The sequence below is a fragment of the Mya arenaria genome, chromosome 2 (assembly GCF_026914265.1).
Source record: "Mya arenaria isolate MELC-2E11 chromosome 2, ASM2691426v1".
NCBI lineage: Eukaryota > Metazoa > Mollusca > Bivalvia > Myida > Myidae > Mya > Mya arenaria.
Window position 1 is genome coordinate 67,439,653 of NC_069123.1, and position 114,001 is coordinate 67,553,653.

The 114,001-nt window shown below is 36.1% G+C and overlaps 6 protein-coding genes across 7 annotated transcripts; 3 read left to right on the forward strand and 3 right to left on the reverse strand.

Moving 5' to 3' along the window:
* Positions 1 to 22,333: 22,333 nt before the first annotated feature.
* On the reverse strand, positions 22,334 to 27,034 carry LOC128216749 (chymotrypsinogen 2-like). Its single transcript, XM_052923408.1, has 9 exons — positions 26,887 to 27,034; positions 26,291 to 26,728; positions 25,657 to 25,766; positions 25,265 to 25,362; positions 24,825 to 24,976; positions 23,538 to 23,660; positions 23,154 to 23,290; positions 22,703 to 22,757; positions 22,334 to 22,431 (listed from the first exon to the last, which is right to left on the reverse strand). The coding sequence occupies exons 1-9, from the start codon at positions 27,032 to 27,034 to the stop codon at positions 22,334 to 22,336; spliced, it is 1,359 nt and encodes a 452-aa protein (XP_052779368.1).
* Positions 27,035 to 42,315: 15,281 nt separating this feature from the next.
* Positions 42,316 to 61,673, reverse strand: LOC128241453 (Golgi to ER traffic protein 4 homolog). The gene is made up of 9 exons (XM_052958385.1): positions 61,567 to 61,673; positions 55,917 to 55,995; positions 54,894 to 54,975; positions 54,415 to 54,570; positions 53,405 to 53,543; positions 51,578 to 51,718; positions 50,227 to 50,302; positions 49,845 to 49,917; positions 42,316 to 42,700 (listed from the first exon to the last, which is right to left on the reverse strand). The coding sequence occupies exons 1-9, from the start codon at positions 61,665 to 61,667 to the stop codon at positions 42,564 to 42,566; spliced, it is 984 nt and encodes a 327-aa protein (XP_052814345.1). The 5' UTR covers positions 61,668 to 61,673; the 3' UTR covers positions 42,316 to 42,563.
* A 191-nt stretch (positions 61,674 to 61,864) lies between these two features.
* On the forward strand, positions 61,865 to 78,705 carry LOC128241833 (diphthine methyltransferase-like). 2 transcript variants are annotated; one of them, XM_052958931.1, is made up of 8 exons: positions 61,865 to 61,940; positions 67,394 to 67,587; positions 67,817 to 68,121; positions 68,631 to 68,791; positions 69,918 to 69,990; positions 76,599 to 76,664; positions 77,635 to 77,798; positions 78,466 to 78,705. In XM_052958931.1, the coding sequence occupies exons 2-8, from the start codon at positions 67,450 to 67,452 to the stop codon at positions 78,678 to 78,680; spliced, it is 1,122 nt and encodes a 373-aa protein (XP_052814891.1). In that variant the 5' UTR covers positions 61,865 to 61,940; positions 67,394 to 67,449; the 3' UTR covers positions 78,681 to 78,705. The 2 variants fall into 2 exon arrangements, with proteins under 2 accessions (XP_052814891.1, XP_052814899.1); XM_052958939.1 differs by having other exon boundaries at positions 61,870 to 61,940; positions 67,397 to 67,587.
* LOC128216758 (cyclin-dependent kinase 2-associated protein 1-like) lies at positions 64,257 to 64,646 on the forward strand. Its single transcript, XM_052923417.1, has one exon. It carries the CDS (start codon positions 64,257 to 64,259, stop codon positions 64,644 to 64,646), a length of 390 nt encoding a protein of 129 aa, XP_052779377.1.
* Positions 78,706 to 81,933: 3,228 nt separating the features above from the next.
* LOC128217051 (uncharacterized) lies at positions 81,934 to 105,305 on the reverse strand. Its single transcript, XM_052923894.1, has 6 exons — positions 105,082 to 105,305; positions 96,244 to 96,304; positions 95,562 to 95,633; positions 91,690 to 91,823; positions 90,804 to 90,906; positions 81,934 to 88,220 (listed from the first exon to the last, which is right to left on the reverse strand). The coding sequence occupies exons 1-6, from the start codon at positions 105,167 to 105,169 to the stop codon at positions 88,082 to 88,084; spliced, it is 597 nt and encodes a 198-aa protein (XP_052779854.1). The 5' UTR covers positions 105,170 to 105,305; the 3' UTR covers positions 81,934 to 88,081.
* On the forward strand, positions 82,245 to 82,797 carry LOC128216766 (small proline-rich protein 3-like). Its single transcript, XM_052923429.1, has 2 exons — positions 82,245 to 82,355; positions 82,453 to 82,797. The coding sequence occupies exons 1-2, from the start codon at positions 82,245 to 82,247 to the stop codon at positions 82,795 to 82,797; spliced, it is 456 nt and encodes a 151-aa protein (XP_052779389.1).
* Positions 105,306 to 114,001: the final 8,696 nt, after the last annotated feature.

Here is a 114,001-nt window from a genome sequence, read left to right on the forward strand (position 1 = left end):
ATTAGTACTTCAATTGCCATTTAGTACTTCAGCTGCCATTTAGTACTTCACCTGCCATTTAGTACTTCAACTTCCATTTTTCAAATAAGCAACAGTGTAGGTGTGCTAATTCTGCAGCCCAACCTGATTGTTGTACTAACTACTGCCAAATTGTTATGTTATTGTTATATATGTTATGTATGTTATATATATATACAAAATTCTATGTGTTCCTTTAACTCTTTTCAGCAGTGCATTATCAGTTTGCAAATGGAACTGTGCTTTGTAGCAGCCTTTCCTTAATTAAGACAACGTGGTAACATGGTCTTGTACTGTGATTCACATCAATTCAATTGTCTATTAAATTATTATTTAAAACACAATAGAATAATAATGTTTTCATATTTTAGGATTGAAATTAATTCGTTTTAAATGGTCAAGGAGGCACGCAGCTTTGAAAGTACTTAAATGACGTTGTGGCAGAAGCTTTCATAAAACGCCCTTGTTATGTATTGTATGCTAGGCCGGTTTGCATTTAGTGTGACATGTTTTATAAATGGCTGTAGATATCTGTATTTGATAAATAAATAAATACGAGATAAGAGATTTTTCAAAGGTGTTGTACTTTAAGAGCTGGATAGCAAAATAGGCACGCAAATTATTATGATTTCAATATATTTTTTTATCTTGAAACACAATGCATACAAAGAAAAATGGTGTTTAATATAACGGCTTAAAATACGTATTGAAGTAACGACACGAAAACACATACAAAACACAATACAGTACAATACCAACTCATCATCAGTGGCGGATCTAGCTGGGGGCACTTGTTACATAGATATGAAATATACGCACATATACATATATTTTTTCATAAGTATACTGGCTGTTTTTTTTAAGTTATGTTTTCGCTTTGTCTGCTGTGCTTTCGCTCCGCAACCACCTCTTTCGCTTCCATACCTCTTGAAAAATGAGAATAAAGCGTTTACATAGAAGTTTCACCATTCAAAAGAGTTTACAGCAGTCACAAGCGCCCGGTATTCGATTTATACGTATCATAGAAATACTACCTAAAAGCAATTGAAGAATAAGATTAAGTCGAAATGACAATTTCTTGGAAAAAATGCAACAGCCGGAACAATTAACATATTTAAAATATAAATATGTTTTTTTTTCCGTGAAGCTTCATTATCCTTACATAGCACTTCATTACCATATTGTTTAAAAGATCCCCATTTCTTTTAAATAAAGATGAATAAAAGATGACAATACTCACTTTTGTCATCAAAACAATGCGGCCGCTCGGATGTGACTTTCGCTCGGTTTGCTATGTTTTCTTTTTGGTTGTGGAACGAATGTTTACAGGGCGTTATAAGACAACAAAAACTACCTGGACATGACTGGCAGCCAATTGTACATTATTATAGTTATAAATGAGTATTCATTTTACCATAAGGCGTTAGAAATGCTTGTTTTCACTAACCAGACCGACGCTATTTTTTTCCGACCGACCCTACACTTTTTGCCGTTGCCTTTAAATGAAGATTCAACCTAAGTGTTTTCATAGCTTTACAAGTTGTACGAAGTAATACTTTTAACCGAACTTACTTAAAATACATTGTTTTCCTTCCGACCCTATACTTTTTGCCGCAGTGTGGATTTTGTAGCGTAATTTCCTAAAACAAGTGTGCATATTTTCAATGAACAAGATAAATTTGACCATTTTATATTGATATGTTCTACAATAGTGATATACCCTTTTTATGGCCTTATAAGCTAAACATAACACTCAACATTATAATAGTGCCTCATTGGCTTTAAATGGATATTTCATTGCTTTGCAAGTATTACGAAGTACTATTTTTACCTGAAATTACTTTTCAATTTATTTTAATTTAATTTGTTTTACAAGAATTGAATCAGTTGTAGCAGCAAAAAAAATCGGCACTATCCTATCGCTTTGTGGTGAATGGTTCTGTTTGAAGATATACATTTACATTTTTGTAATCCGGAAGAAAATTTCAACTACTATTAGTTCAATAGTTTTCTAACTTAATAATTTATCACGAAGAAACCATGCGACATTATGTATTGGGTAGTCTCGATCTTTTTTACAAGCAGACATTATTGTCAAAAAAGTTCAGCAAATATCTGATAAAAATATTCCTTCGTAAATTCTGCTTATCTCCTAAACACCAAAACATGTAACAACTGATTATGACTATAAGTATCTATCATGTGTTTCCGGTACGAATAGAAAAATCCGACTCGAGGGCACGCAGTGATATGTTTTCTTGCATAACGAAAATTATGATTCTTTTTATCGATGAAGAACTCGCTGAATATATTTTGTTGTTTGTGTCGAAATACCTGCATTCCAATAGACAGTGATATTCATCACCCAACACATTGTTAGAACAGAGGTTAGCAATGGATTTACCATTGAAAAAAGAAGAATTGGTAGACCGTTCTCATGATATTGTGCAGACAAAGTTTTCACAAAATTGCTGTGTCATGGTCCTCTAAATTTTGTAAAAAGTTTGGTGACCTTGACCTACTGACCTCAAAAAACTAAAAGGATATCTACTGGGCAAGGACAACCAACCATCGAAGTTGTTTGGTCATATGACACACTGTTCAACGACCGACCGAAAGGCAATGTGACCGACTAACTAACCGACATTTGCAAACCTTTATGCCTTTCATGCTCGACTATTCAAAGAATTTAGAGGGCTATACTAATAATATCTGTCATGTGTTCCCGTTCCGGATAGTAAAATCCGACCCGAGGGCACCTGCGTTGCCTGGTAACGAGGCTTGCCGAGTTACCGGCTACGCAGCGTGTCCGAGGGTCGGATTTTTGGACTAGGGCACTTGTGGCCTAGTTCATAGCCATAACCGCGATGTCTGCATTTTCAAGCCGCATCTGAGGGTTCACTGACGTAATGTATTCATACGCTGTATTTTGATTGGATTGCCGTTAGCGAATTTGAATAATCAAAGTAGTACCAGAACTGATTACAATCACAACATCCAATAAAAATAATTCTCCTAACAATTCAAGCTAACTGTATGTTCTTTTAATGAAGCACAATAAATGCATACGTAGCGAGTGAGTTAATCGGGTTAACCACATGAATGTTCTTGCATACGGTCAGATTATATGCAATAAGAATATGAACATATTGGAAAAGTACGCATCGAGGTTTTTCCGTTCAATGCTCTGTATTGATATACTGGTACCCTCTTTCGCTTTTATCCGAAAAGAAATTAGTATCAGCTAACCGTGGTGCCCGTCGCGCATTCGACATGTCTTGTGAATTCATACGTATTAAAAGCGAATAAAGCGTGCGGTCTAAGTAGAAAACAACCAGGAAAGTTGGTTTAAAAATAGTAGTGTTATCCTTTGTATACAATATTGGTATTCCGACGTCGGTCCCTGATCTTTTTTTCGACATAATTTGCATGTTTCCGTGATTTTTTCTTTTCGATACAAAGTTTTTTAACTAATCATCGCATGGCACTTAGCAATTTTTTAAATACAACATGATTTCTGGTATTTATTGTTCAAATACTATTAATGTTAACTAAAAACCATATGCCGCGTACCTGTATAACTTTATATTTTTGAGGAAAAGTAAATCAGGGTACCAGTCTACTTATTGACCTCAAAATTTACTCTGATCAGAGCGGCCGAATGATTCAGACATGTATGTTATCACTTCTTCCGGATGCTGATGATGTGAATTTCATAGTGTTTTATTGAGGAAATTTATCAATAAAGCCGCCATTGAATGCTTACCACCATCAAACGGGTTTATTTTCATCTTACCGAGGGTAGCATTTTTAATTTGACACGTTAATTTTCAAGCAATTCAAGTTCGTTTGAAAAAGTCATGTGATTTCAATTTTGCAAAATGGAGATAAAAAATATATCAAATATGCGCATACTTATTTATGAAGTTTCATTCTAAATGAAGCCAAATATATGGATATGTGCACAGCATCTGTGAATAAGATGATTGTTTACCTATGTGCATAGAAAAATCTTGGAGCCACTCTCAGTGTAAGTACATGACATTGTGATAAACCATCGCCATGGCATTGATAAAACAATCTTTCATGCTCAATTTTGATTTCCTCTCTTACATAATGCACCAGTCAATTGTTACCACGGCCCCCTCGAGGATATAGCAGGGAAAAGGGCTGTGTTTTTACCTTTCAGGTGCCCTCGTAGCTAAAGAACTTCAGCGAACACATTATATATTACCTTTTTAGACGTGTTGTAAACATCAAAAAAATAAATATCAACATAACAGTTATGGAAGCCAGAACTAGTGTCCTCGCAATGCTGGGTGATTGCGGTGGTTTTGTCTTTCCTCAAAATATATCAGGAAATTGCTCTTACCTTAGATCCCCGGGATGTGGGGTTATTCACGGGATTTTACCACCAGTTCGTTCTCGCAGGGCAGGGATTTTACCGGGGATTGGCTGGATGAAAATCAGGGGGGTGGGCGTGGTTACAATTGTCTGGTGCATACTTTACAAGTTCTTTTTCTGAAGACGCTTTGTGCTCACTTTTTGTTTTCTAGCCAAGAATAAAAATCAAAAATCAGTCAGAGATACAGTATGGTGATGCATTGTTGTTGATAGATCAATATAAATTTGTGAAGTATTTGAGGGAAAGGTATTTGGTTAAATAATTTACAAGTGTAACTTTTGAGTTTTATTTAACAATGCAGTGCCGAAAATTGTGGAGATATAATTGAATTTGTATTAATTAATCAGTTGACTTGTGGCGTTTAGGGAACAAAATCAAAATACTCAATAAAGATCCCTTATGTTGTGGAATAGTAAAGTAATGAAGATTTAATCTCACAACAGTCTTTCTCAAATGCTGTCAAGGCTTTTTTATGCTTAGGAATATCTAACCTCGCGATGTCAGACCAGAAATCATCTTGGCATGAGCTTGGATCACTATGTATCATTATCCACCCGTCAATTGTAACCACGGCTCTCACATCCGGGGGTATACCGGGGATAGCCGGCGAAATGGGCCATGTTTTTACCTTACAGGTGGCCCCGCAGTGCCAGGTCTTCCCGGAAAATACAGTGTGGATGGGGCTTAACCTAATGTCCCTTGGGTGCGGGGCATTTGGTGGGGACTTTAACATCAGATTATCTCCGCAGGTCGGGGACTTTAGCTGGGTTTGGCTGGACCGAAAGTAAAAGTCCCTGCTATACCGGGACCGGGGGCGGGGGCATGGTTACAATTGACTGATGCATTAGCTTGTGTATTCAGAAATTATACTAGGTGAACTTTCAAGACTACCTTTCCAATCGCATACACAATGCAGTTTGAAACCTAAATAATTAAAACAAATCTTGGTTGTAGACCATTACTATTAAATATTTGATAAGTCACAGACATTATAAGGTACAGTTTAAAGGGGATGTACTAAGTTAATGATGAAATAGCAAAAATTTAAAGAAAATTACCTTACCAAATTGTAGAAAATTGACATAAACTTGGTATCGATGTGAACAATTAATGCATTGAAACTTACTACTGATGATCCCCATAGTTTACAAATGATTTATTAATAGCAGTTATTTCGTGTTTTTCCATTAAAAAAGATTACTAGGTATTGTCGTTCCAAGGCAAAAATTAAAAAAAGTTGTCAAAATGAGAGTGCAGCTTTAAACTCATCATAAAAATGTCAAAGCACTTCAGTTGACATAATTTTAAACAGATGAAAAAATGTTATTGTTAAAAAGCACAATATATCTTTTATGTGACCTTACATTATAATGAATTTTTTCAGATCAGTGACTTTTCTTGCACTTAAATGTGAACAAGAAAGCTTGGGATTGAACACTAAATGAAACAGGAATAAAATTAAATGAATCACAAAATATCATCAAATTTATACACACAAATGTTCTTTGATATACCAAAAAATGAAACTTTTTAGACATACAAAAATTTAACATTTACTAAATACGGTTATAAAAAAATGATGAATACATTTGTAGGATTTGATATCCTACTAGATGTAAATCGGCTTCGTTCATTTTTCTAAACTTTCTCTCAGTGATGAGGAATACATTTTATTCACTGGAGTTGTGTTTTCTAAGTTAATGAAAATAAGAACAATTGAAACAATTCATTAACTACTGTTGATCAGTGCAGATTATGGGAGGTCATGGTTGATTTCAATGAACCACCAATAAGCCCTACCAAAATTGGATACTGATTGGACAGTCAGGTGCTTTTGGTAGGAATGATTAGCATGAATGTTAATTTTAACCATCATTTATGAATGTTTACACAATCATTGAATATTGAAATAACAAGAGAAATGTTAGTTTGAATGATGGAAGCCATGAAATATGTGAAGTATTCAAAAAGAGACCATTTTTCAGCTTGTGTAAAAAATGAGAAAATTGTTAAGTAAAATTATTTATTGTTTATCAGTAAATCTCATGTTTAGGCCTATAGTGATTATACTTGATTGCTATGTTATTGGCACTTATTGCAATATGTTTTATTCATTGCAATATTTATGTAAAACATCAATTATTATGTTGACTTAAGTTTGTAGATAAGAACTAATGGTATAGATGATGTGAGAATGATCTCATAAGTCTTTAAAAACCCTTTTTGGTATTGTGAGTTTTTTGCTCAAGTCTTGATCAGTTTAGCTTTTGAAGATTTTCAAAGTAACTGCAAAACAAGTCCAGCTGTCTAGAAAGACTATGTCAAACCCTGACCAGATATAATTTCTTGTCTTTTCAAATTACCAACTTGGCAATGGTTTTATCATAACATAGGATATTGGTTTGAACATGTTAGTGTTTTTGTATGTGGAATGAAATATCATAAGTGGCACTAAATTGAACATAATTAATAGTTCTCATTGATATTACACATATCCCCAAGTACATGTTGATCTAAGATTTAAGGCTTGGATGGAGTCAGGGCAAGAAATATGCATGTTAATACATTGTACTTTCCAACGCAAGAACTGTTTGTTTATTCAAGTAAATAAAGCAATCCCAACACCAAGGAACTGCAGTATTGCATAACCAGCTTAATTGACATTATGAGTTAGAGTTCAAATTGCTGCAATTAAAGGCACATCTAGTTTTCAGAATTATTCAAACTCTGATTTAGCAACCTTAATTTAGTTATATGAACTTCTTTTGCCAAATGAAAGCTTTTTTAGATTTACAAGGACGGGTGAAAAGTATTTGCCAAATGTACTGCAACACCTGATACCCGTTGCCTAGGAATCCAACAAATTCTTGGCACTCCAAATGTTACAGTACTATTCAATTTGAAGTGCCTGAAAAGAAAGCTTCTTGATTCTACATTCAACATCTTCTTTCTGTATGACATATTGGACCAGGAGAATCATGAACCTACAACCTTTTGCATCTATTGAGATAGGGAGCTATCAGGACAGTGACAGAGGACAATATAAGAATGGCCAACTGCTGCATTTATTGAGTTATCTAATGCATACAAATTATGACGGAGAAAATAATTCTAAATTTTTCCAAACTACTTCCTTAAGCATCTTTACATGTATGTAGTTATCTTTTACAATGATTGTTCAAAGTTACAATGGCCCTGTGGGTTAAAGATGCTCTGTCCACGGAGTAACAGGTTTTGTACATAATAGGGTTATAAGTACTGCGTTTTGATCCAGTAGGTTGTATTCGACTCAAATAGATTTTTGCAGATTCGGACACCACAAGGCACAAGCCGAGTAAAATCAAAATCTACAAAAAACTACCAGAATCAAATATGACATTCCGCCATATCCGGATCAAAACGCAGTTACCTCATTTTAGCCTAAAATGTTATAATAGTCGCTTAGGTGTTAATCCGATCTGGTCATTGTTCAGTTTAATTTCGTCCCGTCCAGACGTCCAGTATTTGACTTAAACAAATGGCGGCATCAGAAAATGGCGCTCGACCGAAGACAAATGCTTCGCGAAAAGTTCAAGAGGCCATTGGGTCTCTAGTGGAGGAGAACAAGGAAATACAAGAGGAGCTTGTGAATTTGACTCCGAAGAAGGAGACCTCTTACGACTCTCTGGATGCTTTACGTCGTGAACGCTCGGTTCTACAACAGCAGATAGAAGAGCGGGGTACCGACGTCACAAGAGTGGTATATGGCCGTATTGCACTGGAGCGGAATATGGGTTAAAGTATTTTGTGATATGTATTGCATGTGTATTGATGATGGGTATAAAATAAAGAATAAAATTATGTTTGGAATTCCATTCTCACTAGCAGTGTGATGAACTGCTGATACCATGTTATGAAATTTGATGGTCAAAGTATTTAAAAGACATTTCAATATTTCATACTTTAAAAACGATATTCATCTCATCTTAGTCTACTCAACTTGCTTTGCTATGTACAAAAGTCTGCAGCAGTTATATGAATAGCATTAGACAAAAGGCAGTGCCTAATATTTATCAACAGCACTAAGTTATCATGGAAACATGTTATTTGAATTGATACCAAGCACAAATTAAGAGGGAGAAAATAATTATTCACTTTTTAAATAAAAAACTACTTCCTAATAGCATTGTGTATGCAGTATGACATAGGTGTACAATGTAGATGTCTTTTACAAAGATTGTTTAAAGTATGGCTCTGTGGTTTAAAGTTCCCCTAAAAAAGAGGCGACAGATTTTCTATATAGTATATAATTACATCATTGAACATCTTCTCTGAAACTGCAATAACAGTCCTTTGATTAAAAGGAATTGATCAAATTAAAGAAGTATGTGTGCCAACCACGTAAATTAATTTGTACAAGTCTGATTTAACGACTTTGGGAAATTCAAAAGAACTATGACTTTATCTGATTTAACGCTTTAGCCCCCCCCCCCCTCACTCTACACACACTTAACTAGATTTTTCAAATTTCCTTTGCAGCTTGCAAGCAGTTTTAGTCTAAAGTTTAAGCTAGCCCAATTAAACAGTGACCCCTTGTGATATGAGCCGATTTTTTCAATGCTTAGAACATGGTTGTCAACATTCCCCTGAATGAGGCCCTAGTCCATCAGTGCTTTCAGCACTTTGATTCTATCCGGAACGGACACACATGATATATATTTTTTCTAGCATACCTTAAATTACATTTTTTTGTGAAGAAAATACATAAGAAAGCGCGTTTTTGTACATTTCACCAAAAAGCGCGTGCGATGATGTTTACTGACGTCATGACGCGCAGTAATTTGTATTCACTGCATACATCAATAAGTTCCTTCGCACGTCTTTTAAGGGTTATTTTGTTTTGTTTTTAAGAAATATTTTTGTAAAGTTAATGTTAATGGAACTCATCTATTGAAATCTCATAAGTATGGTTACATAAAGTGTTTAATAAAAGAAATTGAAAGTATTACGTCACAGCGCGTGACTCATCTGGCATGGGGGGATGCCAGATGGAGATTTCCAGCACGGCTGAATTTACCGGAAATGCCTATCCGGTGTGCTAGAATACTCGCTCAGGCGTCGGCGTTCGGGTAATGTTTTAGTGTAAGCTGGCATTTTTACTTATATTCAAATATTGTTCATTCAATTTACTTCATACTTCACACAGATTTTTCAGGACCACCACAAACTTAGGTTACATAACTCCATATCACCCGTTATACAAATGATGTCTCCTGATTGACTTGGGAACTTAACGTTTTAGGGCACATTGTGTCAGGTTAAAGTGGAAGGGCAAGTTGGGATTTTCATTAATTACTGCTATTCCCTTCATTTAATTCACTTCATATCACGCAATTAGGTTACATAACTCCATGGAATCATTAATACAAATTGTGGCCGTTGATCGACTAGAAAGTTTGGTTAAAATTTTGGGAAAACTTTGCATTTTCGCTTATAACTCCAATACTGTTCATTGAAAGAAATTCATACTTCACACAATTTTCCAACGCCATCACACAATTATCCAACGCCATCACACAATTAGGATGGGATTAAACATTTAACAAGCAGAAACCCAACCCTTAAATAACCATTTCTTTAGATCGATGATGGCGGTCGGGTCGGTTAGGGATATGTGTCTGAGCAGTATTATCTTTCTGCCTAGGTCTTTGATTGTGTGGAAAAGAACGTGTCCAAGTTAACGATCATACACATGCATGTTCTGGTGTAGCCTAGTTCCTATGGGACACATTCCGTCTGTGCTGCTACTCCCCCACCATGCTCACCAGATCTCGTACATTGTGATCTTATGCTGATTCCAACAGAAAAAACCTAGAGCTTTGTCGTTTTCGGACTAGAAGTACCATTGGGTCTGAGGCTTTCCATTATCTCAACAGAGTGTCGAAATTTTATTATCCAAGCTTTTTACGAAAGTGGAATAAACCTCTGAAATTATGTATTTCTTTAGCGAAAGATAATTTTGAGACATTTGTATTTTCGGACAGTCGCAATTTGTGTCTCAATTCGGGATGAAAGATCAAACGCCATGTAATAATTAATTTCTAAGATACATGTATGTAACATGCACTTGTGTATTTTGGTCTATGGCTTTTGTCCGTCTATCAATAACATCCAGTAACTGTTTAACACATTTTTTATTTCTAAATCAATATTGACAATTTGAGAATAGGTCACTATCTTGCATATATGCTTCATTTATGCATTTCTTAAAGCCTTTTTCTCATATCTTTCAAGGGTGGAATGGTTTATCGGGCGATAGTTTGAGAGATATTTTTTTAGCTCTTGTTTTTATGTATTGCAGTGATGTTTGCTTTTTTCCATATTTTCGGTACTATTCCTTTGACTTGTTTATGACCATTTGTAGTGGTTCAGTTAGTCCAGTAAATTAGGGCGTATCAATCTTCTCATTGACTTGTAAACATTAGGTGCGTCAAACAGTGTTCAATGAAACTTGTATCTATTAACACCTGTGGTTATGTAACGCCTTGATATTCAGTGTAAACATTGTGTTATGGTCAAAGTGGTTCATCTACAAAAACTGACTCAAAAAAGATATAAGCTACATTTGTCTTCTTACTGTTCTAAATAATATACTCATCAGACGTTTTCAAATCGCTGAGGCCATGTCTCATTTAAGTCGTTGTGTTTATGTAAGACCTAAACTTTTTAGAGCTGCTTTTCATGATTTCCGTAATTTCTTTCTCAAATTTGCTTTTAACTTTATGTAGTACTTAAATACATTGATTTATGGCAGATTAAAATGTTTGGTAACTTTCTTCAATTTTTGTATGTATATGTGATTTCCAAGCTCTGTGCAGAAAATTTATATCAATCAATTTTTTTTTTCTAATAACAGGGTTTTAGACCTTTTCATGGGAATATGTTTGTTTTCAACACGTTGAATAGTTAATTTTATCAAGTTATATCCGTCTTCAACACTCAACACTTTGACATATTTTGTAAAGATATCCGTTCAGTCTTGTTCAGACCATCTCTGATTGGGACAGTTGGCAGTGAAGAACTTTCTCCTGCGGGTTTATGGTTGTGCCCAGCAAACACTTAAAGTAAGTAGAAGAAAGACCATTGATGCAAAGCATCAAAGGGCGCCGTTTAATAGTTTATGCATTTGTTATATGTTGAAAAACAAGGAATGTCAAGGCCAACAAGCATATTATGGTGCATTGAACCTCATCTATGAAATTCTCGAAATATTTGTAGTATTCTGCTTGACAACATAGGCAAAAGCATTGAAATTGAGGAGTTTCAAGTTGAACATTTCATTAGGGGTGGGGTACATTAATGAACACGACAGAATTAGGGTGCTTGTGTACTGTACTTTTTGTCATTGCCACCTACCCATATACCAAGTTTTATTTCAGTACCATAAGTAGTTTTAAAGTAATGCTCTGGTCAAGAAAAAGCGACAAAGGGCAATAATTATGTAATTAGCTTAAAACAGCTATAGTCATTGTGCACTGCACTTCCTCTCGTTGTGCTAAATACCATTGAATTATGTTTAATGAAATTAAAAAAAAAGTAGTTTTCTAGTTATGCTCCGGACAGGAAAAGATACAAAGGGATTAACTCTTGTAATACGCTGAAATAGAGTTATTGTTCATGTACACTGCAGTTCTAATCATATAGGGGAGGGGGCAACGTCACCATGCTGGAATGACAACTTGTAGGGAAGAATAAGTTGCCTCATTCATCATGAAGAAGTGATATGAAATAACAATTTAACAATTTGTGTAGTACTTTAATAAACATTATCATTTCGTCTGAAAGTTGCAAACATAAATAGAACATAATTTATATAAATTACAGTTATATAAAAAGTGAACATTGTTTACTAGATGAAATGCATTTATAACATAACATGCCTTGCTTTTAGCTGTTTAATAATACTAAAATGTAATGTAAAATTGCATAAAAATCTGGTCAATGGAGTTATAATGTTTACTTCTTCATTTACATAGTAAAGAAGAGTTGAAAATGGATGTTTTTAGTTGATATTAACACAAAAACAGCATGTGTCTAATGGGACAATGGCAAATTTTTCAAATATGATCAAAATAACGCATTCAAACTGAATATGTATCAGACTATGTATGAAAGAAATAATACTGTTTCTATTTTTCACAAAGGTTTTGAAATACAACAATGCACATATAAGCATAAATAGGCCAAATATGCAAAAAATAATAGTAAACAATGTGTGAAAGTGATACTGAACACTAAAAATACTTTCTTTGTGCATTAAATAAATACAGACCAGAAAAGCAATACTAAATCAAGTCCAAAATGTATAATAACATGAAGAACACCTCTTTATGAATATCTTCATAACAAATCAGAGTACATGTAAACAATAATCATTTATATCATTAGTATCTAATGTGTCTAGTTTACAGTGTGTTTTCATTTGAATTAAATTACATTGTAATATAATATATACCAGAAAAGCAATTATAAAAATCCTTAAATGTATAAGAAACTGAAGACAATAAAGAATAACACCCATTTATGAATATCTCCAAAACAAATCAGAGGTCACCTAAACAATAATCATTCATATAATTAGTATCAAATGTGTCTAGTTTTTGTGTGTCTGTTCATTATCTTTAAATGAGCATCTTTAAAGTGAAACTCTTATTTGAAATCAATACATATAATTGTATTTATAACACACATCAAATTGAATGATAAAACAATAACTACTTACTAAATAATGCATTTACTGAAATATTGTTTACTGATAACAAGCTTGTGACCCTGTTTATAATAGCAGAAAGCATGACAAATATTAAATGATTGGTGATTGCTTAAAGATTTACTGTGGTCTACTATAGTATCACAAGGCAGAAATACCATGTTTTATGTTCATTCTTATTAGCAAATTGAACTCAAGATCCTTCATTAAAAACATTGTTGTTGACATCTATCAACCCATTTTTAAAAAAAATCAAAACAATAATAGAATAATATTAATTGTGATAAGTCTTATTTGGGAGGAAGAGTGCATCTTTAAAAATAGTGTGTGTGTTTTTTTCACTTAAATATGTAACAATTCAATTTGACAAATGAGACAAAAGTTAGGAAATAGAAGTAGTAATTGTATATAATACAAAACAACAACAAAAATTGACAAAGCTCAATATAACAGGAAATCTATATGAAAACACAAATCATTAAAGGTTATTATTATTTAAACTGAATCAAGGTATAAGTAATACACACTTTTATAAAGCTTTTACCGACTACATAGTTATTATCATGGTACACTATGGGCCTTTTATCCAAATTTTGAAGATTTTTTACCGTGAATTAAAAATATTTTGTCTATATTTGATTTTTTTCACATTATCAGAGATTATGAAATAAACACAACAGTTTCTGGTAAAATAAACTTCAGTGAACAGAAAAATTAAGTTCAACCAAACATACTATTGATACACATGGAAAAAAATCATTTTGATTGATCTTGTGAGTCTTCGGAACAGAGCAGTATTTCGATGTTTGAAAATATATAGCAGTTTTATAAATTCATAAAAAATAGTTAATAATAAGACAACCTGCTGAACTCATTTTAAATATTTTCTATGATGTCTAATGAACAATTTAAAAGACAATTTATGATAGTTTACCGTTCAGTTTTGAAGAAAATATACATAATGTCATGTAACTATACATTTTTATAACTAATAAAATGCTTAAAAATCAACCTTTTTCTTGTAAATATTGATAAAGCTTAATTGGACTTATTCATAAAATGTAATCATTCAAATAAATGAATTTTACTTATGATACTAAGTCAGAATTCAGATTTAAAAACAATGAATGTACTTTTAAATTAAAATATGTAAAGAAACAAGAACACTAAGTAGGCGGTAATACCCCTCCAAAAATGTCAGAGTGAAAGTTCTCAACTAATGTCTTTTTAATATTATAACATGTAAACAGTCTCTGTTGGTAATCGATGTCTATTTGTTTTATTTAGTCAATGGTATTCTAACATTTAGAATTTTTCACAATAATTCTTCACTCTTCAACATATGAAGTTTGGTTTGTTCCCATGCGTTTGTACTTGTAGTGTGTGCACAGATGATAATTACTCAATGCTGAGTCAATGCTGATTTGGTTTTCATGCCCCTTCAGGTTCTTTACCCATCTAGAATGTTTAGTGCTGTAAAAGAAAAAAGTACTTTCTAACTAATTTGTATATAATACTGCCATACATATACAAAATAAAATATAAACAGTTTAATATTTCTCAACATTATTTAAAACAACAATAATAAGCTGATACATACATGTATGTATATAATATAAAGAAAATTACTAGATTTATCAATAAAATTCATCATCACCACCACCACCACCACTGGATTATTGAATACAATGAGTTAATAAAACAACAAACAACAACTTAAATATGTTTTATATGAAATACTCACATCATCTCTATCAGATGTGACTGCCTTGTGGATAGACATGGATGTCAAATCTCTCTCAATGAACCAACAAAGTATTTAATGCAGGCTGGAATTCTTCATATAATAATAATAATATTCAGTCATTTTCCTGCCTGAAAGAAATTAGACTTTTGATTATCAACCAACAGAAACTACAACCGTAAAATACAAATGCACATGTATTAATTATACATTCTGCACTAATATCCGTTTTAGCCAAGAGTAAGGGTTGGTAGGCACAAATGTGTAGTTGTTGTGCATATGGTTGATAATGATTCACAACAGTATGGCGTTCAACGAGACCTACACCAAGCAAATGAATGTCGCTTGTGTCCGAGCTGTCGTGGCTTCCAGCCCGAAACCATGTACATCTTTTAATACAGGTTTATTTTGAAAATATGCAGTTAAATAATGGGTATTTTTAAGTCTAATATTTTTCTAAGATTAAACAATCAAATAAAGGACTACATACTCATATCATATACATAAATGATGTGCATAAGTACATTTAAAAATATGTAACATGTACATAATGCACCAGTCAATTGTAACCACGGGCCCCCAGGTCTGGGGATATGCCGGGGATAGCCGGGGAAATGGGCTGTGTTTTTACCTTTCAGGTGGCCTCGCAGTGCCGGGTGAATGCGGTGGTTTTGTCTTTGAGCAAAATATAGCAGGGAATATGCCTTACCTAGGCTCCCTGGGGAACGGGGGCATATGACGAGGATTAGACCATCAGTTCGTCCCCGCAGGACGAGGATTTTACCCGGGATTGGCTGGACCGAAAGTCAAAGTCCCAGCTATTCCTCGGACCTGGGGGGGGGGGGCGTGGTAACAATTGACTGGTGCATTATAAGTAGATTTAAAGTATGTAATATGTATGTAACATGTATATTTATAGTACATGTAGAAATATTAAAACGCTGTCTTAACATTTAGCAAATAAAAATGATTTAAGAATTCCAAAGATAAATAAAAAACTTCAACGTTGAACACATAAACGTACACAACTACTCAAGGATGCAGTTCCATGCTGATTGCTGACATGAGTTTTTTCGACAGAAAATCTTCTCTTACGCGTATAATTCACTTATAATCCATGTTTTACTGTAATGACTCAAATTGTTAGATGTATCGTAATCAACTGTCAGTGTGCACTTTAAGTGTTTACTTATATTAAACGTATATTCATGAGAAAACTTCACCGAGTTTCCAACTATAAATCGACGATGTAGAAATTCCATTATTGACCTATGAATAGCGGGGAAATACCTTCTGGTTCTAAAAATAGCAACATCCGGATATGTGTAGTGTTCTAAAAATAGAACAACTCGGGGGCAATCGTAATAAAATTGTACTAATGTCACCTTCAACACATTAACAAATAAAGTTAGGTGAACATTTAATTCCAATATCGATTAAATTAAAGAAAACAGCTTACCTCATGGTTTATTAATGCAGTAAACATAACAAAACAACATAAAACATAATTATTCCCATTCCCATAATTACTGGTCCACACATTTTACATTTCATTCGGAACTCCTCCGAATGTCTACATTTGCGGCACATGATATTACAGGTAACCAATCGGAAAACGTAAACGAAGCGGGAACAGTTATTAAACTTATTTGTCGTTCTTCCGATATAATGTTTTGAAGATAAATTGAAGACAATCTATTCAACCATAAATAGCATTTTTAACACCAATGCAATCGCCATCCTTTTGCATGTTTTAATCATAATAAAAAAACAGTAAAACCCGACTGTCAATCAACTTAAAAACCGCTCCTACCACTAACTAAAATAAATTCCCATTCCATAATAGGCGCGCACTTCAGTGCGGCGCCAATAACGTTGTGTGAAGGTTGTGTCATGATAAGGTTATTGGATAACATTGGGAAAACGTTGTGACAACGTGTTATTCTATAACGTTGTGAAAACGTTGTGACAACGTAAGTGCATATTAAAATTAATTTATAACTATTATGAGTTGTCCTTGTCCTTTTGATAGACGCAGTTTCCAATTAAGAAAAATAAATAAATATGACTATATACTCTTGATTTCAAATCTTAATTTAGAATAATACATCGTTACTTTTTTATGAATGTTTTTTAGATGAAAGAAAAGTAAATAATTCAAGTCTAGCGTTCTAAATAATGCAGTGTTGTATCGTTCGAGCGTTTTGGACATGAGCGTCATTCCCGAATCAGAGTAGCATAAACTCATACTATCTACCAAACCAGCAATATCATGTGATTTTATAGACTTTTTTTGTTCATTTTGTTCACCCCACCACCCACATGTAACAACGTTGTATGAAGGTTGTGAATTGGATGTCAAAAAATCGTTGTCGCGATGTTCAGAAAACTCCACATTCTAACGTTGGGAGAATAAGTACCTATCACGTGTTACCGGTCCGGATCGAAAAATCCGACCCGAGGGCACGCGCGTAAGCCGGTAACAAGGCTCGGATTTTTCTATCCGGACCGGAACTTCATTGATATTGTTCTTGCATAACTTAAAGATCATTTTGTGGGAAAAAATACGTAGAAAACGCATTGTCTTACATTGCACACCAAAAGCGCGTGGGATGTTGTATACTGACGTCATATAGAGTAGTAATTTCAATAAGTTCAATATATATGCAAAAAGCTACAGAAACATGCTCAGTAGCAAAATGTTTAAACATAAACCCGGTTTGGTGGCAATGGGTAACGCCAAAGACATGGAACACAAATTCACAGACAAGAAACATAGAACAGCACACAACTCTACAAACAGCACAGTGCATAAATACTATATATATATATATATATATATATATATATATATATATATATATATATATATATATATATATATATAAATAATTGGTATGTTTATCAAGAATTGTTAGGTACCGCCTTGGAACGGTCAGTAAAATGTAAATTTACTGGGGGTTTAAACCAGTTTATGTGCACAAACCTCACTCTTATCCCAACAATTCTTAATAAAGATAAAACGCAAAAGATAAATCTTATCAAAGTATGCATTAACTTGAGGAAACTTATCAATAAAACAAATAATAATAATAAACGAAAAAGTAAACCCCAAGTACTTCAATGATTAGAGATCCCAACTCTATCTGCAGACGGAGGCAAACAATTCAGAGCACCTAATGCAAATACTTTTCAAAGATACGATGCAGTCATCGTTAGAAACCAACAACATCACACACAGTCTGCCATAAAAGGTTTAAAACTGTGTGATCATAGAGTTTCATAATAAAAAGCATCATTGTACTAAAACTGGGAACAAATAAAGAAAAACATTATTAAAAATAAAAGCGACTAGTATATGCTATTCTCTCCTTCCAAATGATTTGAAAACGTAAAATATTTGAAGAAATTTAAGTCACAGCCAAAACACTCGGAGTTAGTCAACACGTGTCCGCCAAAAACGGTTTTAAAGATAACATGAATTAGCAAATTCTTCATAAAAATCAAAGCACTGAAAGTTTAGTTATGAAAGGGTTCTATATTCAACCCAATATTTTGTTTCAGGTATTCATCTTCAAAAACAAGAAGGCAAGTGCTCTTCAAAATATTGCCTTTATATCCACGGTTTAAATAAAATCCAAGTAATTCATTAAGTCTATCTGCCCAACTACCTGCTGGAAACATTTTAATTTTACGAATTTTCTTTAAAACATCACCATAAAAATCGGGATTAGCAATACTATCAGCAATGAGCGATTTAAGACTACCATTGTACTTTGATATGAGATTATAATGACCATAAACACATTTTGAGAAAGTTTTCCTTAATTTAAAATATCGGAAACCCTGTTTTAGAAGTTTTTGCGTCATAAGTTTACTGCGAGAGCTGAATTTTTTTACATCTGTACATATTCTAGCAAATCGTATTAACTGTGCAATAAAAACACCATACGATGGTGAAATAGGAACATCACCATCTAAAGAAGGGTAATTAATTATTTTAAAACTAAAACCATCACGTTTATCATAAAGATTGATGCTCAATATATCTTCCTTTACTTCTAGTTGCAAATCTAAATAGGATGCTTTTAAAACGGATGTATTAGATTTATTAAGTTGCAATTGTGAAGGGTATATCGAATGAATGTTATCTGTAAACACAGGATTATCTAAACTTATCATCAATATATCTAAACGTGCTATTGAATTTATCAACAAGAGCTAGATCTCCAGACTTAAATCATTTTAACATATATTCACTTTCATAGCAGTATAAAAAGAGGTCTGCAAGTAAAGGTGCATAATTGGCTCCCATTGGAATTCCAATAGTTTGCTTATATAAACATTTACCAAATTTAAGAAAAGAATTATTGAGTACAAAATTTAAAACTTCAATGACATCTGTGCATGTCCAATAGATATGTTTATCTGAGCGATCATTAGTAAAAAAAAAGCCTTTTTAACATTAACTGCCATGTAAGTAGTTTTCTCCCTCGCAAAAGTTTTTTTGATAAGAGGAGTCAATTTGTTTGTAACTAAAGATTGTGGAATAGATGTATAGAGCGTTGAAAATTCATAAGTATTAAGTACTGAGACTTTATACCGTCTATTTTCAAAATCATTAACTAAATCTAAAGAATTATTGATAGACCAAAAGAGATTAACTCCAGAATTCTCATAAACTTTACTACAGTATTTTTTCACATGAAACTTTATAGCAGTTAAGCAGGATGTAAGTAAAATTGAAACTTGTTTAGTAGAGCAAGAAATAGAGTTAACAATAAATCGTGTATTGACGTCAAATAATTCCTCTACAATTCACGTTTTTTTTATGATATTTGTATTAAAATGTTCTCTTCATAAACCGTACAATAACAGAACTATGAAGTGGCCCGAATTTGCGCGTGACTCATCTTACATGGGATGTAAGACGGATTTTCCAGCACACGTCCAGTTTGCAAGTAAACTTGTTCAGAGGTCTACTATTTGACGCCAATAATTATCTTAAATCACTATCGGCAAGCCTCGTTACCGGTATAGGCATGTGCCCTCTGTCGGTGTTTTCAATCCGGACCGGTAATACACGATATATATTTAAAATCCATAACGCCAAGACAACATTGGCGGTAACGTTGCCACTACGTTGAGACAACCATGCATGATAACATTTTATGAAGGTTGTATATTGGTTGCACAAGTAGCGTTGTCAAAACGTTAAGAACACGCCATACTCACAACCTTTCACTGCATAACGAGAAAACAACGTTAGCGGTAACGTTGATACAACATTGTCAACGTGAGGTACTTCAATATATACATATAAGGTATAATGGTAACTATCTCCAAGGTTTCTACTAAACGAAATGTTTCATAAAGCACCTTGGTTGTTTACAATAACCAATTCTAGAATATTCGCAGATTAACTCTCTCTTTTTCTTGTAGGTTTATCAACAGTTAGGAAAAGAAAATTATCCCTCAGACGTTCCGGGAAACAAAATTTAAAAAAATGCCGGCTGTTGTGCGGGGTTGACCACCTTCCAGTTAAAAGAGAAGAAAAAATAAAGTCACCAATTAATATAGTATTGCCACTCTTGTGGTCAGTAATTGCCTTATCTATAGTCTGAGCTATTCTCTTAAGAGCTGTCGCTGATGTGATACAACATGTACATAAAAAGTCGGCATTATGAGTCAACATGTAAAATACACCAACGTGCTTATTCAAAGTAATTTTGAATTAAATTATTACGGATCTGAATACCCATTCCATATCTGCAATATATGATTTATTCGATAACGAGTTTTACTTTCGATTTTCGAGTGGACGAATTCAAAACAAGAGCCTATGTCTATATCAAGAGAACTCCCATGCTTTCGTTATAAATTCAATATCAGGATTGTTACGGCGACGTTCAGAGTCACTTTGCCTTTTAACAAATTCACGTTGGGTGCTCTCTATGATATTAAATTAAGCATTTTCTTGATTCCTGTTAAGATTATTCTGCAATGATAACAAAACCACATGACGCCTTCAATTCTCTTGCATTTCCTAATTCTTTCTTAGTCATGTTTGTGGAAGTCTAAACATTTCTTGTTGCATAACCAGTTATCGCACAGGTCACATTGCAAAGCTTGATCTTCGTCGAAAAGTTCGTTCTTACATTCCACACGTGGGTCACATGAATCACCATCATCATCACCAGAGTCTGAATTAGCATGTGCCTTTGATGCCATTATGGCTTGACCCCGCTGTGATGCCATCGCGACTATTTACATTGCGCTTAAATGCCATAAGTGACATGAGATAGCAGTGACTACAATTCCCAGTCAATCCAAAATATTGACTTGAAGAAACAGAATGCGATACATGTGCAATACCTATCTCTATGAAAAGAGACATCTGGGTTCTTGAAACCTCGACATTCCGCATCAAAGCGAAAGCTCTACCACTGAGCTATCGGGGCGATATAGACCTAGGATGTTGTTGTTGTTGTTGTTGTTGTTATTATTATATTTTACGAGTTTATACATGTCTGCCCGAGCCCTATAAAACTGGGATGTTGTTGTTGTTTTCGAGTTTATAAATGTCTGCCCGGTTCCTATAAGGGCTGCATTATGGCTTCATCCCGTCAAATCGCCAAGTGGGACTAAAGTTTTGAAGCCAAAGGTGGGATTTTACTCCCCACCATTTGATGGGATATTCGCCGAAGGAGTAAACAGGGATAAGATGTCTACTGATTATATGTTGGCCAGTATGTACATTGAAATGATATTTTAATTTATATTGAAAAATCCGAATAACCTTGACCAAATCAAAAAGATAGCATATTTTATATACAATTGTCTGCTGTAGTCGTATTAAAATTCAATCTTTGCACAAGAAAATACAGGCCACGTTAAACAAAGTATAACTGATTAAATATAGATAGTGTCTTACGACATTAATATAAATGAAACAATAACATACTGTCATGAAACAAATGTAGTAAAAGGTATGTAAAACTCTGTCGGAATTTGTTAATAGTGCAAGAAAATATCTATACATGGAGCGTTAATTTAAAAACAGATAATAAATAAAAACAATGTTATTTTTATATATGTTTTAAGGTGGATTTATTTATCAATATTTTATACCGTTTTTAGCATGGACGGTATTGCTCATTATTGCAAACAGTACAAAAAGTGAGCGCGCGAAACGCAAAGGTACCAATATCTGTTCCCAAGCCAAACAAATTATCCCTGGGTTCTCCGACTTACTACACAGCACTAGACCACATCAATGCGTAGCATTGTGTCAAGAGTATAATTAGGATACATTTATTGTAATAAAACCAGATATACACTAGGTCAAACCCCTTTGAAACAGCAAAATAATATAAATTATGTTCTTTAATGATATTAACAACAACTTATAAACACCCTAGAGGTTTGCGTTGATCCAGGATCGCAGCGCCCATGTGTCGGCGTACACTCCGGGATAGTTGAACGCACCACACCCGTAACCCCAACTGACCACACCTTTATATAGAAAATGAATACATGCCAAAGTTCTTGAAGAATCAATATATAAATGGAATGAGAAAAAAATACAACGTAGGTGCATGCAATCCTGACCGATCCTGAACATCCATTTCTTTCACATCTTAAACTTACAGTTTGTTTTTAAACAAATTAGGACACCTTTGCATAATCTGTCACTTGGTTAGTGTTGTTTTAGCACACGGAATTTGTCCATAAAATTATTTTCAAAAGACGTACATAAAACGATTTACGTGTGCAGCTTGCTTACCGATGAGTTCCCATTGAGTGTTCCTGTAGGCAACAAGAGGGCCACCAGAGTCGCCCTGTAAACATATAACAACATAGTTTTATTTTATTTGATATCAATATAACAGAGTGTATCGTTCTCTTTTGTGTTGTTGTTGTTTTCTCATGACTTTTGCCCACCTCGGATAAACAACGCTTCAAGATATGAAAAAAACGTATACATGTTTATATTTCAGTGATCACAAATGTTAAATATTTGTTAGGTAAATGTGATTTAACAAATAAAAAGGTATAACCTATCAAAGAGATTTTCTTTCGCTAAAGTGCTTCATATTACAAAGAACAAAACAGTTTCTCCAGATTTGGACAATTGTTCATGTATGTCACGTTCTACGTATGAAAATCGGGGTTAACCAGTCTACGAATCTTCTTTTCGCATAAAAAAGCCTCGGTCACAAAGAATGTTAACTTGCCTGGCAAGCGTCCTTTCCAGTCTGTCCAGCGCAGAGCATTGTGCTGTCAAGGGATCCTGCGTTGCCTGTGTTTTCGCAGTTGGCCAAACTCAACAATGGTTTCCATACGTAACGAAGGACGCTGGAGCTTGATCCTCCTAGGATTGTTGCATTATTGACGATTAGCAGGTTAAATTTAAGTAGGACTACAGCAAGTTTATGTCGTTAATCTTAACCTTAATTTTGTGTAATATCATAAATACTGTTCAACTCCATACAATGTATGTTTGTTTGTTAGTTTTTTTTTTACACATGAGCACCTGGCATTTTATTGCAAACATATTTACTGTTCATCGCGAACACTATCTGATATCATAGAATTGTATAAACCAAACACCCTCTTGCCTTCAGATGTTGTTCCCCAGCCCGAGACAAGCGACATCTCGGCATCAGCGTATATTCTTGAAGGCAGACAGGCGGGGGAGGCGAACGTGGTGGCAATTACGCTGGCGGCAGTCGAACCAAAGCCTGTTATGGACAAATGAAAGAACAAAGAGTTCGAATTATATCTCTTAATCACTCCTGTTTAATTTTGCATTTACAAACACAGTGTGATGATACCTAAGACATCCGCTAACCAAAAATAACATTTCTGTTATTGCCGAATCTTGCAGTTTAGTGCAATTTTAATATATAGCTCGTCAAATAAGTAAGGAAAAGACTTAAACAGTTTTGAAAAAAAAAAATATATATAATAGAGCCAAATCGACCTTTCCTTTCATGTTTCTCTAATTAAAGTTCCAGTATGTTCTAGTGACAACTAGTAAACTAATTATTTGTGTATGTACATCCAAATGACTTTTCTTAACATTTTTACATTCGTTAACCCCCAGGTTGAAAAAAAAGATTTTTTATCGCAATTACAAAATCCAATAAAGGCGAAGGTAGTATCTCAATTTAGCGCGCATAACGTCGTTACGAAAATTGCATATTATGTGACTTTCTTAATACTATAAAAATATATGTTGCTTTATATACCTGTGATTATCATTTTTAAACTATGAAGGTATTGGTTTAAATATTTTATACAAAAAAAAGAAACATACTAACAGTGTTATTTTCATAAAATATTTCAATTGATTCAATCTTAATTATATTCAACTTAAGAAAAGAGAAAGTATAACACCATTAGTATTGACACATTTAATCGGTGATATTTCACTAAACAACATTGACAAGTTTTTATTCGAAAATGCTTGCATCATATTTATTTTCAAAACAGGAGCTTAAATTTCTTCATGTGAAATTTCTTTTGAAAATGTTCAGTATTTCCCTATTAATTTCTCCAGTCCAAAATCACAAAAAATACCGCCAACTGCTAGGGTACTGATTGCAATGCGTTATTCACCGCCCACTTATTTACAACATTAGCATATAGTGAGTCAGTGGTCGATTTAGTGATTCCCTTGGTATTTCCCGCCTATTTCTGTTAAATAAAGCATCATGCGCACCTCGGGGTTTTATCAAACATTATCTGAGACTTTATCGTAATTATATACTAGTATTCAATTTCATTATTTTCTCTAATTGTTTAATCCTAAGTAGTACTGGGCCTTTAAATTAAACAATAAGTCCATTTTGTTTCTTGTCAAAACATTACAATTCAACGTCTGGTAAAGGAAACCTACGTACTAATCACAGCGATGTCGTTAGACATGGTGTTACTGTTGTATCCAGCGTGAGGTTTAATGGACGTGGCCTGGATCACTTTTCTACTCCCAGCAGAAGTTGTGCTTTGCATCCCGAAAACGATGGAGTAGTCAGCCGGCCTTGGATTCTTTCCACTGGGTAAAACATTTTATTAAACTGTAGATAGTGGCTTCTCTTTCTCGGAGATCGTTCAAATGATTTTATCGAACCATATGTTCAAATGGGTGTTATTGCATTTATTTTTTATATTTCAGGAGTGAATTTTAAACAACAACACTAGAGCAATAAGATAAAAGACTAGTAATAGACAGCAACATATTATTTACTTAATAACAAAATGAATATCTATCCAAAGTGTCCAAAATATAGCTGAAGGTCAATAAAACCTATATATGAAGGTTCACACGCGCATGAATACATACTTCAGGCAGTGAGCGGCGGTAATCACCTTCGGGCTTCCATCGTTGCCAATCACGTAGGTTCCTCCGCAGATCAGATATCCATTCTCAACAAGACCCACCTGGACAATACTGAGATGTATGAACGGTCACGGATATATGCAGTATGATATGTCGATGTGCGAATGGGAAGACTGTTCAAAATATGTTCAACCAGATCTTATTCTAGTGTCTTTTTGTTTTTGTTTTAACCAGTAAGGCGTGGTGATGATTGGTTAATTATATGTATAGTTCGGTTCAAGGAGGCTTGTGTCCTGTTTCAATATTGCATTATCATAAAATGGCATTTTTACTTGATTGAAATTCATCACTAGCATTTAACACAAATGTTCCCTTTATGTTCGACGCATACCCACCTGCCATGGGAAGTCGCCCTCAGTTGCCACCTGCCCTCCCACGATGTACTGCATCGCCAAATTCGGATTGGGGCTAAAGTTGCTCTGTCCGCAGGACTGCGCCTGGGATGCTTGACAAGTGTAAACAATACATGTGATAGACTCGAGAAGCTAATTTGGCACCTTCTTTTGAATGCAACTTGATTTCACGTTAGTGGGTAGAAAATAATATACCCCTCCCACTTATTAATCCCTCAAATTTCCGAGCTACCCTACACCTTTTTGCGGGAGATAGTGAGCCAGAAAAACCACGTATTAGTATTACATATTATTTCTGACACCCTCGTCAAAATAAAGTTAGGCTTGTCCGTTACACTTTCAAAGATTTTCTACTTGTCAATACATAAAATACACATGTTAATGACATTGAACAAAAGCGATAAGAACAAAAAGTGTGTGAAAAAAAACTTACCAGCAACTAAACCAAGTAAAATCAGGACCTTCATGGTTCTAACTTAACAAAACTGTGTCTGAATATGGAAGGGCCTTTCATTTATATATAGTGACCTAATCTGATCAACGCTGACCCCTAAACAAAGTTCACTTGAAATTTTTGTTGATGATAAATGTGTGACGCAGAGACACTCGTCCGAACATGTGTCACTGCACTTCGTCCACAGTGGAGTCACCCGCACCACTTCATTCACCATGCAGTGCCTGTAATAGGTCGCCCGCCCTTCATTCACCATGTCGTTGCTGTAAAAGGTCGCCCGCACTTTGTCCACAGTGTAGTGGTTGGAATAGGTCACCCGCACTTCATTCACCATGTAGTGGTTGTAATAGGTCGCCCGAACTTCGTCCACAGTGAAGTGGGTAGAAAAGGTCACCCGAATTTCGTACACAGTGTAGTGGCTGTAATAGGTCGCCCGCACTTCGTCAACAGTGTAGTGGTTGGAAAAGGTCACCCTAATTTCGTCCACAGTGTAATGGTCGGAATAGGTCGCCCGATTTTCGTCCACAGTGTAATGGTCGGAATAGGTCGCCCGAATTTCGTTCACCGTGGAATAGTTGGAATAGGTCGCCCGAATTTCGTCTACAGTGTAATGGTCGGAATAGATCGCACTTCATCCAGATTTTAGTGGTTCGAAAAGAATGCCCGAACCTCGTCTACACTGAAGTGGCTGTAAAACGTGGCCCGCACTTCTTCCGCAGTGTAATGGCTGTAAAAGGGCGCCCGCAATTCGTCTATACTGTAGTGGCTGGAATAGGTCGTCACAGTGTAGTGGTTGGAATTGGTCACTCGAACTTCGTTCACAGTGTAGTGATTGGAAATGGTCACCCGAACTTCGTCCACAGTGTAGTGGTTCGAATAGGACGCCCGAACTTCGTCTTTGTACATTGTAGAGGCTGTAAAAGATTGCACTTACTTCGTCCAGATTTTAGTGGTTCGAAAAGGATGCCCGAACCTCGTCTACACTGAAGTGGCTGTAAAACGTGGCCCGCACTTCTTCCATAGTGAAGTGGTTGTAAAAGGTCGCCCGCACTTCTTCCGCAGTGTAATGGCTGTAAAAGGTCGCCCGCAATTCGTCTATATTGTAGTGGCTGGAATAGGTCGTCTGCCCATCGTCCACAGTGTAGTGGCTTGAACAGGTAGCCCGCACTTTGTCCACAGTGTAGTGGCTGTATAAGGTCGCCTGCACTTCGTCCATAATGAAGTGGCTGAAAATAGTCGCCTGCACCTCGTCAACAGTGTATTGGCTATATAAGGTCGCCTGCACTTCGTCCACAGTGAAGTGGCTATATAAGGTCGCCTGCACTTAGTACACAGTGTAGTGGCTGTAATATGTCGCCCGCACTTCGTCTACAGTGTAGTGGCTGTAACATGTCGCACGCTCTCCGTCCACAGTATAATTAAAGGTTGTATGGGTCGCCTGCACTTAGTCCACAGTATAAAGGATTTATGGGTCGCCTGCACTTCGTCCACATTGTAGCGGCTAGAATAGGTCGCCCGAACTATGTCCACAACCAGCGGATTAAGATATTAAGAGGGGGTACACCCGGGGTACGCCCCCTCTAAAATTGTCAAGGTTTACTTTTTATTTAAATATGGGAGAAAAAACGAAAATCGCTCAAAATGCACCATCTTCGACTATCATTTTTTTCTTGAAAGGGTAACCTCAAACCTCCATGCAAATAGTTTTATGCCTTATGCTTCCTTAGGGACGCATTTCAAAAGGCTACGCCCCTTAGCTACGCTCCCTCTCACATTAATTCTTGGATCAGCCCCTGTCCAGAGTAAAGTGGTTGGAATAAGTCGCCCGTACTTCCGTCATATGTGCGTGTACAAAACCGTATTGTTGTTGTTTAACTATTGAATTACTAGGAAGAAAAGTGAGTTTTAATTAAGTAAGCGTAATTCCCAAATCTTAACGTAAGTCTACTTCAAACATTTAATGCTATTTGACACACGTTTAAAATGCGAAAGCACTGCTTAAAGAGAGGATGGTCAGTAAAAGATTATATATATTTGACCGAGTGGCGTAGACTTTGGTGTTCACGAACTGAAACAAGTAACGATCTTACAATGAACATTTTTTCTTGTTTTTAAGCCTAGATTGGTGTATACAGACATTTATTTGCATTTTAGACAAAAATATGCTGTATACGCATGTTAAGTCATTTCGGACGCGCCAAAGTTAGTTTGGGATAGCAAAAATACCAATATTTTAAGATATCTAAAACGATCTAATATACATCGATAAAAATGAAAATGATATTTTGACTGTTTGAAATAGTGAAAGATTATTTTTATTTCACTGGTAAACCTTTATAAACCACCGGAAAGCATATAATAAATTAACTTATTTTGCACAAACTGTTGCAGAAAGATAATATATGTATAAACTAAAAGGCCACCATACAAAGTTTAAATGCTGGATACCACTTTTCATTTATGTGCCATAAATGTTGGAGTTGATTCAGGTAGAAAGTAAAATTAAAGTTAAAATTGTGACTAAGATCATAGTTTTAGTCCAAAATGACCTATTTGCGGCGGCGCAAGGTGACCTCCTTGTTTTATCTGTCCCAGACGAGTGACAACAGCATTGTCCTTATCGGCACAACAGCTTTCACTTTCTCAAATAGTTCGTGTCTGTGCCAGGACACAAATGGTTCATATATGAACGTTATCTTTTGCAATACGAAATTATAGGTTTTTTTCTCTAGAATACCCTTAGCTGACCTGGCCATTGACCACGTGCCAGACCACATACATTGAACATGCACAGCAGTTTGTACCCATAACTTAAATAATTATATATATAACCTATGGGTTTCAAATGGAAATATATTGTGATTCTTATAAGTTCATAAGGATGTGATTATCCTCCAATAGGCTGATAACGATTAAGCAATGAAACAATAACAAAATTCTTGAAAAGCAAATTCATTTGTTGAATAAACGATGATTTAATTCATTGGTCTAATATGGCTCCTCCGAAAAGACGAATTTCTAATGAAGGTTGAGAGGTCAGGCAGGTCAGGTTGGAACTCGTTGCCAGGCATAAAAGCAAACATGATGAGATGCACTGTATGTCTTGTCGATCGCAAAGTATACATGTCTTTCTTACATTTCTAAACATGGCTCTTACATTTCTAAGCTTGGCTTCCATTCATTTACTATTACGTCAGATTATATATAGTGTTTTCGGGAGAACTGAAGAGACATCGAACATCAGTGTTACTCTTTCAGTTTCCATAGCGGAGTTTTATTATTCAAAATGAACAATTCTTTTTCTTTGACACAGCTTTGTCCGGAGCAGATGTCAGAAACTATAATAACAAGAATGATAATAATGAACATCAATATGCCGTTATGTTAAGTTGTGTTTCTTGTAAGAATAATTTCTTTGGTACACGTGTTTAAAAGTTATCAACCTTTGACCATTTTTATAACAAATTTGTGGTAATTATGACAATGTGAAGATTATGCATAATGCAGATATTATAACTCTTGGTCCCGTATTTGCTCAAGTTATCTCAACTCGACTTCGAACTTCAAAAAAGTTTGTCCAACCGATAACTTGGAAACTACTCGAAGGAATTCGAATAACTTTGAACATAAAAATGGCAATTGAGTTGTGAACACCGCCACACATTTTTTTCACTCTTTTGTCAAGTTATCTCCCCTTGTACTATGATTATCTCTTCGTTTGTCTAAAGCAGAAATGAGAAACTAATGGAAAGACATTGAATGCGGAAACTGTTAAGATTTCAACATGTTCGTTAGGGGAAGCCGTCATACGTTAAGTGTTGAATACAACACATCTAGCTTCCTATTGTTTCAAATTTCAATGTTTTGAACTTCAAGTTTTATTTCATACAAATCATACAAAAAGGCCTATTTTGCCTAGATTGTTTCAGAACACCTGTACTGTGGTTCATAACCATAAAGGTTTTGCAAGCACAAAACAAACGCTTGGAAGTTGCATCAGAATAATTATGATGAAGCATAACTGAATTCTAAATCGTGATAGTCCTTATAGCTGATTACCAAAGGACTAGACTTGAGAGATAAGACTAAACGCGTTGCAAAACCATTCGTTTCATACACGCCAGGTCACAGGCGATCAGGAAATCTCAGACCTCGGTGGACGATTTTTTCACAGTTTATTGAAAATAAATGTCTATTTTATCCACTAGCTCATTGCAATAATATAAGCATCACCAACATCGAGCACTTTTCAACTGCGAATAGTTTTGTCTATTAGTCCTGTACTTTCCCCTCGAGTAGATTTATTTGCAAGTAGAGTCGGTCAAGCATGGAACCTTCATATGTGACCTACTTTTGATCTAGAACCTCTGCGGCCTTATCTCTCTAATCACGACCCAAGTGTTACAGGAAGACATACGTAAGTACATATATAAGAATATTCAGCAGGATGAAAAAAGACATGCTGTTACCAAAGTTCGTCTTGGTAATCAGATCGTGGTGCCTTGTTTTATCAGAAAGCCAGTCACCACCAGCATATGATTGACATACAAGTCACAAGCCAGCATGCCATACCAGTTCAGTAAGAAAATGATCTAATGTAGGCCAGTTCATGATCAACGCCATGCTTTTATCCAGTACATTGCTGGTAACGTAACTGAAACGCAAATGAAACTATTGAAATAAAGTAAATACAAAAACAATCTCATTCAGTTCTAAATAAAAACAGTTAGACTTTAGTTTATACAAACATGTGCGCTTTTCAACAGTTTAAACCCGAAAAGTTACAAACCTTTACTAAGCAGGAGCCTATTCAATAACAATTTTCATCTTATTGAAAAAAAAATTCAAATTTGAATTTTAAGAAAATGGACAATGTTTATACACAAAAAATATGAAAATAAGCAAGAAAATGGTCTAAACAATATATGCATATGAATAAATCAGATGAAAAGTAGAGGGTATTTAAAATAATCGTTGTCAAAAATTACGAAATTTTCACTAAGATGAAAATATTCACTAAGATGCTTATTGAATACGTCCCCAGGCTGATCCATAAGTATTATGTTTTAAAAGTTATATCTAAAATAGCGTTAAAAAGAGCCCTGCAATTTCATAACAGACTAATGCAAACTGAACGCTGAAGTCGTCTGTTGATGTGGGTTTTTTAGCATTGCTACTTACAACATGTGTAAGTCTCATATTATGTATTAGTTTTTGTTGGACCATGACAATGTGTTCCGTTCACACCAAGGCTTTAACAAAACTTAACTTTTTCTGCACATGGCAGTAGAGCTTAGGTATAATTAGCTGCTTAAACTAGACTTATGACATTTACATAAACTCAGAAAAACAAGTTGTTTAAATGAAAGGTAATAGCTGAACATGATTATGGTGTTCAAATGCGCGTATATGTCACACTTCATCAACAGGTTCTTCTTATCTGTGGTGTTTTTATCAAATACTCGAACAAATGTTGGTGTTATACAACGCAATGAACAGTGAATATTTAAAAAAAAATATACACAATAATATCACCATTCTATCAATGCCATTAAAATTGTAAAAATTGTACAAGCATAACCCTGTTAGATAACACAACTTTTGGACATTGCTGAATGTCTCAATCTTGAAGTGTCTGCTCTTATCAGAGATGAAGGAAAAAGGAGTGTACAAACACTTATAAGAACATGAACTCTTTTACACCAATCAGATATAAGGTCAAAACGAATTGTTAGTACAATGGCATCAAGAAGGTATACATGTATTACATGCCATATCATTATTGTGACATGACTCTATCTGTGAAAAACGGCCAAACACTTAATATAAAATTAAAACCTTAGATATGACATGTGTATTTTGAACATTACCTTGAACTTGACTCAACATAATAGTACAGGGTATATCTGCATTACAGGGTATATCTGAACTCTGCAGTACTGGGTAGATATAGATATAATTTTATTATGATATATGGCCTCCGGCCCAATTATTTACATATACATATATATATATAAATCAATACAACAGGTATGACAGGTCATGAAAATTATGCAATTCAATATTCATTATTCAGAACGTAATATAGATATTATAGATTGGTTCTATTTTACAAACATATCAGTGTAAGTACATAGACATATTTAACAATGTGCATCATTTCTTATAATTCAACACGTATGAAGGTAATATTGATATACTATGCGTAAAATGGCAAGAAGTTTTATCAATCTCATATGCTGATATAACATTCAATTCATGATTAATACACTATGCACAATGACATAAATATATGCCTATACATAATAATCATGGCAATAATTATTTCGTAGTTTAAAAGCATGGTATACAAACATAGCAGTATTTCTTATAATTAGCTCATTTCTACTTGACATCAAATTATAAAATCTTTGCAATGTTGGAAACTCATACATGCTAGATATGTATTTAACACGTAATTTAGAATAAAGGTGGCACACAAGAAGGAAATGAAATTCATCCTCGACAATACATTCACAATATGGACAATATCTATAGTCTCTATCTATTTCATAATGCCTCCCCTTTTCAATCATAAGATTGTGACAAGAACTTCTAAATCTTGCATAGCAGATTCTGACCTTTACAATATCAATAACATGTACATATAATGCAACTTCAAAGCTATCTTTGTAATTTGCAAAATGAAATAACTTGCTATTCGAGAATATCCTTTCTCTCCAAGTTTGCACATATTGGTCTTTTAGCCTTTGAACATATTGATGCAAGAAAAGTTTCTCATTTGCAACAGATTGGCATTCCCATACATATCCAAAACCATTTATATACACATGTTTTCTAACATGTGTCACCCATGATTCAATGCCCAAGTTATCATAATATAAAAGCATATTATAGCATTTCCTAACATATCTGTCATTGTTTAAATTCAGGATTCTAATCCAATATTTCAAACATCTTTTGGCAGACATAATAATCATAGGAAATCTCCCAAGATCAGCTAATATAGCATCATTGCAAGCACTGGTTGGGACTTTTAAATATCGTTTACAAGCAGTAACATGTACAGATTCAATACATTGCATATGTTTTAGTCCCCACAGCTCTGATCCATATAATAGAATAGGTCTTATTTTAGTATCAAATATTTTATAGTACATCGAGTAAGGCACATAACACAAATTCTGCAGAGAAACATAGATATGATTTAGTACACGTCTTGCCTTAAGGGCAACAGATTCTGACATTTTATACATTGACAATCTACTTGTAAAATAAACACAAACATACGTAAAACCATTTACAACTTCTATACATCTGCTATTGTACACCCATTTCTCACTTCTGGCGATTCTACCACCATTTTTTTAAAAACAACAACTTTTGATTTATCAATATTAACAGTAAGCTTCATTTCTAGACAATATTTATGCAGTAAATTAATTTGCTTTTGTAACCCACTTATCGTATCCGACAGTAGAGCTATGTCATCAGCAAACATCAATAAGAATATCTCTGTATAATCCGGAAAAAGTTGAATACCTCTGACATCATTATTAGACATAAATACAGATATCTCATTTATTAACATACAGAATAAAACAGGACTAAGACTGCAACCCTGACGTAGACCAACAGGGCATGTGAATACATCTGAACATCCTTCATCCGTTTTAACATAAGCTTTAACAGAAGAATATATAGCATTAATAGCATTGTACAAATTTCCCTTTACATCATTCTGGCTAATAACATCATACAATTTTTGTCTAATAACTGAATCAAGTGCCTTTTGAAAATCAATAAAGGCGACATAGGTACATGGGTATATCTGCAGTACTGGGTATATCTGCAATACTGGGTATATCTGCAATACAGGGTATATCTGCAATCTGCAGTACAGGGTATATCTGCAGTACAGTGTATATCTGCAATACTGGGTATATCTGCAATCTGCAGTACAGGGTATATCTGCATTACAGGGTATATCTGAACTCTGCAATACTGGGTATATCTGCAGTACTGGGTATATCTGCAGTACAGGGTATATCTGCAATACTGGGTATATCTGCAGTACGGGGTATATCTGCATTACAGGGTATATCTGCAATCTGCAGTACAGGGTGTATCTGCACTTTGCAGTACAGGGTTTATCTACAGTAAAGGGTATATCTGAACTATGTAGTACTGGATATATCTGCAGTACAGGATTTATCTCACAGTCCGCATTACAGGGTGTATCTGAACTCTTCAGTATAAGGTGTATCTGCAGTACAGGGTTTATCTACATCTCACTTTGAGTAGTGCCTAGTCAAACATGCTTGATTGGGTGCTGGAGCCGGACAAAACCTCCCATGTCATATTCAAAAATGTCCACCATGTCAAAATGTGATGTCGATTGGGGACAGGCATTAAAAAGCTTTTGGTTCCTCTGAAATAGGAAATGCTTAAAACTCAAAATCAAGAATATAATTCGAAAAGTACAGGGTGCATGCAGCATTTCAGTGTTGTTGTTTTTTAGTTAAACTGGTCAAACATTCAGAAAGCTTGAAAGGGCTCTTTATCACTAGTTTTCAAAATTTCCTACAATAGGAGACACCCATTCCACCCCCACCCAATTTAACATACCGAAACCAAACTCAGGAAAGATATTTAGATGCGGACAACTCTGACTCGGATATACTCCCTGTAGAGTAACATGTAGAATTGTGACTGACTGGAAACCAACCCCTGTAGAGTTACATGTAGTCTAGTGACCCTGACTGGCAAACACCCCCTGTGGAGTTACATGTTGTCTAGTGACCCTGCCTGGAAGACACCCCCTGTAGAGTTACATGTAGTCTTGTGACCTTGACTGGAAAACACCGCCTGTAGAGTTACATGTAGTCTTGTGTCTCTGACTAGGATACACCCCTTTTAGAGTTACATGTAGTCTAGTGACCCTGACTGGGTAACACCCCTGTAGAGTTACATGTAGTATTGTGACCCTGACTGGGATACACCCTCTCTAGAGTTACATGTAGTCTCTTGACTCTGACTGGGTTATATCCCCTGTAGAGTTAGTCTTGTGACTCTGACAGGGAAACAACCCCTGTATAGATACATGTATTATTGTGACCCTGACTGGGATACACCCCCTCTAGAGTTACATGTAGTCTCGTGACTCTGACTGGGTTATATCCCCTGTAGAGTTAGTCTTGTGACTCTGACTGGGATACACCTCCTGTAGAGTTACATGTAGTATTGTGACCCTGACTGGGATACACCCTCTCTAGAGTTACATGTAGCCTCGTGACTCTTGACTGGGTTATATCCCCTGTAGAGTTAGTCTTGTGAACCCGACTGGGATACACCCCCTGTAGATATACATGTAGTCCGACTGGGATTCACACCCTGTACATTTGAATGAGGTCTTGTGATCCTGACACGGATGCACCTACTATAGAATAACATGTAGTCTTGTGACCCTGACTGGGATACATTCCCTGTAGAGTTACATGTAGTTTGACTGGCATACACCCCCTGTAGAGTTACATGTAGTCTGATTGGGATACACCAATTGTAGAGTTACATGTAGTCTTTGGACCCTCGATGGAATACCTGTCCTGTAGAGTAACATGTAGTCGTGTGATCCTGACTGTGATACACCCCCTATAGAATAACATGTAGTCTTGTGACCCTGACTGAGATATACTCCATGCAAAGTAACATGTAGTCTTGTGACCCTGACTGGGATACTTCCCCTGTTGAGTTGCATGTAGTTTGACTGGAATACACCCCCTGTAGAGTTACATGTAGTCTGACTGGGATACACCAATTGTAGAGTTACATGTAGTCTTGTGTCCCTCGATGGAATACATGTCCTGTAGAGTAACATGTAGTCGTGTGATCCTGACTGTGATACACCCCCTATAGAATAACATGTAGTCTTGTGACCCTGACTGAGATATACTCCATGCAGAGTTACATGTAGTCTTGTGACCCTGACTGTGATACACCCCTTGTTGAGATGCATGTTGTTTGACTGGCATACACCCCTGTAGAGTTACATGTAGTCTGACTGGGATACACCAATTGTAGAGTTACATGTAGTTTTGTGACCCTCGATGGAATACCAGTCCTGTAGAGTATCATGTAATCGTGTGACTCTGACTGTGATATACTCCATGCAGAGTTACATGTAGTCTTGTGACCCTGACTGGGATACACCCCCTGTTGAATTGCATGTAGTCTTGTGACCCTGACTGGTATATACCCCTTGTAGAGTTACATGTATTTTTATGACCCTGACTGGGATACACCCCCTGTAGAGTTACATTTAGTCTTGTGACCCGGACTGGGATACACCACCTCTAGAGTTACATGTAGTATTGTGACCCTGACTGGGATACACCCCCTCTAGAGTTACATGTAATCTTGTGACCCTGACTGAGATACACCCCCTGTAGAGTTACATGTAGTCTGCTGATCCTGACTGGAATACATCCCCTGTAGAGTTACATGTAGTCTTGTGTCCCTGACTGGGATACATCCCCTCTAGAGTTACATGTAGTCTTGTGACCCTGACTGGGATACACAGCCTGTAGAGTTACATGTAGTCTTGTGTCTCTGACTGGGATACATCCCATGTAGAGTTACATGTGGTCTTGTGACCCTGACTGAGATACATCCCCTCTAGAGTTACATGTAGTCTTGTGACCCTGACTGGGATACACGGCCTGTAGAGTTACATGTAGTCTGGTGATCCTGACTGGAATACATCCCCTCGATAGTTACATGTAGTCTTAGGTCCCTGACTGGGATACATCCCCTCTAGAGTTACATGTAGTCTTGTGACCCTAACTCGGATACACAGCCTGTAGAGTTACATGTAGTCTTGTGTCTCTGACTAGGATACATTCCCTCTAGAGTTACATGAAGTCTTGTGATCCTGACTGGGATACATCACCTCTAGAGTAACATGTGGTCTTGTGACCCTGACTGGGATACATCCCCTCTAGAGTAACATGTGGTCTTGTGACCCTGACTTGGATACATCCACTCTAGAGTTACATGTGGTCTTGTGACCCTGACTGGGTTACATCCCCTTCAGAGCTACATGTAGTCTTGTGATCCTGACTGGGATACACCCCCTCTAGAGTAGCATGTGGTCTTGTGACCCTGACTGGGATACATCCCCTCTAGAGTTACATGTGGTCTTGTGATCCTAACTGGATTACATTCCCTCTAGAGTTATATGTAGTCTTGTGACCCTGACTGGGATACATCCCCTCTAGAGTTACATGTGGTCTTGTGACCCTGACTTGGATACACAGCCGGTAGAGTTACATGTAGTCTTGTGTCTCTGACTAGGATACGCCCCCTGTAGAAGTACATGTGGTCTTGTGACCCTGACTGAGATACAACCCCTGTAGAATTACATGTGGTCTTATGACCTTAACTGAGATACAACACCTGTAGAGTTACATGTAGTCTTGTGTCTCTGACTAGGATACGCCCCCTGTAGAAGTACATGATGTCTTGTGATCCTGACTGAGACACACACCCTGTTGAGTTACATGTAGTCTTGTGTCTCTGACTAGGATACGCCCCCTTTAAAAGTACATGTGGTCTTGTGACCCGGACTGAGATACACCCCCTGTTGAGTTACATGTAGTCTTGTGACCCTGACTGGGATACACCCCCTGTTAAGTTACATGTGGTCTTGTGACCCTGACTGGGATACACCCCCTGTAGAGTTACATGTGGTCTTGTGACCAAGACTGGGTTACATCCCCTCTAGAGTTACATGTAGTCTTGTGACCGTAACTGGGATACACCCCCTGTAGAGTTACATGTAGTCTAGTGACCGTAACTGGGATACACCCCCTGTAGAGTTACATGTGGTCTTGTGACCGTAACTGGGATACACCCCATGTAGAGTTACATGTAGTCTTGTGACCCTGACTGGGATACACCCCCTGTAGAGTTACATGTAGTCTTGTGACCCTGACTGGGATACACCCCTGTAGAGTTACATGTAGTCTTGTGACCCTGACTGGGATACATCCCCTCTAGAGTTACATGTGGTCTTGTGACCCTGACTGGGATACATCCACTGTAGAGTTATATGTGGTCTTGTGACCCTGACTGGAATACACCCCTGTAGAGTTACATGTAGTCTTGAGACCCTGACTGGGATACACTCCCTGTACAGTTACCTGTGGTCTTGTGACCCTGACTGGGAAACACCCCCTCTAGAGTTACATGTAGTTTTGTGACCCTGACTGGGATATTTCCCCTGTAGAGTTACATGTAGTCTTGTGACCTTGACTGGGATACACCCCCTGTAAAATTACATGTGGTCTTGTGACCGTGACTGGGATACACCCCCTGTAGAGTTGCATGTGGTCTTGTGACCGTAACTGAAATACATCCCCTCGAGAGTTACATGTGGTCTTGTGACCCTGACTGGGATACACCCCCTGTAGAGTTGCATGTGGTCTTGTGACCGTAACTGAGATACACCCCCTGTAGAGTAACATGTGGTCTTGTGTCTCCGACTACGATACACCCCCTGTAAAGTTACATGTTGTCTTATGACCGTAACTGGGATACACCCCCTGTAGAGTTACATGTGTTATTGTGACCCCGACTGGGATACACCCCCTGTAGAGTTATATGTGGGCTTGTGACCCTGACTGAGATACACGCCCTGTAGAGTTACATAAGGTCTTGTGACCCTGACTGTGTTACACCCCCAGTGGAGTTGCATGTAGTCTTGTGACCCTGTCTCGGATACACAGCCGGTAGAGTTACATGTAGTCTTGTGTCTCTGACTAGGAAACGCCTCCTGTAGAGTTACATGTGGTATTGTGACCCTGACTGAGATACAACCCCTGTAGAGTTACATGTGGTCTTGTGACCTTAACTGAGATACAACCCCTGTAGAGTTACATGTAGTCTTGTGTCTCTGACAAGGATACGCCCCCTGTAGAAGTACATGTGGTCTTGTGAACCTGACTGAGATACACCCCCTGTTGAGTAACATGTAGTCTTGTGACCCTGACTGGGATACACCCCCTGTAAAGTTACATGTGGTCTTGTGACCATGAATGGGATACACCCCCTGTAAAGTTACATGTGATCTTGTGTCTCTGACTGGGATAAACCCCCTGTAGAGTTACATGTAGTCTTGTGACCATGACTGGGTTACATCCCCTCTAGAGTTACATGTAGTCTTGTGACCGTAACTGGGATACACCCCCTGTAGAGTTACATGTAGTCTTGTGACCGTAACTGGGATACACCCCCTGTAGAGTTACATGTAGTCTTGTGACCCTGACTGGGATACACCCCCTGTCCCTGACTGGGATACATCCCCTCTAGAGTTACATGTGGTCTTGTGACTCTGACTGGGATACACCCCCTGTAAAGTTATATGTGGTCTTGTGACTCTGACTGGGATACACCCCTGTAGAGTTACATGTAGTCTTGAGACCCTGACTGGGATACACCTCCTGTAGAGTTACCTGTGGTCTTGTGACCGTAACTGGGATACACCCCCTGTAATATTTCATGTAATCTTGTGACCCTGACTGGAATACATCCCCTGTATAGTTACATGTAGTCTTGTGACCCTGACTGGGAAACATCCCCTGTAAAGTTACATGTGGTCTTGTGACCGTGACTGGGATACACCCTCTGTAGAGTTACATGTGGTTTTGTGACCGTAACTGAGATACACCCCCTGTAGAGTTACATGTGGTCTTCTGTCTCGGACTACGATACACCCCCTGTAGAGTTACATGTGGTCTTATGACCGTAACTGGGATACACCCCCTGAAGAGTTACATGTGATATTGTGACCCCGACTGGGATACACCCCCTGTAGAGTTATATGTGGTCTTGTGACCCTGACTGAGATACACTCCCTGTAGAGTTACATAAGGTCTTGTGACCCTGACTGGGTTACACCCCCTGTAGAGTTACATGTAGTCTTGTGACCCTGTCTCGGATACATCCCCTCTAGAGATACATGTAGTCTTGTGACCATGACTGGAATACATCCCCTCTAGAGTTATATGTAGTCTAGTGCCCTTGACTGGGTTACACCCCCTGAGCAGTAACATGTGGTCTTTTGACGGTCACAAGACCCTGTAAAGTAACTTGTGGTCTTGTGACCCTGACTCGGATACACAGCCTGTAGAGTTACATGTAGTCTTGTGACCCTGACTGGGATACATTCCTTCTAGAGTTACATGTGGTCTTGTGACCTTGACTGGGATAATTCCCCTGTAGAGTTACATGTGGTCTTGTGACCCTGACTGGGAAACACCCCCTCTAGAGTTACATGTAGTTTTGTGATCCTGACTGGGATAATTCCCCTCTAGGGTTACATGTAGTCTAGTGACCCTGACTGGGATACACCCGCTCTAGGGTTACATGTAGTCTTGTGACCCTGACTGGGATACATCCCCTCTAGAGTTACATGTGGTCTTGTGTCTCTGACTAGGATACATCCCCTGTAGAGTTACATGTGGTATTGTGACTCCGACTGGGATACACCCCTTCTAGAGTTACATGTAGTCTAGTGACCCTTACTGGGTAACACCCCCTGTAGAGTTACATGTAGTCTTGTGACCCGGACTGAAATACATCCCCTCTAGAGTTATATGTAGTCTTGTGCCCTGACTGGGATAAACCCCCTGTAGAGTTACATGTAGTCTTGTGACCCTGATAGGGTTACACCCCCTAAAGAGTTACATGTGGTCTTGTGACCATGACTGGGTTTCACCCCCTGTAGAGTTACATGTGGTCTTGTGACCCTGACTGGAATACATCCCCTCTAGAGTTATATGTAGTCTTGTGCCCTGACTGGGATAAACCCCCTGTAGAGTTACATGTAGTCTTGTGACCCTGACTGGGTTACACCCCCTAAAGAGTTACATGTGGTCTTGTGACCATGACTGGGTTACACCCCCTGTAGAGTTACATGTGGTCTTGTGACCCTGACTGAGATACAACACCTAGAGTTACTTGTAGTCTTGTGGCTTTGACTGAGATACAAACCCTGTAGAGTTACATGTAGTCTCGTGACCCTGACTGGGATAAACAGCCTGTAAAGTTACATGTAGTCTTGTGACCCTGACTGGGATACACCCCCTGTAGAGTTACATGTAGTCTTGTGTCTCTGACTGGGTAACACCCCCTGTAGAGTTACATGTAGTCTTGTGACCCTGACTGGAATACATCCCCTCTAGAGTTATATGTAGTCTTGTGACCCTGACTGGGATACATCCCCTGCAGAGTTACATGTAGTCTTGTGACCTTGACTTGGTTACACCCCCTGAGCAGTAACATGTGGTCTTTTGACGGTCACAAGACCCTGTAAAGTTACTTGTGGTCTTGTGACCCTGACTCGGATACATCCCCTGCAGAGTTACATGTAGTCTCGTGACCCTGACTTGGTTACACCCCCTGTAAAGTTAGATGTAGTCTTGTGACCCTGACTGGGATACATCCCCTGCAGAGTTACATGTAGTTTTGAGACCCTGACTGGGATACATCCCCTGCAGAGTTACATGTAGTCTTGTGACCCTGACTGGGATACATCCCCTGCAGAGTTACATGTAGTTTTGAGACCCTGACTTGGTTACACCCCCTGTAGAGTTACATGTAGTCTTGTGACCCTGACTGGGATACATCCCCTGCAGAGTTACATGTAGTCTTGTGACCCTGACTTGGTTACACCCCCTGTAAAGTTACATGTAGTCTTGTGACCCTGACTGGGATACATCCCCTGCAGAGTTACATGTAGTTTTGAGACCCTGACTGGGATACAGCCCCTATGGAGTTACATGTAGTCTTGTGACCCTGATTGGGATTAAACTCCTATGGAGTTACATGTAGTATTGTGACTCTGACCATAAATTGGTGGGCTTCAGATATTATGTTCAGTACAACACTAAGATTTGTAATTCATGTGACTCAAGTTTAATACCATGAGTTCATGTGACTGAAGTTTAATATCATTCAAGTGTATGAGATAAGGCATGTTCACCCCTAAAATGTTGTTGGTATAATAAGATAGATGTACAATACTTAATGTTCACTTATTTCATTTTTAATGAATTGTGATATAGTGTAACAAACTATTTTTAAGTACACATCATTTTTTGTGTGGCAAATAACAATAAACAAATACATTCAATCTTACAATAATTTACTGTCCTTTAGACAACCTCCAATATTTCAAAAGAAGTTTGTGCAGAGCTGTTTTAAAAAATATTTAATTTTGTATAATTTACATAATAATAATACTAAAACCAGAATCCATTAAACATTCATGAGTTGGAATGCATAATGCACGCAAAATAGTCACAGTAGAATAAATATTATGAATCACTGAAAGGCCTGTTATATGTTAGCTATCATTATATGTCATTAATGAAGCTCAGTCCAGTTCCACAGGTGCCATATTCCTATTCTCTGAGGCAGGGGTCCCTGGGGTCACAGCAGGTGTTTGGGCAGGGCTAAACGAGGGGCCTGCTTCATCGTCGTCTCCTCCCAGCAAGCTCTGGATCAAGTTGCCTGGGAAACATAGGGGATATAGAAGCATATAACCTGATGCACGGACAACATTTATTGAACAGATATTCATACATGTAATGAACATTTATCTCAGTACATAAATTTCGGAAAAGAAAAAGTTCAAAACAGAAAGAGTGTAATATTAGTACTGGCAACATAGATGCAAGATCACGTGTTCCTCATGGGCGTTCATGGATAGCACACCACTGCTAACAATATCATTATTTAAGAAAGGTAGAAAGAATGTTAAAGATGAGCCCTGGCTGATGCTTGCAACCTCTGACAAAGATATTGATACTGTCACATCCATAGCAGAGCAAGACTCCTGTCTTACTGTAAAAGTGTCAGGCAACATATCTGTCTATGAATTTGATTTTAAAATCAACAAGAGCTGTCACAGAGACAGCGCACTCGACTATTCCGCCGCTTTTCAGTGTAAGGATTGAAAAGTTTTGGCGAAACATGCATGGATCACTGTTAGATTAGATTTCAATGCAATTCATGATGTGCTGAGATATTAACATAAATGAGGTTACATGGAAAATTTCAACCAGATTTTTTAAGTCTAATAATAAAGGGCAATTATTTGCAAAATACAGTTATATATCTTAGTTATTCAATTACATTGAGTGGTTGAATACCATTCTATAAAGTCTTAATACAATACAACTAGTAGTTGCTGAAAAATTAACCTATGTGTACTTACACGCAAAACCTTAACCAGAATTTCTGTGTCAAATAATAAAGGGCAATTATTTGCATTAAATGAAACTAGAGGTATCTTACATGGTTAATTAAGTAGGTTGGATGGTTGAGTACCATTGTATCGAGTCTCAATGCAATACATCAAGTAGTTGCTTTGATATTAAAATAATGTGTGCTTGCACACAAAACCTTAAGCAGAATTTCTAAGTCGAATAATAAAGTGCAATTATTTGCATTAATTGCAAACTAGAGTTATCTAACTTGGTTAATTAACCCTTTAGCACATAGACAAGTGGCCAGATTACACCTCCCAGTCAATAGCCAACTTACTGATAAGCAGTCCTTATCTGCATGGGTACTTTTCAGGATATTTGAAAATGAGAAAATGAACACAGCAGTATGACCTTAAAATCAATATAACTCCAAACAATTGTTTCCAAATCTTTTTTATGTGAATACATTTTTATAGATAATTAAATTATCTAATAAATGGTGTCAATAATGAAATATAAAATTATTATATTTCATCTGTGAATGCATTTCCAAGAAGGAATTGTAACATTTCTTTGAAATGTCATAATTGCATTAAATCAAAGGGTAATAAAATGCTGGGATCAATTATTACCCCTATCATAAAAAGACCCATATGGATTAAAAAGCCGACAATTTATGTTCTTGTGTATTAATACACAGAAATGTGGCAGGAATATCCGGTGTCATCCAGCTGAGAGATCCAGTCCAGAGTGTCTGTTTAACTTTATTACCCCCTCATAAAATTCTTTACAACAAGAGGGCCATGATGGCCCTGTATCGCTCACTTGTGCACTCATAAAGCAAATCACAAGGCACAGATGGCTCTTAGAGCTTAGAGAGGCGGGTATTGACCTCCATCTGTTTTCTCAAAGTACCCTGCACAGATGGGCTAGAAAGCTCATCTGCACCCAAACCAGATGGCCCAGCTGCAGTAGCAACCACAGGCACAGACCCCAGTGGATCTGTAAGGGCATCTCCACCCTCATCAGGCACTGCAGGATGCACATCATGACAGTGACAGCAATCATCTACCTCAAACTTGACCTAGATTTTATACAGAGGATCCTTTTGACCAAGTTGCATTAAGATTACGCTAAAATTGTGACCTCTATTGTGTTCACATGGTTTTTCTACTAATTGACCTAGTGACCTAGTTTTTGACCCGGGTTGACCCAATATCGAACCTGACCTAGCATATGTTAAGATGATCATTCTGTCCAAGTTTCATTAAGATTAGGCTAAAATTGTGATCTCTATTGTGTTCACAAGGTTTTTTTACTAATTGACCTAGTGACCTAGTTATTGACCGCGGATGGACCAATGTCGAACTTGACCTAGATGTTATAGAAATGATCATTCTGACCAAGTTGCATTAAGATTAGGCTAAAATTGTGACCTCTATTGTGTTCATAAGGTTTTTCTAATATCTGACCTAGTGACCTAGTTATTGACCGCGGATGACCCAATATCGAACATGACCCAGATTTTATAGAGATGATCATTCTGACCAAGTTGCATTAACATTAGGCTAAAATTGTGACCTCTATTGTGTTCACAAGGTTTTTCTACTAATTGACCTAGTGACCTAGTTATTGACGGTAATTGACCCAATATCGAACTTGACCTAGATTTTATAGAGATGATCATTCTGACCAAGTAACATTGAGATTAGGCTAAAATTGTGACCTCTATTGTGTTCACAAGGTTTTTTTACTATCTGACCTAGTGACCTAGTTATTGACCGCGGATGACCCAATGTGGAACTTGACCTAGATTTTATAAAGATGATCAGTCTGACCAAGATTCATAAAGATTAGGCTAAAATTGTGACCTCTATTGTGTTCATAAGGTTTTTCTAATATCTGACCTAGTGACCTAGTTATTGACTGCGGATGACCCAATATCGAACTTGACCCAGATTTTATAGAGATGATCATTCTGACCAAGTTGCATTAACATTAGGCTAAAATTGTGACCTCTATTGTGTTCACAAGGTTTTTCTACTAATTGACCTATTGACCTAGTTATTGACGGTAAATGACCCAATATCGAACTTGACCTAGATTTTATAGAGATGATCATTCTGACCAAGTTACATTTAGATTAGGCTTAAGTTGTGACCTCTATTGTGTTCACAAGGTTTTTATACTAATTGACCTAGTGACCTAGTTATTGACCGCGAATGACCCAATATCGAACTTGACCTATATTTTTCTAGAGATGATCATTCTGACCAAGTTGAATTGAGTTAAGCCTAAAATTGTGACCTCTATTGTGTTCACAAGGTTTTTCTACTAATTGACCTAGTGACCTAGTTTTTGACCTGGGTTGACCCAATATGGAACTTGACCTAGCTTATGTTAAGATGATCATTCTGACCAAGTTTCATTAAGATAAGGCTAAAATTGTGACCTCTATTTTGTTCACAAGGTTTTTCTAATAATTGACCTAGTGACCTAGTTATTGACTGCGTATGACCCAATATCGAACTTGACCCAGATTTTATAGAGATGATCATTCTAACCAAGTTGCATTAAGATTAGCCTAAAATTGTGACCTCTATTGTGTTCACAAGGTTTTTGTCCTAATTGACCTAGTGACCTAGTTATTGACCGCGGATGACCCAATATCGAACTTGACCTAGATTTTATAGAGATGATTATTCTGACCAAGTTGCATTGAGATTAGGCTAAAATTGTGACCTCTATTGTGTTCACAAGGTTTTTGTACTAATTGACCTAGTGACCTAGTTGTTGACCGCGGATGACCCAATATCGAACTTGACCTACATTTTATAGAGATGATCATTCTGACCAAGTTGCATTGAGATTAGGCTAAAATTGTGACCTCTATTGTGTTCACAGGGTTTTTCTACTAATTGACCTAGTGACCTAGTTTTTGACCTGGGTTGACCCAATATGGAACTTGACCTAGCTTATGTTAAGATGATCATTCTGACCAAGTTTCATTAAGATAAGGCTAAAATTGTGACCTCTATTTTGTTCACAAGGTTTTTCTAATAATTGACCTAGTGACCTAGTTATTGACTGCGTATGACCCAATATCGAACTTGACCCAGATTTTATAAAGATGATCATTCTGACCAAGTTGCATTAAGATTAGCCTAAAATTGTGACCTCTATTGTGTTCACAAGGTTTTTGTACTAATTGACCTAGTGACCTAGTTATTGACCGCGGATGACCCAATATCGAACTTGACCTAGATTTTATAAAGATGATCATTCTGACCAAGTTGCATTGAGATTAGGCTAAAATTGTGACCTCTATTGTGTTCACAAGGTTTTTGTACTAATTGACCTAGTGACCTAGTTATTGACCGTGAATGACCCAATATCAAACTTGACCTACATTTTACAGCGATGATCATTCTGACCAATTTGCATTGAGATTAGGCTAAAATTGTGACCTCTATTGTGTTCACAAGGTTTTTCTACTAATTGACCTAGTGACCTAGTTATTGACCGTGGATGACCCAATATCGAACTTGACCTAGATTTTATAGAGATGATCATTCTGACCAAGTTGCATTGAGATTAGGCTAAAATTGTGACCTCTAATGTGTTCACAAGGTATTTATACTAATTGACCTACTGACCTAGTTTTTGACCCCAGATGACCCAATATCGAACTTGGCCTAGATTTCATAGAGATGATCAGTCTGACCAAGTTTCATGAAGATTAGGTCAAAATTTTGACCTCTGTTGTGTTCACAAGGTTTTTCTAATAATTGACCTAGTGACCTAGTTATTGACTGCGGATGACCCAATATCGAACTTGACCTAGATTTTATAGAGATGATTATTCTGACCAAGTTGCATTGAGATTAGGCTAAAATTGTGACCTCTATTGTGTTCACAAGGTTTTTGTACTAATTGACCTAGTGACCTAGTTGTTGACCGCGGATGACCCAATATCGAACTTGACCTAGATTTTATAGAGATGATCATTCTGACCAAGTTGCATTGAGATTAGGCTAAAATTGTGACCTCTATTGTGTTCACAAGGTTTTTCTACTAATTGACCTAGTGACCTAATTATTGACCGTGGATGACCCAATATCGAACTTGACCTAGATTTTATAGAGATGACCATTCTGACCAAGTTGCATTGAGATTAGGCTAAAATTGTGACCTCTATTGTGTTCACAAGGTTTTTCTACTAATTGACCTAGTGACCTAGTTTTTGACCCCAGATGACCCAATATCGAACTTGACCTAGATTTTATAGAGATGATCAGTCTGACCAAGTTTCATAAAGATTAGGTCAAAATTGTGACCTCTATTGTGTTCACAAGCAATTGTGAACGGACGGACGGACGGACGACGGACGAAGAGTGATCACAAAAGCTCACCTTGTCACTACGTGACAGGTGAGCTAAAAAGAAAGCCGAGAAATGTTTTCAAAGTAATGAATTAAAAGATCTAGATCATGAAACGCTTGCACAAATGTGTTTACTTGACCTATTTTACGACCGGAACCATGCTGGCCATTTAGCTCAGCAGAAAATTTACTCATCATTTTCTCGGCTACTTATTGTTTCTATTGTTTGTAACACAAAATATTATCTTCAAATAATTATAATCTTTATTGATTTTAATGGTTAATTCAACTGACATAATATATTCAATGATTTACGCATCAAGGTTTTTGGGGAAATTCCATACTGTACAGTACTGCTATTCCTCGAGGTTTTATTACGTCACAGTGGGATCTCATACCTGTGATTGGCAGTATAAATAATAACCTTCAAGTTTTAGCAGACGACATTTTCGAGGGAAAATCAATACACAAAAGGTTAAGCTTTAGCTTTATAAACATCCGGGATATTGTTTACAAAGAGAGATGCAAAATTGAAGTATTGAAATGACCCTATTGAAATATGCGGGAGATGCGTTATATCCAGTAGTGTATAGGGTCGGCCAGATGCGTTTACATCTGCTAATGAGCTATGTCGGCCTATCTCGTATACATGCGCTAAAGGGTTAAGTAGGTTGGATGGTTGAGTACCATTGTATCAAGTCTGAATGAAATATTTCAAGTAGTTGCTGAGATATTAACCTATGTGTGCTTGCACGCAAAACCTTAATCAGAATATCTAAGTCGAATAATAAAGGCCTATTATGTGCATTAAATGCAAAGTAGATTATCTTACTTGTTTAATTAATTAGGTTGGATGGTTGAGTACCATTGTATCAAGTCTCAATGCAATACCACAAGTAGTTGCTGAGATATTAACCTATGTGTGCTTGCACGCAAAACCTTAACCAGAATTTCTAAGTCGAATAATAAAGGCCTATTATTTGAAAAAAATGCAAACTAGAGTTATTTAACTTGTTTAATTAAGTAGGTTGGATGGTTGAGTACCATTGTATCAAGTCTCAATACAATACCTCAAGTAGTTGCTGAAATATTAACCTATGTGTGCTTGCAGGCAAAACCTTAACCAGAATTTCTAAGTTGAATAATAAAGGCCTATTATTTGCATTAAATGCAAAGTAGAGTTATCTAACTTGGTTAATTAAGTTGGTTAGATGGTTGAGTATCATTGTATCAAGTCTCAATGCAATACCTCAAGTAGTTGCTGAGATATTAACCTATGTGTGCTTGCACACAAAACCTTAACCAAGGTGTGACGCCGACGCCGACGCTTGGGTGAGTAGTATAGCTCTCCATATTCTTCGAATAGTCGAGCTAAAAATGTGCAAAGTTTGTGTTCGTTGATGCTCCACTTGTTAACCCCAGAACAGAAGCTGGTACATGTTGAAAGGCGTTGGCGTTGCCATATAAATTCAAAGACAACGACACTATGGGTTTAATAGAGATTGCCAAAGGTGATGAAACATGGCTCTATACTAGCCACAGAATATTGCAACACCATGATTATAGAGCATTGCAACATCAAATCAAACCCCCAGACTTACACCTTGATTCTTTTAATTGAATCCCCACATCAGGTAGTCAGTAGTACAGTAGTGTATACGTTGACATAGTTTTTGAAACATGCAGTGACATTGAAAGTGCCTTATAGCCGTGTTTAGACAGTACAAAAAAGGACAGTTAGTATAGGCATTTCCAGACTGGATTTCACAGCTTAAAAAATGTGATGACGCCAAGAGGAAATTCTTAATTAAGGAACTAAAATAGGCACTTTTGCCCAGAATCAAGGTATAACAGTAATGCGCCATTGTTGACATTATTTATAAAATGCTCTTCATCATTATTCTTGTGTAAAAAAAATCTAAAACACAGAATAATAAGTTTTAAATGTATGTTAATGGTGCACATTAATTCTAATGGCTCCACTCGGGTCCATATAACTAACAATGGAACAGGTTTTAACCTTTCAATCATTATGTGAAATATGTACAAGAACAAAGAGGTATACCGAAGAAGCCGGACTGTGACTGGGATTTTGGAGGTGGGACACCAAAAAACAGCTGCCCTATTCTGTCCAGGTACTGAAATACAAGAAATAACTTCCATCCATTTTATTTTAGCAAAACACTGAGCTTTTAAGCAGAAAAAATAATCTCTTGTTTATAATGAAAACTATTGGTATTAAAAATGAATGAACAAAGGTTCCTACAAAAAAACTGAAACATTGGAACAAAAGAACACATTAAAACACAAATCTATTCAACAGCAGTCAAAATACTATTGCATCTACTGGCATTCTCATTTCTCTTTATTTTGTTCAATTCTAAAAGTCATACCGAATTTTGGTCTCGAAAAAACAAACAAGCACCAATTCGATTTTTTGCACAAACCTCTCTATATGATGGGTCTCTGCTAATGGATGTCTGGTACTTTTCACAAAGGACAACAAAGACTGCTAATTTACCACTGAAACCAGAAAATAACAAAACATGCCAATAGGTAAAGTAAGCATCATGAGGGCAAGTAATTAAAGCCCATAAAAGGTATTCATTTTTTGTTCAATTTTACTCAACAGCACAATCTTACTTAGGTAAGAACTGATGTCACATGTTCATATGTTTGTTCTTAACAATTTGGATTAATTCCTTTTTTTCAATGGAACCAATGTTACACACTTTCTAAATCATTTACAAATTAAGTGAAAAAAGACCCCCAACCTTAGATCCTAATGGCAAAGCGAATATTAGGATATATGATTTAAATTCCGTTGTTTTTATTAATGATATTCTTAACCCTGCTAAGCGATTAACTTTTATATGTTATGTAAAGATATCACTGGAAGATACAGTACAAGTGTTTACATGATAGTCGACTGGTGAGAAACAATGTAATTATGAATGTTAAGTTCTAATTTACAAAAGACATGGAGCAATCGGAACCAAGCACTTGACTTTTATTACAACAAAACAAAACTATATTGTTATTTCATTAAAGGCTTAGTTAGGCATTACATTAAAGACTTTGACATTTCAATATGGGCCACGTGATTTTGGATCTCGAGACATACATTTTCTTTTTTTATTGGGTATTTCAATTTAACGACATTTCAGGTTAGCAAAACTAAAAATTTCATGATTGATATCTCTAAAACAGGGTAAGATACATTTTTACAAGTTACATATATCACCATTCACTGTGCATTTCTTACACTTAAATTTGACGTCACACACTCTTGACGTCATAACAAAAGTATGATACTGATATTACATGCAAACTTAACATATCAATATTCCTTCTTACTCATAGTTAAAGGTTTCATCATAACACAGAATATTTATTGAACATAAATAAAGAAAAGTTTTTTCAAACAATCGTGTCATTTGAACGATAAATGCAATAAATGCAGTCAAAATAAGTTGGGATGAAAAATGTGGTTGCTATGGAAAAAGGAGTTTTTGTGATAAGTCAACATTTTCATAAATCATTATTTCATATATAAAAGTACTGGCGGAAGCCCAAAAATTGCACAATGCAGCTCACATAACAATAAAACTTTTTGCCAATATTGTAAAATAATGGTAATGATTTCTTTATTTCATATAAAGGGTTTTCGACAAGTGTTAATCAACTTCTTTGTTTTAACAAGCTTAACTTACTAGCCAAAATAGAGCCATAGATTGGTTTGATATGAAATGGGACATATATTAAGTTTCTGAGATATATTACTCAAAACTGGCTTACCTTTCTAATGCTAACAGTAGAAACCATATAAAGTTGAGAAGTGGCTTGATGTATGGCGGCCCCTGTTCTACCTCAGGATGCTGTTTTGTATAGGTTGTGAACACCACATGGGCAGTGTCTTTGTTTTTCAGGCACAAAAATCTATATTGAAGCAAACATACATTCTTCAGGGTTAGGTGTTTACAAGTCTGAATGATTTCTTACCATATTGCAGTCACTGTCACTATCATTGCAGACATTAACGAGAGATGTTTGTCAAACATTATGCCCCCCTAAGCGACATGTTATCAGGATTATTTGGATTAAATGAAATATGCATGGACCAAAATGACAGCTGATTTGTCATTGACATTGAATGCCTTTGAGGCAGTTTTAAGATTATGACCATTCAAAGTGTGAGGAACAGAGGATAGTATGAACAGTATTTGCAGATACAATGTATCCTCTTAGCAGCAGGGAATGAGTAAACACGATGAAATTTTAATGATGAATATGAATTATGATCTTTGACATTATCCAAAATCCATCAAGTGGTCACCCAAAACCTAAATGTCAAGTTTGAGGGCAATGGGTGCAGGAATTGTCAAGTATCACACAGACAAGCTTTTTCCATTCAAGGTCACTGTGACCTTGACCTTTGACGGTAAAATTAAAAGGGGTCATCTATAGGTCAGGCCCAACCCCAAGACAAGTTTGAAAGCCATGGGTGCAGGCATAATCCAGTTATCACTCGAACAACATTTTCACAATCAAGGTCCCTGTCATCTACTGGTCAGGCCCAGCCTCCATGTCAAGTTTGATGATCATAGGTCCAGGCATTGTTGAGATATCACTGGGAGAAGCTTTAACTTTTTGCATTAAAGGTCACTGTGACCTTTGGCCCGATGACCCCCAAAATCAATAGGGGTCATCTACTGGTCAGGCCCAACCTTCATGTCAAGTTTGATGACCATACTTCGAGGAATTATCAAGTTTGCCTTCAAGGTCACTGTGACCTTGACCTTTGACCCGATGACCCCTTAAATCAATAGGGGTCATCTACTGGTCAGGCCCAACCTCCGAGTCAAGTTTGAGGGCCATGGGTGCAGGCATTTTTGAGTTATCACTTGGACAACATTTTACCATTCACGGTCACTGTGACCTTGACCTTTGACCCAATGACCCCTATTGGTTTTAGGGGTCATCTACTGGTCAGGCCAAGCCTCCATGTCAAGTATGATGACCATAGGTCTAGGCATTGTTGAGTTATCACACGGACAAGCTTTAAAATCCTTTTAGCATTAAAGATCACTGTGACCTTGACCTTTAACCAATGACCCCTATAATCAATAGGGGTCATCTACTGGTCAGGCCCAACCTTCATGTCAAGTTTGATGACGATACGTCCAGGAATTGTTGTGTTTTCACTCTGACAAGCTTTGGTGTACTGACGGGCCGACCTACCGACCGACATGTGCAAAGCAATATACCCCTCTTCTTCGAAGGGGGGCACATTTGGATAAAATGAACCAAAACATAATACATTATCATCATGTGATAAAACTTTGGAAAACATGAACCGAGCATAATATATATTTATCAATTGATAAAAACTTTGGATAATATGAATAAAAAATAATCATTATGAGATAAAACTTTGGATAAACATTTTTATCATGTAATGTGTAATATAGATCACAACCTGTCAGACTTTCTTCAGTTATTACTTAACTGTACAGTCAGGTGCATTAAACAAGTCAGGTGCTTTAAACAAAGTTAAAGCGTTACAAAAACATTTTCAGGAAGAACAAATGTTGACAATCTGCATGCAGCTTATAACCAACTTACTGCAAAACAGTTTGAGCTATAAACAAGTCCACCTCAGATGGATAGCCCAATGCAGTATGGTATTCCACCAACATTGTTGCCAGGTTTTTACCATCAAATGAGTGTAGGTAGTGATATCTCGCTTGAACATAGTTTTTCTCTGTAAAAAAACACAACATTTAACATTTACAAGAGTGTCGTAGAGGGAATGACAATGCTCATTTGGTTGTTCTTTTTAGTCGAAAATAAATCCTGGTGTGGCTTTATCAAGCATTTTGCAAATAAACTATGAGGCTGGTAGGGTACATGTAACATACATGCCATATTTATGGTGACCTTCCTCCCTCCAGCGGATTTTGAGATTAGCCTGGGGAATTTTTTATGTGTCTAAAAAATGGGTCATTATCTCATAAATTATATTGTTCTACATTTTACTCAATCAAACACAATCAGGTCTGGATCAAAATTCCGGGGGTTCTTTTCCCCCACAGAGCAGGAATTCTAAAAAGCATTTCATCTTTCCATAACCCAACACAGAAACAAACATTTTTTGTGAAGCTTTATATACCGATATTAATGCTTTTTGGAACAATTGCTAATTAATTTTTCAATATAGACACCCATGATGTTGACCTTAGACCAACTGACCCCCAAATTGTTAAGAGTCATGTACTAACCATGACCAATATACATACCAAGTTTGAAGATTCTACGACAAGTAATACAAACCTTATCAATTGGAAATGCTGACATTACACCACATATAACAAGGATGACGCTGACAGACCAAGAATGTTCTATGTTTCTGCCATGCTTTGCAAGTGATACATAAAGGACTTCAACACTGTAAGCCAAACATTAATTGATAATGATATTTAAATAATCTATGACTTTTCTCTTGTGGGGTTGTGTGTGTCATTTATATCATTGAGCTTATTATTGTGCACTAAAACGATCTCAGTTTATAATACAACATAGTTCCATTGTATGATTCATGTATTAGAGTCAATCATTTCATTTAAACTCCATACCTTGCCAGAAGAGTAGTCCACATTTCTTGTGCATGTCAGGATGGCCGGCCCTGTGATCGGGTTCCACCTTTATCGTCCAGCGGAGGGCGTTATTTAGGTAGGTGTGACGTTCCTGATTCTCATTCTCCATGATACGCAGAAGGTCTACTACCTTGTCTAATTAACATGAAATTTCCGATTGAAATGAGATCTCAAAATACATGTTTTAATTCATGAATACGTTATTTACTACGAATTTCATTAAAAAATAACAAAGACATTTTATTTAGAAAACTTTTGTTCTTCAGTTTGTGAAACACCAAATAGTTCAGATATTTACAACCTGATGCAAGTTTAGTAATATTAAAGTAAAATGTTGTCAACCTTTTAAAAAATATATACTTTTTATAGTGTAGAATAAATTTCTGCTCCTTATGATTAAAAGTAAAATAATGAAAACATATAGAATTCATTGACTAAATCCTTTAAAACAGTATTACCTGTAATATCATCTGAAACAGGAGTATTGGCTGTGTTCAAAACTTCAACCATCAACAGAGCCAAGTCTGATCCACTCCCATACTGAAACAAGCCAATTTATCAATTCATATCAAATAAACTACAATCCTGCTTTAAGATTTTAATATTTTAACTTTAATCGTTCAGTGATGTTTTTCAATTATGAAGAATAAACAAGTTCTAAATTTGAAAAAAAAATCATAAAACCTAGGATGATCTTTAAAAAAAACATGGACTTCTGTAGGGATGAAAAGACCCAAAAAGGCAGTTTCAACAGAAAAATCCTGCATTTATTTTCAAAAATAAATACTCATGCTGTACTATCTAATGTATTGGATCTCAAAGTCAAATGGAGTTTTATTGATTTGTGCAATTAATAATTTAATCTGTTTTACATATTGAATTTTTCAATGGAGAGTAACTGAGTTAATGCCTAAAAGGCATTTGCTTTTTAGGCAGCTTCTTCACAACTAAGTTCCATTAACAACCTTCAATATGATCCTCAGCCAACAAACAGTGTACAGGAACTTTTTGGGCATACTGAACATTAATTTGTTCACTGAACAACGTTAAGGTTTTTAAAAAAAGTGTAAAATCAAAGTTTAATCAAAGTCAGTACATATCTTGTTCCATGAACATCACTTACAATGTAAGTTTCCATAAATGGGTGTATTTTGGTAAGATACCAGCCATATTTCAGTCATTTCAATCTGTATGTACTGTATGCATATTTAGCCTATAAGAAACTAAAGTAGAAACATAACTTAGGACTTAAATGTTTTGGGACCAGTCAAAACTCCCAGACACTTTTGTCCTCTTTTCTTTGAAGTTGAAAACAACTATTTACCATCTATCAACTCTGATGAATCTTAATCTTGCAAAATATGACTAATTTTAAATAGGTATTGCATAACAACACTTTGGCAATGAGTTGACATCAATGCTATCACAATACTACGACCATTTTCTTATAAAAGACAAGCTAAAAACACAAATCATATTACCTGTTTATGTTTCAGTAATGTAAGGGATCCGTTATACAACAGGTCAATGGCTTCTGCATACTTCTTAGCAGCACTGTACCTTTAAAATTAAGAAATTAAGTGTAACATGTGTGTTTCCATTTATATGTTTGCTAAAATGGATGTGTTTACAATAAGAAAACTTTTTAACATCAATATAAATATGCTATGCTTTCAACTAGGTCTAGAACCAAAGAGTCAATCCTCATTTTCAAGAGTCAAAGTCAGATTTTCAAAAGTCCTGTTTTTCTAGATTTATAGCGTTAATTTGCAAGTCATGTATCCCATCCTATCAGTCATAAGATGTTACTAATTTAAATATTTTACAAAACATTAATACAATATTAAAATTTTCAGTACTTCACAGAGATATATAACTTACTTATTAAATCACGGGATCATAGTAGCCTCAGAATTTAGTAGGAAGTTTGACTTCAAACATGAACATTAACAATCCACCATGCGTAAATTCTCATAAAAAAAAATAATAATAAATTGTCCTCTGAGAACGTTTAAATCATGGCCGATATATTTGCACTTAGCCATGTTCTTTATACTTTCCTGTAGGTGTTGACATTTTGAGAACAAACACATATAATATAAGGTTATTGCTTTACAAAACTTTTTTTTCTTGACGGGTTATTGTTTACAATACCAGTCATCGAAAATAGACTTTTGGATGAACAAGCCCGAATTCTGATACTATTGCATGGAATCATATTTTTGAACAAGCCCTGCTATATAAAATTCCGAATTTGAGCAAGCCCGGGTGCCATTTTATCAGTGCAGGGCTTGCGGGCTTGTGCCAATTTCGACCACTGCAATACACCGTCAGAAAGAATATTGCTAAATGTATTAGTATTGCATGGTATAAAATAACCATCACCATTTTCACACAAAAAAAAATTGTCACTGTTAACAAACATGGAAGCCAATGGTGGCAGTCGATTTTAACATTTTTTAAAGTGTCCTATAACCCATCACCAGGGCTTCTAAAAACCAGCAATTTGCCGGTCTGGATCGATTTTGACCAAGCCAGACCGATTCCAGTTTCAAAAAGTGTAAAAAAAATTGGTCCGAAATTTTCTAATTTTTTTTTGTAATTTCGGTCCAAAACGACTGAGTCAGTAAAAGATGTAAAAATTGTAATACACAACCATTCACACATTCAAAACTACATCCAATAGGTCATAAAAGTGTCGTGGTTACCATGAGACCGATGCGAGCAGCTGCTTTTTCCGCTACGCTGATCACTCTAAAGCCTATCTGTTAATGACAGACGCTTGCAATCAGTCCAATCACGTGTTTTGGTATAAGCAGAAGACACAATTAAACAAACTAGGTGTTAATTATCTGCTTGCAGCTTTCCTGATTAAATGTGTTAAAATCAGTCCATATTTTCACATGGCAATATGCTATGTCGTCGTCGATCACTACATGATATCCGTTTGTTGATAACAAAACGGTTAAATTTAAATGGTTATAAAGAACCATTGCTGGTTAAAAACGGTTTTAAAGATAAACGCATGTCATTGTTAATCCGTAAAAGCATTAAAATACCGAATTAATTTAAGTAATAATATATATAGGATATCAACAGCGATACGCTTGATGTCTGACAGCTGAGTCTGCCGCTTACGTCATGTTTATTTGTAATGAAAAAATTGTTGTCGAAATCACCATTTTAGCTTGTTGCCCCGATTATAAATCTAGATATATACTATTATTCAAGATTACCAGTTGAATGTTGACCCACTAAAGAAGCATTAAGCAAATAAATCATAATACTGTTTCACTTTTTGTCGTCTGACCGCCTCCCGACAGCCAAAGTTAATTTCGATCGCCGTTTTTGTTAGAAAAGCCACAGAACTCGATGAGTATCTCATTTGAATTAAACTTGTATCAATGACTATACGAATCGGCTATGCTGGCTCTAGAGCCCTCTTACAAATTGCCACATCGCAACAAATATTGACAGGAAAGACACCGCGAAAATGTATGACATGATTTTTTTTTTTGGTGGGGGGGGGGGGGGGGGCCCGCCGGGTCCGGACCGATTGAGGTTCCAAAGTTTTAGAAGCTCTGCCCATAACATAGATTAAAAGTTTTTTTCTCGAGTTTTCAAATTTTTTTTTGGACTGGGTCTTATAACCACTATCGTCTTATAACCAGTCATTTACGGTAGTCATTAAATGATGTCAGGTAGAAGTTATTCGGGTTAAATAGCAGAGAGTATTTTTTTGTGGAATATATTGTTCTGCATCATATTTGTATATGACATATATATTTGTACACTGTCTCATAAGATTAAAACAATTCATACAGAAGTACAACTATTTTTTTTTTAAATATGGCATGTATGACTTATAGAAATTTACTTCAGGTCAATCATATTTGGTATGAAAAATCAAAAAAACTAATTGATAATCAAATTCATGCTGAGTGAGAGCCTGGTTAAACTACCTGAGTTAGGTAAAAATCCCAATTAGATTTTGACACAAAAATTTCAAAAGAAGTTCTTACTCAATAAGGCCAAAAAAAAAATATGTGTGTTTCAGGTTACATGATCAAAAAAAATAGGGACGGTAGGCAGGCTTTTTTTTTTTTTTTTTTTTTTTTTTTTTTTTTATACCGTCACATATTTGGTATCTTTGACAACTACTATATGATGCCATTAAAGATGCCATTTTTCGATGTTTTGAATATTTTATAACATTATAATAATTTAATTGGTGCACTTTCAGGACCATACATGTACACTATTTAAATGAAGACCCATACAACCAATTACAGCAAACCAAAGGAAACAAGATGCTGCACATGTTTATGTTTGTCAGTTTCTGTTAGGACGTCTGTGGAAACACCAAATTAGTACTATTATCCTGTCATTTTTCTTGCTAAAAGATCAATATTAAAAACAAACAACTTGTATTTTTATTTCTTTGTTTCTTTATTACTATCAATAAACCAACACTGTGAAATCAGAAAGGCTTATTTTATCCATTAACCCTTGACTCCATGTATGCTACATTTAAAAAAAAAATGCATTGTATTCTAATTTTGATCACTCTTGCAAATATTATCGAAAACTGAGCATTTGCTCCTGAGGAGCAAATGCTCCATTTCCCATATTATTAAATACAAAACATTCATAATAATTAATTGGAATTTTATGGGAAAAAATAAAATGCCAATTATGAATGTTTTGTATTGTGTTTTTAATGTTAAATATTATTATTAAAGGATTAAATGTAGAGTCAGTAAAATATACATTTAGCTTTCATGCAGCTTTGTCAAAGATATATAGCCCTAACTCCAGTTACTTGATAAGGCTGTGCACAGTATTTCACACTTCACAATTCCAACACAAGTATATGTTATTAATTCAAACAAAAAGGGTATGTGTTGCTTTCATACATTTAAAAAAACAATGCAGCTTTCTGCAAAACAGTTAACTCCGCTTATAACCTCGCCAAATCTGCCCTATTTGGTGGCTTTGGTTTACACTTCTTAAGCATCGAATGCCCTCGTAATGGGGACATTTCTTTATGTTGAGTGACAGAATAGCAGACGCCATTATCTGCAGTGTACGAATTTCGGATTTGATTCCACTAGCCCATTCGGGCTACCAGATAGGAAATTTTACTAGCCCAAAACCAATTTCACTAGCCCAAACTTAAATATTATAAAGTATCACTTGTTCATAATAATTTTTGGAAGTTTAAATACGATTCCACAACGATTTTGATCATCTAATCAAGCACATTCATACAGTTTCAATAAATGTTCCCCAATCTGAACAATGCGTCAATAATAAATTATAGTCATACATATATTAGTGTTGTCATCCAAAGTTCAGTAACTAATAAAGTTTTCAAAAAGGTGATAAAAAGAGAAAAATATTTTCTGAACATATCATTTATTAGTTTCTGAACATATCATTTATTAAATGGAAAAAAATATGCATGTACTGTAAGTTCCGTTATCCAATGCATCCTTGTCAAATCCGATATCCACCAGCAATTGTGCAATGACATTTTTCTCTTTTCAACTTTCAGTTTCACTTTGAAGTTTCGGAAGAAACAACAAAAATATATCGATGTTTATATTGCCAATATTTCTATAATTGTTCTTTAAAATAAATGGCAAAGCAATTCAAAGGTATAAAATAGAACCTTACTGTACTGTACACTGACAACGAGTACTTTATCCGACAGTTTTCCTTTCACTTTGATTAAATTTGTCAGAAGTAAACGGGCACCTGTTTTCTGTGCATTTAAGACGATGTTTATAGAATGGTTATTTTGTGTTCGCATTAAAAACTTAAATATCTTTCTTTTTATTTCAGCAAATAAATAAAATATATTTAAACGAAATAAATAAAATATCAATGTTGATATTGCTATTTTAGCATTGTTGATTTGCATTGTCATCAAAGTTGTCGAAACTGCCGATGTTATCCGTTAATTTACATAATGGGCGGAGTTATTGACGTCATAGAGTTTGACTGCGGCTATAAATAGACACACTTACTGGTTAGAAACTGATCGATAATAACTTGTCACTTCAGGCGTTAATTAATTTTGACATGTGTTTATTATATTCATTGATTAAATAAACAAACATTCAGCACATGGCTTGAGCCCTGAATCGCAGAGCAATAAGCTTTTTGATCATCGTAAATTTCGGCGAATCAGACTTCGCCGTTGTCAAGGCGACTTAGTCGTTCCAGTCGCCCTGAAGAACGCGTTCTTAAATAATAAGGTTTTGCGTATTAAAAATATGATGTGTTACGCGTTTAATTGGTATGTGTTTTTTTTTTTTAAATCACATTAGGAAAAAAACGGTAGCCCGGTCGGGCTAGTTTCTGTGGAAAATCGGAAGCCCCAGCTGAAATTTGGTAGCCTCGGGCTATCGGGCTACCGCGAATTTCGAACACTGTATCTGTCGCCTGCTTACTCCTACGCAGTGCGCTCAGACGCTCTATCGATTTTTCCGGGATGAATAAAATACACGTTTAAAGCGTCTGACGACATTGAGGAATATTTGGGTAGGATAAAAAAATTACGGTCGGCGGGCGCGGAACAGACACGGCCGGGTAACCGGAAACACACAATTTTTTTTTTTACGCCTAATGAATTTATCCAAATCATAATTGATTCTTGCTGGCAAACTATAAAGGTTTGACAATACTCTATATATTACTACCAGATCATTGGTTTATACCAAGTAGACACAACAAAAAGGTAGATCAATATGGCTGAATTGCATTTCATTTTTGTTTAATCTGGGCAGTATCATTCACAAATTTGGCCATTTCAATGCGTTTTGTCTCAATCTTGTGTGTATAGGGGGTGTGTAGTGTCTGCTCTTCAACTTCAATCCAAGGAAAGTATAGTTTTCAATAAATCCTTAACTGATAAAATATTATTATAACATGATTTGATATCATTCTTCTGACTTCAAAAATGCACAACAAAGGCCTTTAAAGGACTGCTTAATTATAACACACACGTGTTTAATAAAAGTTGACAGCAAGATATGACCATTGAAACGGAAAATTCACATGAAAGTTAGTATAATAATAGAAATATTGAAACAATCTTTATGACATTGATCGGTTAGATTATACCTAAAATAAAGTGTTCTTAACATCTGGTGTGCTTCGTAGAAATCCCCTGAATCGATACATTTTTGACATTTTGCTAGAACTCTCTGTGTGCCAGCTGCCATTTTGGAAAAAATTCGAATTTAGTTAACGAAATATATAATCATCGTTTATTTTTCGGGATTAATCACTCCATTTCCATTAAAACAAAGATGCACAGTGATAATTATTAATTCAGGAATTAATTTAAAGAATTGAAAAAATGAATATGGATCACATATAATGACCACATTAATTTAATAATTTCGTTCAAAAAATCAATATTCGGTCCTTTGTTTTTATGTCCAAAACTGAGATACTCAGCAAGCTTCAAATCACTAAACTAAGTTTTAAACTCGGTAAGACGTTGTGAAAGCAAATTATACTTATTATTTCCCATTGCCTTCATACTAACGTGTTTGTTTGGAAGCTGAAGGAGTATCAGCGATATTCTGTTTTCGCCCCTTCTCACTTCGTACCAGCATTTCCTGTCGTCCAAATTCTCAATTATATATATATTATATATTGTAACAGTCCGCTGTACTAAGCTACATAAGGGGCGATATTTCCAAATGCCTTTCAAGAATCCAACGTGAAGTTTACACAGATTTATTTCTGAGGTGAGTATTTTTATCAAATATATTGTAATATTTCGTACCTGCTGTAGTGTGTGGGGGTTAGAACCAGCCGGCCGGTCAGCTCAGTTGGTTAGAGCACCGTGCTAGTGTTCCGGCAGTCATGGGTTCGAGCCCCACACCGGGCGCACTTTTCCTCCCAAGGTTACTTTACTGGTGGCAGCGGTAAACGGCAGTAGTGCCTCCATCGGCCTAAAAGGTTAATGGGGGGAGGAGTGTAGTGTGGGTGTTAGAACCAGCCGCCCGGTTAGCTCAGTTGGTTAGAGCGCTGTGCTAGTGTTCCGGTGGTCGTAGGTTTGAGCCCCACACCGGGTGCACTTTTCCTCCCAGGTTTACTGTACTGCAGCATGATTTAATAATTTATCGAGTATTGGAATGCATGACTTGTTACAAATCGGGTTACGAATAATCTTGTCAGCATGCCAAAGTGAAAGTAGTTCTGGAGTTTTATACGTTAGACAGTGACCTAATGTAGTTGCTGACATGTTATTGTATAAGTAGGAATCTCTAAGTCTAAGTCTCTAAGAATTATTGTTAAAAGATGAATACAACTTAACATGTCAGCTATTACATTAGGTCACTTTCTAACGTATAAAACTCCAGAACTACTTTTACTTTCACTTTGGCATGCTGACATTGTAAAAAGGCATGTATTCCAATGCTCGGTAAATTATTAAATCATGCTGCAGGTACAAAATATTACAATATATTTGATAAGAAACTCTCCTCAGAAATAAATCTGTGTTAACTTCACATTGGATTCTTGGAAGGCATCTGGAAATATCGCCCATATGTTGTTTAGTAGGCGTTAACATACATGGTGAAGTCATCAAGTACACGTGAAAACAGGAAAATGCAGCGCCACTCGTTTTTCGTTTATCTTTTGTAAAACAAAAATCGAAAACGGTATTAATGAATCAATTTCTTGTTTTGATTTCCGGGAGTAAAATTTAAATTATAGAAAAGAAAAAGCCTATGCATTTTGGTTTTCTATTCAGGCATAAGAAAAACGAAAAATGATTTGAATGTTCCTATTTTCGTATTTTACTTTCATTCATAAAAACGAAAAACGCAAAAAACGGTATATACCAGAATGCTTGTTTTTTGTTTTACACTTTATGAAACGGAAAAAAAGAAAAGAAATAAGGTATAAATAAATAGTTTTCTTGTTTTGTATTCCGTGGTTATAATTTAAGAACGGAAAAGGAAAAAGTCTATCAATTTTGGTTTTATATTCAATAATTGGAAAAACGAAAAAGGATTTGTATGTTCCTTTTTCGTTTTTAAATTTCAATTGTAAAAAAAACGAAAAGACTGTACAAACATGTATATACACGGACCGATGTGCAGCCATAGTATAACATTCTGTTATAGACCGAAGTACGTTCATAGTACGTATGTTAACTTTGTTGGCAATATGCAAATAAGCAAAGCCTGGGTTCTTTGTGGATTGAGAATTTACTGTATATAAAGACCAGCTGACCCCTTAACGGTCGAGCATGCTTTTCTCTGAAGGGATCTGTTGGTGTTTGTTGGTCTCGCATGTTACAATATCTTAGAATTCTTTTAAGCAATAAAGATATGTATTAAAAAAGCATGTTATGATTTGGCCCAGTGTCTTCATAATTTATTTTAAAAATAAAGTTGGTAAGTGTACACCTCAAATTTCAAAACTTCAAAGTACTTCAGTTTAGTACTGTCCACACAGAAGTGAACACCATATCGAAACTCAATCAGAATTTGGCATTTCAAAAACTTCAAGAGCCAAATAGATGAGTGGCATGTTAAAATTACTGCTGAAATTTTCTTAATTGGATCATATACTGGCAAGATCTAGTCTAAAATAATAGACGTGTTACACAGGTTTCTTCCAATCCTTACGTGAACGATATGCCATATCAAATATCATAAAATAAAATCCGTCAACATACACATATTTGGACTATGGCAAGATCTTGCATTCAAATTTCGATACCATAGAAATACCCTGAATTAGTATATTATAATTTCAGCATAAACAGGAACTGGAGTATCTTGAAAATGAATGATGACGCAGAATCTGCGAGCAACTCACCGGCTAATATCACTCCAAATATTAGCAACCCTGGCACCCCCCGCTCAGATGCTGGATTGGAAATGAGGGGAACCCCGCCGCCTGCACCTGTTCAGATTCAACGTCCGGTAGCATCAGTGAACCAGCAACAACAACAACAGCAACTGCTCCTTCAGCACCAACAGCAGTTACAACAAATGCAGAGTCAGAGCAAATATACTCAGCTATTGGCTGTGATTGAAGATTTGGGACGTGATATAAGGCCAACCTATGCAGGGAGTCGAACGTCAGCAGAAAGACTAAAGAGGGGCATTGTGCATGCTAGAATACTTGTACGCGAGTGCCTGACTGAATGTGAAAGAAGTGCAAGAAGTTAAAATATGGCCATTTTGAAAAACGAACACTTACATTTGTATTAAGCTTTTGAGTCTGATACTTGGCCTGGTCATTTTATATATATGTAGAAGTAATAGTAGAATAGACAAGATTTTTCTTTTTACAAGTTGTGTAAAATGTGTTATGTGCATACATTTTAAATCTCTAGTTCAAAATGTGGTCTAATTTGGATTTGAAAGAAGATTAAATGAATCTCAAATTCTCCGTCAAAACTGAAAAACATCAGAAATTGTTGATGAACTTGTACAAGAATGTACATAGTACAATGTAATTTGAAAGAACACTCTTGGAAAGAAAGAATTATCTCACAGTTATCATTTCATATGGGTGAACTTTTCTAGTGTTGACAGCTCCATTCTAAGTGTTCTTTCATTAAAACCATTTACTGAAGTACAGAACAAATGTAAACTATAAGAAAAGTTGTACAATAGTAGTTTACATAAAGTATTGAATGATCATTAATGCTGTTTAAAAAAAAAGAAGGTTTTTGTGTGTGTTTATTTTAGAAATGTATGAATACTGGTACATGTCCTATTTCAACCAAATCTCTGATACTGAAGACACTGGGCAACATTTTCAATTTTAATGCTTGATTGAGTATTTATTTAGATTGAATATGATACCCGTACAGGGGCACTTTTACTGTTTCAAATTTACAGACTGGTCTGGAAACCAAATTTTATCAGGCCTAAAAAAAAATACATTTGGTTCGGGTTACCCGACCCTACCTACGGAATAGGCACCGACCCTACCTAAAAAATAAAAAAATTTCGTTTTTTTTTTGTTTAATTGCTTTTCAATATGTAGTTTAAACCTTAAATGCTTATACAGAAGATAACTTTAACACCATTCTCCAATGATGAAAATGATATTCTTATATAAAGTCTAATAAAAAAAAAAAATAAAAAAATAAAAAAACCTACCTACCCTACCTACAGTATTTTTGAAAAGGATGTAACCCTAACCAAACATTTTTTTTTAGGCCTCACCTTGTTTAGGTAAATGTTATGGAACGCATTTGTATTTCAAACTTTTATAATTCATGTATGAAAATATTTTTGATATTCGCCTTTTCACTTCTGAATGTTTTGTATACTATACTTTGATTAAGTTTTCACGATTGATATAGCATTTGGATATGATGTAGCATATTTATATGTGTCTGTACATGAAGATTATTGGACAACAATAAAATTGTAATGCAAGAAAAATTTGGTTTCTTTCTAAGCTATGAATGTACATTTATTTAAGTTTAAAGCCATGAATAGGCAAAAAGTGTAGTTTTCATTGGCATTCAGTGATTCTACAGAAATTAAATTGAAGCAATATTACAGATATTATAAAGTCAAATGGCCTGTAAATCACTGTATTCTAATAGAAATTCAGTTTTATGATGTCAGCAGTCCATATTATATTGGACCGCTGACATCGTATTATATGAACCGCTGAAATCATAAAACTGTTGAGTATGACCTGCAATTTTCATCGAGGCGAAAATTTGCCTCATGTAAACATTATTTTTGTTCAATAAAAGTATATTAAATACATCCAAAGTGCTTTAAAAATATGGTAATATAAAATGTTCAGTATAATATAAGAAATATAACACATTATATTGGAACGCCTAATGTCTCTGTCTATATACTCCTTTGGGGGCTGTCCGGCTGGTCCTTATAATGTCTTATTACACTCAGTGGTGTGTAATATTTCTTAAATATATAGTATTTTGCAAAATATTAGTCACTAAATGAAAATGTTTTGAGATTCCTTTTGTTGGTATGGACAGTTTTGATGTGTGCTTATATGTGTAGCTTGTTACATCACTCTCATTTGCTCCAATATTCAAAATATAGAGAGCTACACTGCTTACCTTACCATAGCGTAAGCATCGGCTTCACACCTTGGTTAAGGTTTTGCATGTAAGCACCTTGCAGTCATTATCTCAGGAAAGACATAATGTATTGCATTGTAATTTTGTGTTCCCAAGTTGTAACTATCCAATTAATTAATTTATCAAGTAAGATAACTCTATCCCAAATAAAATGCAAATCATGACCCTTTATTATTCAACTCTAAGCATTTAAGCACACACAGGCTAAATCGAGTAAGATAACTTTGGTTTTGCATGCGACCACATTAACGTCAATATCTCTGATTCTCAGTGACTACATGTACTTGATGTATGGCATTGATACATTATACAACAGTACTCAACCATCCAACCTACTTAAATAACCAAGTTACCAGTAGATAACTCTATTTTGCATAAATGTTAATAATTGCCCTTTATTATTTGACTTAGAAATTCTGGTTAAGGTTTTGCATGTAAGTGTGCATTAGCCAATATCTCAGCAACTACTTGATGTAATGCATTGAAACTTATACAAGGGCTGTCAACCATCCAATCACCATATCAAGTCCGACTATTATCTTGCATACAATGTATATAATGGCCCATTTTTATTCGGCTAAGTAATTTTTTGTAGTGCTTATGATTTGTCTATCATAACAATCTATATGGAATACAATGTAATTCATATCATTGTCGAAAAATTACAAATCGGTGCAACTATAATATCATCATGTACATTTTGTTCTAGTTGATTTCATACCTGCAAAGATTACCCGGATATCAATCCTTTGATTACAGTTAAATGGCTCATTAAAAGTGTAGCATATATGTTTATATATAAATATTATTTATATATAGTCTGCTCTTAAACATTAGCAGCATCCACAGTCCGGACCAGAAAAATACATTATACAAGGGGCTATTGATAAAGTATGTCTCGAGTGGCTGGGATGTCCATCAGCACGTGTCAGACGATCGATACAGAGTTGTGTGCTGACTCTGTGGAGTGGTGTCCCCTGACCGACCTTCAGGATGTGCTTGTGTGTGGAACATATCAGCTCCAGGAACAGGTACTATGATAGATGAATATAAACAGTAATCACACAGATAGCAAGAAACTTGATTATGCAGTACATGTAGGTGTCTAATTGAAACCTTCATCTGTTAATACTCTAACTAGGACCGTCTTTGTGCCTCCTCCACCTAAAACAAACAAACTACACAGCTGGGATTGTCTGGCAAAATGCTAAATGGAAATTAGTCTTTATTATTTTGTTCCAGCTTTTTTTTGTATTTCAGTCTGAGGCAGAAAGCAATGAGGAACAGACCCGTGTCGGCAGACTATATTTGTATGCCCTCAGTAACCAGTCAGGTAGTCCCAGTCTGGAGCAGCTTACCAGTCAAGACATGCCAGGTGTTCTAGACATCAAGTGGTCATATCACCCAGTGGCAGGTCAGGCTTGCTTTGCACTGGTCAACTCAGTTGGTGAGCTGCGAGTCTATAAGCTGCTGGAGGATAGGTCTGTTGCCATGGTAACAAGGGCAGAACTGACTCCGCAGAGTCTTGGTCTGTCATTAGAATGGAACAACATGACAGGAAATAGGTTGGAATTTATTCTTGATTAATTCTTCTGCAACTTACCATTGGTTGTCACCAAATATGTATTTTTTGATAAAATAAAATAAAAAGATAATTTATGTGGGGGGGGGGGGGTCAAAGTCTTCATACATGTTACAGGTCTAATAATGAAAGTATTTATTGGAAATTCTGAATTCATTGGAGAAACTATAGACTCTTCAAAATACACATTCATGCTTTTTGGTCACCCATTCATTCTCTCAAGCTGGGATCCATGTGTTAACATGAATGTTAATGAAAGTACTTTCTCAATCTTTTAAAAGGACTGAAAATATCCAACTAAAGAGCTTCCACTGCATCAGGTTTGAAAATATCACAAAAGGCTTGATCACAATTTGTTTTGTGATATCTATGATAACTGTATGTCTCCATTTGGTTAGAAGTAATTTCTGTAAACTAGCGCAAGATGTAACTCATATATGAAAAGATTTGAAATTTCTAAACACCTAAAAAATAAATGCATCATCATTTTAGCGAAAATACAATGCGAGTGGTGAGCTCGGACTCGACAGGTCAAATACATGTACACCAAGTAGGGGAGAGCAGTCTGGTTGCCTTAGAAACTTGGAAGGCACATGACTACGAAGCCTGGATAGCAGCATTTAACCAGAATGACACACAAATTGTCTATACAGGTATATGGATGTTTAGACCATTTAAATCAGATATTTGTTTTCTATTGACATTGCTCACATGGTTTAAGAAAGACGTATTGAAAATTTATATTAAAACACTGTTAGTTTAATTTTGTTTAAGTTCAAACATACCGTATTTATTTTACAACAATTGTTTACAAAATTATATTAATCACACTCGTTGGCACGATTTTACGCGAGAATGTGGTCTTGTGTTGTTGGGGGAAACTGGAGTTTCTGGAGGAAACCCACTTGTCCGGCCATGGTGACTCACATGCGCCCAGGCCGGGTCCTGGGTTGCCTAGGTAGGAAGCGAAAACCCTTACCACTGCGCTAACCCAGGTTTGATTCCCAGTCTGTTCCCAATGAGGACTCAGTTGTGCAATTAAAACATACTACCGGTAATGAGACAAGTAGTTCATGTAAACCATAAGCAAGTGGCTCATTCTAAGAATTCAATAAAGTAAAGTCCTTGTTTCACAGATATTTTCTGTTTGATGTATGTCATTTTCAAAGAAAAATATGTCCACTGTGTATATGTGAAGATTGTCATGAACGCATTGTTATATGGGTGTGATTTTAGCCACAAGTGTGTTTATGTTATTGTGAGGGTTTTAGACAGGGTTAAAATGGGCAAAGTGCTGCATGAAAGGGACAGGCTGCAAATAGCAAAAACCGAGAAGGGCACATTTTATTGGCGGCTCTATAAAACTTCAATAGTATAAATATGACAAAGAAATGTTGGAAAGTGTTTAATTGAAGTAGTTTTAGATTTCAACTGCCAGATATCTTGTTTGAATGTTTGTTTAATCATATGTGAAGCGTTTAAGCAAAACAGGATGTATTTGGTTATCTAAAGCATTCAATTCTAAGAAAGCAGAAGGGTGCACATGCTGATCTCAATGCGGGCAGAAAACTGCTACCTAAAACGGATGCAGCCTCATATAACCCTTTAGCTAAAACCCTTAAATTAGTGATTGGCAATGTATGTTAATAATTCAGTGTGCATTTAAGTAATCATTGTCAATGAATGTTATATGTTGAATGTGTGTTTTAATACCTGTGAAAAAAAACTCAGTAAGAAGAAATGACTCTTGAATGTGCTGTATGTGTACATGCACTTCAGGTGGAGATGACTGTAGACTAAAGGGCTGGGACCTGAGAGTAGGCACGGCTTCTCCTGTCTTCAACAGCAAAAGGTAAGATGACTGTAGACTAAAGGGTTGGGACATGAGAGTGGACACGGCTTCTCCCATCTTCAACAGCAAAATGTAAGATGACTGATGACTAAAAGGCTGGGACCTGAGAGTGGACACGGCTTCTCCCATCTTCAACAGCAAAAGGTAAGATGACTGTAGACTGAAGGGCTGGGACCTGAGAGTGGACACAGCTTCTCCCATCTTCAACAGCAAAAGGTAAGATGACTGTAGACTAAAGGGTTGGGACATGCGAGTGGACATGGCTTCTCCCATCTTCAACTGCAAAACGCAAGATGACTGTAGACTAAAGGGTTGGGACATGAGAGTGGACACGGCTTCTCCCATCTTCAACTGCAAAACGCAAGATGACTGTAGACTAATGTTTTGGGACATGAGAGTGGACACGGCTCTCCTGTCTTCAACCGCAAAATGTAAGATGACTGTAGACTAAAGGGTTGGGACATGAGAGTGGACACGGCTTCTCCCATCTTCAACAGCAAAATGTAAGATGACTGTAGACTAAAGGGCTGGGACCTGAGAGTGGACACAGCTTCTCCCATCTTCAACAGCAAAAGGTAAGATGACTGTAGACTAAAGGGCTGGGACCTGAGAGTGGACACAGCTTCTCCCATCTTCAACAGCAAAAGGTAAGATGACTGTAGACTAAAGGGTTGGGACATGAGAGTGGACACAGCTTCTCCCATCTTCAACAGCAAAAGGTAAGATGACTGTAGACTAAAGGGTTGGGACATGAGTGTGGACACAGCTTCTCCTGTCTTCAATAGCAAAAGGTAAGATGACTGTAGACTAAAGGGCTGGGACCTGAGAGTGGACACAGCTTCTCCCATCTTCAACAGCAAAATGTAAGATGACTGTAGACTAAAAGGCTGGGACCTGATAGTGGACATGGCTTCTCTCATCTTCAACTGCAAAAGGTAAGATGACTGTAGACTAAAGGGTTGGGATATGAGAGTGGACACAGCTTCTCCCATCTTCAACTGCAAAAGGTAAGATGACTGTAGACTAAAGGGTTGGGACATGAGAGTGGACACGGCTTCTCCCATCTTCAACTGCAAAAGGTAAGATGACTGTAGACTAAAGGGTTGGGACATGAGAGTGGACACGGCTTCTCCCATCTTCAACTGCAAAAGGTAAGATGACTGTAGACTAAAGGGCTGGGACCTGAGAATGGACACGGCTTCTCCTGTATTCAACAGCAAAAGGTAAGATGACTGTAGACTAATGGGTTGGGATATGAGAGTGGACACGGCTTCTCCCATCTTCAACTGCAAAAGGTAAGATGACTGTAGACTAAAGGGTTGGGACATGAGAGTGGACACGGCTTCTCCCATCTTCAACAGCAAAAGGTAAGATGACTGTAGACTAAAGGGTTGGGACATGAGAGTGGACACAGCTTCTCCCATCTTCAACAGCAAAATGTAAGATGACTGTAGACTAAAGGGCTGGGACCTGAGAATGGACACGGCTTCTCCTGTATTCAACAGCAAAAGGTAAGATGACTGTAGACTAAAGGGTTGGGACATGAGAGTGGACACGGCTTCTCCTGTCTTCAACAGCAAAAGGTAAGATGACTGTAGACTAATGGGTTGGGATATGAGAGTGGACACGGCTTCTCCTGTCTTCAACAGCAAAAGGTAAGATGACTGTAGACTAAAGGGTTGGGACATGAGAGTGGACACGGCTTCTCCCATCTTCAACAGCAAAAGGTAAGATGACTGTAGACTAAAGGGTTGGGACATGAGAGTGGACACGGCTTCTCCCATCTTCAACTGCAAAAGGTAAGATGACTGTAGACTAAAGGGTTGGGACATGAGAGTGGACACAGCTTCTCCCATCTTCAACAGCAAAATGTAAGATGACTGTAGACTAAAGGGCTGGGACCTGAGAATGGACACGGCTTCTCCTGTATTCAACAGCAAAAGGTAAGATGACTGTAGACTAATGGGTTGGGATATGAGAGTGGACACGGCTTCTCCTGTCTTCAACAGCAAAAGGTAAGATGACTGTAGACTAAAGGGTTGGGACATGAGAGTGGACACGGCTTCTCCTGTCTTCAATAGCAAAAGGTAAGATGACTGTAGACTAAAGGGTTGGGACATGAGTGTGGACACAGCTTCTCCTGTCTTCAATAGCAAAATGTAAGATGACTGTAGACTAAAGGGCTGGGACCTGAGAGTGGACACAGCTTCTCCCATCTTCAACAGCAAAAGGTAAGATGACTGTAGACTAAAGGGTTGGGACATGAGAGTGGACACAGCTTCTCCTGTCTTCAACAGCAAAATGTAAGATGACTGTAGACTAAAGGGCTGGGACCTGAGAGTGGACACAGCTTCTCCCATCTTCAACAGCAAAAGGTAAGATGACTGTACACTGAAGGGCTGGGACATGAGAATGGACACGGCTTCTCCCATCTTCAACAGCAAAAGGTAAGATGACTGTAGACTGAAGGGCTGGGACATGAGAATGGACACAGCTTCTCCCATCTTCAACAGCAAAAGGTAAGATGACTGTAGACTAAAGGGTTGGGACATGAGAGTGGACACAGCTTCTCCCATCTTCAACTGCAAAAGGTAAGATGACTGTAGACTAAAGGGTTGGGATATGAGAGTGGACACAGCTTCTCCTGTCTTCAATAGCAAAAGGTAAGATGACTGTAGACTAAAGGGCTGGGACCTGAGAGTGGACACGGCTTCTCCTGTCTTCAACTGCAAAAGGTAAGATGACTGTAGACTAAAGGGTTGGGATATGAGAGTGGACACGGCTTCTCCCATCTTCAACTGCAAAAGGTAAGATGACTGTAGACTAAAGGGTTGGGATATGAGAGTGGACACGGCTTCTCCTGTCTTCAACAGCAAAAGGTAAGATGACTGTAGACTAAAGGGTTGGGATATGAGAGTGGACACGGCTTCTCCCATCTTCAACTGCAAAAGGTAAGATTACTGTAGACTAAAGGGTTGGGATATGAGAGTGGACACGGCTTCTCCCATCTTCAACTGCAAAAGGTAAGATGACTGTAGACTAAAGGGTTGGGACATGAGAGTGGTGTGACACGGCTTCTCCCATCTTCAACTGCAAAAGGTAAGATGACTGTAGACTAAAGGGTTGGGATATGAGAGTGGACACGGCTTCTCCCATCTTCAACAGCAAAAGGTAAGATGACTGTAGACTAAAGGGTTGGGATATGAGAGTGGACACGGCTTCTCCCATCTTCAACTGCAAAAGGTAAGATGACTGTAGACTAAAGGGTTGGGATATGAGAGTGGACACGGCTTCTCCTGTCTTCAACAGCAAAAGGTAAGATGACTGTAGACTAAAGGGCTGGAACCTGAGAGTGGTGTGAAACGGCTTCTCCCATCTTCAACTGCAAATGGTAAGATGACTGTAGACTAAAGGGTTGGGATATGAGAGTGGACACGGCTTCTCCCATCTTCAACTGCAAAAGGTAAGATGACTGTAGACTAAAGGGCTGGGACCTGAGAGTGGTGTGACACGGCTTCTCCCATCTTCAACTGCAAAAGGTAAGATGACTGTAGACTAAAGGGCTGGGACCTGAGAATGGACACGGCTTCTCCTGTATTCAACAGCAAAAGGTAAGATGACTGTAGACTAATGGGTTGGGATATGAGAGTGGACACGGCTTCTCCCATCTTCAACTGCAAAAGGTAAGATGACTGTAGACTAAAGGGTTGGGACATGAGAGTGGACACGGCTTCTCCCATCTTCAACAGCAAAAGGTAAGATGACTGTAGACTAAAGGGTTGGGACATGAGAGTGGACACAGCTTCTCCCATCTTCAACAGCAAAATGTAAGATGACTGTAGACTAAAGGGCTGGGACCTGAGAATGGACACGGCTTCTCCTGTATTCAACAGCAAAAGGTAAGATGACTGTAGACTAATGGGTTGGGATATGAGAGTGGACACGGCTTCTCCTGTCTTCAACAGCAAAAGGTAAGATGACTGTAGACTAATGGGTTGGGATATGAGAGTGGACACGGCTTCTCCTGTCTTCAACAGCAAAAGGTAAGATGACTGTAGACTAAAGGGTTGGGACATGAGAGTGGACACGGCTTCTCCCATCTTCAACAGCAAAAGGTAAGATGACTGTAGACTAAAGGGTTGGGACATGAGAGTGGACACGGCTTCTCCCATCTTCAACTGCAAAAGGTAAGATGACTGTAGACTAAAGGGTTGGGACATGAGAGTGGACACAGCTTCTCCCATCTTCAACAGCAAAATGTAAGATGACTGTAGACTAAAGGGCTGGGACCTGAGAATGGACACGGCTTCTCCTGTATTCAACAGCAAAAGGTAAGATGACTGTAGACTAATGGGTTGGGATATGAGAGTGGACACGGCTTCTCCTGTCTTCAACAGCAAAAGGTAAGATGACTGTAGACTAAAGGGTTGGGACATGAGAGTGGACACGGCTTCTCCTGTCTTCAATAGCAAAAGGTAAGATGACTGTAGACTAAAGGGTTGGGACATGAGTGTGGACACAGCTTCTCCTGTCTTCAATAGCAAAATGTAAGATGACTGTAGACTAAAGGGCTGGGACCTGAGAGTGGACACAGCTTCTCCCATCTTCAACAGCAAAAGGTAAGATGACTGTAGACTAAAGGGTTGGGACATGAGAGTGGACACAGCTTCTCCTGTCTTCAACAGCAAAATGTAAGATGACTGTAGACTAAAGGGCTGGGACCTGAGAGTGGACACAGCTTCTCCCATCTTCAACAGCAAAAGGTAAGATGACTGTAGACTGAAGGGCTGGGACATGAGAATGGACACGGCTTCTCCCATCTTCAACAGCAAAAGGTAAGATGACTGTAGACTGAAGGGCTGGGACATGAGAATGGACACAGCTTCTCCCATCTTCAACAGCAAAAGGTAAGATGACTGTAGACTAAAGGGTTGGGACATGAGAGTGGACACAGCTTCTCCCATCTTCAACTGCAAAAGGTAAGATGACTGTAGACTAAAGGGTTGGGATATGAGAGTGGACACAGCTTCTCCTGTCTTCAATAGCAAAAGGTAAGATGACTGTAGACTAAAGGGCTGGGACCTGAGAGTGGACACGGCTTCTCCTGTCTTCAACTGCAAAAGGTAAGATGACTGTAGACTAAAGGGTTGGGATATGAGAGTGGACACGGCTTCTCCCATCTTCAACTGCAAAAGGTAAGATGACTGTAGACTAAAGGGTTGGGATATGAGAGTGGACACGGCTTCTCCTGTCTTCAACAGCAAAAGGTAAGATGACTGTAGACTAAAGGGTTGGGATATGAGAGTGGACACGGCTTCTCCCATCTTCAACTGCAAAAGGTAAGATGACTGTAGACTAAAGGGTTGGGATATGAGAGTGGACACGGCTTCTCCCATCTTCAACTGCAAAAGGTAAGATGACTGTAGACTAAAGGGTTGGGACATGAGAGTGGTGTGACACGGCTTCTCCCATCTTCAACTGCAAAAGGTAAGATGACTGTAGACTAAAGGGTTGGGATATGAGAGTGGACACGGCTTCTCCCATCTTCAACAGCAAAAGGTAAGATGACTGTAGACTAAAGGGTTGGAATATGAGAGTGGACACGGCTTCTCCCATCTTCAACTGCAAAAGGTAAGATGACTGTAGACTAAAGGGTTGGGATATGAGAGTGGACACGGCTTCTCCTGTCTTCAACAGCAAAAGGTAAGATGACTGTAGACTAAAGGGCTGGAACCTGAGAGTGGTGTGAAACGGCTTCTCCCATCTTCAACTGCAAAAGGTAAGATGACTGTAGACTAAAGGGTTGGGATATGAGAGTGGACACGGCTTCTCCCATCTTCAACTGCAAAAGGTAAGATGACTGTAGACTAAAGGGCTGGGACCTGAGAGTGGTGTGACACGGCTTCTCCCATCTTCAACTGCAAAAGGTAAGATGACTGTAGACTAAAGGGTTGGGACATGAGAGTGGACACGGCTTCTCCCATCTTCAACTGCAAAAGGTAAGATGACTGTAGACTTAAGGGCTGGGACCTGAGAGTGGACACAGCTTCTCCCATCTTCAACTGCAAAGGTAAGATGACTGTAGACTAAAGGGTTGGGACATGAGAGTGGACACAGCTTCTCCTGTATTCAACTGCAAAAGGTAAGATGACTGTAGACTAAAGGGCTGGGACCTGAGAGTGGTGTGACACGGCTTCTCCTGTCTTCAACAGCAAAAGGTAAGATGACTGTAGACTAAAGGGCAGGGACCTGAGAGTGGGCACGGCTTCTCCTGTCTTCAACAGCAAAAGGTATGCAGGTCTGAAAGCTATTCATGTGTGTAGTGCATTCAAATGATTGGTTTTCTAACCAATTAGACAGGATTTAAGTGCATTGATTTTTTTGACTGCACATAATTATTAACATGTATATAGGCAACTTATATCTGTATCAACATAAGCTTAAAAATATTTCCATCTGTTAAATCATTAAAAAAGGTGTCCACCCCTATACATACATTGCATGTGGACAAGATTCATTACATTATTTTCTAATGTATGTGTTTGTACAGAAGACAAATATAATGTTGTCATGGTAATTGTCATAAAAACAATCCTTGTATATTTCAGACACACAATGGGTGTATGTAGTATTCAAAGCAACCCTGTGCAGCCTCATTTGCTAGCCACTGGAAGGTAATCCAACTTTCTTGTGACCAACATCACACCAAATCATAATTAAAATTATTTCATAAATATTGTCACGATCATGAAACAAAAAACATAAGAATATATTTTTGATATATAACTAGTGTAATAAATTTTGATTTTGATGTGACATCAAAAATAGTATTTGGTATGTGCACATTATAAAGCAAAGTTTGAGGTATTTTGTGCTATAAATTATCAAAGTTAATTTGTAACCATTTCTGATATAAACCGAATATCACTTTCACAGTTGTTTAATATAAAGGGTATCAAATTTATTGACTCAAATTTGTTTAAAAAATTTCTGTTCTCAATGGCCATTTATGTGTTATCCTCGGTATCACATAATCAGAATGTACATGAATGATATTTATTCATGACTAGGTTTTTCTTTTTTTACTTTAGGTTTTTATGATTCAATTCACTTCAATGCTTACAGTGACTAGACACCAGATGGTCCCATAATCAGCAAATACAGCACAGTATTTCCTCAAAACAAGCCTAGAATTATCAATATGAGCTAGTTTGATTGTGATAATACACGATTTAAAGAATGATTTGTCGCTGTTTTAGCCGAGTATAACAGTTTAAAAATAGTGCTTATTTTTTTATCAGTTTATAGTGTGTACATATAGCATATGAAAGTCATGTGATTAATACAAATAAATATTCCTACACTATTTTTAAATTAGGGATTAACAATGTAGTTAACGATGTAGATACCCAGTCAATTTCGAAACGCAAAAATTCCCCAAAACTGCAAAAGATACATGTGTCGTAAATGATGTGATTCATCAATCAGTAAGATTCAATGCGTTGTACACAACGATATCAATTTTATGTTAGTTTTTGACTACTTTTTTTTTTCTTGCAATTGTATCATCTGGTGTAGTCCCTATTCAAAGTTTTAGACCATACTGATTTCTATGCAAGTTATGCAGTGTTTTCCCATGCACAGTTATGATGAGGAGCTGTATATATGGGACAGTCGTCAGATGTCACGCCCCCAGCAGTCGGTCTCCCTAGGGGGTGGGGTTTGGAGGGTGAAGTGGGAGCCCTGCAATGCCTCACAGATCCTCACAGCTACCATGTACAATGGTTTTCACATCATTAACGTTACAGGTAGGGATTTTTTTAATTGGTCTTCTGTAATATTAAGGATTTGCTTCATATCAGTGTCATGGTACTTAAGAAGACCAATCATAGTATTTGACTAGACTAAAATTATGCAATTACGGTAAATGGTCATGTCTGGAATGTAACTTTTCTATCAGTGAATATTTTTTTATATCTGGGAAAAAAAACTAAATAGAAATTACGGGGCTTTCTAAACATAAACTATTTGTTGGTAAGTAGTTTTTTAATGACTGGTGCTGTAAACATTGAACTGAACGGGAATGTATTAAAATCAAAAACTTCACAGCAGTGAAAATCCTTCCAAAATTATTTGTACCAATCTGTAACATAATTGTGATTGTATTATGTAAAAAATGTATTATTTTGTTCAAAGCCTTTATAGTTAGAGGTCATTAAGTAATTTTCACACATTTTAAAAGCAAAAATGGCTCTAGTTATGCAAAAAAGAGAAAATCCTGTTGTTTTCTTCCAGTTTTTATGCTCCCGAAGCGTTGGCAAAAATGTTCTAAAAATGTTTGCTCGTCCGTTCATCTTTGTGTCTGTCCGTTACAACCTTGTTATTAGTTTGGATTTCATTATTCACATGCCTGTGATATTTTCCCTGGCTTTACCAATACTTTCTTCTGTTATAACAAGTTTGCAACTATTTCAGATAATGCCTGTGACATAGTTTGTCACTATAAAGAGCACCAGTCCATAGCCTATGGAGCCGACTGGTGCAGAATCCCTACAGACTCGGCAGGAAAGCAGATTTGTGATGATCCCGAGGACAGGCAAGCAACAAGATGCCAGCCTAGCTCCCCCACACATACCATTGCTACATGCTCTTTTTATGATCATTTGTTAAAATTATGGACTGTTAAGTGATTTGAATAAAACAGAAGAAAGTTAACTGCCTTTTTAAAGTGATTATTACTGTTTATATCAGGCAGAAGACCTCTATACTAGCTGTAATGAACACATTTACAAGCTTTTAAGTGACCAATAACAAAAAAATAGGGATAAGAGTAGATTTTTTTTTTTAAATGTCGGCCTATCTCGTATACATGCGCTAAAGGGTTAAAGTAGGGTCAAGTAGGGAGCATTAAGAGCAAAAAGTAAGGATAGTAGCGTTGTTTCCTTACCTTTTTGGATGCAAGTAAATGTCAGACTAATAAACCCATTCATCAATTGTGATGTACACATATTTATCTTTGCTTAGAAACCAGTGCTTCAAGAGGAATTCAGCCACATGATGCGCAGATGAACCTGAAATGGGTGTCTCTGACTTGTCGACATGCACCACTCATTCTCATCCTAGAACCCCTCTTGCAGCACTGGAGACCTACTGTATCAAACCAATCCTACAAAAAAACTAGAAATTGCTTCTTATTAAAATCAAGATATAGTTTATTTTGATCAATGCATTTAGTTAAAAAAAATCTTTTATTTCTTGAACTGTTTTTACAAAAAGTCTGAAAAGTAAACTTTTTTTAAAGCTGGAGTCTAACAAAAATGTAGGGAAAAGAAGGTCCCGCTTGAAAGTCTGCATTCAGGATTCAAGCAAAAAACAAGATCATTCAAGAATCAAGATAAAATGCCCCATAGATAATCAACACAGATTTAGGTTTCATTCAAGGTTACACACAGCCCTTACCAAGAAAACATTGAAGAAATAGCCAGAAAATACAGTAGATTATCCTAAACCCTAACCAAGGGAGGGTTTTAAGTTTGCATTGATTAAGAGCTAGAATTTCACGGCCTGTAATTTTTGAGCTCGTCTGTTTTTTTGAAGTTTAGGTTTTGTCAGAGCTTTGGCATCTTTGTCGGCATCATGCAAAATCTTTAATATATTTATGTGAAACTTGTTACAAATGTTGCCAAAAACAATACTAACATGTACAGGAAGCCTTATTATAACTCAGTCTTCAATTAAGTTAGGCGCCTTCTTAGAATGAAAATAAAACAATAGATGAGCATTGAGACTTGGTATTAGCCCCACCAAGCTTATGTTGAAACCAAAAAAAGTGCATATTTTGATTGCTAATGTAAGATCAGTCCATACAGATTTGAAAGGTTGGTGGTACCATTGAATAGGTAAAGATAAAATGTTTAGAGGTGGTGACCTTGACCCACAGGGTCCCGAATGCAATCCCGTGAAAGGTATTCATAAACTCATTTGAAACACCATGATTAATTAGGGTATGTAAACTCTAAACTTATTAAGTTTTAACCGTTTTTTATACGCCCATCTTACGATGGTCGTATTATGGGAACACCCATGGCGGGCGGGCGGGCGGGCGGCTCCACAATGTTGTCCGCTCTCTTACTTGAACATTTCTCATCCAATTTCCACCAAACTTCATGAAAGTGTTTGTTGGTGAAATATCTAGGTCAAGTTCGATAACCAGCCAAATCGCTCTAGGCACTCCAGAGTTATGGCCCCCTGAATTTGTCAAAATTGGGCGGGCGGCTCCACAATGTTGTCCGCTCTCTAACTTGAACATTTCTCATCCAATTTCCACCAAACTTCATGAAAGTGTTTGTTGGTGAAATATCTAGGTCAAGTTCGATAACCAGCCAAATCGCTTTAGGCACTCCAGAGTTATGGCCCCCTGAATTTGTCAAAATTGGCCATTTTAGCTTTGTCCGCTCTCTAACTTGATCATTTCTCATCCAATTTCCACCAAACGTCATGAAAGTGTTTGTTGGTGAAATATCTCGGTCAAGTTCAATAACCAGCCAAATCGCTTTAGGCACTCCAGAGTTATGGCCCCCTGAATTTGTCAAAATTGTCCATTTTAGCTTTGTCCGCTCTCTAACTTGAACATTTCTCATCCAATTTCCACCAAACTTCATGAAAGTGTTTGTTGGTGAAATATCTAGGTCAAGTTCGATAACCAGCCAAATCGCTTTAGGCACTCCAGAGTTATGGCCCCCTGAATTTATCAAAATTGGCCATTTTAGCTTTGTCTACTATCAAACTTGAACAGTTTTTATCCGAATTTCACCAAACTTGCTACTATAAATATTTGTTGGTATATATTCTTGGCAAAGTTCTATAACCAGCCAGGCTCTTCAGGATTATGGCCCTTGAATTGGTCAAAATTTGCCATTTTTGCTTTGTCCACTGTCTAATTTGAACAGTTATCATCTGATCTTCACCAAACTTGCTGAAAATATTTGTTGGTAAAATAAATCGGTCAAGTATGATTATCAGCCAAATGACATTTTAGCACCTTTTGACTCGAAACCCTCGAATTAAAATAAAAAATTCCTACTGTTAATGCCATATTGTGCCAAATCATTTGCTTCTTGAAAAGCTTGCTTCTCAAAGGGCCAATGTGACAGTAAGTTGTCTTAGAATCCAAGAAATTATTGATGGGCGTATTTGTGTATGAGTGTCACTCTAGTTTCTGTTTTTAACAGTGAACTTGACCTTAGGGGCCTCCATAATCTATTCCTACATACAAACTTTGGTCAAGATGTCAACCAAAGTTATTCAGTTTCATAGGTGAAATTGTTCATGTCCTCTCCATCATGTGTTACATCCTTCCTAATCATCATCCTGTCCATGTTCAAGCCTTAATGCTTTATGGTCTATGTAAACAAGAGTTTCAACATCGGGTAGCCTTTTTCATGTTACCTCTAAATTCAATTGCTAGAAGTATTTTGAAACTTTTTAAAATTTGTCCACATCAAGGTGCCGAGCAATTGTTTCAGCCCCTCAGTGTTCAAGAATATGTTGAATGGTGTTGTAAAAGTAGTACTTATACGAGTATTTCTCATAATACTATCGGGAGGATATATCCAACTAAGCTTTCGCTAGCTATTTTTTTACCAGAATGTTGCTTTATTTTGTTTAACTCATAATGGAAGCTGCTATATACAAGTGTAAGTTACATACAAGGAGAGATATTTTCAAAGTGACATGCAGATTTGTTCTACTGCTTTAAAGCATTCAATGTCAAGACAAAATGACTTTGACATTTCACATTCAGAATCAAAGACCATTTAAAAGAAAATCTTAAAAATTCTTTGATGAAGCCATAGCATAACATAAAATTGTGAACTAGCAATTTGCAAAACAGCAAAGTTTTCCCTCCCTATTATAATCTAATGGAACAGGCAATAAAGACACTATGGGTTTTACACTTTTATTTAAGGCTGTGCAATTACTTCATGTCAGTAAAGCACAAAGTTCAAAACCATTAACTTTTACATATTAAATAAAACTGTGGATCACTAACACACACATACATAACAATATAAAAACAGATCAGTGGGATTCTAAAAAAGCACAGAATATATTGCAATTGCTCAGACTTTTCTCTACAAGCAAAAATTGTCTGAATGAAGTATTCACTTCTCTAATGTGTTCATTTTACAGAAAATAACTTTCATCAAAGGATGTTCTCTATGAATATGAAATCTAACCAAATATGTGTGAAAATGAATCTTATTATAAAGGTTGCAAAACGCTTCTTGGACAGACACTTGTACCTGTACACTACCCCTCGCGTGCCACACCATCCAGGTATATGTACTAGCCACCAGTTTAAAGTGAGTATGAAAGATACAAAGTCATGCAAAAGTTTTGATCTATATTATACAGGCTTATACAAGGTGAATGTTATACATCCATTAAACATTATGGAAGGCATTTGATGTGAACATCAGTCAGCCTACCCATGTGAACATCAGTCAGCCTACCCATGTGAACATCAGTCAGCCTATGCATGTGAACATCAGTCAGCCTACCCATGTGAACATCAGTCAGCCTACCCATGTGAACAACAGTCAGCCTACCCATGTGAACATCAGTCAGCCTACCCATGTGAACATCAGTCAGCCTACCCATGTGAACATCAGTCAGCCTACCCATGTGAACATCAGTCAGCCTACCCATGTGAACATCAGTCAGCCTACTCATGTGAACATCAGTCAGCCTACTCATGTGAACATCAGTCAGCCTACTCATACAAGTGAAGGGGGTTTTCACTAACTACCCTTTGTTACAGGGTTAGCACATGTTGTGTTTCCCAATCACTCGATTATCCGAATAAAATAGTCTTCATAAACAATGTGTATACAAAATATGAATCAGAAATCTCGGTCGAGTGTCAACAACTAAATTTTCTAACACAGTTGTCAAAAACATTTTTGACAACTTTTATGACTAAAAGAATTCTACATGTATAGCATACATAATGCATCTTAAGTAAAACTTGATAGTTACATTTAGTTCTTGGTTATCACAAATATATTTAAATTATTATTATAATTAAACCCAATAAAATAATTCTTTGTGATGGTAAAATTCTACACAAATGTACATGGGTTCACATTAATTACAAGCCAACACTAGTTATTACATCCTGAGTATATCATTGGCCATGAAGATTACTCCACCATTTCAGACTGCCTTAGTAACGTGTAAAAACAGACTATCAGTGAGGGAACATTGTGGGCATTATCCTAGCAGTAGGATTATTTAACATATCTGGTTTATACATATAATAGAATGTTTTTGTTATTAAAACATATTTTGTTAAGTATATTTTTAATTTTGATTTCACATTTTGGATAGAAAATTAACCTTACTAGTATAAGAAAAAAGTTTATCTTTAATGAATTTTGTTTTTTACATGTAATGTATGGCACTTAAATATAAGGGTAAAAATATCTACAATTCACCACTAATAACATGAAGTAGATTCAACATGCCTTGACCTATGTTATTCCCCCAAGCTGGATGGAAGGCATGCAAGTGATCTTAATGTTAATGATTCCCAAAAAACAGGATTTTGAAAAAGCTGATGCATGAGACTGCCATTTTGATCAGACATTGTCAAAATTTACATAGCAATAAACATATCTGATTCAACAAACCTTCCAACTCGAGCAACAGGAGGTTCAGTTTGTCTAAATCCCCCGGCAAGGGGAGGGCTGGGACAATCATTGATAGAAACATTGCTATTACAATACCTTAGTTGGTTCAATTCTATGGCAGGTCATATAGTAACATTGTAAGATGAAAACAACTGACAAATTCTGTTTATACTTCTCATTATTTATCTGAGTTTCGCAGCCATCTTTATAACATGTATATTGTAAGATCATTGATTCTGAATTGATATTTCTGAGTATTTATAATATCTATTTAAAAGTTCATATTCCATCTGCCATGTCAAAGATAGTTGGATAGCAAGGAAAATTTTCAATTTAATTTGCGACATTCACTCATTATTGAATTATACTTCATGATCTTACAATATTTTGTTACTATGGTTGAGGATAAAATGGCCTCATTATAATAAGAAAGCTACAAGCCTGTACCAATTACACTTTTTTCAGTTCCCTGCCCCAATCAAACAGTGTAGCATCCTTTTTGCATGAAGGGTAATCAATTAATAACTAAGATATGTATATAATGATAATAATTAATATAGGTAGTAAGGGTAAAAAATATAAATATTGCAAATAATAAAAAGACAAATATCTTTCACATTCCTGTTGGCATTGCAGATTTGAAAAATATAAGTCATATTTTCAATTCTATATTATTTTCAATTCTATATTTAAAACCAATTGTTTTAGAGCAACATTACCTAAATATGTCAAGTTATCATGGTTGAACGACAGTTGGTTTGATAGTGTTTTAACAGGTTTTGAAAAGTTCATGGCATTAAATATGACAGAGGTTACTAGCACTATTTAGCAGAACAAAAAATAGTAAGTAAGCAAATAGTTTTCTAACTACCTAATTAATCAATCATATACTAGCACTTAATAATATAATCTGTGTTTCAAGAAACAAGACCAGGATATTTTTGTTAAAAGCAAACAAAGTTTAAACTAAATTAAAAAGCAGCATAACATTGACAAACACTTAAATATTTCCCAAATGAGATTCCTTAAAAAAGACAGAATGCTTTAAATATAACAGAATATAGAGAAGTTCACATAAACTGTAACTATGAACATTAATATCTATCAATTTCACCTAGCAGATAGGTTGACAAAGAAAGTAATTAAGTGTATTCTATTATTACATTTGTGGTTACATGTTGACAACATTAAGAGGGGTTATTACACCAATGATCTTGAGCAATTACTTAAATATAAAGTTTATATAGATGCACAACAGAGATTCATTTTCTCACAAAAATCAACAGTTATTTCTTACACAAAACAGTTCCATATAAATCACTAAAAAATACACAAGTTTTATTAAAAAGGCTACTTGTAAAGATGGAATATAAGAAAGTTGTACACATGATACCTGTAATAGTTATTTATAGATTAACATAGAAGAGAACATTATTTTCCAACTTCAGTTAACTTCATGGTGACCCTTTAAAGGGACTAGACACCAGATGGTCCCAAAATCGGCAAATACAATATTTCGTCAAAACAAGCCTAGAATTATCACTACGAGCTAATATGAGGCTGATCATACATCATTTGACATGATAAAAAGAATAATGTGTCACTGTTTAAGATGAGTTTACCTAAAAAAGGGCATAATGGTTTCCCAGCTTACAGTGTGTATATTTTAGCATGTGCAAGTCCTGTGATTAGTACAGATACATATACCAACTCTTTTAAAATATACTGGGATTTATGTGGTAGACCATCCCAGTAAATTTTGATTTGGGAAAATGGGCAAAAACTGCGAGAGACACATGTCTTGTAGGCAATGTGATACATCAGTAAGAAAGATTCAATGCATCATACACAATGATATTCAAGATTTTGACAATTTTCTTTTTTTCTTATAATGGTATCATCTGGTGTGTAGTCCCATTAAATTGAAATATTCTCTCTGAATGATCTGATCAATAACTTTAGCATAGTCAGTACTTTTGCAATCAATACAATCTACAACAATTAAACTTCACTGCAATTTGAATCAATGAGATGACATGACACTGTATTTTTCAGGCCAGAACATCGGAATAATATTGTATTTAACAAACATTTTCAATTTGGTTTCTGTTTTTAGTACAGAAATATTTCCAGTATCAATAGTGACACTGTATTGCATATATATCATCAAATATACACAAAGACAGCCATATATCAACTGTCACACTGCATTACTATATATATATATATATATATATATATATATATATATATATCATCATATACCTACACTGAGATAACCAAGTAAAAACAAATGGTCACTTTGGTGTATTCTAAAACCCTATCCCATATTTACTACATTTAACTAGACGTTTGTTTGCGAAGAACAAACAATGATGAGACAGTCACTGTCACAATCATAGAACAGTTCTGAGAAAGTTCGTTGACCTTGAATGTAATTGTGGGAAAGTTGATAGCAATGTTCGACAGTGATGTCAATAAAGAAAAAAAAAATCTGACCTATGAGTGTGACCTTGATTTTAGACCCATTTCATTTTATTGTGCCAAGTTGTTATAGAATATCTAATGATTTAGCAAGTTACAGAACTAACAGGTCAAAATACAAGGAAATTTTACCCTCGAGTGTGATCTTGACCTTAGGCCTTAATACCTGTGTATTGAACATGAGGTGCCTTCTCATGGTGAACATTTATTTAAAAAACCCAAAAGCATGGCCAAATTTTGGACTGATCAAAACTGAATTACAAGGAATTTTGACTAGTGACCTTGTAAGTATGACTTACAAAGATCTGGCACATGACATTCCTTCTTCTTTTTGTAACATTTGTGCCAGTGACTAACTTTTAAGTACCCTCATGCTGGCCAAGCTACAGAACAGACAAGCCATATCCGGTAAATGGATGCATGGACGGACACAAGCACATACACCAAACTGCTATTGGGGCAACTATGTTGAGCTAATTGCATGTAGGCTCATCAAAAGGTTCTTTCAATCATAGTCATGGTATTGTGACTTACCCTACAAGATTTGTATATTACCCTCGTATTTACAGAATTTTAATATGATACTGGTGTCACATTATATTAAAAATTGACTTGACAAACATTTTGATGGGTTAATATGATATAATATGTTAAGACTGTCACTCTGGTATACAGCTTGTAATGGATATAAACCGGAGTTCACATTACTGGGTCTTGCCATACCAGTACAAATTAAAAATTACATTCAGGCTATTGAATTTCAGGGAACAGAGAATTGAATCTAATATTTCTGAAATACTGGGTCTACTAAAATGGTACTATACTTTTTGTACCGGAGGATAAGCATGGGAAAACCAGAATAATTATGGGTTTCAACTATTGACTATTGTGATACTAACATTCCTGACTAGGAGACAGTTTCTGAATCCTTTCATACAAAACAAATAGCCATAATAAATTAAGTTAGTGCAAGGAAATTACAATTATGCTGCCATATCTCAGAACATGTAAATGTAGAACGAAATATTATAGAGGATATTATGATGGACTTTGTGATGCCCTGTATCAAATCGAGCTTGGTGTAAACACATATCCATCGAGACTGCATAGGGGTCAAGATGAATGTCTGTCTATACACCAAATATCAGACACAATACAGGTATTCAGAAGCTTTCCATCTTAATTATCCTTTCATAACATGCCTGCTTTGATTTATTTCATGTTTTACAACCTGTTCAATGCTTTAACCAAAAAACTACACTTGCAGTTACACCGCATTTCCCGCAAATTCCAATCCAGAAATGATGTCATTAATCAATTGATTTAATGAGTTAGTGGATTTTCATGAACATAAACACAAATCAGCAGTGGAATAATTTTGAAATAGTTTCTACTATACATTCTTGAAAAATGTTGTTATTCATAATTGATAATAGAATTTAAATAAATGTCAGTGTATAAAAGGCAGCACCCAACATATCTGTCATGACATTGGATCAGAAAATGATAATAGCGCGAATGATACAGATTTTCTAGGACATCGGCATGCGTTCAGATATGTAAAAGGGTTTCATATGGATAGGCATATAATAAATGATTATACTAATGGTTCCAAATAATTATGGAAACAATCAGATCTAGGATTTTTGAATTGAAAATGATCAGATCTAGATTTTCTTAAATAACAAACAGATCTAGAATTTCTTAAAAGTTAACACAAAGCACTAGACAAATAAACAAGCACATTTTGTGGACAGAATAAAACAATGACAATGGACGACATCTGACAAAGCACTGGAGAGTACACATTTAGGTGTGGTTGGGAAAACTGTAACTGAGATATCACAATAAGCAATTAATGACAATTGAATGTTCCATGTCCCGAGTTGGGGTCAAGGGAAATGGGCGCGGGGTCAGACTTCCAGGATCTCTACTTGATCACCTATATCATCTTCTAAAATCGTCATGGTACCGGGCTGTGTTATAACCCCTTCCAAATCATCTTCATCATCATCGTCATCTATGTCACCATCTTCATGTATTTCTTCAAACCTGAGGAAAAATACTTTTGGAATATATTTTATTTTAATTAAATCAAATAAATCAGATAATAACACTTTAACATTAAGTGGTATAAAAAGTAAAGTGCAGTGCCATTGGCTACTACAAAATAGAACTTTAATGTGATTAGAAACGACTTTGTAAATAACTTTTGAGATTCATTCTGTTTCTTGGGTGCAATGATCAATGTCCTCAAATAAACTTGGTTAACCATAAATCCTTAGACACATTGTCACTGCAGACATTTCCTTATCTCTAATTGTTCATAATGATGTTGTTAATGTTTGTATCGACTTAATAGACCCCTTGCCAGACAGTGTTTTATTAGTACATTTTTACAGATCAATATTTACAAAACCACAAGCTAGAAGACACTGAATTATGAATCAAGCAAGATACCCATGATACTCAACAATGCTTGAGAGAAGGGAACTGTTAGATACCCATGATACTCAACAATGCTTGAGAGAAGGGAACTGTTAGATACCCATGATACTCAACAATGCTTGAGAGAAGGGAACTGTTAGATACCCATGATACTCAACAATGCTTGAGAGAAGGGAACTGTTAGATACCCATGATACTCAACAATGCTTGAGAGAAGGGAACTGTTAGATACCCATGACACTCAACAATGCTTGAGAGAAGGGAACTGTTAGATACCCATGACACTCAACAATGCTTGAGAGAAGGGAACTGTTAGATACCCATGACACTCAACAATGCTTGAGAGAAGGGAACTGTTAGATACCCATGACACTCAACAATGCTTGAGAGAAGGGAACTGTTAGATACCCATGACACTCAACAATGCTTGAGAGAAGGGAACTGTTAGATACCCATGACACTCAACAATGCTTGAGAGAAGGGAACTGTTAGATACCCATGACACTCAACAATGCTTGAGAGAAGGGAACTGTTAGATACCCATGACACTCAACAATGCTTGAGAGAAGGGAACTGTTAGATACCCATGACACTCAACAATGCTTGAGAGAAGGGAACTGTAAGATACCCATGACACTCAACAATGCTTGAGAGAAGGGAACTGTTAGATACCCATGACACTCAACAATGCTTGAGAGAAGGGAACTGTTAGATACCCATGACACTCAACAATGCTTGAGAGAAGGGAACTGTTAGATACCCATGACACTCAACAATGCTTGAGAGAAGGGAACTGTTAGATACCCATGACACTCAACAATGCTTGAGAGACGGGAACTGTTAGATACCCATGACACTCAACAATGCTTGAGAGACGGGAACTGTTAGATACCCATGACACTCAACAATGCTTGAGAGAAGGGAACTGTTAGATACCCATGACACTCAACAATGCTTGAGAGAAGGGAACTGTAAGATACCCATGACACTCAACAATGCTTGAGAGAAGGGAACTGTAAGATACCCATGATACTCAACAATGCTTGAGAGAAGGGAACTGTAAGATACCCATGATACTCAACAATGCTTGAGAGAAGGGAACTGTAAGATACCCATGATACTCAACAATGCTTGAGAGAAGGAACTGTTAGATACCCATGCTACTCAACAATGCTTGAGAGAAGGGAACTGTTAGATACCCATGCTACTCAACAATGCTTAAGAGAAGGGAACTGTTAGATACCCATGATACTCAACAATGCTTGAGAGAAGGGACCTGTAAGATACCCATGATACTCAACAATGTTTGGTTTAAGGGAACTGTTAGATACCCATGATACTCAACAATGCTTGAGAGAAGGGAACTGTAAGATACCCATGATACTCAACAATGCTTGAGAGAAGGGAACTGTAAGATACCCATGATACTCAACAATGCTTGAGAGAAGGGAACTGTAAGATACCCATGATACTCAACAATGCTTGAGAGAAGGGAACTGTAAGATACCCATGATACTCAACAATGCTTGAGAGAAGGGAACTGTAAGATACCCATGATACTCAACAATGCTTGAGAGAAGGGAACTGTTAGATACCCATGATACTCAACAATGTTTGGTTTAAGGGAGCTGTTCGATACCCATGATACTCAACAATGCTTGGTTTAAGGGAGCTGTTAGATACCCATGATACTCAACAATGTTTGGTTTAAGGGACCTGTTAGATACCCATGATACTCAACAATGCTTGGTTTAAGGGAGCTGTTCGATACCCATGATACTCAACAATGTTTGGTTTTAGGGAACTGTTAGATACCCATTATACTCAACAATTTGAAATGTATGCATATCATACATTGATAAAATACATTATGTATTAGAATACACTTTAACACTTTTTGCCATATTCAAAAGTTATTTCAAAACAAATAAAACGATACTCTGCTGAATTTGTCTGTTCCCTTCAGACTACATAATGAGTAGTAAATATGAATATGAATGATCATCTCAGCGTAAGAGTAGTAGGTGTTCTACTTACTTGTAGCACTGAGATGCAATTCTGTTTAAAAAACATCAAAAATCTGCTCAGATAACAGTTAGTATCTTACATCTTTAAAAACAAATAAGTAAGCTTGCAAATCCCAACACGAATGAATCAATGAACTCTTCAGTGTCATAACCAACTTACTTGTCGTATGATGGCGTCTGGGTGTGCGTTTTTCTCTCCTTTTCAACCCGGGTTTTGAAAGTTTTAAAAATATTTAATATAGCACTAATGACAAGCATTATACCTGCAAATATACAAAGAACACAGAGTCAGTACCTATGCAATCTTCATAATAGATAACAGTATCATATTAACACCATTACACCATGAAATCATGATGCAATATTAAGAACAATTTTGTCCTGTTCATTTTGAACACATAGAAATAGATAAAAGATATTACTTTCAAAGAATGTATCCCGCTTGGGCCCGTTTCATTACAGGATCTTAACAGCAATGTCACAAATTGCATCAAGTTTTTCATTATATTTGCGTTCATTTTAAATTCTTCAGTTCACACAAATGTGTATCAAAATAACAAAAATATGAAGCTAAGATTTACGATAAAGATCTTCATTGAAATGGGCCCCTTTAATGCACATATTTAAGAATAAAGAGTTCTCAGGAAGAAAAAAACATGAGCTAAAATTGATACACTGCAAAATCAATCATGGAATACCAGTGAATTGATAATAGATATGTATAGCCAGTCAAAGCATGAAATGCAGTACTTTACTTTGATGAAAAAATACACAATGCTCTGACAACTGTACAAAATTGTCTAGAAAATTCTTTTGCATTTCAAGGGCCATAACTAGTCTTGCATGGGCAGATCTGACTGCTTTAAGAAAAAGAAATGAGCTCTAATGGATATCTAACTCTTAATTAGTTTTTAATTACAATAAAACTGAAGACCTTAACTCGCATTAACAAGCAAATGTTTACAGACGAACGGACGACAAAACGCCACACCAACGCATAAGCTCTTATGGCCTTTGGCCAGTAGAGCTAATAAGTGTTTACCTACCAGCTATTACAGCTAACCAGACTTGAGACGGTTGTATAAAGCATGGTATAGAGAAGATAAAGAATAAAACTGCTTTCTTCCAGTCATCGAGCCATAACACACAGTCCCAACACTGCTTGAAGCACGTGTCCACACTGAAAAATTATACAAATGTGTCATGTGGCTGATCTGTGGGTTAAATCACTTCTAATTGCTTGCATTTAAGTTGCATAACACTCCACCTATGAACTTTACTCACTAGCACCTCAAAGTGATACAACCCCACTGGTCAACAGACGGACATAAAATTCCCTATAAATTCCGCCCCTTCTGTATACTACGGGTTGGGACTCCAACTTGGGAGTGTAACAAAACTACAGGTTTGGGGTGCAATAAAACTATGGGTTTGAGGTGTAATAAAACTACATGTTTGGTGTGTTATAATTATATGGGGTGTACAAACACTATGGGGTGTAATTAGTGTATGGAGTGTACGAAGAAAATGTGAGTAATAACACTGTGGGGTGTATGGACACTATGGGTGTAACAGGACTGTGGGGTGTGTGAACACTATGGATGTAATGTCATTATGTGATGTGATAGCACTCTGGGGTTTAAGAACACAATCAGATATAATAGCATTTAGGGTGCTATAACACTAAGGGGTTTTACAGTAAAATTGTTAATTGCTCCAGGACGCCAGGGACAGAGCTAAAACCTTGAGTGATCCGATGTTTAAAAAGACCCAAGTTTCCATTATGAAAGATCTTACAATGTATTTTCAAATTTGAAGTAGTCAGTTTATTTTGGCACTGATTCATTATTATGTATAGGGATGTTGAAATCGCATATATGTTCAAAAGCTGTCTTATACTAAATGTGAAAATCTAAAGGAAAAGCAATAAATGAAATGAATAAATAGCAAATGTTATTTTTACGAAAAAAAAATTATGTTCTAAACAAACAACATAAGAATACGAATAAATTTCTGTCATTAACTTTTCATCATTATCAAGTATAAGTGGCCATGCACCAACAGTAGTACACAGTTTTTCACACTTTTAAAACCTCTTACATCTGTCAATTTTTACAATTTGTGAAAATTTTAACACCTGCCAATTTATTGTTCATTTTGAAATATGCTTTCGGGAAAATGTGCTCGACTAATTTAAGTTTCAATCCAGCGTCAGTAAATTTTACTATGAAAATAGAAGGAATAATGGTCAGGACTAAGCTTCGACCTTGACTGACCACCGGTTTTCGAAAAACCGCCTGTTCAAACGACCACAGTTTTACTGTATAACATGAGAGGTGTAAGAAGGGGTCTAATAACATTATGCGAGGTTATAACCATATGTGTTGTGATAACACTTAGGGGTGAAATGTAAGAGCACATTGGTGTGTAACGACACAGCATCTAATAACTCTATTGGGTTTAATATAGCTAATGGCCTAGTAATGGGTGTAATAATATTAAGGGAGGTAATAAAACCTAAGGAGGTAATAACACTGAGGAGTACACTAAGGAGGTAATAACACTGAGGAGTACACTAAGGAGGTAATAACACTGAGGAGTACACTAAGGAGGTAATAACACTGAGGAGTACACTATGAAGGTAATAACACTGAGGAGTACACTAAGGAGGTAATAACACTGAGGAGTACACTAAGGAGGTAATAACACTGAGGAGTACACTAAGGAGGTAATAATACTGAGGAGTACACTAAGGAGGTAATAACACTGAGGAGTACACTAAGGAGGTAATAACACTGAGGAGTACACTAAGGAGGTAATAACACTGAGGAGTACACTAAGAAGGTAATAACACTGAGGAGTGCACTAAGAAGGTAATAATACTGAGGAGTACACTAAGAAGGTAATAATACTGAGGAGTACACTAAGAAGGTAATAACACTGAGGAGTACACTAAGAAGGTAATAATACTGAGGAGTACACTAAGAAGGTAATAATACTGAGGAGTACACTAAGGAGGTAATAACACTGAGGAGTACACTTAGGAGGTAATAACACTGAGGAGTACACTAAGAAGGTAATAACACTGAGGAGTACACTAAGAAGGTAATAACACTGAGGAGTACACTAAGAAGGTAATAACACTGAGGAGTACACTAAGGAGGTAATAACACTGAGGAGTACACTAAGGAGGTAATAATACTGAGGAGTACACTAAGGAGGTAATAACACTGAGGAGTACACTAAGGAGGTAATAACACTGAGGAGTACACTAGGAAGGTAATAACACTGAGGAGTACACTAAGAAGGTAATAATACTGAGGAGTACACTAAGAAGGTAATAACACTGAGGAGTACACTAAGAAGGTAATAATACTGAGGAGTACACTAAGAAGGTAATAATACTGAGGAGTACATTAAGAAGGTAATAACACTGAGGAGTACACTAAGAAGGTAATAACACTGAGGAGTACACTAAGAAGGTAATAACACTGAGGAGTACACTAAGAAGGTAATAACACTGAGGAGTACACTAAGAAGGTAATAATACTGAGGAGTACACTAAGAAGGTAATAACACTGAGGAGTACACTAAGAAGGTAATAACACTGAGGAGTACACTAAGAAGGTAATAACACTGAGGAGTACACTAAGGAGGTAATAATACTGAGGAGTACACTAAGGAGGTAATAATACTGAGGAGTACACTAAGAAGGTAATAACACTGAGGAGTACACTAAGGAGGTAATAACACTGAGGAGTACACTAAGAAGGTAATAATACTGAGGAGTACACTAAGAAGGTAATAATACTGAGGAGTACACTAAGAAGGTAATAATACTGAGGAGTACACTAAGAAGGTAATAATACTGAGGAGTACACTAAGAAGGTAATAACACTGAGGAGTACACTAAGAAGGTAATAACACTGAGGAGTACACTAAGAAGGTAATAACACTGAGGAGTACACTAAGAAGGTAATAACACTGAGGAGTACACTAAGAAGGTAATAATACTGAGGAGTACACTAAGAAGGTAATAATACTAAGGAAGTAATAATACATAGGAGGTAAAAACACTTAGGAGGTAATAACACTAAGATGGTTATAACACTTATGAGGTAATAACAATAAGGAGTACATAACACTAATGCAGTAATAACACTTAGGAGGTAATAACACTAAGGATGTAATAACACTAAGGAGGTTATAACACTTATGCAGTAATAACACTTAGGAGGTAATAACACTAAGGATGTAATAACACTAAGGAGGTTATAACACTTATGCAGTAATAACACTACGGAGGTAATAATACTAAGGAGGTAATAACACTAAGGAGGAAATAAATACTTAGGAGGTAATTACACTTATAAGGTCATAACACTAATTGATGTTAAGGAGGTAATTAAACTTAGGAGGTAATAACACTCAGGCGGTTATAACACATGAGGGGTAATAACACTAAGGGATGTATTAACACTCAGTGTACATTACCCTTTAATTAGTTGGAGTTTAACACTTGATGTTTGTGACTACATTTCAGAGTTTTGCTTCAAAGTATGATTCACAGACTGAGTAATCATTATAGATTTCTTGTTGGTAATGGGAAGAGTCACTGGCATTAATCATACTAACCTGGGTAACATTTTAGAAATTGTAAAAAATAAATATTGACTGGGTTAAATCCAACTAGTTTGCAAATTACACAAAAATGAATTTGAACAATAAAAATATGGAGCTATGTGAACTCTTAATGTAGATTTAGAATTGAGATTGGAGGAAGAAAAGCAGCATCTGATGAATATTGATTGATATTCTTAGTAATTACTTATTGAAGGATGAATTATTGACAGAGATTTGTCTCAACTGAAAATGAAAGTTATATTCTAATGACAACACGACCAAATTTTCAACTTACCTACAACACAGATTAACAATGTATGTTATTCCAAATACCACTTCCAAGAATGTTACTATGATGCCCTCAACACTGTAAGAAAAAGGATAATTTAGAATTAATTCTGGTGCAACAACAGATGATTTAATACTTTTATCACAATTTATTCTTCTTTTTAAATAATAATGATTTTTACGGTAACAGTGTCTTGAATATGAAGCATATACTGATATAACTTAAGGTCAACAGGCTATGAACAGTTTGTACATGTTATACTTTTTTAGCTATAAATAAGGTACAAACTGGACTATACTTTTTTAGCTATAAATAAGGTACAAACAAACAGAGTCCATAGGCAAATTTGTTTTATTATAAATAAACAATTGAGTCAAACAAGACTAGAGCATGGCAGACCAAAACTGAAATGCCAGCGCAAGTCAATTTTTCCCCAGTCTAACAATGGACATAACTCAACAAGTATTGAAGCGAGAGTTATGGACCTAGCTACATGCTTTTGTGTTGTCTATGGCAAAATGTGTACACAGTTTCATTTAAATAACTTTAAAGTTAACAAATTATGGTAGAAATAAAGGATTTCATTATCCCTACAGAAATGAATTGAAACAAAGACTAATCATTACAACACCTCAGGGTTTTTTTCTTAGAAAAGCATGACAATAATGTATAAATATCTGGTACTTACAGTATTACGTAACCTAGGTAATGCCCATAAACAAGTGTTTCCACTGCAATGCCCAGGAGAGCTAAAATCAAGAAAAAGCAACATTAAATCACCTTAAGTGTATAATTTGCGCACCTCATTAGCTTAGTTGAACACATTAAAAACCCAGCCCAGGAAAAGATGAACAGGCAGAGAGCTTTCTTGATGTGCACTGCAATGCATGAAGAGCACTACCAACCTAAGAAACAGCCAGCTTTTCAAAAGCGCTTTGAATTTTTGTTCAGAAAAAAAGCAAGAAAGGCCACATGGTTAAAACTAGGGATGCAAACGAATATTCGAATATTCGATCGAACGTTTGGTATTCGAATGTCAAAATCGGTATTCGAATATTCGAAAAAAGAGTAATGATACTAATTCTCAATAAAGAGAATAAAAGACCTTTTGCCTACATCACTGTTGTTGTTCATAAAGTGTGTTCGTTTTGTTTTTACCGCAACTGGCCCCTAATGCCAGAGGTGTGAATGTGATGACAATACACTAAACACGTGTCATATGGCATTTAGGGACATATCGTCGGGTAATGTAAAAAATAGTCCCCCTACTTTTACAATAACTGACTAAGAATCGGCTTTAACACCAATGTTTTGTCATGGCTGCAAATTAAGCTTCGCAACTTAGCTCAAATCGCCGTGATGATATGAATGCCATGTGCTACATTAATGTTGTTACATATATGTGCTTTAAATTGTTTTCCATGTTTCAATACAATGTTCGTGCTTTGAAGTATAAATTTATTGTTGAACACAGGGCTCATCCTACCAGGCGACTTTGAGACATCGATGTAATAAAATTGTAAGGGATTAATATTTACACTTGCCGATGTTTGTAAATGTCAATAAGTGCCAATTAGGATTTATACTTTATGACAATAGCGGTTTAAATGATGTGCACTGATGACAAATGAACTTAATTGGGTGTGAATACCACGAAGTTAGCGAGAAGGGCAAGTGCGAATCACAGTTCCAGGTTTGTTGTTTTTTATTTCAGAAATGCTTCCATTATTATTTTTTCTTCGAACGGTTCACATCAATATTCTATATATGAGATATTTTGCATTCTGTTGAATAGTAATCATGCTTTCTACGTGGCTTCTGCTGGATTCCCCAGACCTGAAACGTAAAGCTGACGATGTTGATAGTAATGACATGATTGACAGTTCAAGTAAGAAATCATTCAAAAAGTCAAATTATCAAAATAATTTCAGTTGGTACAAACAAGATGCAGATAAAAAATGGCACTGTGAAGTTTGTAGAAGTTGGACAACGCCTATGCCCGTGGACATGACCAATCAGCAAAAACAACCAATCATCAGAGACATGGCTTGTGTAAGTATTTATTAAAACAATAGAAGCATTGCTTAGTCCGCAGATAAATCAGTTCAAAGTGGTATTAATTTTAAGGTGTCTGGCTTAATATATTTTAAAACATGTTGTAATATATGCCAAATTATTTTAAATGACAGCTGAATTAGATGAGATACTGTGAAATTTTGTGTATTTTCAGCAAATCAGCACAAGGCCGCCTTGGAGAAGACAGTTCTGAGTTCCCAGGAACCCATGAAGAAAATTGTACTGGCCAAACTGGATGGCGAGCTTGGGATCAAGCTCCTTAAGACTGCCTACCACCTGGCCAAGCGGAAGCTCCCCAAGGAGGAATTTCTGTACCACCTCCAGCTTGTGGGGCCATAGGTGCTGATCTCGGCTGACCTTGAGACCTACATTGTGTAGACTGATCAAGTGTATAGTGCTTCTTGTTTTGAGAACTAGGATGTGATGATATATTGACTACTTTTTTTTTTCACAATTGATGTCATGTTGTTTGATTTCAGCTAGTTTTGTTTGTATTTATAAGCTTATTTTATCATGTATTTAAATTCTGATATATATTCATGTGTGCATGATAGGTTTAAACACAGTGTTAATCATATAGTATCATATGTACGTAGAATTTTCAATCGTATATACTCATCAGGCGACTTTCGCGAACAATGGACATCAACACTGATGATACCCATACACAAGAAAGGAGCTATAGATGTTCCCGATAACTATAGGGGAATATCCTTAATTGACGTATTTAGTAAAATATACATTTACATTTTGAACAAGCGTTTGACTTTTTATTGTGAAGCGTTTAACAAAATAACTGAATCACAGGCGGGTTTTAGAGCAAATTATTCCACAATGGATAATGCTTTTATTTTAAATGCTGTTATATCGAAATACCTATGTAAAAAACGTGGTAAATTGTATGTTGCCTTTGTCGATTTTAAAAAGGCGTTTGATTATGTTAACCGTAGTAAGTTATATATGTCATTGCTTAATCGCGGAATTAAAGGTAAACTATTTAATGCAATAAAAGCTATATATGTGTCTGTAAAAAGTCGAATCAAAAATGGTTATGAACTAAGTGAGAGTATAAATTGCCCTCTAGGATTGTGTCAAGGATGTAATTTAAGTCCTATTTTATTTAGTCTGTTTATTAATGAATTGTATGACTTCCTACATCAAAATGGAGTACGCGGAATACAACTTTCACCTGATATTATTGAAATATTCATGATTTTATTTGCTGATGATGTAGCACTTATGTCTGATACTATTGTAGGTTTACAATTGCAACTTAACCTGTTGTATGAATATTGTGAAAATTGGAAACTAGTTCTGTTAATGTTAACAAAACAAAGATTGTTGTTTTTAAAAATGGCGGTTGTCTTTCTAGATACGAACATTGGTATTATAACAATGAAAAAATTGAATGTGTAAACGGTTTTAACTATGTTGGGGTCCATTTTACTTCTACTCTGTCACTGAATAAAATGGCCGACAGCATGGCTATTAAAGGCAAACGGGTTCTTGTATCATTATTAAATTCCCTGTTTGATTTAATGCCTTTACAAAAACATAATTATTTCAAAAATTTTGACGCAAAAGTTGTACCTATATTACTGTACGGGTCCGAAATTTGGGGATTACATAGACATGAAGGTGTCGAAAGAGTGCACAATTATGCCTGTAAAAGGTTTCTTTCTGTACCTCTATTTACATGTAATGGTCCAATTTTAGGAGACTGTGGTCGATTCCCGTTGTATATTTTTTCTTGTAAGCGTGTTATATGCTATTGGTTAAAAATTCTAAGTATGCCAAAACATAGATATGTGTCCAAATGTTATGCGATGTTGAAATCTTTGGATACTGTTGGTTATGTGAATTGGGTAACCCACTTAAGAAAACATTTATTTTTAAATGGCTTTGGTTATGTTTGGGAAGCCCAGTGTATTACCAATAAAACATTTTTTATGGCAACATACTTACAACGACTTAAAGATCAATATGTTCAGTCATGGCGTAGCAGTTGTATAAATAGTGCCAAATTGCAAGCTTATATCGGCTTTAAAACCAATTTTGAGACTGAAGCGTATGTAAATATTCTTTGTGTTAGGAAATTTCGGAACGTATATGCTCGCTTTCGAGCTTCAGCTCATACGCTAGCAATTGAACGTGGCCGTTATACGAATGTTGAAAGACAGTTAAGGTTTTGTCCTTATTGTACAGATGTTGTAGAGACAGAATATCATTTCCTTTTGGTGTGTCCTTTATATGATACTATTAGACAAGAATATATAGAAAGAAAACATTATGAGAACCCAAATATAATTAAGTTTAATATATTGATGTCTTGTCATATTGAAAATGTTGTGAAAAAAACTGCTCACTATTTATACTCAGCTTTTAAAAAGAGAAATTCACTTTTCCAGGAATAAACATTACATACTTGTTTCCAGTTTTGACTGTTAGTACATCGTATTGTATATATAAGTTATCAATGTCATTGTATCAAAATGTACTTTTTCTTGTTTTGACAGATACTATTATTTTATCCATGCTCACTAATTTGCACAAGTAGTTTTCATGTATGTATGGTGTGATGTTTGCATGGGCTGGTGGCCTTCTAGCAAATAAACTGTTTGTTTGTGTATTTGTTTGTTAGGTTTGCATGTAATAAAATGTTTGAAACTTGACTTTTTTTTTAAAGGTATATACAACAAATTAATTCCAACTAAAAACAACCAGTATGACTATTTTAAAACAATTTAAACACCTATTTATTTTACACCTATTTAAATGCATATAAAAGTTGTCCAGGACACACCAGAACCCACCATTTGATATTTAAAATCTCAAAATTTTCCGACCTGCAAGAGGGGGAAACACCCTCCCGCACCCTCCCCCGTTCTCACTTCTCCCTAAAATTTCTGTCTAGGATGAGCCCTGGAACACTGGATTAGTCAAATCCAGATATGTTTTCGTTTGAATATTTAACTAGTTCCCGAGTTGGTTTGGGTTTTCCTTAGTTATATTTAGTCAATTTAGAGGTCAATCTCAGAACGAGGCTGCTTGTCCTACAGAAAGACCATTCGTTGGCGCAAAACGCTTTTTGACTAGGAATCCATCTAATTTCACATTGTTTACACATATAAAGGCAGCAGAATTGAAATTATTCGATTTTGTTGTTTGTCTGTTTATAATGTATTGTTTTTTTCTTCCTGAAAATTGCGAATTTCAAAGGCTTATTTGGGGAAAATCGGCGTCCGCCGCTACGACAAATAGGGTCAAATTGCCCCAGCTATTAATTTTAAGCGAATGATAATAGTAGTTTGCTACATCTCCCAAAATACGTATTTCGGTAATCGAATATTTGAATATTTGATCGAAAGAATTACCGAATATTCGAATATCAATTTTGCCAATCGTTTGCATCCCTAGTTAAAACAGGCTAACTGAAATGTAGATTTTCAAACCAACACCATGTTACGAAAACATAATTAGTCTACTGTGTCACTATAAAAGCTACTGTAAATCTCTGTGTATAGGACACACTCATAGATAGGACGCAGGCAAACAATCAAGAGTAAAAACTAAAAAACCTCTTATAACATAGATAGATGATGCTGCAAAATTTGATAAATGAGATAAATCAGAAAGCCACCAGGTTTGTTTATAGTGCAGATTTTTTAATGGATCGTGAAATGGCAATGGTTATTGTAAACCATGTGATATTAGATAGGAAACCAAAGTATGTTTCTATGTATATGAACATGTCAACACCTTAAGCAAAGTATTTAAGATCATGGCAAAGTGCGAAAAAAAAACACCTATCATTGAAGCAGTTTGTAATATTGATATTGTACTCTGCATAAAGGCAGAGGGAGTATTTCACACTTTCTCACATTGAAAACAGCATTGACAGTGTACAATGAATTTGTGATTCACAGTAAGCATGTTTATTTCTTATCTTAATACAGAATGATTTTAAATAAATTCTTATCAGCCTATATGGGAAAAAAATAATGTAACTATTATTTTAACTCTCCATTCCCGATTTTCAACTACCGATTTAACTTAATCAAGGTGATATGAGTTTAGTAAACAAACTCTTTTTTCCCCATTTATTTCTCTGAAGAGACAAATTGCAAAAAAATGAAATTTATCATACTGTGATCTTTACATTTCAATCGAAAAAAAAAGCATGATTCATTGATTAGCATGATGTTTTATTTGACAAAACGAGCGAAATTTTTTTGAAAACACAGATTCTGATGGTGACTGCCTGCCCAGAGTTTGGGCCTTAAAATTGATGGAAATGTATTGAATTTGTACTTCTCCTGAAATTTTATTATATCCTGAGAAGAATGCAAGTTGTTTGGAGAAAATTGGTTAAAAAATAAGTGACAAGCATAACGAAAACACCATCGTCCATACTGGGGTGTTAACATGTTAACCTTTAATTAGAAGTATTTTTTGGGATTTATTTTCCATTTGAATTTTTGGTCGATATTTAGGGTTTGTGATAGATGATCATGTTTCAATTATTTTTGGTCTAGGAAAAAAACTTTGGACTGATTTTTTAAAGGGGAGGGGGCATAGGGGGGGTCATGTCAATATAATAAATTAACACTTTCTAAAATGTTGATTTATATTTTACGGGACCTGCTGACACAATACAAACAATAACAAGATCAATAGTTTTCATGTAAAGTACACTCCACGCGGAACTACCACTTTCCGTTTTCCTCGGCGGATTTTGGTCATCGCGGACACGACATCCAATTGATCATTATCCTCTTTCCTCGGCGTTTTTACTCGTTCACCCACCGAGGCTGATCAGTGGACCGTATAATTACAATCGCCGCGTTACTCGGAGGTAAAAACACCGCGAAACTCGGAGGAAAACCGATAAGAATCTCCCACTGTATCTAATTTTGTTTAATTTATTTGATAATTTTTGCTACACCCGTAATTGTTTATAAAAATAATTTATTTCGCGTACCTAATTTTCGGACACCCAAATGACATCAATCGTAACTTTCACACTTACCAAGTTTCACAGACGAAGATTATTGATTTTCATCTTTTATCCTGGCTAGATTACCTAACCGAATAGTACACCACTGTGACAAGTTAATTAGTAAATACCCATCTTAAACGATGTATTGCATGTAGAAAGAGAAAGTGTGAAATATTTATTGGAGGATTAAATAAACAACAAGGGCAATCCAGGGATTAAGAAAACAAAGACATGACATTTTTGTAAAACAATCTGCCAATAAACTTTAAAACTTATACCACACTGATAGACTGTATGAAGCAATTATGTACAGTTATACTTATTGAATCATCAATAAAAGTCAACACATGATATAGGTAACTAATTAATGTGATGAATTAAAGTTGGAAATGCAATACTCCAGTTACATTCGAAAACACCACTCAGACACATTAATCCTGCATTACAATATACATGCTCTCCATGAGATCCTCGTGGGTAAAACTGTGAGTTATGTGACGTCACACAGAGTGACTGTTTGATCTAAAGCCGATAGAATGTGTTATTCATTTCAATGCATGTATAAAATGGTGTTTAATGGGATTTTAATTAACTTGATGAAGGATTTACACTTATATGCGTTATAAATAAGTTTAGAACCATTGATAAGTACGGATAAATTAATATGTCAGGTAAAATGCAAATTAGGAAAAAAAGACCGAAAAATATTCAAACTTACAAAGTTCTCAACACCTTCATTACTCCAATCTAATTTAAGTTCTCAACACCTTAATATAGTAAGAGAAAGATGACAATAACAAACACAAACGCACGCTATGGTATATCTTTCAATTACATAATGTGAAAAACAACAGTTGTTAGACGATGCTGATGAAAATTGATATGGAAATTTTCGATAATTGTTTTTTAAAAAGAAACTTACTGTACTTTGAAAAATTAATTATCTAATTATTCAATACTGTTTTAACAGAAGCAATGTTCTGTAGTAGCTATGCACAACACGCGGAGTTCCGCGATTAGGTCAATAAATCGATTCGATCACCGGCGCTACCGGCAATAAAACCCTCCATAGAAAACGATTAACTCGGTGCAACTCAGTGAAATTTAGCGAGGAAAAAGGTTGCGTACTCGGCGGAAATCCGCGATAAATTAAAAACGCCTCCGAGTCACCGAGGAAAGTGGTAGTTCCGCGTGGAGTGTACTGTATATTGTTATGCGATGAATTGCAATCCGAACATATCTGAAGATAGTCTAAAATATTAGACGTGTTATACGGGATTCTTCCAATCCCTAAGGTCTAAACGGGAATGTGCAAAAAACGAGGGTGTTTTAAAAATATTGAAATTGTTTTAAGTGAAGTATTTTATGGTTGAAATTGATCATAAAGAGTTATATTCATATTTTACCATGTAAGTGAAATGCTATTTTGCACTAAACAAGCATTTAATGCATTAAAACAAGTTGTTTACCTTTCCAATAAAACGAAAGTTGACTGACACAGAAAACAATTATGTGAAGGGGAACAACTCGATACAATCGTAATAACTCGGCCTCCTCCGACAAAGCTTCGAGATAGACCTCGTTATACAATCGTAACAACTCGGCCATGGCCAAAATGTTCCGAGCGTTTTAAAACTGTGCCCTGAAGCCTTGCAGGTGCCCTTCATGTATATATCGTTATGTTTTGACAGAATGAAATGAAGAAAAGCCGTCAAACTCATAATTATAAGTTGGATATTTATTTTTTGTGTACGGAACTAATATAAAATAACATTATCTGGTAATATTTCTTGTTTTTATGATATTTTATAGACGCTATATGCTTAAACCCGGAATCCTGATCGGAACAACTACCCACTTTTGATACTAAACAATTTGTACGTGAAGGATTTGCCATATCAAAAATCTAAAAAAAATCCGTCAACGTACAATTATTTGGACTAATCTGAAGATGTTGGGTTCATCGATTGATGAACGCAACTGCCGAAAAGCAGTTCATTTAAGGAATGGAAGTTGAGGTGTAAATATTTATTTTTGGTCTAGAAAAAAACTTTTGACCGATTTTTTTAAGGGGGGGCATAGGGTGGGTCATGTCAACGCAACTGCCGCCTGTGAATCCCAGGGTATCAAATCACATATATGTTAGGATTGCCTTATCAAACATTGTAATGATTATCTAGACATGCAAATATTTATACAACACCACAAATGCAATAATGAACACATTATGTTCACATTTAAGTACACCTGCGAGGAAAAATTGACCCTGGAGTGGAGCACGGGAACACTGGCACGGCACTCTTACCAACTGAGCCAACTGGTCAGCTGCACATAGTTATTTCCGGAAATTTAGAATTTAATTTTACAACCATTCGCAATGTATTTTGGCATCATCATAGCAATACATAAACAGATATACAATAACTCAAGTTGGTAACAACTTAACCATACCAACAGCAGTGAACAGTCCGAATAATCGTGTGATCCAAATGTATAAATCACCAAACGTGCTGCTACAGACATATGAACACAGGCCCATCCTAAGCTATTTACACGAGTTTAAAAAATGTATTATAATTTAATTAAAAACTTTAAACTAGTTCATAATTGATACATATATACACATGATTTCAAAAATCGCGTGTTTCCGATCAAAACAATACGACACACACGTGTTTTCATTGGCTGACCGATATCGAATGATAATGGTGTCGGTCAACAGTTTTGAATTGACGCAAAAATAAATTGCTACATGTTCTCCCCTTGCTTTGTAAGTCATTCGGTTTCTTACCATTCAGGCCCTGCCACTGAGAAAACTCGGTCCCTTATAGATGTCTGTTTTAGAGTCTTTTCGACCCTAACTGAAAATTCCTGCGACATTTCTCATTTAGTTTTTTTTTTTTTTAAATTTTAAAACAGTGCCACAAGATCTATTTGTATTCGACAGTCCGGGTTTATTCGGATTGATGTTTTTTTTTAAATAAATGTCATCATCGTCATCAGCATCAGCATCATAGAATTGGATTATAATGGACGGCAGTTAGATAATACGATATCTTGAGAACAGTGTTCATGTTTGACATAATAGGCAGAGTACGTGCTGCAAAGCGGAAAGACCCAAACATTTCTTGTAAAACATTTATATAATAGTTTTAACTGGATCTTGGATCGGTGAATCTAGCAATATCAATATTTCAGGATAACACTTATAATTATAATATAAAGTATAGGAAGGCAATATGAAATAGCGGTGGTGTTGTCATTTTCGGTTCCGAGGCATTAATATTAAGGAATTCTTTTGTTAAAATACGCATGATACAAGTATTTGGTTATGATGATACTGATATATATCTTGCAGCAGTGTACATGTGGAGTGATAGACACTAATTTTATTGCCATAACCTCATGTAAACCAGATAGCAATATTAGTGACACGTATGTCCCGGATATTGATATTGAACATTATGAATGTCACAATTTCACTCGATAGGGGCAGTAACTCTCATGGAATATTATGTAAGGTCACTGCACTAAGAATTGCGTAAGCAATTGTACATATTTTAATACTTATGGTTCGAGTGTTTTTCATTAATCGATTCTTAATGAACATACATGTAACTCTAATTGTGTTGATAAGGTTACTGTTGGCCATTTCAATGAGTTCAGTGGTCCTGCCCCATTGCCATTTGATATTGTATGTAACACACATGTATTTAAAGAAATTCCATACAGTAAGCGAATATTTGAAATGCAGTGATGAAGGAAAGGCCGCATTTAGAAATGGATTAATTGCTAGAACTGTTTATTTTAACAATTTATTTCAAAATTGTGACTTACAAAATGACATTTCTTTTGAATTTATTGTGAATACGTTCACGGATATTTGTTTTCAGTTCATCCTTTATATGTCAATAATATAAGTCGCTCATTGCATAGTGTGGTTGTAATGTTGATATATTTATATGTAAATATATAAAAAAAAAACTGTAAAGTTTACGTGTAATAAAAAATGCTCTGTATCTGTTCTGTTCTTCCTGCTTGCCCAAGAGCTTGAGTCATTTATACAAGAAGATAAACAAACTAGTGTCACAATTATTCTAACTTTCTCTCATTTACGTCATATCTATACAATTATGGTGTCATTTTTCTATCTTCAGACCACACTTATTAAACAACGATTTATTGTTATTGTTAAGCGAAATCTGGCAATGGAATTCTTTTTTTTCTTAATTCATACAGTGACTGTTAGTGTTATTCGCATTTCTAAGAACGCACATGGGTTTTCGTGTCAATGTGTAGAATTACATAAACATTAACTAGTGTGAAGGCACTAAATTTTGGAGGAGTCAGCACTACGGCTAGATTAATTTATTGGCAGACAGTAACTGTATACGTATCTGGTAATTGACTTCTTGAAAATTATTTATTAGTTAATATGATGTTCTATTATATTTATTTAAGTTCTTATTTACATTTAGTTTCACTGACAAACAATTACCAAAAGACGATATTTTTTTTTGAAAAATGTTTTATGACTCGAGATTCAACAGTAATTCGAACACAAGCGTGTTCCTCATTACATGAACAAACTATTAATTCAAGTCATGATACATATATACAACGATAAAACTTATTGTTGTTACCGAATAAAAGGTTAGTTGTGCGCCAGAAGACAGTGAGATAAAAACTCGGTGATATGGTGATGGGTGGACGATTTCGTTTGATATGCCATTGTATTATACACTTAATAAGTTAACCAATGTTTTTATGACGATCAAGCTATGCCCCCTTGCAAAATATGGCATATATATGCTTGCAAATGCTAGTTTGTCAGTCAGTCGGTCGGTTGGTAGACCAAATCTTGTCTTGAAAGCGCAAGAGCGGTTAGACCTAAAACTTCTTTGTTAGGTTGTTCTTAAAAAGTTAATTGTCGCTCTTGTTTTCGGGATTGTATGACATGGGCAACAATGTTCTGAAAAAAACACAATCAATAAAGAAAGATTTGGCCTAGAACGAAAAAAGTTCACTAACTGGTTGCCTGTTACCACAATAACTAGAACAGTTCGACATATGGCCTTAACACTTAAGTTGTAGTTTGCATTCACTATCAGATGCCCCTTGTGTTTTGGGGTCGGTAGATCCATCTTGGCCATCCAAGTTTTAAACTTTAGTCAGCACTATTTGATCACGCAATATGAATTTAGTTACAACCATAAACTGTAATTTATCGATAAATGACCCATACTGTTTTTGCGACGGTACACACATTTTATGGATGTACATGTATCTGGGATGTATTTTTATTGAAGTTGGGTTTACTATATATATACATATAAAGAATCAACACGTCAACGTTATTTAATAGGACTTAACCTGGATTAAGGCGCCTTGGATTTGTTTAAACCGTTCTAATGAAGCAATCTGGGGCGTTTTGCTTTGGACACTTTTACATTTCAATCGGGCTGACCCTTTTGATAAACTTACAGTCAAAACGTTTGGTCGATATGTAACGTTTAAAAAAAATATATGAGCAATGTATGAATTAATTTTGAAAAAAAGTATTTATAATGGTAAGTTGATGGTTGGACCAATCGTTCTGGATAAAATAACAGTGCACTGGGTTCATGTGAATTCGCAAGACTAAAACGCTTTTATTTAAAATTGGGACGTTTTGCTACCGGGCCGTTTAACGACAGATGTACCATGTCAAAGTGTCCCAGTTTGGGTGAAAATGTTTAACATTGTATTTAGGACGTTGTTTCCGAAACAGAGACGGTGGCAGCAAACTTTACAACATGTCTTCACTCATGTCACTGTGTAGTGTCTAATCTGAATTTAAAGTTGATCCTGTTCTGTTTTTTTTAATTTACGAGGTATAATGTTTGAAAGTAAATATTTCAATCAATTAATCATCATTTAGTAGTGTCACTCAAACTTTCATATTGCTATAAACCCAAGAAGTCTAAACAATATAATACAAATTTTGCAGGCCATTTACGACAATTAACATATAAAAGCCCTTTAAATCAAATTTATCTGTAAATTTTCTATAAACAACCTGATTTTGTCATCAAAAAAGATTCTTTTGAAAACGTTTTCTATTATTTTCGCATATACATGCATGCAATAACGTAAGAGTAAGCTTCCTTTCTGAACTTTAGATTTTGTCATAATATATTTTCAACATATGATAACATTTCATTGTGTTTTTAAGAATATCCCAGTAGTTCTAATAGGAGTTCTAAGTAAACCTTAGTGGCGTTTAGCAGGACCGCTTAAAAAAGGTATCTGACATTCGCCTTCAAACTACAGCAGTTGCCTTCAAACTACATGTTTCATTAAGGGAACATGCATGGTGACAATTCAAATGCCGGATGTGATGTTCGAACCAGAAGTAACTGTTCACAAAAATAAGTGTTTGAAAGTTAAAACAGACAAAACTCAGCAGTGGAATATACCTGGCAGCAGACCCCTATGACGTCACGTGACAGGCCGTCCACGTGGTATAGTTATTCGTCAATTAATTGCACACATTGTCACAATAACAGTCACTTTACATGAGACTGCGGAAGACGATGATAGAGGTGTGATAATAGTTAACCAAGTAATAGTAAACCCAGTAGTGCACGCGAGCAAATGACTAAGAACGGCTAGCGCGCTTCATGGAATTTGCCTGCGTGCCCTCCTGCGTTCATACAGCATAAACACAACAACAAATGCAACTGCCGAAAAGCAGTTCATTTAAGGAATGGAAGTTGAGGTGTAAATATTTATTTTTGGTCTAGAAAAAAACTTTTGACCGATTTTTTTAAGGGGGGGCATAGGGTGGGTCATGTCAACGCAACTGCCGCCTGTGAATCCCAGGGTATCAAATCACATATATGTTAGGATTGCCTTATCAAACATTGTAATGATTATCTAGACATGCAAATATTTATACAACACCACAAATGCAATAATGAACACATTATGTTCACATTTAAGTACACCTGCGAGGAAAAATTGACCCTGGAGTGGAGCACGGGAACACTGGCACGGCACTCTTACCAACTGAGCCAACTGGTCAGCTGCACATAGTTATTTCCGGAAATTTAGAATTTAATTTTACAACCATTCGCAATGTATTTTGGCATCATCATAGCAATACATAAACAGATATACAATAACTCAAGTTGGTAACAACTTAACCATACCAACAGCAGTGAACAGTCCGAATAATCGTGTGATCCAAATGTATAAATCACCAAACGTGCTGCTACAGACATATGAACACAGGCCCATCCTAAGCTATTTACACGAGTTTAAAAAATGTATTATAATTTAATTAAAAACTTTAAACTAGTTCATAATTGATACATATATACACATGATTTCAAAAATCGCGTGTTTCCGATCAAAACAATACGACACACACGTGTTTTCATTGGCTGACCGATATCGAATGATAATGGTGTCGGTCAACAGTTTTGAATTGACGCAAAAATAAATTGCTACATGTTCTCCCCTTGCTTTGTAAGTCATTCGGTTTCTTACCATTCAGGCCCTGCCACTGAGAAAACTCGGTCCCTTATAGATGTCTGTTTTAGAGTCTTTTCGACCCTAACTGAAAATTCCTGCGACATTTCTCATTTAGTTTTTTTTTTTTTAAATTTTAAAACAGTGCCACAAGATCTATTTGTATTCGACAGTCCGGGTTTATTCGGATTGATGTTTTTTTTTAAATAAATGTCATCATCGTCATCAGCATCAGCATCATAGAATTGGATTATAATGGACGGCAGTTAGATAATACGATATCTTGAGAACAGTGTTCATGTTTGACATAATAGGCAGAGTACGTGCTGCAAAGCGGAAAGACCCAAACATTTCTTGTAAAACATTTATATAATAGTTTTAACTGGATCTTGGATCGGTGAATCTAGCAATATCAATATTTCAGGATAACACTTATAATTATAATATAAAGTATAGGAAGGCAATATGAAATAGCGGTGGTGTTGTCATTTTCGGTTCCGAGGCATTAATATTAAGGAATTCTTTTGTTAAAATACGCATGATACAAGTATTTGGTTATGATGATACTGATATATATCTTGCAGCAGTGTACATGTGGAGTGATAGACACTAATTTTATTGCCATAACCTCATGTAAACCAGATAGCAATATTAGTGACACGTATGTCCCGGATATTGATATTGAACATTATGAATGTCACAATTTCACTCGATAGGGGCAGTAACTCTCATGGAATATTATGTAAGGTCACTGCACTAAGAATTGCGTAAGCAATTGTACATATTTTAATACTTATGGTTCGAGTGTTTTTCATTAATCGATTCTTAATGAACATACATGTAACTCTAATTGTGTTGATAAGGTTACTGTTGGCCATTTCAATGAGTTCAGTGGTCCTGCCCCATTGCCATTTGATATTGTATGTAACACACATGTATTTAAAGAAATTCCATACAGTAAGCGAATATTTGAAATGCAGTGATGAAGGAAAGGCCGCATTTAGAAATGGATTAATTGCTAGAACTGTTTATTTTAACAATTTATTTCAAAATTGTGACTTACAAAATGACATTTCTTTTGAATTTATTGTGAATACGTTCACGGATATTTGTTTTCAGTTCATCCTTTATATGTCAATAATATAAGTCGCTCATTGCATAGTGTGGTTGTAATGTTGATATATTTATATGTAAATATATAAAAAAAAAACTGTAAAGTTTACGTGTAATAAAAAATGCTCTGTATCTGTTCTGTTCTTCCTGCTTGCCCAAGAGCTTGAGTCATTTATACAAGAAGATAAACAAACTAGTGTCACAATTATTCTAACTTTCTCTCATTTACGTCATATCTATACAATTATGGTGTCATTTTTCTATCTTCAGACCACACTTATTAAACAACGATTTATTGTTATTGTTAAGCGAAATCTGGCAATGGAATTCTTTTTTTTCTTAATTCATACAGTGACTGTTAGTGTTATTCGCATTTCTAAGAACGCACATGGGTTTTCGTGTCAATGTGTAGAATTACATAAACATTAACTAGTGTGAAGGCACTAAATTTTGGAGGAGTCAGCACTACGGCTAGATTAATTTATTGGCAGACAGTAACTGTATACGTATCTGGTAATTGACTTCTTGAAAATTATTTATTAGTTAATATGATGTTCTATTATATTTATTTAAGTTCTTATTTACATTTAGTTTCACTGACAAACAATTACCAAAAGACGATATTTTTTTTTGAAAAATGTTTTATGACTCGAGATTCAACAGTAATTCGAACACAAGCGTGTTCCTCATTACATGAACAAACTATTAATTCAAGTCATGATACATATATACAACGATAAAACTTATTGTTGTTACCGAATAAAAGGTTAGTTGTGCGCCAGAAGACAGTGAGATAAAAACTCGGTGATATGGTGATGGGTGGACGATTTCGTTTGATATGCCATTGTATTATACACTTAATAAGTTAACCAATGTTTTTATGACGATCAAGCTATGCCCCCTTGCAAAATATGGCATATATATGCTTGCAAATGCTAGTTTGTCAGTCAGTCGGTCGGTTGGTAGACCAAATCTTGTCTTGAAAGCGCAAGAGCGGTTAGACCTAAAACTTCTTTGTTAGGTTGTTCTTAAAAAGTTAATTGTCGCTCTTGTTTTCGGGATTGTATGACATGGGCAACAATGTTCTGAAAAAAACACAATCAATAAAGAAAGATTTGGCCTAGAACGAAAAAAGTTCACTAACTGGTTGCCTGTTACCACAATAACTAGAACAGTTCGACATATGGCCTTAACACTTAAGTTGTAGTTTGCATTCACTATCAGATGCCCCTTGTGTTTTGGGGTCGGTAGATCCATCTTGGCCATCCAAGTTTTAAACTTTAGTCAGCACTATTTGATCACGCAATATGAATTTAGTTACAACCATAAACTGTAATTTATCGATAAATGACCCATACTGTTTTTGCGACGGTACACACATTTTATGGATGTACATGTATCTGGGATGTATTTTTATTGAAGTTGGGTTTACTATATATATACATATAAAGAATCAACACGTCAACGTTATTTAATAGGACTTAACCTGGATTAAGGCGCCTTGGATTTGTTTAAACCGTTCTAATGAAGCAATCTGGGGCGTTTTGCTTTGGACACTTTTACATTTCAATCGGGCTGACCCTTTTGATAAACTTACAGTCAAAACGTTTGGTCGATATGTAACGTTTAAAAAAAATATATGAGCAATGTATGAATTAATTTTGAAAAAAAGTATTTATAATGGTAAGTTGATGGTTGGACCAATCGTTCTGGATAAAATAACAGTGCACTGGGTTCATGTGAATTCGCAAGACTAAAACGCTTTTATTTAAAATTGGGACGTTTTGCTACCGGGCCGTTTAACGACAGATGTACCATGTCAAAGTGTCCCAGTTTGGGTGAAAATGTTTAACATTGTATTTAGGACGTTGTTTCCGAAACAGAGACGGTGGCAGCAAACTTTACAACATGTCTTCACTCATGTCACTGTGTAGTGTCTAATCTGAATTTAAAGTTGATCCTGTTCTGTTTTTTTTAATTTACGAGGTATAATGTTTGAAAGTAAATATTTCAATCAATTAATCATCATTTAGTAGTGTCACTCAAACTTTCATATTGCTATAAACCCAAGAAGTCTAAACAATATAATACAAATTTTGCAGGCCATTTACGACAATTAACATATAAAAGCCCTTTAAATCAAATTTATCTGTAAATTTTCTATAAACAACCTGATTTTGTCATCAAAAAAGATTCTTTTGAAAACGTTTTCTATTATTTTCGCATATACATGCATGCAATAACGTAAGAGTAAGCTTCCTTTCTGAACTTTAGATTTTGTCATAATATATTTTCAACATATGATAACATTTCATTGTGTTTTTAAGAATATCCCAGTAGTTCTAATAGGAGTTCTAAGTAAACCTTAGTGGCGTTTAGCAGGACCGCTTAAAAAAGGTATCTGACATTCGCCTTCAAACTACAGCAGTTGCCTTCAAACTACATGTTTCATTAAGGGAACATGCATGGTGACAATTCAAATGCCGGATGTGATGTTCGAACCAGAAGTAACTGTTCACAAAAATAAGTGTTTGAAAGTTAAAACAGACAAAACTCAGCAGTGGAATATACCTGGCAGCAGACCCCTATGACGTCACGTGACAGGCCGTCCACGTGGTATAGTTATTCGTCAATTAATTGCACACATTGTCACAATAACAGTCACTTTACATGAGACTGCGGAAGACGATGATAGAGGTGTGATAATAGTTAACCAAGTAATAGTAAACCCAGTAGTGCACGC

Bases quoted from the DNA above. Each gene is read 5' to 3' on its own strand.
- LOC128216749 (XM_052923408.1), bottom strand. From the start codon at position 27,034: ATGTACAAAGACGAAGTTCGGGCGTCCTATTCGAACCACTACACTGTG. The intron at 26,729-26,886 runs GTATAGACGAAT...ATTACACTGTAG, and splicing joins GACCTATTCCAGCCACTACA to ACGAAATTCGGGCGACCTAT. The intron at 22,432-22,702 runs GTAAGCAAGCTG...TTCTATATAAAG, and splicing joins CACTCAATGGGAACTCATCG to GTGTGGTCAGTTGGGGTTAC.
- LOC128241453 (XM_052958385.1), bottom strand. From the start codon at position 61,667: ATGGCAGCTGGCACACAGAGAGTTCTAGCAAAATGTCAAAAATGTATC. The intron at 55,996-61,566 runs GTATAATCTAAC...TTAATTTTAAAG, and splicing joins TTAAGAACACTTTATTTTAG to GTACAGTGCTGCTAAGAAGT. The intron at 53,544-54,414 runs GTATGGAGTTTA...GTTTTTTTACAG, and splicing joins TGGACTACTCTTCTGGCAAG to AGAAAAACTATGTTCAAGCG.
- LOC128216758 (XM_052923417.1), top strand. From the start codon at position 64,257: ATGAATGATGACGCAGAATCTGCGAGCAACTCACCGGCTAATATCACT.
- LOC128241833 (XM_052958931.1), top strand. From the start codon at position 67,450: ATGTCTCGAGTGGCTGGGATGTCCATCAGCACGTGTCAGACGATCGAT. The intron at 69,991-76,598 runs GTAAGATGACTG...TGTATATTTCAG, and splicing joins CCTGTCTTCAACAGCAAAAG to ACACACAATGGGTGTATGTA. The intron at 77,799-78,465 runs GTAGGGATTTTT...CAACTATTTCAG, and splicing joins TCACATCATTAACGTTACAG to ATAATGCCTGTGACATAGTT.
- LOC128216766 (XM_052923429.1), top strand. From the start codon at position 82,245: ATGAATCTTATTATAAAGGTTGCAAAACGCTTCTTGGACAGACACTTG. The intron at 82,356-82,452 runs GTGAGTATGAAA...ACATTATGGAAG, and splicing joins GTACTAGCCACCAGTTTAAA to GCATTTGATGTGAACATCAG.
- LOC128217051 (XM_052923894.1), bottom strand. From the start codon at position 105,169: ATGGGCCTGTGTTCATATGTCTGTAGCAGCACGTTTGGTGATTTATAC. The intron at 91,824-95,561 runs GTAAGTTGAAAA...ATAATTTTTCAG, and splicing joins ATTGTTAATCTGTGTTGTAG to TGTGGACACGTGCTTCAAGC. The intron at 88,221-90,803 runs GTAAGTTGGTTA...ATTTTTCCTCAG, and splicing joins CAGACGCCATCATACGACAA to GTTTGAAGAAATACATGAAG.